Genomic DNA, 144179 nt, shown 5'->3' with positions numbered 1-144179 from the left:
TGTAGAGAGCTTGTTGTGGGAGGCAACATTACTGAATATTGCAGTAATCAGTTTAGTTCTCTCCTCTGCTCTTTACCCAACATATTGATTTAAAAAAAAAATTCTTTCTCTATGAATCTTGAGGAGGTACTTGTGAGTGTTAATGTCTCTCTCTGGCAGAATGATAGGTTTCTTGTTACTTTTTTACCTTTGTATTATGACTCTTCAAACTGGGTGAGCTGCCCTTTCCTTTCAGAGTCAACATTATGATGCTTCTACAGGGACTGATAGAATTTCCTTGGGTTTGTGATTATATTAGTCAAGGATGTCAAACAATGTGATGCTTCTGCACTAAACAAAATAAATGTTGCATACACTGTAGTTTTCCAAAAACACCCTGTGGGAAAGCACTTCCAGTTTTTAAGAGCTTATGCAAGTACATCTGAGTAACATTGTAGCTTGTCAGAGAGACCTGTTGGGAAATCTAGCATTTCAAATTGCAGTCAGACTTTCACACTGGTCCTTGCATAAGAGCTGTGACAATTAAAATTGTTTTTCATCTACCTCCAGAATCCCAAAAAATTATAAATAGTTGTTTGGGGATTTGTCAGAGAGTGCTGAGAACCAGCAGCTGAATCAGCACTCTGGTCACTGTAAATCCAGTTAGCGCCTGAGAGAGGGCCTGATTGAGGGTAGGAATGGCTAGTTACTATATCAGCCTGAGTTGGGGAGAGCTAAGCAGCTAATTAGTCCCTTAACTGCAAGAGTAGAAAAGGAGCACAGGAAGGGAGAGGAATCTCTTGGCATGGAATGAGCTCCATTATGATTGTATAACACTATAAATAAGAATTGCTGCATGGGAGTGTAAGAGCGTGGTGGCTTATAAAACACAAATCTAATACACAGTGGTGATTACAGACTGGATGTGTCAGAGTCACTTATATGAGAAGACAGAGACAGGAGTGGAGGCACTGTGCCTTGTCACATGGTTAAAATTTAGAAGAAAAATATTCCAATCTTTTTTGTGAAATGCCTTGAGCTAAACTTATTTTGATCTTAGGTATATAACACTCTCAAAATTTGGTTTAGTAAGAGTTCATATACTATTTGGTAGGAGATAGAATAAAGAAAGACCTGTTCAGAAAAAAAAATGATGGTGGTTAAGTCCTTAGCAGAAGGGAAGGATGGTGTTTCGGTTAGTCCACCAAAACTTTCCTGTCTGACAAGCATCACTCTGTCCTTGCTTGGGTTTGGTTGAGACAGCTGCTTTTCATCCATGTATGATCTCCCCTAGGCATTGTAGTATCTGTTCCAGCACTGGTTGCATCTGTGAAAAATGAGATATACAGCTGAGAGTCATTAGTGTACTGATCACAAAATCTGAGGTATCTCATTAATTCTCCAAATGGTCTTACATAGAAATTGAAAGAGTAGGGGAACTTTTAAGATTTCACTCATCTAGGTTTTTGGGGAAGACGAGAAGTTGCTTATCACCATTCTCTATTGAAGAGAAATGACTGGCAATATTGTAACTAAGTAAATAATGTGCACAAGTTTGAGTATTCACTTAAATCTTAAAATGAATTTCCTTCAGTTGTGCTTAGCCCCCAGTTTCATCAGTCATCAAGAAAGAATCCAGAGCTAGAACTAAGTCACTGAATCAGAGACCTCTAATGCTTAAACTAAGGCCTTGTCTACACTACGAGAGTACTTCGATTTTAGTTAATTCGACTATGTGGAATCGATATTACAAAGTCGAACGTGTGTGTCCACACTAAGGACAGTAATTCGACTTTGTGAGACTTTGTGAGTCCACACTAACGGGGCAAGCGTCGACATTGGAAGTGGTGCACTGTGGGCAGCTATCCCACAGTTCCCGCAGTCCCCGCTGCCCATTGGAATTCTGGGTCGAGCCCCAAATGCCTTCTGGGTAAAAAAATGTGTCGAGGGTGCTTTTGGGCGCCTGTCGTCATCCGTCCGTCACTCCCGCCCTCCCTCCCTCCCTCCCTGAAAGCGCCGGCGGGAAATCAGTTCGCGCGCTTTTCTGATTACTGACAGCGCGGACGCCACAGCAGTGCGAGCATGGATCCCGCTGCGACCATCGCTGCAGTTGTGGCAGTTCTCAACGCCTCGCAGCTTCTCATCCACCTGTACCAGAGGCAGCTGCAGATAAATCATGAGAGGAGGCTACGGCACCACCGTGACGGCATGAAGTCGGACACTAGCTCCGACCTCTCAGAGAACATGAGACCCAGCGCCCAGGACATCTCGCTGTCACTGGGTCTTGTGGATACTGTTGAACGGCGATTCTGGGCCCGTGAAACAAGCACGGACTGGTGGGACCGCATAGTGCTGCAGGTCTGGGATGAATCCCAGTGGCTGCGCAACTTTCGCATGCGGAAGGGGACTTTCCTCGAACTGTGTGAGTTGCTGTCCCCTGCCCTGAAGCAAAAGGACACCCGGATGCGGGCAGCCCTGACTGTCCAGAAGCGAGTGGCCATAGCCCTCTGGAAGCTCGCAACGCCAGACAGCTACCGGTCCATCGCTAACCACTTTGGTGTGGGCAAGTCTACCGTGGGGGTTGCTGTCATGCAAGTAGCCAAGGCAATCGTCAAGCTACTGCTATCTAAGGTAGTGACCCTGGGAAACGTGGAGCTCATCATAGATGGCTTTGCCGAGATGGGATTCCCAAACTGCGGTGGGGCTATAGATGGGACTCACATCCCTATCCTGGGACCGGACCACCAGGCCAGCCAGTACATCAACCGAAAGGGATACTTTTCCATGGTGCTGCAAGCACTGGTGGACCATCGGGGACGTTTTACTAATATCAACGTTGGATGGCCTGGCAAGGTTCATGACGCTCGGGTTTTCAGGAACTCTGGTCTGTTTAGACGGCTGCAGGAAGGTATTTACTTCCCGGACCACAAAGTAACTGTTGGGGATGTGGAGATGCCTACAGTCATCCTCGGGGACCCTGCATACCCGCTAATGCCCTGGCTCATGAAGCCCTACACTGGCGCCCTGGACTCAGGGAAAGAACTATTCAACTACCGGCTCAGCAAGTGCAGAATGGTGGTGGAGTGTGCTTTTGGCCGTCTCAAGGGGAGATGGAGAAGCCTACTCACTCGCTGTGATCTCAGCGAGACCAATATCCCCATTGTGATAGCTGCTTGCTGTGTGCTCCACAATTTGTGTGAGAGCAAGGGGGAGACCTTTATGGTGGGGTGGGAGGTTGAGGCAAATAGCCTGGCTTCTGATTACGCCCAGCCAGACAGCCGGGCGATTAGAAGATCCCAGCGGGACGCGCTGTGCATCAGGGAGGCTTTGAAAGCCAGGTTCCTGACTGAGCAGGGTCTCCAGTGACTGTTTACTTTGTGGACACAGATGCTGAACCTGCCCCCATTTCTTTACCCAGTTACTGTTGACTATCCTTCCAAGTTACATACCCCCTTCCCCACCTTCCCAACAAATAAAATCTGTTCCGTTTTGTTAATGAACAAGGTTCTCTTTCTTACTGTTTTCGCGGGAATGTTTTAAACCGGGGACGCAGACTGTGGCGGGGGGCGGGTTTAGTGTTCTGATGCAAATGATGCTTCTAAACTCCGGGAATGACAGGCTCCGCAGTGCTGGATTGGTTGTTTCAACGCAGCCTGCCAGCAGTCCTGGGCGGGACTGCGTGTATGTGTCGGCCAAGTGACTTTCTGGCAGGGGGCGGAGGGTAACAGACCCCCTGCTGCGTGGCTCTGTGATCCAGGATAAGGACCGCGGCATAAGATCTCTAACTGCCCTCCCCCGCCACAAAGTCACAGATCAACCCCCTCGCACCCCAGAACATGAAAACCGCCTCCCAGACTGACCAGGGTAACTGGTGACTGCACTGTGTATGTGTCCTGATGCTGGACCTGCCCCCGCCTCTGTAGCCTGCTACAGGTGACTGTCCTGTCCAAGTAACAAACCCCTTCCCCCCTTCAGACAGAATCCCCTCTAAAAGACACTCTCGGAAACAGTACTTAACAGAAACAGATGTTTTATTATGAACCGCACATGAAAAGGGGGGGGAGGAAACTTGGACGTGGGCTAGTGTGAGATGGGTAGGAAAGGACTTTTCAAACTTTGTGGAACGAGAGCCTTCCAGTGCTGCAGCAGTGTGCAGGGGCCGACTGAAAGTTTTAACGGCCCTTGCCGCCCCTCCTTCTTTGGACTTTTGGTGAGGGGGGTGTGGGACTTGGTGGCGGGGGAGGGCGGTTAGAGATAGACAGCAGCAGGGCTCTGTCCTCCTGCCTCCGGTCTTGCAGAACATCCACTAGGCGCCGGAGCGTCTCCGTTTGCTCCCTCATTAGTCCAAGCAGGGTTTGAGTAGCCTGCTGGTCCTCCTGGCGCCACCTCTCCTCCCGTTCCATGACTGCTCGGTGCATTTGTGACAAGTTCTCCCTCCACTGTGTCGTCTGGGCTGCCTGCTCTCGTGAGCAGTCCATAAGTTCATAAAACATGTCTTCACGCGTCTTCCTCTTCCTTCTCCTAATCTGCGCTAGCCTCTGGGAGTGTGATGCCAGGCTGGGTTGGGAGACAGTCGCAGATGTGTCTGTGGGAATGGGAAAAAGGGAGTGAATTCCTGAGACAGATAAATGAAGTTGCTAACAAAGAACATAGTATTTCTCTGTGAACAACACCATGCACTGGACCTTTCACATGCGCACTCAGGACAAGGTCGAATTTTCGGCCCTCGCCTTCAGTGCCTGGGGTCCTGCAGTTGCGATCAGAGAAGCGTGGCAGGACACCTCTACTTCTGTTGCAGGAAAGCATGGTAAGCCGTAGACTTGTGGCAGCTTAAAAATGTAATAGTAGCACTGGGCTCCTTTCGCACTGAATGCAAGGCCACTCTCTGCTGGCAGCAATCAGGGAAGCATGAGCTCTGCCCCTGTCCCACCACCTCGCGGCTGTCCCCGGGAAAGCTCCCTGTATGCTGCCCCTCTGCCGCCTCCACCGCGTGGCTGCAAAGCAGTCCCAATACTAACATTCCCCTCCCTAATTTAAAGCAGGGCGTCATGTGTGATATTACTCTGATGAGGATCTCGGAGACCGAGAGGGGAAGGATGCTTCGGGAGACCATGCAGAGGCCAGGGCCGTATGCCGCCATGCTGTGCCGTGCCATGATCCCGGACTACCTAATGGACTCATGGCGTGGGAACGTGTGTTACCACGGTGGACCGAACAAGATCGCCCGGCCGCGGAACCTGATGCGCATGCTTGAGCGGTACCTCCAGGAGAGCTATGCCGAGCTATCCCAGGAGGACTCTCTGTCCATTCCCGGGCACATTGACCGTCTTTTCCTTTAAGTGCAGCATAAGGGACTACAGAGTGGAGCGTCCTGTGGTGGCCTAATCATGAATATCCGGACATTATTTGATTTTTTATACAGAGTTAGGACTAAATAGTTGACTAAGCCAACTAAATCATGAACACCAAATTGCTAATATAGTTAATATTCCTGTTTTGTTATAAATAAAAGTTTCTATGTTTAAATGAGTGAATGAAAAGCCCATTCTTAACAATATAAATATTCCAGTTATGTTAAAATTAAATGTTTAGATGTTTAAAGCACTCACTGCTTGATCCTTCCCCTGATTCTGTCTCCGGGGTAAGGGATGGGGACGGTTGGTAGGGGATCTCGGTAAGGGTGATGAAGAGCTCCTGGCTGTCGGGGAAATCAGCGATGCAAGTGCTGTCGACTGCCTCGTCCTCCTCATCTCCTTCCTCATCTTCCCCGTCACCTAACATTTCCGACGAGGAACCGGCCGTGGACAATATCCCATCCTCGGAGTCCACGGTCACTGGTGGGGTAGTGGTGGCGGCCGCACCTAGGATGGAATGCAGTGCCTCGTAGAAACGTGATGTGTGGGGCTGGGATCCGGAGCGTCGGTTTGCCTCTTTGGTTTTTTGGTAGCCTTGTCTCAGCTCCTTGATTTTCACGCGGCACTGCGTTGCATCCCGGCTGTATCCTCTCTCTGCCATGGCTTTAGAGATCTTCTCGTAGATCTTTGCATTCCTTCTTTTGGAGCGCAGCTCTGAAAGCACGGACTCATCGCCCCACACAGCGATGAGATCCAAGACTTCCCTATCAGTCCATGCTGGGGCCCTCTTTCTATTAGATTGCACGGCCATCTCTGCTGGAGAGCTCTGCATTGTTGCCAGTGCTGCTGAGCTCTCCACGCTGTCCAAACAGAAAATGAGATTCAAACTGCCCAGACAGGAAAAGGAATTCAAATTTTCCCGGGGCTTTTCCTGTGTGGCTGGTCAGAGCATCCGAGCTCGGACTGCTGTCCAGAGCGTCAACAGAGTGGTGCACTGTGGGATAGCTCCCGGAGCTATTACCGTCGATTTCCATCCACACCTAGCCTAATTCGATATTGCCATTTCGAATTTAGCGCTACTCCTCTCGTTTTCGAGGAGTACAGAAGTCGAATTTAAAAGAGCTCTATGTCGAACTAAATAGCTTCGTGGTGTGGACGGGTGCAGGGTTAATTCGATGTAACGGCGCTAAATTCGATATAAACTCCTAGTGTAGATCAGGCCTAAAGGAGTAAGGGCCAGATTTTTAAATGTATTTAGGCACTTAATTCCCATGGAAGTTAACAATTAGGCATCTAAATACCTTTAAAATTCAACTCTAAGTCCTTTACTGGTGGACAGACCCTAGAGGGAAGAATGATCCAAAACTCTTAGCCAGTGTAGGTACCTCTTTTGTGATTGCTTTCAATGAACATTCAGTGAATGTATTTTATTTGCACAAATGTTCATGGAAAACAACATTTAAATTTGCACCTGCCAATAAACTGAAGTCTCCTAGATTATCTATTTTAGGAACATGATTTCAGGGTGAAAATGATCACTGTTCAAAGACTGTCTGAATGAATCAAACCTTGTTGTGATCTTGTGGGTTTCAGTATACAAGTCTTGTAACATGTTCATGTAGGTCTATAGCAACTTTTGAAGGATGTCTCAGAAATTAAAAAGACATGTAAGGCTGCTACTTGGAGTTATAGTCATCCCCTACACAGAACCATTCCTTTGACTTGGCAAGTTGATCAGATACCCATTTGGGTGAGCATTTCTGAAATCTTCATTTAACATATCCCAAACCCACCTCTTCTTTGAGAATTGGTGCTGCCTGTTAATCTCTCACAAGTGGGGATCTATACTGAATTTTCCTCAATATCTTATATGAGATTATGAGTGAATGGAGGGACTGTTGGGATCACAAATGTGGCTACTTACATAACCTCAGACTGAATTTTGTTTCCTTGACAGAGCATGCTCACAGTCTGACTTCAACATAAAAGTGCATATTATCCATGCAGAGAATTAGGGTTATAAACTATCGTTCAGAATATTATAAATGGCTCAGTTCCAGTATTTCATTTTACCAATCCTCAGTTCAAATTTGATGTTAGTAGACAATTAGGATTAAAGTGTTTTAACGCCTCTGAATTTAAAACTAGAAGGTGCTGAGGCCCACGGATGTGCCATTGGCAGTATTGGAGTACCCTACTCCTTCTCTGCAGTCAGGAAGATGATAATCCTAGACAGGTGACAAATATGCAGTTGCATGGCTCACAATCACAATACTGCATTCATTGCCTTAAAGCAATGTTGAGTAGGAAATATAGGGTTACCATATTTCCACAATCAAAAAAGAGGACACTGCGGGGGAGGGGGGGGAGAGCCCCGCTCTAGCCCCACCCCGCCCTGCCCCATCCACTCCCTCCCACTTCTCACCCCCTGACTGCCCCCCTCAGAACCCCCAACCCCCCCGCTCCTTCTCCCCTGACTGCCCCCTCCTGGGACCCCTGCCACTAACTGCCCCCTAGAACCCCACCCCCTATCTAAGCCTCCCTGCTTCTTGTCCCCTGACTGCCCCCTCCTGAGAACCCCCCACCCTAACTGCCCCCCTAGGACCCTACCTGTCCCCTGACTGCCCCACCCTTATCCACACCCCCACCCCATATTCACACCCCTGCCCCCAGACAGACCCCCGGGACTCCCATGCCCTATCCAACTGCTCCCCGCCCCCTGACAGGACCCCCAGAACTCCCGACCCATCCAACCCCCTCTGCTTCCTGCCTGCCTCGACCCCTCTCCACACCCCTGCCCCCCTGACAGCCCCCCAGAACCCCTGACCCATCTAACCCCCCTGCTCCCTGTCCCTGACTGTCCCAACCCCTCTCCACACCCCTGCCCACCTGACAGCCCCCCCCGAACTCCCGACCCATCCAGCCCCCGCTCCCTGTCCCCTGACTGCCCCCCTTCTTCATCTCCCCGGCCCCCTTACCATGCCGCTTGGCTTAGAGCAGGTGTCTGGCTCTGCCCCGCTCCGCCCCACCCGAGCAGCATGCTGAGGCTGTGGAGGAGGGAGGAAGCGGGGGAGGGGCTCTGGCCGCCACTGCCAGCCCCGCCGCCGCGTTCCCTCACAGGTGCACAGCCCCATCCCCCAGTGCTGCCGGGCGGTGTGCTAAGGCTGCAGGGGATAAGGGGAGCCGGGAAGGGGCTTTGGCTGCCGAGGCACCAATGCGAGCGGCGCTCGGCTGCCCTGTCAGCCACTTTTCGCTCTTTAAATAGCCAACCGGGGGGAAATCCCAGACATTTTTAGATTTTTAGAAATCCCCCCTGGACGACTATTTAAAGAGCGAAAAGCCAGACATGTCCGGGGAAATCCGGACATATGGTAGCCCTAGGAAATATGCACTACACCATGCCAAGGTTCCAGTGAGGACTAAACTGAAACAAGTGTTTATTTGTCAGGGTCCAGGTAAAGGATTTGATTGGCACTGGGAGGAAGAGGCTGTGCAGAAAGTTTGAGGACTGTGGCTTTTTGGTGGATCTGGGTCCCATTCAGTCTTTATTCTCCTCTGCATGTAGCAAATTCTTATTTGATTGAACTGATCAGTTGAGAATGTAATTTAAATGTGTAAATCAGAAATTGTACTTCAAATTTTTTAACATAGCCCTGCAATGGAATCTACCTTATTTTGCAAACTCTCCTTCTGCAATCTGGTTAGATATTAAAATCAAATTTAGATTTCTAGTTTATATAATTGATTGTAGAGAAATCTTGCAGAGAGCTGGTTAATTTATGCAAATTGTAATGAAGAATGTAACTTCTTTTAACTAAGATCATTATACTTATTATGAACTCCAAGACTCCAGTGTATTGCTCTGTCAGTCACTATGAGCCAGACATACTCTAATTAAGAAAAGATTGTTGTATGTGCTTGTGCATTAGAACCTGTTGTGCACTCAAAGTTTGCAAGAATCATAGCATTATTGCGGGCTTTGTCAACAAATTTTAAGTGAACAAATGAGTTGATCTGTATTTTAAATTTCCTTATCTCTGCTGTTATTGAGTTTTCATTACTTTTATTTATTTGTTTTACACCAGAAAAAAGTCATTGATCAGAAAGCAGGACCATCAATGAAGCATGATGTAATTTATGGCAATAGAATTCATTTTCTTTATTATTATTGCATAAGATAAATGGACCACTTTTTGCAGTTTTTTTCTTTTTAAGATTTTTATAGAAAACATGCTTATTAAAATATGCCAGTGAAGAATTAACTTGGCTAAGTTGGAGAAAGCAATCATTTAAAATTGTATGACAGGAGAAGATTTCAGTAATGCTGCATAGAAAAAACAAGGTATCAGAGGGGTAGCCATGTTAGTCTGTATCCACAAAAACAAGAAGGAGTCCAGTGGCACCTTAAAGACTAACAGATTTATTTGGGCATAAGCTTTCGTGGGTAAAAAACACACTTCTTGCATTCTTCCACTCCATGCATCTGAAGAAAAAACAAAGTCCTCCTCGCACAAAGGACACTGAAATCCTTTCTGACACTATCTGTGTGCCCGCATCTCTTCCCCCAACTCCCACCCAGAGACAGCCCATTCCCTGAGAGTTATTCACTTGTTTGTGTTGTGCCCACACAAGTATTCATCCAAGAGTCCCACCCTCAAAGTGACATCAGGAGAGGAGAAGGATAGTCTTGTGGCATGACTCAGGAGACCCAAGTACAGACACTGCCACAGATTTCTTGTGCAACTTTCAGCAAGTTACTTTGGGTGCATCTACACTGCAGATAGGAGACTCATAGATTTCAAGGCTAGAAGGAACCATTTTGTGATTATCTAGTCAGTCCTATATAACACAGGTGACTGAACTTCCCCAAAATAATTCTAGAGCATATATTTTAGAAAAAACATCCAAAAAACATCCAACCTTGATTTAAAAATTGTCAGTGATCCACTACAACCCTTGGTAAGTTGTTTCTATGGTTAATTACTCTTCAAAAAGTACGCCTTATTTCCAGTCTGAATTTGTCTAGCTTCATCTTCCAACCATTGGATTGTTATACCTTTCTCTGCTAGATTGAAGAGCCCATTACTATTTGTTCCTCATGTAGATACTTATAGGCTAATCAAATCACGATTTAACCTTTTTGTTAAAATGAATAGATTGAGCTCCTTGAGTCTATCATTAGATGTTTTCCAATCCTTTAACCATTCTGAAGACTCTTCTCTGACCCCTCTCCAATTTATCAACATCCTTCTTGAATTGTGGGCGCCAGGAGTGGACACAGTATTCCATCAGCAATCTCACTAGTGCCAAATATAGAGCTAAAGTAATCTCTCTAATCTCACTCAAGATTCCTCTGTTCATGCATCCCAGGATCACATTAGCTTTTTTGTTCACAGCGTCACACTGGGAACTCATGTTTAGTTGATTATCCACCATAATCCCCTAATCTTTTTCAGAGTCACTGCTTCCCAAGATGCAGTCCCCCATCCTGTTAAGTATGGCCTATGTTCTTTGTTCCTAGATGTATACTCTTATATTTAGCTATATTAAACATTTAGCCATTGCCTTGAGCCCAGTTTCCCAAACGATCCAGATTGCTCTGACTCAGTGACCTGTTCTCTCTGTTATTTACCATTCCCACAATTTTTGTATCATCTGCAAACTTTATCAGTGATGATTTTGTTTTTTTCCAGGTCATTGATAAAAATGTTACTTAGTATAGAGCCAAGAACTGATCTCTGTGGGATCCACTTGACGACAATTCCCTGTTTACAATTGCTAACTGATAGGTCTCAAACTGTGAGTTTTTAATCCATTTAATGTGTGCTATGTTAATTTTATATTGTTCTAGTTTTTCAATCAAAATATTGTGTGGTACCAAGTCAAATGCCTACAGAATTCTCAGTGTATTACATCAACCTTAATATCTTTATCAAGCAAACATGTAATCTCCTCATAAAAAGATATCAAGTTAGTTTAACAGGATCTATTTTCCATAAACCGATGTTGATTTGCATTGATTACACTACCCTCCTTTAATTCTTTATTAATTGAGTCCTGTATCAGCCATTCCATTATCTTGCCTGGGATCAGTATCAGGCTGATAGGTATAATTACTCAGGTCATTCCATTTACCCTTTTTTAAAACTTGGCACCAACGGTGGGAAGTTGTATGGGCCCGTGGTGCCCGGGCTCCAGCAATATTCAGGGCCCGGGGGCCTGGCTCCACCAATGTTTGGGGCTGGAACTCTCCCCCAGCCCCACCTACTGCCCCCACGCGCCTCCCCCGAGTGTCCCCCGGCCCCCACTTGCTGCCCCCACGCATCTCCCCATGTGCGCCACAGGGGAGGCGAGGGGGCTTCCTGGACCTGAGAGGGGCCCTAGGAGCACGTGCAGTGACAGTGGTGTGGGGTGAGTGTGCTGCTGGGGGGCAGAGGGGGACCCCTCCCCCAGAGCTCACTGCTGCCGGCAGGGAGAGGGCTGGGGGGAGTCCTCCTCTCTGGCCCCAGCCCCGGGGCAGCCTGCCTGCACCCCAGACTCATCCCCAGCCCTACCCCACCCCAGAGCCTGCGCCCCCAGCCAGAGCCTCACCCCCCCGCATCCCTACCCTCTGCCCTAGCCCTGAGCCCCTCCCACACCCCAAACCCCTCATCCCCAGCCCCAGCCAGAGCCCTCATTCCCCTGCACCCTAACCCTCTGCCCCAGCCCTGAGCCCTCTCCTGCATCATGAACCCCTGATCCCCTCCCACAACCCAAATCCCTTACCCCCAACCCCACCCCACAGCCCTCACCCCTGCACCCCCTCCCGCCCCCGAACTCCCTCCCAGAGCCTGCACCCCCTCCCTCCACTATCCCTCCCACCTCCAACTCCCTCCCAGAGCCTGCACCCCTCACCCCCTCCTACACCTCCACCCCCAGCCCAGAGCCTGCACCCAAACTACATCCCAGAGCCTGTACCCCTCACCCCCTCCTGCACACCCACCCCTGCCCCAGCCCGGAGCCTGCACCGAGCACCCAAACTCTGTCCCAGAGCCTGCACTCTCACCCCCTTCCCACACACCTTCTCCTGCCCCCAAACTCCCTCCCAGAGCCTGCACCCAAACTCCATCCCAGACCCTGCACCCCTCACCCCTCCTGCACCCCCACCCCTTGCCCCAGCTCAAAGCCTACACCCAAACTCTGTCCCAGAGCCTGTACCCCTTACCCCCTCCTGTACCCCCAGAGCTTGCACCAGCACCCAAACTCCATCCCAGAGCCTGCACCCCAGACCCCTTCCCCCACCCAAACTTCCACCCAGAATCCAACCTCTCACCCCTTCTGAACCCAAACTCCCTCCCAGAGCCTGCATCCTGCACCTCAATCCCCAGCCCAGGGCCTGCACCCTAGACATCCTCCCCCCACCCAAACTCCCACCCAGAGCCTTAGGCAGGTGAGGGGTGGAGTTTGGGGGGGCAGGTTCTGGGTACCACCAAAATTTCTATAAACCTGCCACCCCTGCTTGGCACAACACTAGCTTTTTTCCCAGTCTTCTGGAACTTCCCCATTGCTCCAAGACTTATTGAAAATCCACATTAATGGTCCAATTAAGTTCTCAGTCAGCCTTTTAAAACTCTCGGATGGCAGTTATTTGTACCTGCTGATTTAAAATAATGTCCAACTTTAGTAGCTTCCTCCAGAGATACTAGTGGAATGGAAAGAACATTATCATCAGCATTTGATGAAACGATATTATCTATTTTTCCCAAAATACAAAACAAAAATATTTATTGATACTACTGCTACTTTTTCTGAATGATTATTAGTATTGATAATTCTACCACTTCCCTCTAGTAATGGACCAGTTGTCCTTAACTCTTCTTTAATTCCCAGTTCAGGTAGATATACAGGGACTAACTTTGATCAATCTAGCATGCTAAAAATGGCAGCATGGACAGTGGCTTAGGCCCAGCATGTACCTAGGATCTCAGATTGGATTATCCTCAGGCAGGTAGTTTAAATCGCTGCCTGTGCCACTGTGGCCACACAATTATTTTTAGCATAGTAGCTCAATCTACCTGAACTTGAAATTACACCTGCCAGCTACAGTTTAGACATATCCTTAGAGACTAATCTAAAATATGCACTAGGGATGTGATTCCCTTGCTCATGTACACATACCTGGATTAGTTCTCATTGAGCTGGTGTGAGAATAAATAGCAGTATAGTCATGGTAACACAGGTTGCAGCTGCAATAGTGGCATAGCTGAGCAGTGCTATAGACCCACTTGAAATGGGTGGGTATGTACTCGGCATGGCTCTGCTGTGCCTTCACTGCCACTACCTGTGCTACTGGGGCTACACTGCTATTTATACTCATAGTAGTTCTATGAGAGCTAGTATAAGTATGTGTACATGAGCAAGGGAATCACACCCCAAGCTTGTACTGTCGACATAGCCTTAGTCTTTCTGTGCCTCAGCTCCCCATCTGTAAAATGAGGCTAATAGTACTTCCCTTCCTCATAGAGCTGTTTTGAAGATAACTATGCTAATGACTGTGAGGGGCTCTGCTGCTATTCCAAAGGGGAATAAATAGATAGATAAGCAAGTCCAAGAATATGGTAGCGCAGAAAAGTCCAATGACAGCAGGCAGGAAAAGTAATTTTTAAAAAAAGTTGGTGATTGCTGTTTTTTCCTGTTGTGTAATAGGAATAATGTTCCTAGCAAGTTGATCTCTTTCCCCCCACTATGAAATGAACCCTGTGGCTTTACCCTCAGCATTTAATTGTTTGAAAAAAAATACTGCCTAATATAACCTGCTGCTATGAATATAATCCCTTAAAGACAACAATTGAAATACATTCTATCTGTTTTAGGCAATTAAAGAGTGTTTCTCTCTGTGGTAATTAGTGTCATTTTCCTCAACGGTAACAGTCCCATGGAGCTTTCTGGTCTTTCATCTCAGCTTAATTATTATAAGCAATGAAAGCTGATTATTTTGTAGATTTGAATGGGGAAATATAGCTGAATACCAACTACCTCCAAACATTCCCAAAAATACAGAAGCAGGAAAGGATAAAGGTCTATTTCATCCATTGATTTGCTACCAAAATTTTAGATCAGAAATGTTCCACCTAAGTTGAGGCTACATGCAACATTGCCTAGATAAAATAGTACCCCCACACCAAAATCATCAATCCACACAGCTGTCTCAATCCACCACTGCCACTTCTCCTTGCAGTTCATGGAGGCTTCTCTGTCTGACTCCATGACCTGGCACTTGTTCCTCAAAGTGGAGGTGGGTGATCTCCACTTTGCTAGTAGCAGTGGAGGCAGGCATTTCATTCGGAGGCCTCTTGCTATGGCTGGTTGGTGAGGAATGGGGCCTCTCCTTTGGCTGGTTGGGAATAGATCCCCTTTGGCTCTTGCAGGAATGAGTCTCCCTTAACAGCTGGCAGTCTCCCTTTGCTGGTAAAGGATGAAATGAGAGAGCAAGTCTCTCCTAGATGGTATGATCGGTTTGTTAGGATAAATCTATTTTCCCAACTGGTGGAGTGTCTGGAGGGATCAGTTCTCCAGGCTATTTCGCAGTCCAGGTTCTCGGGCTGGTCTACACTGGGGGGGGGGATGGATCGACCTAAGATACGCAACTTCAGCTATGAGAATAGTGTAGCTGAAGTCGATGTATCTTAGATCGATTTACCTCGGGTCCTCATGGTGTGGGATCGACGGCCGCGGCTCCCCCGTTGACTCCGCTTCCGCCTCTCGCTCTGGTGGAGTTCCGGAGTTGACGGGGAGCGCGTTCAGGGATCGATTTATCGCGTCTAGACGAGACGCGATAAATTGATCCCCGATAGATTGATTACTACCCGCCGATCTGGCGGGTAGTGAAGACGTACCCCAAGCTTTGTGCTTGATAAAATGTCTGGGGGAGAAGTCAGTTTCAGGATTCCCACTCAGAGCAGAAGTAACTTGGCCATGTTTTCTTCCTAAAAATTGTTGGAGCAACCCGCAGGGGTGCATGTTTCAGAGACTATGTGATGTATCCACCTATCATGCTCTTAATAGTGCTGTTAGGGGATGCAGGAGGGGACTTCCCCTTGCAGTAATTGCATGACAAAGGTGGGCACACACACAGTACAGCAGCTGCCTGAGTGAATAGCCAGCTCAATGCCAGCTCGAAAGAGGGCTAGAAAATTTAACAAGTAAAACCAGCCTCAGCATTCCGAGGATGGTCTCTCAAACAAGATTCCCAGTCACTATGATTAGGGTTGGCCTGAGAATTTTGGGGGTGTTATTCTTTTTTTTAAACATCTCAGATTTAACTTAATCATTTTACATAAGAAGTGTGTGTGCGGAGGTGGATGGGAGTGGTGTGGATATTTTAGTAACCCGCTTACCAGACATTTGCTGCTGAAATTGAGTCAAGATCAGGAGCGGCGCCAGGGTTTTTGGCGCCCTAGGCGGGGGTCCTTCTGCACTCCCGGTCGTCGTCGTCAATTCTGCGGCGGGGGGGGGGTCCTTCCGCGCTCCCGGTCTTCGGGGCACTTCGGCAGCGGGTCCCGGAGCGAGTGAAGGACCTGCCGCCGAATTGCCGCCGAAGACCCGAAGCGCGGAAGGACCCCCTGCTGCTGAATTGCCGCCAAGGGCGGCAAAATGCCGCCCCCCCAAATCCTGGTGCCCTAGGCGACCGCCTAGGTCGCCTAAATAGAAGTGCCGGCCCTGGTCAAGATACTTGTTTCTTTAAATCATAGAGATCAGTTTATATAATTTTATATTTTCAAGGCTATCTTCTCAAGAAAAGGGACTAGACATTTTTTAATGAAAGCTGAGATTCTGCTTCTTGGGGCCAAAGGTCTGTTCTGTTAACTAGAGGTTTGCACAAGCCCCACTCCAACTCATCAGTAATTTCTGTGACTTGTGTAGTGCCATCAGTTTCTTCCTTTCCTCTAACCTGACTACAAGATAGTGCCTCTTCTAAAGAGTCCCCAGTAGCATGAAGTGTTAATAATTAAACAAAGCTTCTTTCTTCTTGTGAAGAGAAAGCTGCATCTCAAAGGACTATGGTTTAGATCAATTCAATGAACAAAACTTGTTTTAGACTGTAACTATTTACCTTCCATACTTTGGAGGTGTTTGTAGTTAATAGGTTGAAAACAAGATCTTTGCTTAAACGCCTCAAACTGATTTTGTTAAGTGTTTTGGAACTAGGATGTGCCTAAGAGAAGCTGGGTTTTGTTTTCTTCTTTCAAACTGTACATTTAGGTCTAGTTTGGAAGCCTTAACTACATTTCCCCCCATTATGTATTCTCAAGAGCTCGATAGAGTATATCGCTCATGTGAGAGTGTCTGTTGGAGGGAGGGTGTCTGATGCAACTGCGTAGAGTTAGCCTCTGCATCGTTAAGGTAGCTACCAGCTTCCATGATGAAGCCCAGTTTTCTCTATCTTTAATTTGGAAAACTGGTTTGGCCCAGATATCTCCAGATTTACTCTACAGACATAGCAAAGCGTCTTGGTGAAGCTGACAAAAAATTGTCAATATATAATTAAGCAAGATCATTAACAATTTCTGGGCACAATCATGTTCCCACAAAAAACTCTTATTGCTGTAAATGGAAACAGGATCAGGATTATTATTTAAAATGTAGTTACAATCATATTTCAGTCACCATAATGACTTTCCTTTGATTCCAAACAAAGTAGATCATTGAAATATGATATCATTCCTAAATCAGAACAGTCTTCAATAATTTGAAACCGCCAGGATCAGTTTCAAGTATCTCTTTAAAGTTTTCTACTTGTAACTGTCTTTCATATAGGCCATTAAAAATTATATTTAATAATATTAAACATTTCAGGATCTCAGAGCTTTTCCAGAAAGCCTGACAGGATTGCATAAGCAAGAGTTTTCCCCACATGCACATTTTAAGGTTGGTTGGTTTTTTTAGTTATTGCAAGGGATGACTGTTTTGTCTTTGTAGGAGAAGCCATTTCACTGTGTATAGTCACTGGCTATATCTAGTTCCACAGTCTTGAAGTCTGCATCATAAAGATCTGCAGTTGAGCTCTGTTAGCACTGATTAAAGTGACTCAGTTTGTATACTTCCAGGCACTTGCTTTGTGATGTCTCTAAAGGCATTATCTTCATATATAAGTGCACTAGCCTTTCACTTATGGAGACTTGGGTCCCAATCTTGCAGAGACTTCAGCATGTGTGCTTAAGACTTCGCAGGATTGAGGCCTGGGATTCAGGCAGAAAGCTTTGATAACTTCAACCTCTTCTCTAGTAACCACTACCAAGAGGCCAGCCTCTTTTCATTCAAGTCCCTCCTTCAGATATACTCTCTGTGAAGCCTTATCAGAAATATCCACCAAAGAAAGAAAGAAAGAAAATAAACCAGACAACTTCCGCTGCTTTGGGACTGAAACCTCATTTTGTCATCTGGTATATTGTGTGTCTGACCCTTATTGTCTGTCTAATTTAGAATGTAAATTCCACTGGGTATGTACCATCTGTGTTCCATACCACACAATATGTATTGTGGTATTCAAAAATAGCACAGTTCAGTACAATTGCCAGAAAATGCCCAGGAAATAGCAATAGTGTGGCAGATCTAGAATGAAATACCTTAGAAGAGCATGTAAGGCTACAAAGACCCTCATTCTGTAACTGATTACATGCAGACCCCCACTGGGGTTCTGTGTAGGTGCACTGGCATACCCACATGCAACTGATTGCAGGATTAGGGCCTTACACAGCATCTGCTCACACCTTACTATGCTATGTATGAGTAAGGCATTGTGTTATCAGTCTTTTTCGTTTCATGATCAGTAAATATTTCTCAAGATATCCTCATATACTAGATGTACAACTAGAGCACAACTGACTGTGTTGTCATGGGTTACACTGAAATTATAGTAGTGTTCACTGTCTTACATATAAAAGATGTGTTTTTATATATATACACACACACACACACACACACTACTTGAAGGCTTTGTGGTGGCAATTTGCATATCGTCCAATGTAAATAGCATACACCTTCCACATGTTCTCTCCATTCCAGTTAGTACAATGAAGCTGATTTACACAAATCAGAATCAACAGTCCTTTTGCAAGAAAAATATTGATGCACCTAAGGAAAGCTTTTATACTTTTAAACAAAAGCTCAGTGGCTTGAGCATTGGCCTGCTAAACCCAGGGTTGTGAGTTCAATCCTTGAGGGGGCCATTTAGGGATCTGGGGCAAAAATCTGTCTGGGGATTGGTCCTGCTTTGAGCAGGGGGTTGGACTAGATGACCTCCTGAGGTCCCTTCCAGCCCTGATATTCTATGGTTCTATTATAAATATTATTTAAAGAACTTGTTACATATGTATTTATTGGTGTACTGAAGTTGTGTGCGTGTGTAGAATTATTACTGTATTAGTTCTATGGTTACTTCTGATCAAAGACATAGATTAATAGATTCCAAGGCCAGAAGGGACCATTGGGATAAACTGGTGTGAGCTCTTGTATAACACAGGCCACAGAACTTACCCCAAATAATTCCTGTTTGAACTAGAGCATCTCTTTTTAGAAACATAGCACTGTGCAGTGTGTGCAAACAAGAGAAAATTGACAAAATCCATTGAGATTGCCCCCTCCAATCTCCTCTTTCCATGGAATCATCCTATTGTTAGAAGTGGAGAGGGACACTGTTTGCTCTATCTTGGAGCAGGCTGTGTCATGACATTCCAAATTTGGGAGTGCCCTGTGATTGGTCAGGAAATCTTATGGATCTTAGAATAATCTCTGAGAGCTGGAACATTCATGCAGAGGTCAAATGCCACTATAACGCTCTCCTTCCCCAATGACAGTTCATGTCGTTCGTGTCCCTGGAGATTCAAAGGGGATTGATGTTGTGGAGAGTAGCCATCCTCCACCCCCCAACTCATCTTTCACTGCCCTGAAAATTAAGCCATACCCACCTAACCTGAAGAGCCAGTGGAACAGTGGGAACTGACCCAGCCCACCTGTGCCTCATTAACATCCTCTGGCTGGAGCTTGTTAGAACACATGTGGACTGTATAAGAAGCTAGAGGGCCACAGGAAACAGGGAGAGGACGTGGTGGTAGAGTGAAGCTGTAAGGAACTAGAAGTCTCCTGCAAGCTGTTGAGAGTAGAAGATTGCAAGACAGTCTGAGACTTCATGGGCTAAGAATCCAGTCAGGTAGGAGTCAGAGTGGCCTGCCAAAAGCAGGGAATAACCACAATGAAGCAAGAAGGCTTGGATCCTCTCCTGTGAAAAGGGGAGAAGCCCAAGACTGAGTTTGGGACATGAGGGGGAAAAGACTCCAGCTAGATAGGGGTGGCTGTGGCCAGGAGACAGGAGGATTCTCCTCTGGAAAAAGAGGAGAGGCCCTAGGACTGAGTGCTTTTAAATTCTATAAAGTAAATTAAACTTAGAAGGGGAATGTTTTATGGATTATGGACTGGTGGAGTTTATTTAAGGAGCCCACAAGAGGGGAAAGATGAAGTAGGGTGCTGCAGAACCACCCCAGACCAAGAGCAGTGCATGGGTGGTGGCTACCTTTGATTCCACCCTAAATATGTGAAAGGGGTATCTGTGGCAATGGAGGTTCTACTACATAGCTCAGTTCCTATTCCTCTGGCCATAATTTCCTTATTTCTGAGGAAATTCTGGAACGTTCCCATCCACCACAGGATTCTCTTGCAGGGGGCATTATTTAGTCCTAAGTCAGGAAACAATTCTCCTTATAAACTAATAATTGAAAACATTTGAACAGAAAATGAAAGAGAGTTACCTACTCAAAATAAACACAGTCAGTGTTGCTGAAACAAACAAGACCCTCTTCCCTTGTGTGTTCCTGCCCTAGATGCCCCTGTTTGTTAGGGTGACCAGATGTCCTGATTTTATAGGGACAGTCCTGATTTTTGGGTCTTTTTCTTATATAGGCTCCTATTACCCCCCACCCCGTCCCGATTTTTCACATTTGCTGTCTGGTCATCGTACTGTTTGTGGAGTATGAAACTGGAGGGTGGAAGTGATTTTTCTCTCCCTATTTAACTTTGCTTTTTGAATAGCTAACACTTGTCTAAAATTCTAAGCTTTCTGTGTAATTTTTTTAATTGGATATTCTTCTTCTTCTGTAAACAGCATTTGAATTAAGGGTGAGAATTTATTCTTCCATGGTACATTAACCTCATCCATTTTCCGCTAATCCATTAGCAATAAAGCACCCCATCAGTATTTGAACTCAGTTATTTCTATACCCAAACTGGCTGTGTTACGCAGCAGGGTAGGCAGTCTTTACTCAATTACTGTAAATACTCTTCTGATGTTAAATTTGCCACCAGTAACTAGCTTACCTCATCAGTAATGGTATTGCTCAAATATATTTTCACTGAGTAAGCAACTAGGTGAAGCTGTTAAACAAAAGCAATCAAATTCATTTTATTTTAGGGCCCTTTAAAATAAAGGTGGGGGGGATCCATGTTTCGTATATGGGAAATGTCAAAATATTGTGAAAGCTCCTAAGCACATATTAAAACAATGAAGAGATAAAAAGAAGGGTGAAAATATTGCCTAACTCACTTAAAAAAATAAACAAGCCTAAAATAGGTGTTAAGATGTGTGATTAACTTGTTTACAGCTAATTTAGACATTGCATTGTTTCTGCCATTTTAATGTCATCTCATAATTTGGTTCAAAGCTTTTCTGTAAGTTGATTTTGGACATCCAGGAAAAAAATATAACAAAAGTAACACTAGCTAAGACATTTCTGAGAAACATGAACATCTAAACATTCATCCAGGGAAACAAGACTTCAATATCTCCAAATGCAACACAAGTGTTTTATACAAAATAAGGTGTGCTGTTGTTGTGCAGTGTGCCTTCTACAGTATGAAGGAAATGATGATGGTTCTGGCAACAGGCTACACCTTTTTTCATAAATGAAGGCTAGGATCCTTAGCTGGTGTAAATGGTTGATTTATAGCAGCTGAAGATCAGGCCCTAAATACCTACACATTTTAGGGGCACTACCACTGGGGACACTTCACAAGTTCAAAGACACACTTGGAAATTCAAATCCCCACAGGAAATGGCTTCCAGCAACATTGTTGTGCGCTAACTATTATATTAAGAGTCTGGAATTCCAGTGACCTTCCAAATATCAAAGATAAATTTACATAATAGGCCAAAGGTGTAACTCAAAAGGGATAGTGTGGTTTATAGTTATAAAGAAATAATGGCATAAATAATGCATTTGGTCATACTGTTCTTATCATCTATCCTCTTTACCCAAGGTAGATTAATATGGCCAATGCATGTACTGTATCTGTTCATGCTTTAAATTCACTGCTCCTGATTCCTGTATACTTGTTTATCTCTCCTTCCACTCACTTTTTAAAAATCATTCTTTTCCCTTTTAGTAAATGACTATCAGTTCAGATGTTTTAGCATCTCTTCCTGTCATCATAAACTTCAACGAGAAACAATCCTTCCATCAATATGATATTGTCATTGAAATTGAATACAATGAGATTTTCCTGTATATAAATACAAAGGAAATTATATACAATTATATATGATTCAGCATTCTGGAATATACCAGAAAAATAGATTCAATAATTCAAACTATTGGCTGCAGCGATTTCTTGTCAACACAAAAATAGTACATTATATTTTAACAATATTAAATAGAAAAGTTTTTATTTTTAATTTGTGGAAGATTTGACACTTCTGCCCCATCTATTAAGAGATAAAAAAAGATCCCAATCTGCTTTCCTGGTTCCTTTAGAGATGCCTATGCATAAATCATCAGCATAAACGTGGTAGTTAAAATCATAAAAGCACTCCAGCATAGTATGTACAAAGATAAGAGGAATAGACTGAATGCAATTCATGCTAGTACAAATGTGGCTCTTCGTTGCCCTCTAGGGGCTAGACTGAATATAAAATGTTGTGAGGCCGCAACTGCCTCTATCTAGAGCAGGGGTTCTCAAACTTCATTGCACCATGACCCCCTTCTGACAACAAAAATTACTACATGACCCGGGGGTGGGTGGGAGGGAGGACACCAAAGCCTGAGCCCGCCTGAGCCATGCTGCCCTGGGTGGTGGGGCCAAAGTCCCAATGCTCTGGGCAGGGGGGCCAAAGCCGAAGCCCAAGGGCTTCAGCCCCAGGCAGGGGGCCTGTAACCTGAACCCCTCCACCCAGGGCTGAAGCTCTTGGGCTTTGGCTTCGGCCCCGGGTGGTGGGGTTTAGGCTTCAGCTTTGGCCCTGGGACCCAGCAAGTCTAAGCCAGCCCTGGTGACCCCATTAAAATGTGGTCGTGACCCACTTTGGGAGCAGGGCATCTGAGATTTCTGTGGGTATCCAGTGATCCTGGGTTGGATATCACAGGAGGACACTTTGAATGGACTTGGGGGTGCATCTACTCTCAACCGTCAGGGGTGGTATAGCACCACGAAGAGTGCTTGAGTGTCTGACAGGCTGGGCTGGCTGAATTAGGGAGCTAACATCCAGCTTGCCCAGGCAAGACTCCCTCATGCTGGAGGCAGGTGGAAACAAGGAGACTCTCTCAGCCATGGGTGCCCTGAGAATCAACACAGAACTGCTCCCCTTTTCCTCCCCCCCAAAAGACTACAACAAATCACCCTATCAAAAGAAGACACTCTGCTGCACATGCTTCTCCCCCTCGGCAGAGGATGAGAGAACAAACTCATCACTTCAGTTTTGCCAACCTCAATAGATCAAAAATCATGAGACTAGTTCAAACCTAGTGAGACTTTTCTTAAAGTCTCATTTATGTTTTTTGGAATTAAGTGGTTACTATTCCTTTTTTGCTAAAAAAGTTCATTTCCCCCATCTCTAAATCATTGCCCTCTAGGCCTCATCCTCACCACTGATAAACATAGACCTGACTATTTTAACAGTGTAATAATGAAGGGCCCTTGAGAGAGCAGTACCCGAATGAGAGTGACATCCTTCAGTGTGACTTCAGGGCATCCTGTGGTGTCATTATCTCAGGAAAATGAGGAGATAGAAACTTCCCCTAAAAGAACAAAAGAGTCTCCAGGACAAAAGGTAGGAAAGTCATTTACACAACTGCACAGAATTCCATTTTCACCTATGTCACTTGCATATAGACTCCATCAGTGAAAGACATCACAGCTTTCCGTGTCCAACAGGATGTTGAAGTAATGAAAGCAAAGGAAAAAAATTCACCTCTTTCTGAGGTTTTTCACTCAGTGCTCAAATTGAGCAATACCTCCAGATTAGAAATATGTTCCTACTTGTAGATCCCCTAGCAAATGAAGAGGATAAACTACGCCACCTAATTTTTGGAGCATTTAAAGATGTGTTAAGTGTTGTAAAATTGTGGTTTAACCTCTGTACAGTATATACTGTGGAAATCCTGACAAAGGCAAATGCCAGACTATTGCAGAATCCATTAGTGGCTACAAAAAAATTCATAGTTGATAACACCCTGAAAAGAAGGGTCTTCATTTATGTGGATAAGACAATCAGTCAGTGCTAGTCTGAATATCTTTGGTCAAGAAGTACTTGATTTCCTCAATTTCCGCAAAAAAGAATGAAAATGCCACTGAGAAGATATATGCAGAAAACAAGTGAAATCTGTAGGCATGGTAGTGAGACCGAATGCCCTGCTCTCACAGAGAGAAGGAGTTGAAGTGATACAACTGAACACCCTTCACCAACCTTACAGGGCTAAGTGGTATTGTAAAGATATACACTTTTTTCTGTTATTTCAGGACTGGATCCACAATGGGACTTTTCATTGTGACACTGAGCATCAGAACACTTACCTTGCAGGTGCCTAGAAAAGTCTCTGGAACAGTATTGGGATTAACAAAGCCTGAGTTAGGTACCTAGGCTCCCAAGACAATGAAGGGGGAAAGGTAGGCATGTAAAAATGTGAACCCCAGAGCACGCACCTGAAAGATTGCTATTCAAATCCTCTCTCCTCATCAGACAGAGGGGGAAATTGAACTGAGTACCCTAATCACTAGCTAAAGGTTATAAGGGAACTCATCCTCCTCTGGCTGTTTTGGGGGGGAGTTAAGTGGCCTCTGAGCACACCTAACAGATCAGGCCCCACATCTGAGATAGGTGGAGGAGTGCTTATTTTCCCCCAGTTCCTGAATCGTGCTGGGGCTTTAGGCTCCTGGATGCCTAGTCAGGCAACAGTGTACATGCCCAGAGGCAGAAACATAGGTGCCAAGGGAACTTTTCCAGTGAAAGACATTGAGTGAGTTCAGGTGCCTACAGGGTTAGGTGGCAGCCAAGCAAGGGTTTTGTGGATTGTAGTGGTTCCTACATCTGGGGTTTAGGCATCTAAGTACCTAGGTCGATCCAGGTCAATGTCACAAGACCCTTGAATGAGTTATGAGACCAAAATCAGAAATGGAATTGGAGAACAAAACAAGAGGAGAGGCTCAGCAATGTCCCCTCATTTTGCATATCCACACGACACACATGTTTTTCCTTGAAATTGAGTAATCTAACTGAAGAATTAGTATGGGGCTATACCAAAGAATCATACAAATGTGTGATTGGTTGTTCTATCAAAAGCCTCAGTTATGTTGACAAGATGTACTCAGCTTGTGATAAAGCATTATACCATACTCTCCGGGTGCTTCAATTCTGCTGAACATTTATTGGAGACAGGAAACCATAATTGACTCCTTCCACAGCCCATGTCTTATTTAATGAGCCAAGAAATCAAACATGACAGATGTCAAGTAACCAAATTACAGCATCGACCTTTGCAATTCAAAGGCTTCCTGTCAAAGTGTAATATGCTATTAATCCGAGAAAATTCATCCTTCAGGAAGTGACTGCCTTGACCCCCAGTTCATAAAATATTGTGCAGAGCCCTTGTCCACAGAGACAGCAACTATGGATATCATACACATTGCAGAAGTCAACAGACATCAGTTTGACGAGGAAAGCTTTCAGTCACTGTCATAGTTATTTGCTGCTGAATCCACTCATAAAATGGATTCTTTCAGCCTCTGATTTTTCAAAATGGGGATGGGGAGAAAGTATGGAAATACCTCTTGGCCTCAGGGAGAGAATGATACTTGAAATTTTCTTTGATGCTGAATGGTTATTAGAGCTATATATCCTCAATTAACGGGAGTCATACTGCTTGAGATCATTATATATATAGAGAGAGACATGAAAGTTTCATTTTACCTTTTTTTAGATAGCTAGAGAGGCATGTGTGGATATCTCTTTTACTTATCTGCTGGGTAGTCATGACTGATCTGAAGAGGAACATATCTAGAGAACCATTACGCCAGATGTCAAGCATTTGAAGAAAAGTGTTCCAGCAAAGGAAATATATAATGACCAGAAATTTACTCTGCAAGAAAGTAAGACTGGGGATAGCTTTTAATTACAAAACCAGCAAACTTTTTGAAAGATCCAAAAGCACGTGTTCGATTGAGCTATTACTTTCTGGGATACTATACCTGCATTTCTCTGATGGTCCAGATTATTTTCTGCAAAATACAAACTTATTTACCTGCTTTGAGATCTAGAAATGAAAAAGTGCTATATAAGCTAAATATTATTAAATTGATACATTAAGTTTCTAACTCTTATGATTTCAGACAAAGTACTCTGAATACAGACCGCTATGGTGTTTTTACAGGCCAATCCAACACCCCCTGAGATCAATGATTGGGACTATACCAACTCTGCACAGCCAGATAGAAACAATGAGTGAAATCCCAATTCCATTGAAATCAATGGAAAAACTCCCATTCACTTCAATAGGGCTAGCATTTCACTTAATAGCTGTATATGTGGAAAGTCCCATTACTGACAGTAAGCCTAAGAACACAGGCTTTATGGAAGGGACTGAATCAGTGTTTTGGGAACACTGACTCCTCCCACACCAACCTGTAGCCACTTGCAGGTACCTGAAGCACCTTCTCAGGCAGTCCATAGTTACAGGCTAGATATTACAGAGCAGCTCCATACCGGTCTACCAGAATGAAGGTGGCTGCCAAGTCCTCTTGCCTAGCCGCTCCATAAACTGACCCATTTATGCAGCAGAACTACAGTGATATCAGTAAATTATAGGCCTGGGTGGAACACACACTTGCATACACCGAGAAACAGTACAAATGTCAATAAGTAGCATTGCCTATTTTCTGTCTTCCTTTAACAGAAATGTCCAAGAAGCACAGTATTTGAAAACATTCAAATATATAAATACTGCCTTTCTCCAAAATTGAGACTCAGTGGTGTAAATTCATATAGCTTCTAAATTAACTAACGTGAGTTCAGAAAATTCAGCATTTTATCTGTAAAGACAAGAAACATTAGTAGTAATTGGTAAAATGATGTTCTCAACATGCTTCAGATATGACTTCACCATCTGGATTATTAGTTTGAAGAAATGCCAAATGTTCACTGTTGAATCTACTGACATTTCTGGAATGGAAAACTGAATCTATCCTCTATATTAATTCTTTCCACATTTCTGAGTACTGTGTTAGTGTATTTTAATGTACAAAAAGAAAAGGGTGTCTGAAAAAAAATCCAGTTCTTACTAACTGTGAGATGTAAATAAAAGATATAGTAGTGTAAAATTAAAAATCAGCTAGGAGTACCTCAGTAAGGTATTGTTGCATTGGCTAACCAACTGTTTGCAAAACAGCAAAAGGCTTTGGTAATACTGCCAAATTATTTGATCCTAGTCAGGGTCATCAAAGAAATGAAACACACACACACAACTTTGTATTGATTTTTTAAAAGTACAAATTGAAAAGTACATTTATTATACCACGTAATACCAGATGATAAAAAGAAATTTAATACAGCAGTGATTAAACAGGGAAGCGGCAATAAAGTGATAAATCAAACAAATTATTTGCCTTTTGTTATTGGTTACCATGATTATCTTTCAGCAGTCTTTTTGTTATTTGATTTCTATGCTCTGTGCATGAAGGTTACAAAGATTAAGCAGAACATAAATTAAGAAAAAGATAGGTATGCAAATAATATGGTTACAGATAGAGGTAACAGCATGAGAAAATATTTGCTTTGTAGTCATATTCCAAATTTTCTCAACCTTTTTGTCACCTTTGTTAAACTACCTTTTTTGTTTTATATTTCAGTGGCTATCATACACTGTAAAGACAATTCTATTGCTTGATTATATTTCCGTTTTGTATAACATCTGTGGGGCCCTGTCCTGCTTCCCTTGATTTTAGTGGTACAGGATCAAGGCATAGAATAATTGAGAAATAGTAACACTCAATCTACTACAGTAATAAGAGATATTGGACTGATTTTCCTCTCTCGCAAGAGTAAGTAGAATTTCCAGGATGCTAAATTTTTATTTGAGTCACTTTTCAGATAGAACCACATTTTAATGAAAATGTATTTAATTTAAATGTAACCGTATTAGAAATACAATTATTTCATCTAAACTATTTTAAAAGACTCTTCTGATAGGCCCATATGTAATTCTTTGGCCTAAGTATCTGAGGCTTTCTTTCTTTTTCTTTTTTGCATGTGATACTAGATGGAATTAAGATGCTGCATTTTGATCGTCTGTTAGTGATCTGAAAGTTCCCTCTAACTTTTCATGTAGCTGATCAAGCCTTCATGCCCTAAGAGACAGAATTTTACTGAACAACCATGAAAACAAATCAGGAAAAATGAATGGGCAAAGTTTGTAAATATTACTATTAGTTCTCTGAGCTATATTTTTTTATTAATCAGTTAGGATTTGGCTTTTACTGTAACCACAGGGAATGGTTTCATATGTCAGCGTCCCTATTAAACTAACATTTAAATCACCTACATTGCCCGCTGCTCCAATGTCACTGCTTCTCCCTCATCACATCTCCTCTTAATAGCCACAATCCAGTAATTTACTATTACTTCCTCCAGATACTACCAGTCTCTGCCTCATGTCATATTTTGCTGTCACTTCTCTTTGTCTCCCCCGACCCATTTCCCTTTCACTGCTGGTTCATTTTCTCTCCATCTTCTCCAATCAATGCCTCTCCCCTTCTTGTCAGTCACTTATGCCTCATTGCCCTGTGTCAGTTCCCCCAGTTCCACCCAGTACTGACAGAATTGATTCTCTGTAAGAGAATAGGATTTCCAATCTTTCATCCTTTATTCTTCCAGCCCTTGCTAAGAGCTCTTCTAAGCAGTGCTCCCTGTCTACTTGCCATAGAGAAAAGAAGTAACTAATATAAAGGGCTAGAGGTGATCTATATATACAGTTTGGTAGGACAGAAGGCTGGGAAGTCGGATCAAGGGTACCACTTGTCTACAAAACAAGGTCAGTGCAGGCTGAAGATACAGGGAAGGGGAGTTTCAGACAGTGGCTCTGCTTGTGTACTTGGAGCAGCAGATAGCATCCCAGGCTTCTTGTTCTTCAAGAATTCTTCCATCGCTAAAGCTCTTCTTCTGCCCCGGAGCTGCAGAAATAGTGCAGATATGCATGCTGCTTTTGTGTGTAAGTAACCATTCTGAGTATACCCTGTTTCCACCCCATAAACGTTTGTGGAAATGAGACACTGAAGCTCTCACAATGAACAAAAATTTCCAAGTGGACTGAAAATGAATGAGCTACTCTGGATTATGTTTCCTTTTAACATATTGAATTACTTCAGTAAGTAAACCAAATTAAGAAAATTATAGGCATCGTTCAGTTTTTCCAGTGACATTAATGAGTTTTAAAGTTCAGGGTATCTTTGTCTTGCTATAAAATAAATGATACCTTTTTCCTTTATGAAATTAAATTCAACTTGATTACCAAAGGGGTCAGCAGTGGTGGCAAAATCCATTGCCTCCACTATATTTTTGCTTTCTATTTGCAGCTTCTGATTCCTTAAAGTGTCTTGCTTTTCAGACACTTTCCCCCTTCCTCCACAAAACAAAAGAAATTAAGTGTTCTGGTGCCACTGGGGATCAGCGGATTTATTATTGTTCTAACTAGAATCTAACCTGTTTTGAAGAGCAAATGGCATGCTGTATCCTGAGCCAGTTGTAGATTCTGTAAGTTTGGCAGTTGCATTATTAGGTACGGAAAACTCCAGTAATCAAACTTGAAGGTCAATTGGGCATGGATCTCTGAGCATAAGTCTGAAAACAGAAGGGGCACAATCTTCTTGTCAGACATAGATTGGAAAAGGCAGGGTGTTTTTTGTGACCATGGCTGTTTGGGTTTTCAGAAACATTGCAGAGGACAAGTGAACGTACGTAAAACTCATGAGACCATGATGAAGCTATAATGGACCCAGATGACAATCAATTAAAAAAATGTTGCAGTGTGGTCAATTGTCTGATCAATTACAGGTCCCAACATGACACCTAATGATCATGTTCACATACTACCATACTCCAGTGCATTTAGTGTGTGCTAACTATAGCATTTAATCTGATGTGAGAGTGAGATCATGTGTCTCTTATGTTACAGAGCTAGCTGTACTTCTGTCCCCCTCTAGTCTCTCAGGTATCAGGCCTCAGCTTTTTACCTATGTTGGGTTGGGTGTAATTACACAATTCTCCCACTCTCAGAGTGGGCCACTGCGCTAAAGAACCCTCTGTATCAACTGTGCTTACCCAGATGGTCCAACTGGATTTGATACCAACCGTTCTTCCCTACAGGAGTATACAGTGGTTAAATAGCCTTCTTAAAACAAAGTATGTTTATTTTAACAGTAGGAACAAAGCATTTTAGAGAGAAAAGATCTTAAAACAACAGTCTATATGCATGACTATCTTACCTAATGGCTTATCATGCTCTAATGATAACCTAGACAGGCCTTGCTTCTTTAGATATCATAATGGGTGCGTGCACCTTAGTCTAGTTCCCCTGAACAACTCCTCCCCTCTTCTGAGAGAGAGAGAGAGAGCCCCTTTTTAAACTGCTGTAGTCCTTTTATTTTGTGTTCCCAGGCAGTGGCCCTTCTGGACAAAATTAGTTTAGCAAGTGGGCTGAGAAGGGGGTAAAATTCTTACAGCCCCCCAGCTACAGAGCTCTGACTCTCTAGCCCAAACTGTGGCAATTAACACTTATAGCTCTAGAGGTCCCCATTCAATTCCTGATGTGTTGGCCAAGAGGGCAGCAGTCACACTAACAGTCTAGGCATTGTCCCTTAACAGCCCTCAAGTGTTTGTGGAGAAGTGGCTTTTCTCAAACCATTATGTTTTATTTCTGTTGTTTTTTCTTACAGCTCCCTATTAAATTAAACCACTATGCTCATACAGTAAACATCCAGTTATTAACTGGATCAACATAGTATTCAGACATTATTACAGAGCACCTCTGATTCTAGCACACCCTATGTTACTGAGCCAGATCCATCCCAGTGAGTGTAGTAAGATGCAAATTGCAACTCCCTATGCCAGCAAGACACAATGCTCTCCAGTGGAAATTTGTTCATAGAGGGCAGAAAGTATTTCCAACCTCAGGGGTTAGATTGGAGAAGCAGTATTAATTTGGGACAAAGCTCCATAGGATCTCACCAGTAAAGGCTGCTGAAGAGGTTCACTAAATCACGGCATCTCCCCAACTGCCTTGTCCAGCTGTCCCAGCCTAACACAGCACAGTTTTGAGCTGTGCTTGAACCCCTTCATGCCCTCAGTTTTGAGCTGTGCTTGAACCCCTTCATGCCCTGGCAGAGGGTAGGTTATGGCTGCCTTATGTGGATGCAGAGTCCTTTGAACAACTTTCCAGTGATGGGGTCCTGCATCCTGATTTATATCAGCAGAAGTGAGCATAAGCTGGGGTGAATCCAATCAGCTGTAGTGCAGAAATCTGTGTGATATGGTGCTAAATCAGAAGCAGTCTCTTGTTGACATTGTGAAGAACCTCCTTCATTAGTAGTAAAAGATCCTTGCCACTCTCTCAGTGGATCAGTTTTTACCAGTGACAGGTAATTTTGTCAATTTCATCAAAGATCTCTGAAGAAGTTTTTAATTATTCATAATTTATGCAGAGACGATGTGAGAGGCCTAGGGACCTGGAATACAATTTTATATTTTGTATTGCATGATGTAAGTGTGAACAAACAAGAAAGGAGCTCATTGCTATAGGCATTCTGCTATTGAAGAAGAATGCTGTGTTTAGAACAGTGATCTGTGTTCAAAGTAAATGGCCTTCCATATGAACATATCTAATCTCCAAAACTATACTGACAGTTTCTTGTTCAACCTGTGCATGGGTTTTGTCAGTTGTATTCAATGTTGTCAATGGAAAAGGAATTTGGTTTCTTGTCCCCATTTGGAAGTACAAAAGTGATGCTTGCTTCAAAACTATAAGCAGAGTATCACAGGAGAAATGTATTGGAAATCCTAGATCAAAACAAATCAGTTCACTTTAACAATAGCCCTGATTGTTTAAACATACCATACTGTTTCACACTCTTGTCCACTTCCACTATAATGATGGCATACATTGTAGGCAGGTTTTTCAAGGATTGACATGTTGAAGAATACCCAGAAATAATCTTAGTTACAGTCTTGTTGTAGGGATATTAAAGAAGGTACTAACAGTGATTCCCCCAAGTGACAGTGACCCCCTCATAATTTGTCCCCCACACTTTAAAATCCAACAGTTTCACCAAGTACAAAAATCTCTTGGGTCTTCTGTTAAAACTTGTAAGCTACTGTCTGTAGAAACCATTGATTATATCTATCCTGTGAAAGATACTTTACTACTATGTAAAACTTACAAACAAGTTAACTGACTTTGTTCTTGAAGTAATTGATACAATGCAAACAAACATTATAAGCCGTTAAGTGACTTTCACTTCATTCAAGGGCTCCTAGGACAGACCCCCACCCTCTGTGATTAAAGGGCCGGGAGTCTCAAATGAATTAGCACACACCCTGAAAGTGGTGGAGACAGTAAATTAAAATATGGTTAAGGTATGGAATGTATGCTGATGAATGCTTGATATACATGAATGGTTAGGGAGGTGCCAGCCTAGAAAGGGAGTATCCATCGGCCGAAGAATGTGTCAAGTGGATGACCAGAAAACCCCCCTGGAGGGTAAACTGGGATCCACCCCATCACCTGGAAGGATGAGAAACACAAATTTTGGACAGTGTGGAGCCACCAGGAATGTGCCACTTTGGACAGGAATGTGCCATCTGCTGATTGAGTCAGCAACAGCAGGATGAAACAGCTCCCATAGACTAACATAGGAATTAATTCCTATAAGAATGGACTCTAAAGACTGATGACTTTGAGTCTCTGGTTCTGCTGCCAACCTCCAGGAGCATCAGGTGCACCTGACACAGGCTCGGCTCCATCCTCATGACCAAGATACCTGGCCAGTAACTTGGCATGAGCAACTTCTAGGCTGGTAACTATAACACCTATACAGAACTTGAATGAATGATTGTGTGAATGAACCTCTCTCTCTCTCTCTATATATATATATATGTATGTGTGTGTATAAGAAATAAGTAGTCAAACAACGTTGTTTACTTTTATCTTTTGCTTTATCAGTATATTTACAATAAATGTGGCATCTTTGCCTTATCCCTCTTAATAAGATCCTGCTGGTTTTTAGTCTCTTGGTATAACATTGTGCTGAGGATTCCAAAATTGCATCTACCGTAACTGGCGAGGAATGAGGGAGGTAATGCTTTTGTGGTTAAGGTACTGGCCAGGGAGTTAGGAAACTTGATTTCTACTACCGTTCTTCCAGGGATATCTTGTGTGACCTAGTGTGAGTCATTTAACTTTTCTGTGCCAAAGTTTCCTAATTTGTATGGGGATAATATTCAATTATCTCCTTGGATAAAAGAAGTGTATATCCACATAAGTGAACTCCTATCCATATCAATGAAATATGTTTTGTTTCCAGAGTCAATCTCAGCTTGGTTTGTCTCTTTTATTTGTCTTGGCAGCTCTTTTCAGTGTAAGTTTGCCATTCTGCTCTTACCAATACTGATTTTTTCATATCAGCTAAAGAGGGAGGGTTAGATTTTTCAAATGGCAGCCTCCATTTGTGCATTCACAATTTTGAAAGAGGAAATCCGAGGTTAAATTTGACATTCTGGGTCTCATTTTCAATGGGACAGGACTGACATTTGTGGTTTCATGACTTTGAAGACTCACACCTACATGTGCACTTTCTGTGCACAGTCCCCTGCATACACACACAATGAGATTTGCATACATCCAGGTGTAAACCTCTATTACTTGTGTAGGCAAGTGATGGAATTTGTCATCTGAAAGTGCAAGGGAGTGTACAAAAACATGCATACTGGAATATGTATATGCAAACCCAGGGTAGAGAACAGGGTGAAACACAGCCCCCCTCCCTTTAAAAATTAGAGCTAGGGAATGTCAAATTTAACCTTGGGTTTCCTATTTTGTTGTTTTTTATGTTCCAGAATCTTAATATTAAAAAAGAGGGTTTTAAATATATAAATGATGTACAAGTACAAGATGAGGGGAATGGGCTGGAAAGAACATATTACACTTGCATAGGGAGGCAGAAAGGTTTTGTAGTTAAATCTGTAATCTGTGTTTAATTCCCAGCTCTATCAGAGACTTTGGACCATGTCCAGCCTCTGTTCTGCCTACCTCCATTCTCCTATAACCCTTCTCCTGGCCAGGGCAAACCCACTAACCACAGCCACTTCCCTCTATCTCTCCTATGCTAGCTTGTCTGTTGAGTGGTCTTTCTGTCATTGTGTGATGGGGTCTGCAGGTGTGTAGCATGTATCTGAGCTAATGAGTGTCATTGAGGTAAATCTAATAATTTCTGTCTATTGAGTTAGACATACCTGAGGCACGACTAAGGGTATTTCTTCAGTGCAGAGTTAGCTCAAGTTATCTACACTTGAGTTATCATCTCTTGAGTTAGCCTTGTCCCAGTGAGAGCAGTCACATTGCAAACTAACACTTGAGCTGCACAGATTGTTGGGATTAGCAACACACAGCAGCTGCAGCCCCACTATATTACTAGCTCAAGAACCAGCAGCATTGCACATCAACCCGTGCCCCCTAGCAGGCCAGCTAGTGCAAGTTTAAAGCATCAGTTAATATGAGCTAGAGACTCTTGTGTCTGGACAGGAGTCAGGTTAGGGGCAACACTGCGGTGAAGAAAGCTCTTAAGCAGCAGCACCTACTGAGGACATGGTACCTTCGTTAGGATGTTTGAAAGTGCCAGGTCAGCAGCCAGGCCCTTAAACATGCTCTTGTTCTAGCCCTTTCTTCTCTGCTGTGCTCTCAGAACTCCTGTGGCAACTCTCACCCTTTTTCAAAGACACCATGAGTGGCCAGAAAAAAAAAACTTCTAGTTACCCAAAATACCAATTTCACGTGTGAAGACTCTTGAAATTTCTGGCCAAAATACATATAGAATTAAGTAAAGAATTAAACCACTTTTGTAGATGCAGTTTACAAGCTTGACAACTGATAAAACAGTACTTAAATTGGCATAAGTAAAAAGACTGGATACAGATCATAACTGGGAAAAGTCTAATAGAACCTACTAGAAGAGATGATAAATGAACTGTACATTCTCTGAGAGTAGCTGGAGAATTAGTATGCCAGTGAATGGATGTAAAATTGTTATAAAAGAAATTGTCTGTAGGGAGCTCAATCATCAAGAAATTACTGGTTGTGTTTGGAAGGATAAAGAAAATGATGAACATTTCAAAAATAAATCCTAGAGGAACTCTTTTTGTTTCTTCCAAATTTGAAAGCAGATGTTTTGAAAGATGTTTTCTGTAGCTAGAAGGTTAAGCTCTCTGTTTATGTTTTCTTTTATCTAGTTATCAGAAAAGGATTTCATATATAGAAACAACAAACAAATTTGAAGTTTTAGAACAGGTGACAAAATGTTGTACGGTAACTTTTAAACTTGTTTCAGAACAAGACATTTTAACTGTGCAAGCCATAGTATTGATATAGTGGCAAAGATGAAATGTTGGAACCAAAAACAATTTATACAAGTAAAAATTGACTTATTAATATCCTGGCAAAACATAAGGACTATGGATTACTGATACAAATACGACTGCAAGAGAAATATTAATTGGAATGCAAAACAATGATGAAATTAAATAAAGTTATCAATAATAATACAGATTGTGTCTTTCATTTTCATTATTGCTTTTTGCTACTTTTTCTCCCCACACACGTAATATATCGTATTAATCCCATGGAAATTTGCAGTCTTGAGTTTTAAGCTGACATTTTTTACTGGTTCATAAAGTGTATAGAAAAAAATTAACCCAGCATCATAACAACAATACATTGCAATTTTTATGGTGTCACTTTTAACTTTAAAAGTATTATGGACTCAAGCAGGCAGAACTCCCTCATCAGCTTTTGGCAGGAACTGATAAAGTAAGTGTCAAAAACAGCTTCCTGGAGCTTCAACAGAAGGAATTGCACATGGCAGAGAACAGGCCTGAAATCATTTCTAGTCCTATCTTAACAGATGGTATTGGATCACAGTCACAGGAAGAACGTGCATCAAATGTTAAGAGCGTGAAAACTAGTATTGTAATTAATGGCAACATTTTACTGAATATATGTAACAATTTGAAAATGTTCTCGATGGACATGATGATCTACGCTAGTGACCCAGAAGACAGCTGTCTTCCCTGCCATCCGAGAAGGGAGATAGAAAGAAGAGAAGTGTGAGCTCCATGAGCAGGCACAAAATCTAGGGGCAAGACCAGCCATAAGGATTCCTGTTCTCTTGCTCCACCAAAGCAGATTCCACTCACTCTCCTCTGGGCTGGAGGGAGGTGGCAAGAGCTGGCAGGGATTTCATGGCAGGGAGAGTCATGAAGGTGCCATGGCCAGAAGTTTCAGCTCCACCTTAGAACACGTTAACTAGACTAGGCAACTTCTGATTAGCAGATTTTTCTTATGGTGTCCCCCACACAGTGTAATTCTGATTGTGCTTACTTTATCCGGCAAGGGAGAGAATGGGTAAGATGAGGCACCCAAAGACATTGGAAGAGAGAGGAAAATGGTTCATACTAGGGCTGTCAATTAAACGCAATTAATGCATATGATTAACGCAAAACAAATCAGATAAAAAAAGTCAAGATTAATCAATTTTAATTGCACTGTTAAACAATAATAGAATACCAATTTTAATTTATTATAAATATTTTTGGATGTTTTTCTACATTTTCAAATATACTGATTTCAATTACAACACAGAATACAAAGTGTACAGTGCTTACTTTATATTATTATTTTTATTACAAATATTTGTAATAAAAAATACAAGTCCACTCAGTTCTACTTCTTGTTCAGCCAATTGCTAGGATAAACAGATTGTTTATATTTAAGGGAGATAATACTGTCACTTCTTATTTACAATGTCACTTGAAAGTGAGAATAGGAGTTAACATGGCACTGTTGTAACCAGTGTTGCAAGATGTTTATGTGCCAGATATGCTAAGAATTTGTGTGCCTCTCCATGCTTCGACTTGTAGGCTCTAAAGTTTTACATTGTTTTGTTTTTGAGTGCAGTTATGTAAAAAAAAAAAAAAAAAAAAAAAAAAAAATCGACATTTGTAAGTTGCACTTGCATGATAAAGAGATTGCACTACATTAATTGTATGTGGTGAAGTGAAAAATATTATTTCTTTTGTTTATCTTTTTTACAATGCAAATATTTGTAATTAAAAATAATATAAAGTGAGCACTGTACACTTTGTATTCTGTGTTGTAATTGAAATCAATATATTTTAAAATGTAGAAAAACATCCAAAAACATTTATAATAAATTTAAATTGGTATTCTATTATTGTTTAAGTGTGATTAAAACTGTAATTGTGACTATTTTTTATCTCACAATTAATTATGATTTTTTTTTAAAATCATTTGACAGCCCATTTAAAATATCATGGCACTAGCAACACACATGCCTTCCTACTGTGTATACGTATCCCTTTCTCATACCCATTGTTTCTCTTGCTACCTTCAGTCCTGACTTCTGACTCTGCACATACATACTTACATGCATAACTTTACTCACATGAGCAGCCCATTGAATACTTACCTACCCATAGAGAGATTATCAGCAGCTGACATTTTCTCTTGATTCTAGTCACTGTGAAGTATTTGTGGCTGAGGTCATTTATGTTTCATGACTCAACTAGAACTTTTTGGGGTGCCGTATTAATAATAAATGCAGAAAGCTATGCACTGCAGATACAAACATCTGTTGTTCTTAACTATACCTAGCACAGCATTCAAACATGCCATTACAGACCAGATTTTGAAACCCTTATGCTAAATAGTACTTTTCTCATCAAATAGTCCCACTGAATACTGTGGAACTGCTTTCAGAGTAAGATGCTACTCACCTTGAGTAAGGCTGGAAGAATCCAGCCTAGCATGAATATGAAACTTGTCCTCCTTGGAGCTATGATAAAGTTAATTCAGCAGAAAATATTCTATTCTGATTAGACTCTGGCTGCTATGACGAAAGTGTGCAAACACAGAACTGATAACTGTTGGGTCTGAAGAAAGGAAAAGGGACATTAGTGTCCTCCTACTGCCCTGTGCAATGTCAGAATGGTAGATCACAATCCTGTCCTTAAAAAATAAAAATGAATATCCAGTGTTTGAAATTAAACATGTTGAATAATAAATTGATATACAGCTGATTTTATAAACGCTGTATGGACATCAACAACTCCAGTTGTTAATATTAAAATTTAAAACAATAATAAAATAAAATAATATTTTTTTCTGCCTGTTTCACAAGTTAATGAAAATATCACCTGATACCTTCTTATTGCAAATCAAGGTTCACTAATACTCCCTTAACATAAAAAATCAGTATGCTCCATGTAATTAAGGCTTTTAAAAACATATTTTTTCCAGTTGATAAAATGTCTGCTTTCATATTTTCTGCCATTCTCCCAAAACAAAAGCAAAAAAGAGCAGTAGAGGAAAACCTCAGTAAAATAAAAGCAAAGAATTGTTTTTGTAAACATATTTATGCAAAATTTACCTAAGCCATCTAAAAGAAACTGAAATTGCATTATCTTTCCATTGCAATAGAGGATGGAGAATAAAATAGGCATGTGAACTATCCTGTCTCAGCTGTTCATATATTAAATATTTCTTTTTTTATCCTAGACCATGTTAGTGCTTGCATTGCTGCTTTGCAGATTGTTTCAATTTCTGCCCTTGTTGAATGGAGGCTGATGTTTATTATGTATAATGCCTTTCATAAGCATTATTCTAAGAGAAGCCCTATGTTCACACTAAATAGTCTTCTGATTTGAAAGATTCTCCAATTTGAGAGAGATTCCATTTACTCAAAATGAAGAATTCTGTTGGAAATGGTAATTTTCTCAAAATGGAGGAAACTTGTATAGTACAAGAAATGTGATTGCTACAGGATGATCTCCAAATACTAAAATACTTTTACAAGGCATATATAGGGAAGGTATGTGTGACAGGTTGGAACCCTTAGGAAACCACCTGATGTGCTGAGATACCACTGAGTGGACCTGTTTTGCCAGCATGGGCCCCCTTTTTTTGCCGAGCCAGGCTATTAAAGCCTCCTCTAACACACACACAGGCAGGGCCACACTCAGCTGCAGATCAGGTCTGGGAAGACTCAGCTTAAGGGACTTGCTTCAGCACTCAGGTGTCCACCTCCCTTGGAATGCAGACCCAAAGGTATATTATGAAATCCACCACCTCCCTCAATGTGGAGGAAGGTATGCACAACTTCTCGCCTGCCCGCCCCCTCCCCCCCATTAGAAATGACAGAAACGGGGTTATATTGTAAACAAAACAAAGGTTATTAACAAAAAAAGGCAGATTTTAAGTGGTAAAAGGGGTAGCAAACAGAACAAAGCAGATTACTAAGCAAATGAAATCAAACACGCAAACTAAGCTTGTTTCCCTAAAGAAACTGGTTACAAATAGTATTTCTCACCCTAGATATTGTTGCAGACCGATTACAGAAAGTCTTGAAAGGCTGCTGCACTGGTCTCCCTCAGGTATTATTACTCTCAAGCTAGACGCCCTTCCAGCTTGGGTTCAACCCTTCTCCCGCCAGTTCAGTTTTTGCTTCCAGGTCTTTTTCAGTGTCTCTTTGGGTGGGGAAGCAGAGGAGAAGCATGATGATGTCACTCCTCTGCCTTATATAGCTCTTGTGTAAGGCAGGAACCCTTTGTCTTCAAGTGTTAAATCACTGGCATTCCAAAAGGGGAGGAGGAGTATCCAGCACCAGGTGACTTGGAACCATGTCTCTGCAAGGCTGTGGCAGCCATTGCTCGTAGGCTGTCTCCAGTGTCCACAGGAAGACTAAGCTCTTTCACAGTCCATTGTCTCTGCTAATGGCCTATTAGCCCTGTCTGGCTTTTCTATTGTTGTACGTGAAGGGCTGGTTGGGGTTGACACCCAAGTAACACATTTGAAATACAGATACATAGTTAATATTCCTAACTTCAGATACAGAAATGATACAGGCATACAAATTGGATAATCACATTCAGTAAATCATAACCTTTCCAATTATATCTTACATGAGCCATCTTGCATTAAGTACACCTCAGTTATGTCATATTCATATTGTAAGTATATTTTCATAAGGAATATGGACATATACACATTTTCATAAGGAATATGGAATGGAATGTCACAGTATGATTCATAAGATGCTTAAAAATCACGTAGTGCTTTGCCCGAACAAGAACTGCATGACAGGAATCAGTGTTTTATTATTATTACGATATTTACATTTAGCAGGGAACTTGTTTGCACCTAATTAGCTCCTAGCTTGGAATGCCTTCCTGCATTGTCTCTGAATTATGGCTGGGGAATTAAACTTGATGTTCCAGGTGTTGTCTAGCATGGCTCCTCTTAGGGTAACAACTGGGTGTGGTGCTGCAGGGCTTTTGGGGTCCCTTCCATGGATTTACCAAAAACCTGTCACAATGACATTTCAAATCACTCATTTGACAAATTTGAAGCCACTAATATTATTTATTAAGTTAAATATTGTTTTTATGTCCAGATATTTATATGGCTCATTTAGTCTATTCTCTGCCCTTTGCATGTTGAGCTGCTGTCTTCAGTACTTGAAAGTTATAATGTCACAAAGTCAGCTTTCATACATGAGCCCTCTACTGATCTGAATGAATTCTATAGTCCATCTTGTGCACTGAATAAGGCAGGGATCCTGTGGAAAAAATAACATCTGATCATGTAATTAAAGATTGTATCATAAGCACATACATGGGGGGGTTGAATTAAGGTTGCACACACAACCTTAATATATTGGCATTTCCAAACTTTTGAGTCCTTGACTTTGCAATCTTAATGTTCTTAACATTTTTTAGCATAAAATTTCCTACGTCTTTTTCAAAAAGCAACCTGAAATAACAGAAATTCCATCATGTGGCATAATATTGACACCTCGATGGGTCATCAGCAGGGATGTAACATTTAGCTCCATCTCTCAGACCATTGCCACTTGAACCAATGGATAGGACTGATGGGAGTAGTAGTCTCTGTGGTCCAGCGGCAGTGGGGGGATGGGACACTTTGCCAGCAGATTTCACACAACAGAGGAATAATGACATTTGGAAATCTTAGGTTTCATTACAGGATCTAGAGACAAGTGCGATCCAGGAGGAACTGTCTCTTCTGCCTCAAGCTTGTCCCGCTCTGCCCTGTCCCATCTAGCCTGACCTTTACCCAGTCTTGTCTCTTTTCCACCGAGGCTCTTTGTCCCAGTCACATTCTCTTCACCTCACCTAGTCTATCTTCATTCTCCGAGTTTTTCATCCAAGTTCCAATATTCTTGATTAGCAAATCCCAGTCTCAGCCCCAAGCTTCACCTCCTTGTCTCCCTGACAGGCAGTCTCAGTTCACACCCTCCCAGCTCTTCATTAGATCTCTCTCACCTATCCTAGACTCAAGTCACCTCTTCCACACCCACATTTCCTGTCATCTCTGGCTCCCAATCCCAATCTCCCTCTCCAGGCTCCTTCCCCAATTTCACTGTCTCCCTTCCCCTCCCTAACCCCCCCCCCCCGGCTCCTTGTCCCATTCTCTTTGCCCCCTCAATCCCATTCTTCCCACCATTTCCCAGTCCCAGTTTCTATCCCTGGCTCCCATTCCACTTCATTTAATCACCCACCTAGTCTCAGTATCCCCCTCTCAAGTTCCTTCTCCCACTTCCAGGTTTCCCTGGGTCTTATTCTTGTATCCTCAGCATTAAATCAGGCAGTTATCTCCTCCAGACTGCCTGGGACAAGCAGGGAAGCACTAAGAGCACAGGACAGTCTCCCTGGTCTCAGTTCAGGTGCCTGCATAGGTGCTGGAACTAGGGATACTGTGGGTGCTGCCCATGGTTTGAAGTGGTTTCTATCATATACAGGGTTTACAGTTTGGTGCAATGGCTCTCAGAACCCCCACTATAAAATTTGTTCCAGCACTCAGGGGTGCTTGGATCCAGACCTGGACCCAGCACAGCCCATGGCAGCACAGAGAATTGTAGGAAAAAAGCCTGCTCAGTTCCAGGTTTGAATATGCCCAGTGCAGATGAAATCTTAGTAGAATTTAGCTGCTAAAATGACAGAAGCCTCTATTGAGCATATGCAATTTTTCAAAGGCTTATAACCTGGCCAAATTTTGATGGATTTTCACAGAGATGGTAAAAGGCACATCCCTGACACAAAGGCCATCTCCCCACCCATACCAAATTTCATTTTCCTATTTCAAAGCATGGGGTTGATAGAGCTTTTCAAAGAAAAGGTACTAGAATTATTTCACATGGGCAAAGCAATGGATTTTCCCTAGTCTCTTCTCTGGAAACAACTGACTGTTTGGCTGACATTTTCCAAAAAGATTCTGCTTGAGGCTGACATTACAGAAAATTTCAGCCCGACCAGTAAAGTCTAGCAAAGTTATATGCAACTGAAAACAGGATTTCATAAAGGCAAGTGTCAGGCAAACATAATTATCAGTACTACCAGTCCTATTGTAAGAAGGGGATTGTTCTCAGGAAACATAGTGACTACCTTGTATGCTTTATGCTTTCTATTACATTTTTGAGTTTGGGGTGTATACAATTGCATGGAAGGATTGCAGCTAGAGACTTCTATCAAGCTGATGTCAGTTTGGGTTGAACCAGAATCCCTGCAATAACTCTTACCCAGAGGCCAAAGTCGTTGCTGACTTGTGTTCCAACCTGAACCTCTGAACATTCTCTTGCTGGTTTGCTGTAGCCCTGCTACAGTCACTGTTTGCTCTTAGGCGCCAATCCTGCAAAGGCTTGCTTAACTCTTAAATTAAGTATATGCATAAGTCTTTGCAGGGATAGGGCCTTAGCAGGATCCTGCCTTTCATCAATCTTCTGTGCTTGTACCTCCCTATTTTGTCATTCTTTCTTAATTTCATGTAATCAAAATGAGACGAAACCATATCACTAGTGAGATTTAAAATATATTCTTTTTGGTGACAGTTCACCATTTATTTTTGAGACATTGACTGTGCAACTATGAAGAGCTGTTAACATTTAATATTGTTGTTAATGTGTAATAATTATATTTCACAAGTGCCCAGGGACTCTGATGAGGGTTGAAATGAAGCCTTATAATGATTGATGCAATACAGACAGAGAGGCAGATACAGTTCCTGTTCCAAAGAATTTACAAAATAATATTAAATCTGCAGTAATATTTAACAGTGGCCCTATTCTAGTTAAATTGTACATACAAATTTCAGGTAAATCTACCACTGTAAAATAATGGTGCATTATCCTACAAACATTTACCCAGGGGCTTAACTTTACATGGTAATTTAGTCCTATTATTTCCATGGGACTACTCACTTGAGTAAAATTAAGTGCATAAGTGTTTGATAGCTCAGGGCCAAAATTCTGACTTAATCTACAAGAGAATAAAAATGTACCTATAATGGTAAACCCTCCTGCATACGGTGGTAATAGGGCATAGTTTGGCATTGTTAAAAATGGTGTGGTATTGATTAGACTTTAGAGAGTAATCCTTAACGGGGAGTACCTATACATTTGAAATTAATTTTAATCACAGGAAATGTTTATGGTGCTGTTCTGTCAGCCCCTTACCTGAGCCATAAGAAATACACCTCTACCCCGATATAACGCTGTCCTTGGGAGCCAAAAAAATCTTACCGCATTATAGGTGAAACCGCATTATATTGAACTTGCTTTGATCCGCCGGAGTGCGCAGCCCCGCCCCCCCCGAGCACTGTTTTACCGCGTTATATGCGAATTCGTGTTATATCGGGTCACATTATATCGGGGTAGAGGTGTACTAACATGAATGGTGAATTCCTCATATCTCCAGCATCACTCAAGATTTGATTTAAAAAGAAATAATCTCCATAATGGCGTGTTTACGCCTACCCAAAACAGTAGGAATGGTCCCTATGTTTGTTCTGTCATGTAAGTAAATACATGGCTAATGAAAATAAAACTTACCATTTACTACTTTAAATAAATTATGAAATACAGTAAACATTGAAATTAGGAATCAATTAAGCAAACAGCATTTTTAAAATGATGATAAACTGAAAACTATTATTCATATTGGTAGAGCAAATTAGAGATGGTAATAACTAATTGAATATAAACATTGACTGTACCTTTGCCCAATAGATTAACAATAGTTGCAGTGGTTTTTTTAATTTCATGTGGCGATAGTGACCTAATTTAATATAGGACCCAATCCTGTAAAGTACTAAATCAGGCCAATAACAAATTACAATCTTTAATAAAATAGCAGAAGAGTTTCTTAACTTTCTACCTACATTGTCACCTTGTCCAATACTTCTCCTTTTCAGAGGCTATACCTGGCTCTGTAACCTATTCAAGCAGTTGGGCATCATAGTTGTGAAAGATGCTCTGTGCTTTGTAAGATTGGGCCCTACCCTTTGGGATAGAAACTGTTTGTTCTGTGTCTGTACAGCACCTAGCACAATGGGGTCCAGATCCATGACTGGGGTGCCTAGGTGTATGACAATAATACAAATTAATAATAAATCCAAAGTATATTCCTACTAATTATAATGAGCACAGTTTGATGGGATGGTGGAACAGGGGTGGGATGGATGGTGAGGGCTAGCACCCTGCAATGGAAATATTGCTGGCGCTGATCTAGGTTTCTACTCCTGCGCATCATTTCCTGTAAACTGCACATACATGTTTGGGGTGGAAGTGAGAGTGGAAGCTGGAGGGGCTGGAGTGGCCACCAGGGCACCTGAGATCAGACTGGGGCGCAGGCAGGGCCGGCTCTGCCAGGGCCAGCGGTGGGGGGGCGGCCAGAGCCCTGGGAGGAGGGCGGCGAGCCCCGGCGGGGGCTCCGCTCTCCCCCCGGTGGCCAGAGCGCAGGGGGCAGGGCAGCGAGAGGGCGGCGGCCGGGGGGAGGGCGGCGAGCCCGGCCGTGGCCCCGCTCTCCCCGGCGGCCGGAGCGCCGCGCCGCCCCCCTCCAGGTGCCGCCCCAAGCACAAGCTTGGTGGGCTGGTGCCTGGAGCCGGCCCTGGGCGCAGGTAGAAACTCTCCTTGCTGAGTCTCAGTAGCTTACCTCACTCCTCCAAAGAGCACCCACTCCACTGCCACTCCTGTCCCTGACTCCACTGCTTCCTCCGCCCCTGCCTGCGGCTGCCACAAGCGCCCAGGGGAGTGGGAGGAGCGGGGAGGAAGAACTGGCGCTCCTCAGGGAGCAGCTTCTTGTGGACTCGCGGGCTTTATTTTTATTATTAATTTTTTTGCACATGCGCACACAGAAAACAATAAGACTGGGCGAATTGGAACGCGAGCCCGCCCGCGAACGGGATGCGCATGCGCGCTGGTGACGCCAGGAGAGTAGGTCCAGACCCTTGCGCACGTGTAGAGGAAGCCGGAAGGAGTGTTGGGGGGCGAGGCTGAGCAGCGTGGCCGTTCGCCGCGTGGTGTTGCAGTGGGGGACTGACGGACGGGGGGGAGAGGAGATGGAGGTGGTCGAGCAGCTGGAGACGCTGAAGTTTGATAACGGGCGGGCTCTGGGGAGTCCCAGCACAGCGGGGCCGCAGCCGGGGCAGGAGGAGCCCGGGGGCAGCGAGGAGCCGGGCCAGGCCTCGGCGCCTGCGGCTGGAGGAGCCCCCGGCGCTCAGGGCCTGCAGGAGGAGCAGCCCGGGGAGAGCAGTGCCGACTCGGACAGGTGCGTAGCCCATTCCCGTCCCCTGCGCTCCCTGCTCCTCGTCCCCTGTGCCGGCCGCTGGTGGCGTTCACAGCTCCGGTCAGTTTCGGGGTTAGCAGGAGCAGTCGCGAAACTGAGCGGAGGGTTTGTCAGTTTCACCCTTGTGCGGCTTGGGGAAGCGCTGACCAGCAGAGCCCTGGGCCTGCCAGTCTCCACCATCAGGAAAATATCATTGCCCCATTGATGTGTATTTCAGTGATTATGGTTATACTGGCTTTCTCCTCCAGCAGCCCTCTGGATGTGCTCTTGTGCCTTGTCCTCCTCACAGGTGTTGTCTTCCCTGTGGAAAGGGAGGAGAACTAAGCATTACTTGCTGAAAATGTGAAAATTCAATCCACGTACAATTCAAGGCAGGTTGTTAACTGTCAAGGTTATTGGTATCAACTGTCGTTTTAAGCCAAACCCTAATCTCTACTTTTTGTGGGGTGGGTGCGTGGATGGGGAGTCATAATTTTAACAATGGGCCCTCAACCACTGTACTAGTTTCTTTTGCACTAGTATTGGTGGATCATGGTGAACAAATTTGAAAGAGTTGATTTAGGGGACTTCTAACTTACATAACTATGCTGAAGCTATAGTGAAGGGTAAAAATGTATCTAGTCCAGGCTTGCAGAACTGTTCTTTGGGGTATGAAAGGTAAGTGAGAACAGACTCGCTTTGTAAGTACAGATGTGAGCAGAAGTATAGTACAGTTGGTGAGTAGAATCTTCCATATACTTTGTGGCTAAGTCAGATCAGACTGACTTGACTGTAGATTCACTATCAGGAGATAAATATGCTGTCCTGTTGATTTTGTATGCTTGTTGTCAGATGCTACCGGTGTGGTGCTCTGGTTGCTCCTATGTTGGTATCACTCGGCTGCGTGCGTCTATTCCCTCTGTATGCTGCCCCAGCTCTGCGCAGATAGCTGACACAGCAAACCCGACGAGAACCCCCAATAACCACAGAGTCCAGTAAGGTGCAAAGTCACTTCGGACTAGGTTTATTGCGATCTCGGACACAATTGCAGTTCCCTGTAGGTTTCTGAGCCTAACTCAGGGCATACTACGAGAAAGTGCCTCTTGGCAAGGACCCGGCTCAGTGGCGGGACTTTCCACTGCCCCCGTGGCCGGACAAAGACACCACCCCAGAGATACATTTTTATACACAGGTACAAACAAGTTACACATCACTCCTGACGTATTGAGGTGCAACCCCTCTATGCAGCAAGGTACAACCCCTCTACGTAGTAAGGTGCCGCCTCTCACCTTGTACATGTTGGTTCGATCAAAACAACTCTATCCATCATTTTACCCTTTTGCCCCTGTCATTGGGATGGGTCGGCCTGTTCCATGTTATCTGTGGAATGTTCCAGTATAGTATGTGTTCTGATATCTGGTGTTCAGTACCTTTTAGGTATGTCTCTTTTTGCAGTATCAGCCCTTTCCCTGCCAGCTTCTGTGAGCAGGGCCTGCCTCTGGCTCACAGCTTAACTTTGCTTTATGTTAGCAAAGCCCTGTCCATTACTTTAGTTCAGGCCTTAGGCCTCATACCGGGCCTCTGATACTAAGGTTTATATCTCAGGGCCTCCTCTTACTACAGGGTCCTGAGCATGCTTGAGGAGCTGTAACTTACTAACTACAAGATGCACACTTGGATACAGTCATGAGTAATATTTCTATTTCTCCATCCCATCCTGGCGTAGAAAGACTTGGCCTCAGTTGTTCATGCCTTTGTCACCTCTTGGCTGGACTGCAGCAATGCAATATACCTGGGCATGAAGCCTTTGGCACTTAGGAAACACTATCTAGAACAAAACACTGCAATGCATATCCTCAGCATCATAGCTGACCTCATCATAGCTCTCTGCTCTCTGCACTTCCGATATAATTTTGAGTCAAGGTCTCAGTCCTTATCTTTAGAGCACTTTATGGGTCCAGTATCTCTAAAAAACCACCTAAAAGCCCGAGACAAAGACTGTGGTCAACAGTTACCTTCTCCTCTTGCATAATGGAACTCTCAACAACAAGAGTAAAAGTTCTGTGTCCCTCACAGAAATGATTCTCGGGGGATGGTCCAAGACACTGGAATGAGCTCTCCCCCCCCCCCCCCCCCAAATGAAGGACCATCACAGACCTCATCACTTTCCATTTGAAGTGCAAGGCCCATTTCTTTGACTTGCCTTTTCTAATATAAAAACATAAGAATAGGTATATTCTTAAAAAAGGTATATTAAAAAAAAAAAAAAATCTCCCAAAATAAGACATTCCTCAACACATTCTTTTCCCTCTGGGGAGAGGATGAGAGACCAGTGACAGATGTGTAATCATGTTTCTTAATGCAGTACTGGAAGGTGCTCAGATACCATGGTAATGAGTGTGATATAAAAACTTACATAGAATTATGTCTGGTAAAGGTTAATGCAGAAGTTGAGGGTCCGTTATTAAAAGAAAAATACCTTAAGCAAGTGGTGGGTCAGGTTTTGCTCAAGAAGTCGTCTCTTGACACCAAAAAACTTGACAGCACATGTATGTGTTCAATGTATCCTTGGGGGTGAGGTGGGGGCACGGGAGACAGAGAAGGCCCGTGCATTGCAGGTGTGGCTTCATCTGGATTCCTCTGACTTCCAAGCTTGTGTCTCTGGTGTCAAGTAAAGAGCTTTAGTATCGTTTGGTTATGTTTACATTACATGTGTAGGGTGACCATATTTCCCTATGCTGAATACGGGACACCTGGTAAAATTACTCGTATTCAAGTGACTTCAATGGCAATCAATCATAACTATGCAGTACAAACGTTCAAATTAATGTCAAATTGACTGAGCCCCCTGTTAAAAAGAAATACTACATAGTTGAATTCTTTTTATTTACCTTCTTATCTTTAAGGCTTTAGGGTTCGCACAGGGAGGGGTGACATCCCCTCCCTGCCCCCACAGGGAGGGGGGACACACACTCACTCACTCCGGTACAGCTCTCTTACACAGATGTCCGGGGGGGAGTGACCAACCTGACCCGACCCTCCCTGCCCGGCGCTCTCCATCCTCCACGCCTGGCTGGGCCCCTGGGACAGACCCTCCTCACCTGGTACCTGGCACCACATCTTCCTGAAGCAATATGTGTGTGTGTGGTTACATGCTTCCCTCCCCTGATTTCTGCCAGGGTTCCCACTAGAATGTGGCCAGCAGCAGCCTTTCGGCACTGTGCGGGAGGGAAGGGATGGGAGCTGCTTCCAGCCACAGGGCAGGAGGAGGAGGGGAAGGGATGATCTGGCCCCTGTCTTTGCAAAGCTCATCTCTTCCGCCCCCACCCGTGTGGCTGGAAGCAGCTCCTGTCCTTTCCTGCCTGCACAGTGTCGAAAGGCAGCTAACACCTCCAGGCTGCTGCTGACCACCGACATAACCCAGCCGTCTCTGGCTACAGCGCAGGCAGGAAGAGGTTAAGCCCTAGGGATGCATTGTGCACCAGGGCCCAAGGAACCTGACTGCAGGGGCTTCAGCAAACCCAGCCAGAGAGGTGGCTCAGCAAGAGAGGGTGCCTATGGGATGAAGCAGCCCCACGCTCCCTGGGGGCAGGACCCAGGGAGGGGGACAGGTGAAGAGGGTGCTGTGGAGCCTGCAGGATCGGGGTGCAAACAGGCTGGAAATTGCTTCCCCCCCACCACCACCACTCCAGAGCTTAGCTGAGGCGCAGAGAGTCTACCCTGCGCCAGTGCTGTATGGGATTTTAGCACATGCAGGGCTTGGCTCCTCCTGGCCAGTGCCCTGGCCTGGAGGGTCTTGGGCTTTCCTGCGGTGCCAGCCCAACCAGATGCAGAGGGGAAGGAAGAAGTCTGCTGGCAAGGCTGTTAGTGAGCTGAGTGCTCCGACCAGGGGCTGGTTCTCTGCACAGCTCTGGGAGCAGGACGCACCCCGCCGGGGAGGATATGGAGAAGCAGCGGGGCTGGGAGGGGTGTGTGAAGGGGTAAAGAAGGGAGAGGACAGCAAGAGGGGCAGCATGTACTGGACCAATGGGTGGGCAGCAGAGGCGACATGTAATTGTCCGCCACCTGGTGCCTGCCTGCATTCACCAGCCACCGTAGCTCACAGCACGCAGCCAGTGCTGGCCTGAAACAGGCCGGGGGCGAGGCTCTGCTGGCCGAGAGCTGGCACGCAGTGGGGACTGCGCTCATGGACCAGCAGGGGGAGCGTCCGCCCCTGCGTGCTGCAGCTTTGCCCTGCCACCAGCCTTGCACACCCACACCCATCATCTGCCACTGGAAACAACCCCTCTTCCCCCCCCCCCCCCAATCGCTGGTGAGTTGGCGGCTGTCTGCAAGCAGGGATCTGGCCAGCAGCAGGACCCACCGTTATTGAGGGGAGGAGAGACAGAAAATACGGGACAATTTGCCCGTTTGTAAGAAAAAGTCGGGACACCTGCAGGAGGGCTTAAATACGTGACTGTCCCTTTAAAAATGGGAAGTTTGGTCACCCTATACATGTGCTACAGCAGCAGTGATGCAGCTATGGTGCTGAAGTGTAGACGCCTACTCAGTGATGGAAGGGATTTTTCCATCCCTATGGTAAATTGACTCCCTGAAGAGGCGGTAGCTAGGTCCATGGAAGAATTATTTTGTTGACCTAGCTGTGTCTATAGTGGGGGTTAGGTGGACCTAACTACATTGTGCAGGGTGTGAATTTTTTCATGACCTTCACTGATGAAGGTAGGTTGATCTATTTATTAGATGTAGACCGGGCCTTAGTTGATTAGGCCTTTCTGCACAACCAGATACGAGCGCGATCAAAAGCTTTCGTTACTCTTGACTGAGGTGTTGCTGATATGACTGAATTAGTTTGGTTCTGCAGTGGCTTTTTTCTTTCCTTTTTGAAGAAACTTGGAGGATTGATATTGCTAATCCTCCTTTAAGGCTCTATAATAGCTTCCTAGAGATTCCATTTTGTTACTCTCCTTTTAGTATATGTTTGGGAAATTGCAAAGAGTCCTAAGATGTAGTACCATAGTTTGCTGCTGATACTTTGCTCTGTCTCTTCTATCAGATCTAGAAGATAGATTTTGAGAATGCAATGAAACTGCGCTTTGAGAGAGTTGGCTGAAGCTGAAGTAGTTGGGGGGAGAAGTAATTTGGACAATTGCTGATTACAGTTGATTGCTCTCCCTAGTAGCAGACCTTGCCATGTTCAGACATACCTTTCCAACCTGCAGGACTAAGAGCCCTGAATTCACTGCAGCAATCTTTGAAGATGGCTCAGAAACTTTAATACAGAACCTGGGAGCCTGTCTGCTCAGTGGAACAAGAACATAAGAACTTCCATACTGGGTCAGAACAATGGTCCATCTAGCCCAGTATCCTGTTTTCTGACAGTGGCCAATGCCAAGTACTTCAGGGGAAATGAACAGAATAGGCAATCATCAAGTGTTCTATCCCCTGTCATCCACTCCCAGCTTCTGGCAAACAGGCCAGGGATACTCAGAGCATGGTGTTGCATCTGTGGCCAGTAGCCATTGATGGACCTATCCTCCATGAACTTATTTAGTCCTTTTCTGAACCCTGTTATAGTTTTGGCCTTCACAACATCCCCTGGCAACGAGTTCCACAGGTTGACTGTGTTGTGTGAAGTACTGGTACTTCCTTTTGACTGCTTCTTTGTGCAAGTCAAGGTGTTGCTTCTTACCTATAAAGCCTAATGGTTTAGGACTTGGCTACCTTAAAGACTTCTTGTGCCCAGTGTACCTTTGTGACAGATGAAATTGTTAAATCTCTAAATGCATAATTGCAGGGTAAAAAGAGACCATTTTCAAGGGGTTGTCATTGGCTGTGAAACTTGTTCCTTATCTGTAAGGGCTAGGAATTACTTACCTTCAGAGCATGGTGCAAAATGTATCTTTTGGAGCAAGTATTTGCTTGACCGGGCTAGATTCTATGTTAATGTTTTTGTTGGTTGTACAGGAATGTGTACTCTGTAGCAAAAATAACAGGAGTACTTGTGGCACCTTAGAGACTAACAAATTTATTAGAGCATAAGCTTTCGTGGGCTACAACCCACTTCTTCTAAATTTGTTAGTCTCTAAGGTGCCACAAGTACTCCTGTTATTTTTGCGGATACAGACTAACACGGCTGCTACTCTGTACTCTGTAGCAAATAGTTTAAACTAATAAGTTTTAATTTTGTCATATGCTCAGGTGACATAGCGATGGACACATAAAACACCTCCACATAAATTTAAATTTTTTGTAACCACAATATCTTTGCATAAAATGTGTGTGTGTATACACATACACACACTTATTTTATTTACAATTATTATTTTTATTACAGTGGCATTCAGGAAACCTAGTAAAATGGGGCCTCAGTCAGGACTAAGTAAACACTCATAGACCCAGTAAGCTTACAAACAAAGAAAGATGGCGGTTTTGTTCCATTGCTGGTAACTGGCCTAATCTTGTGTTGTGCCTTTATTTGAGTTATCCAAGGATAATAGGTTAAAGTATAATCCTTACATCTTTTATTTTACTGTAGCATAGGAGTTTTCTTACAAAAAGACATAGATGTTTATAACTCCTGTTTTTGTCTTCTGTAGTGATACGGATTCTGATAGTTCATCTTCTGTCTCCTCTTCTTCATGTTCTCTTTCAATTGGATCTGCTGAAAGTAATAGTCAGCAAAATGGAAACGATAACGCATCTTACCATGTTAAAACAAAAGATGAATTGCCTCTTGAAGTAAGTATATTATGAAAACTACCTTTCCAACATTTTTCAGTTATTGTGTTAAATATATTAAACTTAATATATTTACAGCTTTTGTAAAGTCACTTTTTAAAATAAAATGATCAATGGGTTTATGGCTCTCACTTGCTGATTAGTTGATTATTTAAGATTTAGTTCTAAGTGGTTCATGGGATCTGGTCCAACAGGTGAATATAGCTGAACCACTCGGTAATAGCAACCATCATGTAATAAAATGGACCCCCCCCTTTAGGGGGAAAAAAACCCCAAAGAAATCCACCACAGTGGGATTCAACTTCAAAAAGGAAATCTACACAAAAACAAGGAGACTAGTTAATGGAAATTAAAAGGAATAGTCACTAGTGAAATGCCTGCAAACTGCATGGAAACTTAATAGAGTCTCAAACTATATGTATACCCCAAATAATTAAAAAAGAAAAACACTAAGAGGACCAAAAAAATGCTACCATGGTGAAATAGAGTAAAAGAGGTGGTTAGAGATAAAAAGACATCCTTTAAAAATTGGAAGTGAAATCCTACTGAGGAAAAGAGAAACGAACATAAACTCTGGCAAGTCAAGAGTAGAAATATAATTAGGCAGGTTAAAAGAGAATTCGAAGAGCAACTAGCAAAAGAAATAAACCAGCAGCATTACTATTTTAAGTATATAAAAATCAGGAAGCCTGCTAAACAATCAGTGGGGCCACTGGGCGATCAAAGTGGTAAATGAACACACATGAAAGGCAAGGCTGTTGTAGAGAAATGAATTCTTTGCATCAGTCTTTGCTATAGATGATGTGAGGGAGATTCCCATACCTGAGCCATTCTCTTTTAGTGACAGATCTGAGGAACTGTCACAGATTGTGGTGTCAGGAAAGGTGGTTTTGGAACAAATTGATAAACAGTAACAAGCCACCAGGACCAGATGGTATTCACACAAGAGTTCTGAAGGAACACATATGAAAATGCAGAACTACTTATTGCAGTAACCTATCACTTAAATCAGCCTCTGTACCAGATGACTGGAGGATAGCTAATGTAATGTGGATTTAAAAAAAAAAAAAAAAAAGGCTCCAGAGGTGATCCTGGCAATAATAGGCTGGCAAGACTAACTTCAGTACTGGTCAGATTGCTTGAACTATAGTAAAAAAACAAAATGATCAAAGACATAGATGAATACAATATATTGGGGAAATGTAAATCGAAGTTATGCCTCACCAATCTATTAGAATTCTTTGAGGGGGTCAGAAAACATGGACAAGGGTGATCCAGTGGACTTAGTGTACTTGGACTTTCAGAAGGCCTTTGACAAGGTCCTTTACCAAAGGTTCTTAAGCAGTGTAAGCAGTCACGGGATAAGAGGGAATGTCCTCTCATGGATCAATAACTGGTTAAAAGACAGGAAACAAAGGGTAGGAATAAATGATCAATTTCAGAATGGAGAGAGGTAAATAGTGCAGTCCCCCAAGGATCTGTACTGAGACCTGTGCTATTCAACATACTGATACGTGGTCTGGAAAAAGGGATAAACAGTGAGGTGGCAAAGTTTGCAGACCATACCAATTTATTCAAGATAGTTAAGTTCAAAGCCGACTATGAAGAGTTACAAAGAGATCTCACTAAAATGCGTGACTAGGCAAGAAAATGGCAGATAAAATTCAGTGTTGACAAGTGCAAAGTAACGCACACTGGAAAAACATAATTCCAACTGTACATACAAAAGGACGTGGCTTAAATTAGCGGTTAGCACTCAAGAAAGAGATCTTGGAGTCATTGTGGATAGTTCTCTGAAAACATCCACTTAATGTACAATGGCAGTTAAAGAGCTAACAGAACTATATAAATATAAAGAATATAAAGAACCATTAGGAAAAGGATCGATAGTCAGAAAATATTATAATGCCACTATATAAATCTATGCTACACCCACAGCTTGAATACCGCGTGCAGTTCTGGTCACCCCATCTCAGAAAAGATATATTAGAATTGGAAAAAGTACAGAGAATGGCAAGAAAAATTATTAAGGTATGGAGCAGCTTCCATATGAGGAGAGATTTAAAAGACTGACTTTTTGTCTTGGAAAAGATGACTATGGGTGATATAATAGAGGTATATTATAAAATATATAAAATCCTGAATGATGTGGAGAAAGTGAATGAGGAAATGTTATTTACCCTTTCACATAACACAAGAACCAAGGCTCACCCAACAAAATTAATAGGCTTAAAACAAACCTAAGGAAGTACTTTCTCAGACAACATACAGTCAACCTGTGGAACTCATTGCTAGGAGATGTTGTGAAGGCCAAAAGTATAACTAGATTTTAAAAAGAATTAGATAAGTTCATAGAGGATATGTCCCTCAAGATGGTCAGGGATGCAACCCCATTCTCTGGGTGTCCCTAAGCCCAGGGCCGGTGCAACCACTAGGCGAACTAGGCAGTGGCCTAGGGCGGCAAGTGGTTGGGGGCGCCCGTGGCCGTCCTCAGGCATAAGCAGCTGGGTAGGGCACCTGAAAATTTGGGGCACCACTGGGTCTTAGTGTCCACCCTCCTGGTTTTCCTATCCCTGTTCTGACCCCCCTGGTTTTCCTATCCCTGTTCTGACCCTTCCTGCAGGCTCTGAGTCTTCCTGGGAAGGGGATCTAGTAGTTAAGAGAAAAAGTCTCCAGCCTGCCAGACCTATTAGCACAACACTGAAACTGTTAAAGAGCCATTCAAGGGGTAATGAAGACATTTAACAGGCATTTGCCAACCCCCAGGTATCTGTCAGTTTCTAAATGTACTGACAAAAACAGTTGTGCATGACTGTAATATTTACTCAGAACATGTCAGTCTACAGGACCTTAGTGTAAAATTTGCTTTAAAAATATTTCATTAGTGAGTTGGTGAAGATTGTAAAATCACATCTCTAAAATATCCTTGCATAGATTTTTAGATGCACAATCATCTTTAGCCTTAAATGCTTGGATCTTCAGATATATGGTTTTTTAAATAAATTCTTCAAAAGACCACCCTTATCTAAAATACACATTTTAATTACTATAATAAAAAAACTTACTTCCAAAGTCTTCCTGTCCTTTCTGTCCATCCATTTCTCCCTCCCTCCCCCCCCCCCCCCCCCCATTGAAGGAAGCAACAGCCCTTTGCTTCCAGATAGCTGGACAAAGAGTTTCCCTTTCTTTACTTCTGACTATCTGATGAACTAGTTTTAAACAAATCAGTACCTTAGTAAGATATAAAATCCTTTGTTATGCCTAAAATCTTTGGAAACATATTTTTTAAAGTTGGTGAAATTTCATAAACATGTGTATTGTTATGGAGATCTCACACAGTAAATTAGTGTTCCCTTTTTCTAAAAGCAATGAACATTGTTATGAACACACTAAACCTCTGTGACTGATTAATTTAAAATAATGTCTGTTTCAGTGAGTTAAATATGTAGTAATCTGGAATGATTACTTTATGAAGGCTTAAGAGTACATTTAAAATATAAAATCAGCTTAGAAATACTGATTAAGAAAATGTAAAACAGAGAAGAGCTGCATCATGTATTCCATAATATTTAATGTCGTATTCAGCAAGACAGCTGACTCACCCTTACTACAAAGTTTTTGCAAATAAATGTCTGACAAACTTCAGGGCATATCAAAAAACCTGTGACTGACATTTTTTTTTATTCCCAATTTTAGTGCTTTTAATTAGGTACCTTCTGCATGTCCATTCTGCGTGAGGGAGAGGGTACAGGGGTCTTTGCGGGGAACTGTGACTCTCCGCCACCGTGAGGCGGGCTGGGCGTCTTGTTATTCTTTCTGCCTTGTCCCTCCGCCCCTGCCTCCGCCGGGCTACAAGCTCAGTCTGCCGTCGGGCATAGGGGCACCAGTTTAATAATAGTGCATAGGGCCCCATAAATCCTAAGGATGGCCCTGCGGGCGCCAAAAAGCAGTGCCCTGGCTCGGCAGGGAGAAGCCGCCTTCCAGAGCGTTGGCTTGTGGAGGCGGTGAGCGTTTGCTTGTGGAGGCGGTGAGCCCCAGCCATGGAGGAGCTGGCGCGGTGCAGGGGGGCAGGAGCCCTGCAAAGGCGGTGGCACCGCTAGCGGGGAGCAGCCGCGCCCCCTGCCCCTCCTGCCCAGGCTGCGGCCTGGCGCCCGCCCCGGGGGCTCCTGCAGGCTGCAGCAGATGCATGCGGGCAGAGGGCCCCGTGCGCCCCCCAGGTCCTCCCTCGCTACGCTCGGGCTCTACGACTCCTGGGCATGTGAGCCACCGCCAGGGCGCAGGGCCCTGAGCCTGCTCCGGGAGGGGCAGCAGTGGCGGCGGCTCGCACTCCCGGGAGCGGCAGAGCCCGAGCGCGGTGAGGGGGGAGCCAGGGGGATGCACGGGTGCCTCTGCCCACATGCATCTGCTGCAGGAGCCCCCAGAAGGCAGCTCCTCCCTGCCGAGCTGCTGCAGCGGCCGAAGCCCAGCAAAGCCACTGAGTGGACTCGGGGCGGGGGCTGCCGGGGTAGGGTGGGGAGGGCTCACAGAGGGGCTGTGCACCCTCCAGGGGAGTTCAGGGGGCGGGGAGGGGGGAACCTGGTCTGGGGAGCAGCCCCTGGCCACGGCTGGCTCCTGGGCAGACTGGCCCTTGGGGTCTATAAAGGGTTGTTGGGATTTGCCCCTCAATGAACTGATGTTGCGGTGGGGCAGGGCGGCGCAAGGTGGAAGTTTCACCTAGGGCGCAAAATATCCTTGCACCGGCCCTTCCTAAGCCTCTGTTTTCCAGAAGGTGGGACTAGATACATCATGCAATAATTGCCCTGTTTTGTTCATTCCCTCTGAAGCATCTGGTACCCGCCACTGTCAGAAGACATGGAAGTGGGCTAGATGGACCTTGGTCTGAGCTAGTATGTCCATACTTATTTATTGGTTTTTCACTTCACAATGAGTCAGTCATAGACAGACTTGTTAGAGGAAATATAGACTATTTATAATTAATATTCAGTATAAATTCCAAGCTTGTTTACTATTTCAGAATTTTCAGAGACATTTCAGTATATTACATAAGATCATCTTAAGAGAAGTTCACACAACTCAAAATATGAGTGTGTGTATATATATATTTTCAGTTCATAGTTGAATTAGGTCCATCAGAAGGTTCTCTAAAGCAATTTGTCACTAATCAGGAAGTATTTGTTAGTGTTTTTCTTCATCATTTGTGTCATACAGATTTCCCTGTTTTTTTTAAATTAAATCTTTCTTTCAAATGTGGGACTCGTAAAACTTGAATGCATTCTGCAAGTTTTACAAATTATTTTAAAATGTTTGTAGAGCTTATCAAACCTTGGAAAAGTAAGTTTTGGCCCTCCCAAATGTATTGGCTCTTCTTAAGCTCCCAAAGGATTCAAAGATTATGCTGACCATCCTGCTTCTCACTTCATATTAATGAGAATTGTCTGGTGGATAACAGAACTTGATATGGATTTTTATATTTTGTTGTGTGCTTGCAATTACAGTTCTGTTCTAAGTACTGCAGATGAAACATCTTGATGTGAATCTAATTGTTTCTTTCTTTGCTCCTGAGTTTCATAAATGGTACAAACTCATTAAATAGTTCTGTAATTATTACTCCCTATTTCAAGATAAGAACTAAATTCTAATTAAGATATTTAAAACTGGCATCTTTCTGATAAAATGAGGATGGGTAATTAGCCATAATCTACTTTATATGAAGTAAGAATAAGAGGATTATAAAATAGTTTAATGCCATTATATAAATTGATGATATGCCCTCATCTATAATGCTATGTGCAGTAATACTCATCTTATCACATAAAGAATACTACCGAATTAGAGGGTGTTCAGAAAAGGGAATGAAAATGATTGAACTCGTCAGGATTGTCTATTTTAGAAAAGAGGCAAATAAAAAGGGACATGATAGAAGTACGTAAAAGAATGAAGCATATAGAGATGGTAGATCAGGAGCTTCTGTTCCCTTTCTCAACACGAGAACGAGGGAATGGGTGGTGAAATTGAAAGGTGGCAAATTGAATACTGAAAAAGGGAAATGATTTTTCACTTGATACATAGAAAAACATTAACAAATACTTCCTGATTAGTGACAAATTGCTTTAGAGAGCCTTCTAATGGACCTAATGCAACTATGAACAGTAATGCAGTATGTCATTGAGGGCAAGAATTTATATGGTTTGGAGGGATTGGATGACAATATGAATATTGGATATTCAGAGTTGTAATATTTAATGCAAACAAAGTAACTTGGAAGGAATAAATATCTCATGCTTTAGAGCTTAAGCCAACTTCAAACTATTAAGGATTAGGAGGAGATCTTCATTGGGGCAGATTGTACCATACCTTCCTACTATGTATGGCTTTTGCATCTTCCTTTGAAACAGCTGATTCTGGACATTGTCAGAGACGGGATATTGGGCTAGATGGGATTGGAATAGGATCTAGTATGGCAGATCCCATAATACTGTGGGTTTTATTGATGTCCTTTTGTGTATTGTGTTGGACTCCCCTAAATTCATGCCAATTAAATATATATAAATTCTGCACAAACTTAAACACGGAAAAAGCATTTAAAAAGAATTTTTAAGCCTGTTGCCCTGTCCTTGTCCTATTGTTACCAGCTCATCTTGTGTGTATATAAGATAGCGTGCTTGCCTAGGGCACACTGAAGTATAGTGAGATGTATCAAGGACTGAAGACTAGTGTCGAGGCTGTATCCCCACTTTGAACTTTAGGGTACAAGTGTGGGGGCCTGCATGAGGACTTCTAAGCTTAACTGCCAGCTTAGTTCTGGTCCGCTGCCACCATTCCCTTCCCTGGGAAGCTTTGAGAAATCTTTCACCAATTCCCTGGTGAATACAGATCCAAATCCCTTGGATCTTAAAACAAGGAGAAATTAACCCTCCCCCCCCCCTCCTGAATACAGATCCAACTCCCTTGGATCTAAAAACAAGGAAAAATCAATCAGGTTCTTAAAAAGAAGGCTTTTAATTAAAGAAAAAGGTAGAAATCATCTCTGTAAAATCAGTATGGAAAATAACTTTACAGGGTAATTAAACTTAAAGAGCTTAGAGGACCCCCCTCTAGCCCAGGTTCAAAGTATAGCAAACAAAGATTAACACTCTAGTAAAAGGTACATTTACAAGTTGAGAAAACAAAGTAAAACTAAGACGCCTTGCCTGGCTTTTTACTTACAAGTTTGAAATATGAGAGACTTGTTTAGAAAGATGGGGAGAACCTGGATTGATGTCTGGTCCCTCTCAGTCCCAAGAGCGAACAACCCCTTAAACAAAGAGCACACACAAAAGCCTTCCCCCCCCCTTCCCCCCCCCCCCCCCAGATTTGAAAGTATCTTGTCCCCTTATTGGTCCTTTGGGTCAGGTGTCAGCCAGGTTACCCGAGCTTCTTAACCCTTTACAGGTAAAAGGATTTTGGAGTCTCTGGCCAGGAGGGATTTTATAGTACTGTACACAGGAGAGCTGTTACCCTTCCCTTTATAGTTATGACAACTAGCTTTAGTGTTCTCTACTTTTGGAGGGTTTTTTGGTGTTTAGGACTTCACACCATAAAAGTAAGCAAATGGAGTGACTGAGTCAAACAATGACAGGCTCTGTAGCTATCGCAGTGGTCTGTCTGGTTCTGTAATATTGCTGATGTACCTTTTGAGTGTTATTTTGTAAGCCGGTACTTACTTGCCTGTTGTGGTTAAATTTACCATTTACTACACTATTTAGCACTGAAGACCCATGAGCAACTTTGAAACATTAAGGATGTGTTACTCACTATAATATAGTCAACCACAAGCTTGGCAAGGGTGTGAAACCAAATTAGTACCTTATATGAGAGCAGAGCCATATTAGTATCTCTATACAAGCAGGGTTTTCATCCCACAAGCTGTTTTGCTTTAGGAGGGGATAAAGCATCAGAATAATATCTACATCAGTGGTCACCAACCCGTCAATCGCGATCAACTGGTCGATCCTAGAGGATCTTCCAGTTGATTGCGATCTCCGGTAGTGTAGTGGGGCTGCCGCTAAGGTATCCTCCCTGCTTGCCCCGACCCCACGCTGCTCCCAGAAGCAGCCAGTGCGCCCCCAGGGCGGGGGGGCAGGGAGGGTCTCCCTCCACACGCTGCTCCTGCCTGCAAGCACCGCTCCCATTGGCCGGGAATGGGGAGCTGTGGCAAATGGGAGCTGCGAGGGCGGTGCTTGCAGAGAGGGGAAGTTCGTTGAGACATGTTTCCCCTGTCCCCCACCACCCGAGGGGCGCGTTGGCCCCTTCTGGGAGCGGTGTGGGGCCAGGGTAGGCAGGGAGCCTGCCTTAGTAGCAGCCATGCTGTGCCACCGACCAGGAGCTGCCAAAGGTAAGTGCTTCCCTGCAGAGGCTGCACCCCAACCCCCAGCCCTGAGCCCCCTCCTGGAGCCAGCATCCTATACCCCCTCCTACACCCCAAACCACCTCCTGCATCCCCAGCCCTGACCCCCCTCCCAGAGCCAGCACACTGTACCCCCTCCTGCACCTGAACACTCTGCCCCAGCCCAGAACCCCTTCCTGCACCTAAACTCCCTCCCAGAGCTTGCACCCTTCATCCCCTCCTGCACCCCAACCTCCTGCCCCAGGCTCAGCCCAGAGCCCCCTCCCACTCTGTGAACCCCTTGGCCCCAGCCCAGAGCCCGCATCCCCTCCCGAGCCCCAGCCTGGTGAAAGTGAGTGAGAGTAGGGGAGAGCGAGTGACGGAGAGATGGGGGATGGAGTGAGTGGGATGGGGCCTTGGGGAAGAGGCAGAATAGATCCTGGGTTGCCCTTAAATTCAAAAAGTGATCTTGGGTGTAAAAAGGTTGGAGACCGCTGATCTACATATACAGATTTCACATTCTTGGATATAGTTATAGTGGAGTCATTACAAAGCATCTCTGCAATTCTTACCAGCACTAAGTCTTGACTTACAAAAGAAATGAACAAGAATTCTCGTACTGGGCTCAAACTGGGAAGTGAAATCCTCGGATGCTCATCTATATTGAAATGTTGAATTATATAAAATTCATGTTCAAATGAAAATGCTGAATTGATCTGCAATTTTTTCTTTTGATTTAAATTTAATTAAATTACAGGATCAATTGATAGTGAGTTTCAGCTTCCACTTCAGCACTGATTGTAAGCTGTTTGTTTAAACAAAAGTATAACTTGATGCAGCTGACAGGTAATAAGGGCTGATCTTCTAAGCATCAAGATTATCAATTGTATCTTATAGCTACCATACATTACAGTACTAGAATTAACAGGAGGTATATAGCTGACAGCTTATATAATTATATTTACGGTTGCTTTATTCAAACAAAGTAGAGTAAGCTATCTTTCAAAATAACACTAGTAAGAGAAGGGAGTTTCTCTTTACCTTTGGAAATCCAAATATATATTTATTTTCTCACTGGGCAGTCAGAGGGCCTCTAATGACTAAGGCCTCCTATACATAAAACTTAGATTGACCTAGCTCCATAGCTCAGTGGTGTGAAAACTTCATACCCTTAAGAGTTGTCAGGCTACCCTAAGCCCTGCTAGCTTGATGGAAGAATTCTTTTGTAGCCCTTGCTACAGCCTCTCAAGAAGGTGGATTTACTACAGTGACAGAAAAACCCCTTCTATTGGTGTAGCAAATGTCTACAGTACAGCGGTGTAACGCTTGTAGTGTAGTCATATACTCTAAGATGACTTAAATAGACTTTGGTCAAAGATGCCTTACAAAACTGGTGGTGTAATCCTCCATGGAAGTACATTTAACCAAATCCTGAGAAGAGGAAAAAGTCACATGAAGAAATGTACATAGACTTCCTATTTTTTAAAAGAACTAAACAAAAAACTTTCCACTCTAGGACAGTAGGATTAGCAGACATTGGATACAATGTGTCAAATGGACATACATTTTGGAATAGTTTCATAGATCCTCTTAAGTTTTTTGTGCTCATAAAGAGTATACAGACGTAGGATAAATATATGAATAGTCCTCTTATTAAATCAGGGTACAGAATTTATCCATTAATGTGATGTTGAATGTTTGGCTTAAACGAATATAAAATGACTAGGTACATGTACTTTATAGAATTAATATATAAAAGGTGGCTTGATCATTTTCCTGAGAAGTATTATGAAGGCATTGGTCACAATTCCATAGTTATATGAATTATGTTTTGTACTTAGCAGTGATTGAATTTCTTTGCTTTATTTATGAAAAATATAGTGAATCATCCCCAGACTTACTGCACTAGGGGGTTCAGAGTGAATTTTCCAAACGTAAATCCGTTAATTAATTTGAGTTAAAACTATTGAAAAACTGTCATTTAACATCTGTGTTAGTCTTTTGAGATGAAGATCTTAACAGAGTAACAGACTGTTCAGACTTTATATATAGCTGAAATTAATTGAAATCTTGTTCATAGGCTATATTTGACAGATTACTTGTCCCAGCTATCACTGTTCTTAAATATTCCATGGCTGCATGCTTTGAACATGAGTGCTTGAAAAGACGTCCCATTGCATTGCTGCCTCTGCTGCATGTACACCAAATCAGCAATGCTGGAGAGAATTAAGGTATGAGTGAAGGGAGGCCTTAAAGCAGAGTGACATTGAGACCTGGGACTAAGTGCCCCAGCTCCCACCTTTACATGGTGCTGGTGTTAACAATCCTGTAAAACAACTGTGACAAAGCTTCCTCTCCACCTCGGTGGGTCCCACACTTCCGTTTAGCGGCGGGCGGGGGTATTCCTCTTTTCCCTCAGAATTTTCCCCCAGGCCCTTGGGTTTACTGTCCACACCCTGTCAGCACGGTTCCTCCTGGCCTCCCTGATGGGGAGCGGGTAGGGAGGGGAGCCTCTCAGTTTCTGGTAGCCCCTCCGGGCGTCATGGCAATAGACCAGACACCCGGTTCAGTCTCTCCCCTCTGGCAGGGTCTCTTCCCTTAGACCTCCGGGGCCCGGAAGGGCCGTCTGCCCTGTTGGGTAGGGATTCTCGTGTCCTTTGCTCTTTTTTCTGGTGTCCCAGCTGTCGCGCCTTGTAGTTCGACCACTTCGTAGGGCCCTTGCCACGGGGCCAAGAGCTTACTCTTTGCCGTGGGTACCAATACCATCACCCGGTCTCCAGGTTGGAACCACTGAACCTTTGCTTGGTGGTTGTAGTGGGCTCGTTGGGCCTCCTGTGCTTTCTCCAAGTGCTCCCGTACGATGGGGGTGACTCGGGCTATCCGATCTCTCATCTGTAGCATGTGTTCGATTATGTTTCTCCCCGCATTGGATTCTTCTTCCCAGATCTCCCTTCTATTTCTAATATGTCACGGGGGTGGCGCCTGTATAATAGATTGAAGGGAGAAAGCCCGGTGGAGGCCTGAGGAACCTCCCGGATGGCAAACATGAGGTAAGACAGTAGTGTGTCCCAGTCTTTCCCATCCCAACCCACCACTTTCCTTATCATGGCCTTGAGGGTCCTGTTGAACCTTTCCACAAGACTATCGATCTGAGGGTGGTAGACAGAAGTCTGCAGGGCCTGTACATGGAGTAGAGTGCATAACACTGTGAGAGCCTCATTTGATTTGTCAGATGTTGCAGAAGTTCCAGCCATCATGTAGAGAAGACATGCATCCTCTGGTCTTCCACCTGAAACCAGAATACGTGTGGAGGATCTTCTATTCAAAAGTGATGGTTTGTTCATTGTAAGGACTGATGAAATCCTAGAAAAGATGAGCCTTATTAGATGAACACCTGGGTTGCTAGGGGTTTATCAGTCCCCAGAAAAGAGGTTTGAAGCTCCTGTCTTTAGATACCATACACAGCATTGCCTTTGTGCCTCTTCATCTTCATGCAGTTGCATCAGTCACTAGTCAGGAAGATTCGATTTAATCATGGATTTCTACATAAATGTGCATTCTTGTTGGTTGTTATAACCTTAATACATATTCTTCATAACTCAGAGATAGATGTAGGTTTCATTTTTAGAAGGTACACACTAATTTTTTTAAACAGTGATTTATTTTGTACACTTTTCAGATCAGTTTTACAGCTATATCAGAAAATGAATGATTGTTTGGTTATTTCATTTACCAAAGGTAATTGAAGCAGATAGTTCACCTCCCAGTGACTTCATAAATATCTCCAATTCAACAGGTTAATCATTAATATTTGGAGGATTTTCTTGCCGTGCTGTATTAGGAGGAGAACCTCACCAGACAGACATTTAAATTGTTTTATTTAACTAAAACAACAACATTAAGTATTCTGGTTTTTTTCTTCAACAGCAAACATACAATATTTTAACAAAACAAGCATATGTCCCTCACTTCTCACATTTATCTCTAGGCTTCTTCTCCCTGTCCAGATCTATTCCACCCCCATCAATCTTCTATTCATTGAACTTTTTGAAACTTTGCACTTTTAGAACGAGGTAAGGGATTGACTCTGTGTACACAAATTTGCCGAGGGACAATAGGGTTGAGATCTGTTATTTCTCACTTCTATATATTTATTTATTTAAAAACATTTTTGCTGTTAACAAGCATGTTACCTCTGGAGGCACACATCCACAGTTTGTGAACTGCAAAACTAAGCAGTCTGGTATCTTCTAGACTGAGCACTGGGTCCCATTGGGTAGATAGAAAGATTAACCTAAATAATCTATACAGAAGCCTGTGGAACCCCATAACATTGGGTCCCTAATCCATGAACTATTGGAACTCATTTACAAAACTTAAATATTACATGAATATATTCTCATACTATAGAACTAGAATTCATAAGCCCTATTCCATGATGAGAGATCTTTGAGCTATAATGTATCTTAATTAAAACTATCTTTAGATAGGTTTTTTCCTCAAAAAGCATTTTATCAAAAAATACGATTTAAATAAAAAGTTTTTTTAAAAAATCATTGATTTTTATCCACCCTGATCGATACCAGCACCAGCAACCTCCTGCGCAACAGCAGCGGAGAGGAGATAGCGTCAAGTCCCATCGAAAGGGCAGACAAACCACATCTTTGTCTTCTGCATCAGGCCTTTTTTCAGGCTTGATGTGAGGCTCGAGCTCCAAACCAATCTTAATTTGTTCATCCTCTTTCTCCTTTCTTCTCCTCCTCCTCCCCCCCCCCCCTTTGGATCCTAGAAATAATGCAAAGGAGTTATTCCTTACAGTTTTACACCATCCCTTCCATTCCTATTCACGGACCCTCGGAAAGCTAAGAACAGAATTTAGTTCGCTCTTGGAAGTAGGAACTATATAGAACGTTCAAAAGGGATTCTATTCCATATGCTTTCTGGTTTCCGATGGAGGACTCTGACCCATCTTAGATCTGAGAAAGCTCAGCTCCTTCATCAGAAAGTTCATAGTCTGTCTATTGACACAAGCATCCATAATTCCTTCCCTATCCACCCAAAATTGGTTCAGGGCTCTGTTTACAGGGTGTGTACCACATTGTTATGAGGCCTTGACATTGCAAGTATTTTTGCTTCCTTCTGGGAGTAGATCACTAGCAGTACAGGGTCCTTCCCTTTGGTGTATCTACTGTTCCCATATACAGTATTTACAAAGTGTCTATCGGTGGTGGCAGCACATCTAAGATGATAGGCTATACATGGTGTGGAGAATAAGGGAGTTGTGTGTAATCTCCTATAAATATATACACCTCAGGTTACCTGTTTGATATTATCCTGCCTGACTGCCAGGAGTTGAATTGAAGGAGGTTTTTTGTGGGGGAAACAAACAGGAAAATGAAATAATGACACACAAGGCTCATTAGTGGGACAGTGGAGGCGCTATGAAGTGAGGAATGCTCCAGTCAGGCTGGCAAGGTTCGCTCTTCCCAGGCCTTAGCCTAGGATCAAAGAGAATACTGGTACCTTAAAGCAGAGGTTTTCAAACTGGGAGGTATGTACACCTATGGGTGATTCACCAAGGTTATCAGGGTGGCATGATGACTTTATAGGCCTGAGCTGAAGGAGGGAGCTTCAGGGTATCTTGGCTGCTGGGGCTAGGCTCCCTGCCTGTATTGCATCCTCACTGAGTAGCTGCAGGAGGCTGGTGGGGCAAGTAGTTGAAGGTTGTACCCCGAGAGTACTGACTCTCCTGCCAGACAGAGCCCCCTCCAGAGTGTGGCCTCAGGACACACCATGTTGCCTACTTCCCTTGCTGGACAGAGCCTGCGCTGGGGAGGTGGATGGGATTGTGCTGAAGGGTCAGGATGGGGGCTGTGTCTAGAAGGGGAACCAGTACTCATGGGGTGCAGCCTTCTGCTCCTCTCCTGACCCCAGCCCTTCAGCACTACTCTGTTTGTTTCCCCTCCACAGTGGGGAGTGAGACAGACAGGAAGCTGGGTCCGCTGAAGTTGCCTGACCACTGCAGGGAACAGAAGGCCTCCAACTATCGCATGGTGAGCACCTGCCCACCTTCAGTATGGCTCTCCCCTGGCACGCATCTCTGGCTCCCTGCAAAAAATATTTTTTTTGGAGGGAAATGGGGAGAGGGGTGCATGAGACATGAATCTCTGAAGGGTAAGCTCACTTCCCCCCCCCTCCCCCAAATAAAAAAATAAAAAATAAAAGCCTGGAAAACTGCCTTAAATATATTGGCATAGGGAAGAAATGAGTGGATATTCAGAAGCTGCCTGGAGGGAGACCCTGACAGAGAGACCAAGGCCATGTCTACAGTAGCGAGCTTACAGTGTCGCAGCAGTACTGCTGTAAGATCGCTCCTGTAGCTGCTTTATGCTGGTGGGAGAGAACTCTCCCATCAACATAATAAAAGCACTTCAACAAGGGGCGGTAGTTATGTCGGTGGAAGAAGCTCTCCCACCAACATTGTGTTGTGCACACTACCACTTATGCAGGTGAAACTTATGTCGCTCGGGGTGAGTTATTTTTTCACACCCCCGAGCGACAAGTTTTGCCGACATAAGTGGTAGTGTAGACATGGCTTTAGAAAGTCACAGAAACTGCAGTAGTCAGGGTCTCTCCCCCAACTCAGAATTGGAGGTAACTGGCTGAAAGGGTGTGTATAAAAACTTGCAAGGAAACATGACAACATAGGTAAAACCTATGTCTACAGGATTTTTAGTTTCAATCTTTTGCTTTAGGTGTTATGTACCTCTGGGTGAATGAATAATTAGTTTTGAAGATTGCTTTTGAGTCACTTTAATCAGTTGTCACAGGCTCCCAGAGGAAAAGGGCTTATAGGTGCCAAACATAGTTGGTCCTGTTGAGTTAACATGATTGTTAAAGGGGGAGACCCCGCCTGAGTGCTTGAACTGCATGGGTTTTCCCATGGGGGGGGAGGGGGGTAAAGGAAGCCAGGCCTCCTACCTGCAGGATGTACTCAAGAGGATTAAAGGCGGTCTAAAGTGCATCTTTCCCTGTAACTGTGACACCCTGTATACCCCTATTTAGAAGTCTGTCCAGGAATATGACTCACACATGTTACCTTTTTGAGAAACTGACTCAGAATAAATTGGGGGGAAAAGCACTTACTACTTACACAAAAATTCTCCTTCACTGGGTGATTCTGGATTTTCAAGCAGGAAGAGCCTTCCTCACATGAACCCTTCCTGAAAATTCAGTCAGCAATAATTAGATGTCAAGAGAACTCCAACTAGACAGCAGTGTTCTTCCTCAGACCCAATAGCCTCAGCTACATACCTAACCTCAATGCACAGCTCAAGAGGAGAGCTCTGCAATATTGACTAGCGCAGTATCTGCCAAGTTGAAATTGACTCTCCCAAGAGAAGCTCTCCTATCTCTTTCACGGTAGAAAGAGTGTTAGAACATCCTGAAAGGAGTAACTTTAAACTCCATAGCTTCATCAGCAACCCAATATGGGATGGAGAATCCCATTTCAGCAACCTAACAATTCATGATAATTGGAACCATTTGGAAAAGAAGCTACATACACACAGTGTACTAGAATTGAAAGCAATTAGCTGGATGCTAAAGTCTTTCCTCCTCACTTGCAAGACAAGCTACTTCAAGTTGTTCTGGACAACACATCAGTGATGTACAATGTGAGCAAAGAGAAGCTTATTCCGCCCAACTGTGCAGGGAAGCTGTGGGATTATGGGACTGATGCATTCATTACATTTACTCCATAGCTGGCAAAGAAGACAAGGTAGTAGATCAGCTGGGTAGTGTCAGAAGAGAACTGCATGAATGGTCTCTAAAGACATTGATTGATGAGAGCTTTGCCTCGGGTTATCTGGAAATCTGTTCACATCCAGGCACAACTCCAAATGTCTGAGGTTCTGCTTGAGAACAGAAGCAGACTATCAGTCTATTTTAGATGTGTTTCCTCTCGCCTAAAGAAAACATATATTGAAGATAGCTAGCCTCTACTCTCCCATTAGGGATTAGATAACATTCCACAGTGCCAAAGATGGCCTTGTGCCTTAGATATATTCCCACTGTAGAAATTTATAGAGCAGCTCTGTGGAACTCTGTTTGCACTTTTACTAAACACTATGCAATAGACCTAGCATACAGGTCAGTTGCTCAGTTTGGTAGAGTGGTTCTTCAGTCACTGTTTAATTAGGGCTCTGTTCCAACTTTCTCAGATGACAGTACTTCTTCCCAAACTATTCCATGTGTTGGGAATGTGAAGAGGGTACTACCACAAAGTAGAAATGATGGTTACCTGTACCTGAAATTCTTTGCACATTCACAGTCCCTCCTTTCCTTTCTCTTCCCTGGAGTCCTAACTACAGTCTTGGACCTGAGGAGGCAAAGGAAGGAACTCGGGCAACTGGAGCACCATTCTCCTTAATTCTCAGAAAATGCGAGAAAAAGAGTAGGAGAGGACACAAGAGCACTGCAATGGGCACTGCTGTGAAATGTTCCATTGTCCCATGAGTAGGAATGTGCAGGATCCATTGTGAAGAACTCTGGGTGCAGCAGAGTAACCTTCAGATGGTTCCTGTCCCAAGAAATTTAGTATCCAACTAAAAAGTCTATCAACGTTTCAGTGTGGTAGGGGTAGGAAGGAGAATTGAGGCCTAGAAGTCCTCAACCTGAAACCGTAGAACATAGCTTGTCAATGGCAAATTGTTGGGGTTTGAATCCTGAAAAGCTGAACTCTTACCAAGATTGAGAGCTTGTCTGCCAAGACTGAGGAGAGCTTGTCAACATGATGCCTCCAAGAAGCTATTGTGTTTTTAGTTATTTAGGGATATGAGAGCCAATAAAAAGGATAGTTACATATTGAAAGTAGAGACAATCTGGCTAATTTTCTATCCCTATCCTGTCTAAGGCCAGTCCTGAATCATTTCTTTTTCCAAATTAATTTGGCCAATTCAGTGTTTCATGTGTGGTACGAGGCTGGTATTAAATGTCAGGCTGATATGTTTTGGTTCCAAACCTTTGTACTTTTTTGCATAACTAAAAGTAAGAGTAAAACTTTCCAGATGCCTCACTTTTTTTGTATATGCTCAGCCAGGACCCTGCATATTTTATGTGAATCTATAAAGTAATCATTGGCTTTGCTCTATTACCCCTGAAATACATTTTGTATACCCGAAGCCCTCCTAAAAGTATGGTCTCTGCTAATATAAAAATTCAGTGAAACGGGAACCTTTGTTAGATCTAAGTTTAGAATGGTATGAAACGATGCCTCAGGATAGGGGAGCTGATCGTGTTGAATGTGGTACTATATACAACTACCAAAGCCTCTAATGATGTTGATGCAAGAGAAGCACTGTAGTTGTACAAAACCCCTCAAACCATTCCTCCACTGTTCAGATGCAAATTTATTCCAATAATTAACTTATCTGAAATGTGGCACAAAAATTGTAGATTTAGGCCCATCGCTGGTTGGGTTGGGTTGGGTAGGTATGATCTCAAAATTGTTTATCTACGTGTACAAGTCCATCCTAGGAAACTGGATAAAGGAGTCTTCACTAATATCTGGTTTTTAATACTGTGGAGTTTCCTGATTGTGGAGGGCAAAAATAACAAAAATGAAGCTAGTACTGTGAGGTCTGTTGAGTATTTGTGAACTCTTCCCAAGAGAATCCAGAATACATTGGATTCAGGGATGAGTGAACTAACATGTAAATTATCTTAACACCATAAGATAAGAGGTCTTTATCAAACTTACAGGAATATAGGGCGAAGTTACACATGGTGTCTTCCTGACAATATCAATGCAATACAATAAAATGGGATGATGAGGATAATTAATACAATGTTGAGTATTTTTAAGTTTCGTATGCTAATAATTTTAGAGAAGTTTGGAGAGTGGTGGTGATTGCTGTGCTATGATGGGTCTTTCAACGTTTCGTTACGCACAGTGAAACTTAGGGCATGCTTATGCTGCATTCAGGAGGTGTGATCACAGACTGGTGGCTGGATAGGGTAGCTCTGCTCATCCAGGACCCATGGGTACGTAATTCAGTGGCTGCTGCCTGTGCCGCTATAGCTTCATGGCTATTGTTACTCAAGCTAGCTTTGATCTAGCTAGATCAAGACTGTGCTGGGTATGTCTACATATGCTGCAGTCACATCTGCGGACTGCAGTATAGATATAACTTTAGATATGTATATTACATATACTGGTTTGTACCTATGTATCTTTGTGGGGATGCGGGGGGACGGTTCTCCTAGGCTGTTTTATTGTGTGCCGGACAACAGCTCAGATGTCTTCTTACTAAAGGCTTACTAATTTATTGCTGTACTAGTATCCTGTATAATTCAATAATTTTTAGGTTTAATACACTCTTCTCCATGCTGTTATATCAGATATTTAATCTCTGCTGTGCTGCATTTAATACCGTTTTTGTCTGCTGCTACAGAAATATTTTCCAGTGTTGTACATGGATGTGATTGTATAATCATTTAAAAGTTCATGTCAGAAAGTGAAGTTTAAAACCAAATTTCTCTTAACTGTTCAAGTTAATCTTTGGTTGAGAAAACTGACTCATATGTAATGGATATACATGCAGCAGTGCTGTGGCATGGAAGTATTTTAAACATCAGTAAAATAACATTCCCCAGATGTAATTTCAGCTCTCTTTAATTTGAACAACTTTGTTTGTATTCCATTTATTAGAATGAATTATTACTAGAAATTAGCCATAATTTTTTTCTTGAACTGCAAAAGTGAAATGTTTAAAATCCTACCCTGCCAGCCATTGAGGAATGTCTAACCACAAAGTATTATATTTTGAAAATTAATTTCTTTTATATTAGCAGGGGCCACCTTCTGTTGAAGATTTGACAATAATTCTGCCTGAGGATGTTGAGCTGAAGCCCTTTGGGACAGTTTCAAGCATTATTGAGCAGTTGGGTAAGCAAGATATAGTTCTCTTATTTTGTTTAAATGAAAATACATTTATACATATATATTCATGATCATTGGAACCACTTGGAAAAGAAGCTACATATCGGTATACTAGAATTGAAGGATAAGGCAGTCCTCCATTTCCTTTGACTTCATGCTCTTACAGAATGTAAGGGAAAAGAAAGTAGGGCATTGAATGCAAACTGTTCTACTGAACAGATAAAAAATTGTATTAAAGCTAATGTTAAAAAAAATTATGTAATACATAGATAGAGAAAAGAGTGTCTGTATACCTGGGTATAGTACTTAGATTATCCACAAATACAGTTTGTTTTTAAAAGTCATATGATACATAGAGTACATAATCAGCAATAATCCAAATTTAGGTGAATACATTTAAGAATACAGTTTTGATATTGGCATCTAAGTATTCGGGCATCTCACTCATGAGAAGTTGTACAGAGATTTGATTGTGGAAAGCAAAATATATCAATGTGTGGAGATTGTCCCTCAGTAATTGAGAATTAGGGTAGGTTGTCCATTACTTGTGCTGAATGCCCCTCTGTGGCTATTGGATAGTTAAGTCACTGTCTGAGTTAGTGTGGAAGTGCCATCAAGAGCTGAATAGAATCAACATATATGAATGGAGAATCTGGACAAGACCCTGAGTTTCTCGTTGTATGTCTACCCAGCAAAAGAAAAGTCCTGCAGGGTGGGAAGGCCCCAGAGCCTGCGCTCCAGCCTGAGCCTGGAAGTCTACACAGCAACAAAACAGCAGGTTTTTCTTTGCTGTGTAGACATACCCCAGTGATTCTCAAACTTTTGTACTGGTGACCCCTTTCACATAGCAAGTCTGAGTTCGACCTCCCTTATAAATTAAAAACACTTTAAAATATATTTAACACCATTATTAATGCTTGAGGCAAAGCGGGGTTTGGCATGGAGGCTGACAGCTCGCGACCCCCTACGTAATAACCTCATGACCCCCTGAGGGGTCCCGACCCCCAGTTTGAGAACCCCGACATACCCTCAGTGACCGAACATTAACTCTTAATTGGGCAGCCAAAGGAGGTTGACCAAGTGAACACAGCATGATTACAGCAATAGACAAAGACATGAGGTGTCAAGTGGCTGTGTTTTTTGTGAAAGGTTTAAAATGAGAACTTTTTCTCCATCATTTGGAATGAGTTATTTAAATATCTTAATTACAGAAATATTTGGGAAGTAAACGTTTAATCTTCCTGTAAACATTTAAAAAATCTTCAGAAAATTTTTTAGTCCCACATGTTCTATTTAAATTGTCTTAGGCCTTGTCTGCACTGCCACTTTATCGCGCTGAAACTTTCTCGCTCGGGGTATAAAAAACCACTCCCCTGAGCGATGCAAGTTTCAGTGCTGTAAAGTGGCAGTGTCGACAGTGCACCAGCGCTGGGAGCTACTCCCCTCGTGGGGGTGGGTTTTTTACAGCGCTGGGAAAGCTCTCTCCCAGCGCTGGTGCTGCGACTACACAGCCACGTTAAAAGCGCTGTCAGTGAAGACATATCCTTAGAAGGTATATAGGATGGTGAAGGAAAGCCTTCAACGTTTTATAGCAATGCAGGCCAGAATGCTTTCTCCTCTCTCCTTCAGTATATGGTAATAGAGAAACAACCTTGTGTTTCTCCCACAGTGCTTGCACTATGCATTTGTTCATCCTTTTCACATTTTTTACGTATGTTGCTCCTGGCACCTTGACCCAGGTATTGGTTGCGAGTACCAGCAGCCATAGGATAGAGCATGACTAAAGTGCAGAAGTGTTTCATGTATTGTGCTGGTTGTAGGGTGAGCCCAGGTGGGATTGTGAAGTATAGTGGACAAAAGCATAGATACATGCAGTATATATTAAAGGGATATTTCAGGTCCATATAGGTCCCAAATGTAGATCTTGTGAAATCAGACTTCTATAGCACATGACATTAAAATAAATGTTTCTATGAAATCTTGTTTTAAAAACTAACTTAAAGCTTATTTGTGGGAGCACATTATTCCTTTAAAAATATTTCAGACCTAATTGTTGCAGAAGCCTATCACCTTTGAGAACCAGGAATTGAAACTCATTTTAAAGAAGCCTGAAATTGACTAGTAGTTTATTTTTGTTCCTTTGAGTGAAATCCAAAAAATAAATCAGATCACTTAAAATGTATTTGAATCTAAATTTTTGTTGGTAATATAGGTAAGGAAACCTGCTGTGTTTTTCTTTTTAAATGAATTTGAACCCGACAACCTCTTTTATTTGGAACCAAATTTAAACTGTGACAGAAGTTACTGGGGGAAAGGAAGGAGCTGTTCACGCAGTCCCCTTGCATTTTCTAGCTGTTCAAAGGAGTCAAAATGAATCTTGGGAGGAAGTTGAGTTCAGTTGTCCTCACTTGGAAGGATAGTCCCCGTGATACAGATCCTCTGGAAGGAAGTAAAAGGAATAAAGTAGGGCCTAATCTCTTTTCCTCGGTCATTTATTTCCTGAGGATCACTTATATTTAGTTGTGTACATGAAATTTTAAGAGACTGAGGTTATGTCTACACTAGCGCTTTTGTCGGTATGACTTACGTCAAGGGTGTGAAAAAACACCCCCCTGAGCGACATAAGATACACTGACAGACATGCCGGTGTGGACAGTGCTATGTCAGTGCGAGACACTCTCCCACCAACGTAGCTGCAGCCGCCACTCGTTGGGGGCGGTTTAATTATGTGGATGGGAGTGCTCTCTCCTGTTGGCATAGAGTGGCTACATGGGAGATCTTACAGTGGTGAAGCTGCATCGGTACAGCTGTGCTGCTGTAAGCTCTCTAGTGTAGATGTGGCCTAACTTTTCAGGCTTGAAAAATTTGGCCTAAGTTTGTAGTCTTTATGGCTTCAAAGAACCTTCCAAATGTAAACCAGTGCAGGGATGGGTGGTGTGTTCCTGAGGCCCTGTCTACACTGGCAAGTTTCTGCACAGTAAATCAGTTTTCTGTGCTATAACTCCCACGGTGTACACACTGCCATGCCACTTAATGTGCAGAAACTGTGCAGTTGTAGCGCTTTAAAAAAAACCACCCCAACGAGAGGCATACAGCTTTCTGCACCAGGGCTACAGAGCTGTGGTGCCAGTGTAGACACCGTGGTCAATTACAGTGCTGCGATTGGCCTCCAGGAGCTGTCCCACAATGCCTGTTCTCGCCTCTCTGGTCAACAGTTTGAACTCTACTGCCCTGCCCTCAGGTGACCAACTGTCAGCCCCACCCTGTAAATTCCTTTGGAATTTTGAAAGTCCCCTTCCTGTTTGCTCGGTGATGCATGTAGTAGTCTCAGCACATGTTTCCAGGTGGCCATGCCTGCTCCACGCACCAGGCGATCCCCTTCTTGGAGCAACGCCAAGCTGCTGGACCTCATCAGCATTTGGGGAGAGGGAGCTGTCCAGTCCCAGCTGTGCTCCAGCTGTAGGAATTATGATACCTATGGAAAGATTTCACAGTGCATGACAGAAAGGGGCCATGACCGGGACACATTACAGTGCAGGGTCAAAGTGAAGGAGCTGTGGAACGCCTACCACAAGGCCCGCAGGAGGCAAACCACCGCTCCGGTAATGTGCCCACAAGCTGCCGGTTCTACAAAGAGCTGGACACAATACTTGGTGGCGACCTCACCTCCACTGCGAAGACCACTGTGGATACTTCGGTGGCTCACATGCCAGTTGAGAGTGGACTGAGCCAGGAGGAGGAAATCTTGGATGAGGATGTGGACGGGGAGGGAGGCCCAGAGGCAGAGGATGACTCAGAGGTCAGAGATGCATGCAGCCAGGAGATGTTTTCTACCCCGGAGGAGGCTAGCCAGTCACAGCAGTCGGATCTTGGTGAAGTGCAAACATGAGAGGAGGCCCCTGGTAAGTGGATTTGAATTTGGGAATTGCCGAAGCGAGTTGTTGGGGGCAGGAAGGTTGCAGAAAGCAGGCTTGTCTCCCACCTCATGCCTAGTCTGAGTGACGGAACAGGCTGTTGACTGACTGCCTCACTTCACGGGAATCTCCCTCAGAGATCTCCAGGAAACTCTCCTGGAGATACTGGGGCAACTCGCTGCCGCAGGTTCTTTAGCAGAGCTGCTTTGTTTCTTGCCCCATTAACGGTAACTTTCCTGTGCCACTGTGCTGTCACAGGGAGGAGGGCAGAGGGGGGGGCACACAGGTGAGCTGCATAGGGGCCAGGGCGGAAGCCGCAGGCTTGGAGAAGACCCTACCTTGATTCCCTGCTCACCCTCAGCAGCGAGATATCTTCCATAATGATCACATCCTGTGGAAAGTGTGGGGGGGACAGGAATGATTATCAGGCCCCCCCTACAGTCCTGGCTCTCCCCAAGTGCCCAGTGTACAGCAGGGTCGGGGAAGAGTGCTTTACCCTGTCCCTGCAGCTACTCACCATTTTAGGGGTCTTGTGGCTCATGGGTGTTTGCCTGGGGTCAGCCAGTTAGTGACAGGTGTGTGAGTACAGACTGTGTTTTAAATCACTGAATCAATGTTCTCTGTGTTGCAAACAATATTGCTTCTGTAAAATGTTGCGTTTAAACTTCAGAGATGACCTTGGGAGCCCAGCCTCCCTCTTTGTTACCAGCTGCTGAATGGCTGTGCAGAAGTAGAAAGCGGTCACGAAGAACTAAGGAGGACTTTCTGCGTGATGTTATGATGCACTCCACCGCTGAGAAACAGGAATTGAAGGATGGTGGGACAGCGAGAAGAGGGACTGAAAGGAGAATGCGGCACGCCAGAATGAAGCCACGTAGAGGCTCTTAAAGGTTATGGAGCGCCAAGCAGACATGTTCCAGGCAATACTAGCTCTTCAAACCAAGCAGCTCCGCGCGTGCCTGCCCTCCCCTGCAGCCGCTGTCGCAAAACTCTTTCCCATGCCTCCCCCCCACCTGACACCGCCAAGACACTGTTATCAACCTCCTGGCTCCAGTCTATACCCGCTGCATTCCACCCCTTCCCCCTCACAGTCCAGCACTGAGGATTTCCACTACCCACTGCACTCAACACCTGCCCTCTGCAGTTTGGCCCTGTTGTAGTACAGTACCCGCTGCATTGTACTTCAAAGGAGAAGGATATGATCAGGACAAACCAGGATATGATCCCTGGACACCTACACATATCTGTAGCCATCCCGGGACCCCTCCTCCTCTTGGGACCTTCCCTTCCCCCATCCCCGCTGATTTTTTTTTTTTTTTATTATTGTTTGAGTCTCTCCTCTGTTGTTGTCTTTTAATAAAATAATTGTGTTGGTTTGAAAGCAATCTTTATTCTATTAATTGAAAGCAAAAAGAGCCCTGCAAAGCAACATAGAATTATGTTAAATCCACATATTTCATCGTCTGCACCAATCACCTCCTAGCATTACAAGCACTGCACTCCTGAGCATAGCAACAAATATTAGTGGCTTTCAGCTTCAAATTGCTGCCTCAAGGCATCCTCGATCCTTGTGGCCCCACACTGTGCCCCCTAGTAGTCCTGTGCTCTGGCTGTTTGGAGCTCATGGCTCTGTTGACCAGTATGCTGTTCGCTCTCACTAACATGTTACGAATGGTAGTGGAGTTACTCCTTAAACTACAAAGTCAAGAGGAGTGCGACATTGATCTCGCCACGCGTAGTAGCCACGACACGAGATTGCTTGTGGCATTCACAGAGGTGCTGACCACAGTGGAACGCCGCTTTTGGCTCGGGAAACAAGCACTGAGTGGTGGGATCACATCGTGATGCACGTCTGGGATGACGAGCACTGGCTGCAGAACTTTTGGATGAGGAAAGCCACGTTCATGGCACTATGTGATGAGCTCATCCCATGCCCTGAGTCTGCAGACTACCTTATGTAATAGTTGCGAGGTGTGAACTGGCCCAGTAATTTCAATTGATTGTCAGTTCTGAAACATTATAATGGCAATGTGAGTGAACTGTTATCACTTTAGCCATTAGCATTTCACATAATTTAGGCAAGGTATCATGGCATAAAGAATTGGAATCAGGAGTGCTAGGTTTTCAGCTCTGCTACTGACCTGCTGTGAGGCATGGGCAGGTCACTACCTCGCTGCACCTCTGTTTTCCTTTCCCTCTAATTCTCTGGGAATGGACTTTCTCCCTGTGGCCTTGTCTTCAGTTGGTTTGTTTATCCCACAATCTCAAACTATGTCCTCCTTCCTTTTGGATACCAAAGTCTACATTTTCTCTTCCGCACTAGCAAAACCTCCAACTTCATATTGTCTGCAGTGTAACGATGCATCATAAATACAAAAATCTGTAGAGCACTGAAAAGTAAAATATAGTCTCAGATTTAAAGGGATTGGACTAACCCTTTCAGTGTGCGAGGCCCCAAGGGACCATACTTTTTTCAGGGTGGGTCATGCAACCCCCTGATTCTGAGTCTGAACTCTTGGGCTGCAGCACACCCTGCTTCTTACTGTAGCTTTCAACAGCAAGTCTAATTGAAATCAGACTCCTGAGAGAGGCTGTACCTTCTGAAGGAGCAATGCAACCAGCAAAGTATGTGCAGTGAAGCAGGCAGCCTTTTCAAAACAAGATGGCATTTATTAGTCAACTGGAATAAAACATATGGCAGACATTAGGTGAGCAAGTCTAAGGTTAAAACCAAATCTAAGTCAGAGTCCATATTGGTAGGACCAATGGTCCCAAGATTCCAATCTCTTCTGAGATCTATGTTGTCTCCCAATATTTGTCTCTGGATATGTCTACATTGCAGTGTAAGCCCATGCTTGAGCCTGGGCTCCAGCCTAACTCCTCTTGCATCTGCACTGCAGTTGTGCTAACCTAGGGTTTGGATCCAGGGTCACAGGACCATGCAGGGCTGGATGGTCTTCACTCAAGTCAAGCCAGGATACAGGGTCCGAGCCCTATTGCTTTGCAGTGTATACGCAGCCCTGCTTGACTCAGGTCCCGGGAGTTAGAGTTAGCTAGTATCTCACAATTCCATGGGATAACTGCCTTCGTCCCCTCTATCCCAAGAATCTGCAATCCATTCTATTGAAAACAAGAAGCCACCCCCACTTTGCAAACGTCAGCAGCTCACATCAGTATTACCCATTTTTTTCTGATCATCAGTCTGTAAGCACACTGTCAGAGAGCCTCCTGGGTTTGTAATGGAGAGCGAACCGATCAAACCTTTTGCAAAGCAAGCTGCTTCATGGTCATGAGAGCACAACCAGATTTTGGTGAATCTCTGGCATGAGGCCAGTAAAATTGTAGACTTCAGCAAAAGCACCAGGTCTGACTATGCGTACCAGGAGAGAGCTTAAAAAACTGGCAGCTCTGGAGATTTTTGGTCAAGTGATCAGTGCAGGGAGCTTAAGAGGCTGAAGAGTGAGTACTGGAAGACCAGGGACAAGAACTGAACCTCAGGCAACTCAACAACAACATGCCCATTTTATGATGTCTTCTGGGTTTTGGACACTGCACCCAGCACAGAGCCAATTCTGCTTCATGATGACCTGGTCAGCAGGGGTATCCCCTGCTGGCCCCTGAATTCAGCATGGGAACTGATGGGAACCAGCAGCAGGCTGTCAGTGAGGAGCTTGAATTGACTCTTTTTTTAATGGAAAAAAGTCACAGAGCAGGCTGTGGATCAGGATCAACAGCAAATTCTCCAACCCTACTTGGAAGAACTGTTTTCTTTCCACCGTTCCCCACCCCGACAAGGAACAGCCCACTGACAAACCTGCAGAGAACCTGGTGGAGACAGAAGCTACCCCAGAGCCCAGTAAGTGTGACTCAAATGTAAAGTTTATTATTACAGTAATGGGAGAGATTTCTGCTGTAAGAAGCAATGCAAAAATGATAAGGCCTGGCTACCAGCGTTGAGTTACTAATCTGTAACAGCACTTAGATGTCTTCTCTGTTTCCCCCCCCCAAAGGAGTTCAAAATGGTGACTTGGAATTTCAAATGTTCATAGACCGCTGAAAAGGTTATTTTAACTATGTCACAGATGTCTGCTAGGGTCATTCTTGTTTTCCTTTCAGTAATAAGAAGTTTGCCACTCTTTAATCACTCCTCCTGGGTCTATTGAGCCACTTGTGAACAGTGAAGTGAGTGTGTGTTTGGGAAACAGTATTCTATTTCCAAATCTAGTCCCTTCAGTTAAAGGTAAGCTATGCAATCTGCGGGTCACAAAATCATGTCTCCAAAGTGTGAGTGTAGTGTTGGGTATTTCCCCCCAGAACCGTGCCAGATGTGGGGTGGAGAAAAGCTGCAGATTTCAGCGTGTTTGCATGCAGCAATAACAGTGCAAGCTGTTAAGTGAGCTAACACAGCATTGTTTTAATTCCCTCATAGATTCTGACCCAATCCTGGCTACTAATAGCTGCAAACTTTTCCTGAAGCAGGAACTCCAGATAGTTACCTACATTGTGGGGAAAGGCATATTTTCCAGCCTTTCCCCCCCCCCCCCCCCCCCCCACAGCTGACCAATCCACTCCACTCTCAAATATGCTGTTCAGTCACTATATGAGCTGTATACATTGCAGGTCTCCATCCATCAGCTTGGAATAACATCTCCCTCTGCCAATAGAGCACCACAAAAACAGTTATGTCTTCCAAAATATGAAAGGCCTGAAATGTCAGAAAAAGCCTTTTCCAGCAAAGGCACTATACCCTTTTCTGCCCCCTGAATATGGCACTTAGTTATAAAAAATTTTATAAACAGAAAAAAGATTATAGTTTTAAACTTACCACTGTTTCTGCACTTCACGCTGCAATTAACAAGGCTATGTCCGGAGACAGTATGAGGACTGAAATATCCACCTCACAATATGTGTTGGTTCACTTTAGAAATGTCCTTCAGATTCCACAATCATTAATTCTGTGCTCCTCCACAGAGCTAGTTTAGCCAGTAACCCTCTTGTTTTTTTGTCCTATTTCAGGACCCTCAAGCTATGTTGCCTGCTGTTCTTCAGGAACTCGATCCTTGGCCCAACGTATCTTTACAGACGATTCCGAAAGGAAGCGTTTCCACGATGTTATGGTTGATGCTCTTGAGAGGGTAGACCAGCAGGTCCAGTACCAGAAGAAAAGGGATGAAAGACTGGAACAATGGCATGCTGACAGGTAGCAGGAAAGACTAAGGCTCGCAGCCCAAGTGGAAGACAGGGTTTCAGCGAGGGAGCAGGCACTTGCAAAACTGTTCTTGGAACAGGAATGGCAGCTAAGGGAAGAGGACAGAGCTCAACAGAAAGAACTATTTCAGCAACTCCTGTCCATAATGACTGCAAGAGCACCAGCTCCTGCTGCCTCCCCCACGCCATGGCATGATCACTCTGCAACATACCTGCAGTAGCTTGGATATCTCCATGTTGGGGCAGCTTATGCATTCAGGAGTCATGAGGTGAGGGCCAGGACATCTACACGCCATGCAGCCTTCCTTCTTCAACCCCTTTCCAGTGGAAACCTCCACCCGCCTCCCCTGCTGCCAAGAGAGGGGAAAATATGTAAAGAAGGGAAAGGAGAATGTGGGGCCAGGGGACATCTGGAAGTAGATTGTGTTGGGCATTAACTATTTCCTGCCCTTTTTTGTGTGTGTGGTTTTATAATGGCAAATAAAGCATGCTATGTTTTCAAGAAAGTTTATTGCTATCACTGCATTACATGTTGCAATCATGATTTGAGTTAATACAGCTAAAAACATGTTCAGGAGCAATTAAGCATTAGTGAGCAAGCAGTATTCCTCTATTTAGCTAGGTACAGCGATTCATATTTCAATAAATATGGTCTGTAAAGCCATTCTGCTACCCCCTCCCCATCACCAAATTCGTTATTTGTGTCGTTGACTTATATTGCATGGTAATCAAGCCCACTCTCCTCAAGCACATTTATACAGGTAGTATTCCCCCCTCTTCCATTGGGACATTAAAGTCCATAAAGTGAGAATACAAAGCACCCCTGACTTCTGCTGCCCAGGTGCAACCAGTTCCTGCAGTGGTAGCTGAGGGTACTGTTCCAGTGTCCCCTTGCTGTCATAGATCTGTTCAGGGGGAAATGGCTCACCTCTGGCTTCACAAAGGTTGTGAAGAGCACAGCAAGTGACAGTAATGTGAACAGCTTTGATGACACTGGCATCCAAATGGATTTGTGGACACCTCCAATGTGATTTTAATTTGCCATAAGCACATTAAATAGTAATTCTAAAGCTGCTAATTAAACCCTCTTTTTGCCAGGGCCTCTGAAATAAGGGTACAGTTGGGCATTGTGAACTTTCTGGATGTTGACATTCATAAAAATGCCTTTATGGTCCACTAGTGCCTGTATAACAATGGAGTAGTACCTTTTGCGATTTATGTACTCATGTGGTCCTTAAGAAGGGCAAACTATGGGTACTTGAGTCCCCTCAATAACCATGGCATAGTTAGGAAACCCCATTCCCTCAAAATTAGTAATTTTGTCAGGAATATCTTTAATGCCTATCTCCTTGAGGTAAATGAGACACCTGATTGCCTCAGAAACCTCCGCCGCCACCACCTTATCCACCGTCGACTTTCCAAACTGGTTGGCAATTAACCTGTAGCAGTTGGGTAATTGGCTTCCAGACAGTTATAGCAACCCACTTTTGGACTGGCAAAGGTGACCTCCAAGGTGTGTCTTTACACTTGAGGATGGGGACAAGCTGCTCACAAAGCTCCAGAATTTTGGCTTTCTTCATGCAAAAGTTCTGGACCCACTGCTGGTCATCCCGGGTATGCATGATGATGTGATCCCACCAATCTGTGCTTGTGGCCCTGTACCAGAAGCAGTGGTCTGTGTGGGATGGCATCAGCGGCTATGCCAATTACACTGCTCTACAGCCAAAATGCTTCTGAAATAAATTGTCAAACTTTACTAATTCTGGGTCACTGAGAACGAAAATGATGCTTAAAATTGTTGATTGGCTCTAGTTTTCAAGATATGCTATTGGGTCAGTATATACGACCCTTGACTTGGGAATGGCGGAGGATAAGTGAGTTATAAAGGGAAGGGATCTCAATTTAAACCAGAAATGACTAAAATACATCTTTGACTGGATCTATGAATAAATCTATGACTGGGTTTGGACAGTACTTGCTTTTTAGGCAAAACAATGAATGATGCAATCTGAAGCTGGTATTGCGTCATACATGATATGAATTGCATCATGTTATTCCTAGAAGTCATGGATGATGCAATCATAACGAAGCTTACATCACTCTGCTGAACAAATTGCCCTATATCAGCTCTAGAAACATAGTGTCGTGCTCTCTTATTTGTCAGTGTTTGATTTTGCAAAGGGACTCATTTCTGTTTAGCCAAAGTGAGCAGAGATGCCTCGTACTTGTGTGAACAGTGCAGATAACTTCTGCTATGTTTGTGATGAAGTGACTTTTGCATCACAAAAGCGCAGTATAACCACTATAGTTAAGAAAGCCTATCACCTTTATTTTGGCTGCAAAATTGGAGATCAGGACAAGAGGTGGGCCCCACACATATGCTGCAACACTTGTGCAACAAATCTTCGCCAGTGGTTGAACAGGAAAAGGAAATCTATGCCTTTTGCAGTGCCAGTGATTTGGAGAGAGCCAACAGATCATACTAGCAATTGTTACTTCTGCATGGTGCCTCCAGTTGGGAAAGGTGTGTCAAAGAAGAAAAAGTGGACTGTGCATTATCCAAACATTCCATCAGCTATACGCCCAGTACCCCACGGAGAAGGACTGCCGCTTCCTGATGCACCAGAATCATTCTCACTTGAGTCAGACGAGGAAGAGGATGAAACTTCTGGTCCTGAACCATCAATGTCACAGGACCCACATTTTCTCCCATCCTCCTCCTCTGAACCACACCTCATAACACAAGGTGAACTGAATGACCTTGTCAGGGATTTGGAACTACCCAAGAGTAAGGCAGAGCTGTTGGGCTCCAGACTACAGCAGTGGAATCTCCTGGCAGGTGATGTTAGGGTTTCCATGTTCCGTGACCGGCAAAAGGATCTTGTCCCATTCTTCTTCATGGAAGGTGATCTTGTAGCCTGCAACAACATCGATGGTGTGATGGCAGCCCTCAACATCGTTCACGATCCAGATGAGTGGACACTGTTCATTGATTCATCGAAGACGAGTCTTAAAGCTGTTTTACTGCATAATGGCAATGTTTTGCCATCAATTCCAGTTGGTCATGCAGTCCATATGAAGGAAACCTATGACAACATGAAACAACTTTTGAGGTGCATAAACTATGACCAACATCAGTGGCAGCTTTGTGGCGATTTGAAGGTTGTTGCTCTCTTGCTTGGTCTGCAGACTGGATACACAAAGTACTGCTGTTTTCTCTGCGAACGGGATAGTCATGCAAGAGATTCCCACTACATCAAGAAAGATTGGCCACTCCGACAGTCATTGGAGCCTGGGAGGAAAAGTGTTCAGTATCCACCACTTGTTGAATCAAGGAAGATTTTGTTACCACCCTTACACATCAAGCTGGGTCTGATGAAGAACTTTGTCAAGGCCATTGACAAAACACAAGCAGCTTTCAAGTACCTCCGTGGAAAATTTCCAAGGTTAAGTGAAGCTAAGATAAAGGAAGGTGTCTTTGTTGGTCCTCAGATTCGTGAACTTCTTTGAGATGATGCATTTGACCATGCACTGCGTGGCAAGGAAAAGACGGCATGGAAAGCCTTCCAGTTAGTGGCAATAAATTTTCTCGGAAACAACAAGGCAGACAACTACAGGTTGTTGGTGGAAAACCTCCTCAAGGCATACAAAAGCCTTGGTTGCAACATGTCACTAAACATACATTTTTTGCACTCTCATCTAGATTTTTTTCCCACCGAACTGCGGAGCAGTGAGCGACGAGCACGGCGAGCGATTTCACCAGGACATTGCAACAATGGAGAAACGCTATCAGGGCAAATGGAGCCCATCAATGCTTGCAGACTATTGCTGGACAGTGACAAGAGATGCTCCATTTAATGAATACAAGAGACAAGCCAAGAAGCGCCGAGTAGACACTGAATAGGACTAAACTATGTACAGAATAGTTTTTTGCCTTTTGTTTCATAATCAATTGTATTTATATAACCCTTTTGCTGATTTTTAAAGTGTTACATAAACAGGACAGGTGAAATATTATCTTGTAAAGCAACCATAAACACATGAAAAGACCTAGGTTTACAATTTATGATTAAAACTCTACTATCTACACAATATACATAGACATCAAATGTAAAAACTTAAATATCTTAGAAACAGTAGCCAATCAGTTGTTTTAATTGTCATATTTGAATTCAGCACATCAAAATACATAATAAATAGCACATTTTATCTCTGAAGCAGACGACTTCTCAAAAATTGCAGACCAGTGTTATAGCATCTGCCAGTATGAGTCTGCGATGGGGGTTGGAGGGTGGTACTCTGCTGCCTCGAGTGTTGAGTGCAGTGGGTACTGGGAGTCTGCAGGGCTGGACTGTGATGGGGCAGGAGTAGAATGCAGCGGGTACAGACTGGAGCCAGGAGGTTGATAAGAGTTTGTTGGCATTGTCTGGGGGGCTCTTGGGAAAGAGTTTTGCGACAGTGGCCGCAGGGGAGGGCGGGCGCAGAGCTGCTCGGTTTCCAGTGCTAGTAGCGCCTGAAGTGTGTCCGCTCGGTGATCCTTAATGTTTGAGAGCTGCTCCGTGGCTTTGTTCTGGCGTGCCGCGTTCTCTTTTCGGTCCCTCTTCTCGTTGTCCTGCCACTCCTTCGATTCTTGTTTTTCGGCTGTGGAGTGCATCATGACATCACGCAGAAAGTCCTCCTTAGTGTTTAGTGGCTGCTTTCTAATTCTTCGCAGCCGTTCAATCGGCGATAACAAAGAGTGATGCTGGGCTCACAAGGTCATCCCGGGGAAGCCAAAATGCAACATTTTACAGAAGTAGTATTGTTTGCAACACAGAGGCCACCGATTTAAAACACAGACACTATTCAAATATCTGTCACTAACTGACTGACCCCAGGCAAGAGCACATGAGCCACAAGACCCTCAAAATGGTGAGTAACCGCAGGGGCAGGGGAAATCAGTGTTTTGAGGACTGTATTGTAGACTGAGCACGTGGCTCTTGGGGAGCGCCAGCATTGTAGGGAGAGGCCTTATACTCATTCCTGTCCCCACATTTTCCAAAGGTTGTGTTCATTATGGAAGATATCTCACTGCTGAGGGTGAGCAGGGAATCAAGGGAGGGTCTTCTCCAAGATTGCAGCTTCCGCCCTGGCCCTCCGCCAGTGACGGCAGAGTGGCGCGCAAAAGTTACCCTTAATGGGGCAAGGAACAGTAGCTCCGCCAAAGAACCTGTGGCAGTGGATTGCCCAGTATCTCCATGAGAGTTTCGTGGAGATCTCTGAGGCAGATTCCTGTGAAGTGAGGGAGTCAATCAACACCCTGTTCCACCGCTCAGACTGGGCATGTAGGGGTATGCGCATCATACAGACACAAGCCTGCTTTCTGCAACCCTGCTGCCCCCAACAACTCGCTTCAGCGATTCCCAAAATCAAAGCCACGTACCAGGGACCTCCTTTCTTGTTTGCGCTTCACCAAGATCCGACTGCTGTGACTGGCTATCCTCCTCCGGGGTAGAGAAGAGCTCCTGGCTGCATGCATCTCTGACCTCCGAGTCGTCCGCTGCCTCTGGGTCCCCCTCCACATCCTCTTCCAAGATTTCCTCCTCCTGGCTCGGTCCACTCTCAACTGGCATACAAGCCACCAAAGTATTCACAATGTCCTTCACAGTGGAGGTGGGGTTGCCACCGAGTATTGCGTCCAGCTCTTTGTAGAACTGGTAGCATGTGGGCGGAGCGGCAGTTTGCCTCCTGCGCCTTGTGATAGGCGTTCCGGAGCTCCTTCAGTTTGACCCTGCACTGCAGTGTTTCCCCGTCATGGCCCCTTTCTGTCATGCTTTGTGAAATCTGTATCATAATTCCTACGGCTGGAACACAGCTGGGACTGGACAGCCTCCTTTCCCCAAATGCTGATGAGGTCCAGCAGCTCGACATTGCCCCAAGTAGGGGATCGCCTGGAAAGATGCGCTGAGATCATTACAAGCATCACCGAGCAAACAGGAAAGGGACTTTCAAAAATTTCCAAGGAATTTAAGGACTGGGGCTCACAGTTGGTCACCTGAGGGCAGGGCAGTAGAGTTCAAACGGATGACCAGAGAGGCGAGAACAAGCATTGTGGGACAGCTCCCAGAGGCCAATTGCAGCGCTGTAATCGACCAGGGTGTCTACACTGGCATCACAGCACTGTACCCCGGTGCAGAAAGCTGTACGCCTCTTGTTGGGGTGGCTTTTTTACAGCGCTGCAACTGTGCAGTTTTTGCGCACTAAGTGGCTTGGCAGTGTGTACACCTCGGGAGTTACACCGCAGAAAGCTGCTTTACTGCGCAGAAACTTGCCAGTGTAAACCACGCCTAAGTGATCAAGAGACTACACTAATGGTGATGAGACAATGAGAATGTCTGAGCATTATGCTGCCTCGAGGGGACAATTTACCTTTGAGTCTGGATTTAGTATTCCTGAATGTTGTGCCCAAGAGGCCCATTGAGTTTCCGTGGGCCAGCAACTATCAACGCTAATTTCTGCTAGAATAAAAGAACAGACCTTAAATTCTTCTGTGCAGTAAAGCAGCAAAAATAAACAAAACCCTTGAATACAGTCAACTCTTTTTTAAATGAAACTACAAAAGGAATAAATTTACACTTCCTCAAAGATGAAAATACATTAAAAAATCTAATTAAAAGAATCCAGTAGACTTATTTCCTGTCTACCAAACTGTGTGTTCAAAACAGCAGAATTTTTTGCGTATGTGTTTAAAGGAATAGGTATGTTAGAACAATGACTTTGTTGCAGCTTTTATAATGTATTAATATTTGAGATAGCTTGTCCTGTCTGCATGGTCCTTCCCCTAGAGGGGCTAGTGTCCTACCATCCTAAATAATTCTTTAAAGGAAACGCTATAAGTCCAGTTCCAGGGAACTTTTTTCCTCATTTATTCTAGTTGTTATACTCTTGTCTTAATTGTAACCTTTAGGCTATCTGATACGAATTCTTAGAAACAAATAATCCCAGATGCCTTTTGAGGTGGTTATATCTTTAAGAATGCTTATTTCTGGTACGGCTCTATACATCTGCTAAACACCTCAGTGCAAGGTAATGGTGTTTGGGCACATGAAGAGTACTTTATGGTATGGTATGTTCGTTAAATATTCCAGGGTAGCAGAATCATAAATATTCTAGAACAGATTGCCATAATCAGTGTTTAAAAAAAAAAAAAAAAGGGGGGGGGGGAATAGAAGCTACTGCTCAGTGCCTGTTCAATTATACCACTCTAGTAAGCTCCCATCAATTATGGAGTATTACAGCTCTCCGTCAGGAATCTAATCACTTTACAATTAGCTTTAACAGTAGCACTGTGTGGAACCAATAAAGCTTCCATATTTATAGCGACAATGTAATGTGAAGTTATAACCTCCATGCCATAGTGTTTTGGCACATCTGAGCTTCCCTTCTGACAAGTCTAGTTCTTTGCTGGAAGGGAGGATTACCACAATGCAGGATATTGGGATGACCTCTTAAAAAGGCTGAAAAAAGATGGTAGCATTATTTTTTAAAATGTACTGGTAGCTGAGATGTACTGACTCAGTAGAAACAAAATACAGATGTATCCACAGTTCTGTCTTCAAAGGATAATGCTTATAACCAAAAATTAAGTTAACACAAACACCAGAGAGAGAGAATTTGGCCTAGACCTACAACCATTTCTGCAGAGCACTATTTTCCTATTACAGCCTATTACAGCCTCCCCTCTTTTTTTTTTTCCAATGCAGCAAGTTTCTAGCACTCAATTGCTGCACACCTTCTCTTCCGCAAATGCTTCGGCAACCATCCTCTTCACTGGGGACAAGGCAGTGCCTTTCAAGAAGTCACTATCTGGAAGCTCATGGCACTTGTACATAATTTAAAACATACAAAGTTAATAATTCTTTAAGTAGATGCAGCCGTGTATTCCACTTTGATGTGGGTGTGCTCAGTGGACTGAAGCTGGAGAATTTTGCCTAGCAGTACCTGTAGGAAGTAGTTCTCAAGCCACATGGAGACTAACATGGTATTTTAACAGCTATGTTCAAATTTTATAACTTATAATTAGGGCCCTACCAAATTCACGGTCCATTTTGGTCAATTTCACTGTCATGGGATTTTAAAAGTCATTAATTTCATGATTTCAGCTATTTAAATCTGGAATTTCACAGTGTTGTAATTGTAGAGAACCTGACTGAAAAAATAGTTGTGGGGTGGTCGCAAGGTTATTATAGTGGGGGTTGCGGTATTGGTACCCTTAGTTCTGCGGTGCTGCTGGCAGTGGCACTGTCTTCAGAATTGGGCAGCTGGAGAGCAGTGGCTGCTGGCTGAGAGCCCAGCTCTGAAGGCAGAGCCGCCGCCAGTACTGGGCAGAAGTAAGGATGGCATGGTATGGTATTGCCAAACTTACTTCTGTGCTGCTGCCTGCGGAGCTGGGCCTTCAGTCAACAGCCGCCACTCTCCAGCAGCCCAGCTCTGAAGGCTGCAGTGCAGAAGTAAGGGTGGCAAGGTACGGTATTGCCACCCTTACTTCTGTGCTGCTGCTGGCAGGGCGCTGCCTTCAGAGCGGGGTACCTAGCAGCGCAGAAGTAAGGGTGGCAATAGCATGACCCCCATGCAACTCCCTTTTAGGTCAGGACTCCCAATTTGGGCAACACTGGTCTCCCCCCGTGAAACCTTTATAGTATAGGGTAAAAGCACACAAAAGTCCAGATTTCATGGTCTGTGAATTTGGTAGGGCCCTACTTATAATATATATTATAAACCATAGTGGCAGCTGGTGGTGACACCTATACTTAGATTGAAGAGCACTTAATTATAAAAGATTCTTGTGACTCTTTTAGAGAAGCTGTTACACAGAGGTGGGCAAACTACGGGCCGCATCTGGCCTGCGGGACCATCCTGCCCACCCCCTGAGCTCCCGGCCAGGGAGGCTAGCCCCCGGCCCCTCCCCTGCTGTCCCTCCTACCCCACAGGCTCAGCTCACTATGCCGCCAGCGCTCTGGCCCGCTGCTCCTACTGGGCAGCGCGGTGGTGTGGCTGGCTCCGGCATGGTAAAGGGGCGGGGAGTGGGGGGTGGTTGGATGGGGCGGACGTTCTTGGGGGGGGGGGGGGTCGGGGAACGGGGGGGTTGGATAGGCATGGGAGTCCCGGGGGGCCAGTCGGGGACAGGGAGCAGGGGGGCTTGGATGGGTCGGGGCTTCTTGGGGAGAGGTAGTTGGGACAGGAAGCAGGGGGCGGTTGGATAGGTTGGGAGTTCGGGGGGGACGACAGTCGGGACAGGGAGCAGGGGGTGGTTGGATAGGCGTGGGAGTTACAGGGGGCCTGTCGGGGCGGGGGTGTAGATAGGGGTCGGGGATAGGGAGAAGGGGGGTTAGATGGGGGGTGGGGTCCCGGGGGGGGGCAGTTAGGGGCGGTTTGGGGATAAGGAGCGGGGGGCTTGGATGGGTCGGAGATTCTGAGGGGGGCAGTCAGGGGACAGGAAGTGGGAGGGGGCAGATGGGGGCGGGGAAGGCTGTTTGGGGAGGCACAGCCTTCCCTACCCGGCCCTCCATATAGTTTTGCAACTCCGATGTGGCCCTCGGGGCAAAAAGTTTGCCCACCCCTGTGTTAACACATCTGCTGCCAGGTGATGCAGTTTGTCCTGTCATTCAAACTGAGTAGAATACGTTTGGGGAAGGTTTTTAAAATTGTAAATAATGGTTTTAAAATAGTTATAAATATCTTGATAATACATACAGTAGCCATTCTTTGAAGTTGTTAGCAGTGCAGGTGTGCTCAAGTATTTTCACTGCAGCTAAGCTTCAAAGACCCAGTGTCTTTGAAGCAAGAACAAACTAACTTTATAGAGAAGCTAACAACTTTTGCTGTGTTCATGGAACTGGTATGTCTTGTTTCTTTTAAACTTTGTATGACTATTTGGGCTGGGGGAAGATGGTGGAGGTTGAGTGCAATTCAAATAGTGCACCATGCAGTTGTTGTGCATTTAATCTGGAATATTTGCTCATTCTGATCTGAGATTTATCACTGTAGTTAGCCAAACTGTTTTCTTTTAAACAAACAAACAAACCAAAAATTACCCCAAACAAACCTGTCTCCACCCAACCAACACACTTTAGCATGTTTCAAAGACCCATAGTCCAGGACATAACTTCAGTCTTCAGAATGATTGCATTCAAAAGTAAATCTAAACCAGCAAACCGCTTTCTCCACAAACTTGACAGGGTCAAATTATGCTTAGTGACTTGCTACTTTTTCATATGATCCCACTGCCTTCATTTGAAAGACAAGAAGCTTTCAGGGGATCCACATTATGTTTTTGGCCAGAAGGCAAGTTTTGCCTACCTATGATGCCTCCTAGTATGTGAAGCTATTCTCTTTCCCCCTTCTTCTGTTCCTTCTTCTATTTCTATCTGAATTAATTACTTCTCACTCTCCTCCCTCCCCCATGAAGGTCTAATATAAATATTGGTCCTGTACATAACTTTTCCTTTTCTCTTCTTCCTACCTAGAATCTCCATCAATGTGTCACTCTTGCAGTATTGCAAGAGAGGTTTTATTATATAACCTTGGAGTTATTGTGCTTTCTTGGGTTTCTTGGCTGTCTAATAAAATGCTGATACTACAAACAAAAATGCATTTTGATATATTATAGTTGTAAAGGTAAAACTTAATTTGAAAAATAGTTTAATGTGTATATATATCTCATGACAAATGTGCATCGGTGTCTCATCCACAAATTTTATTACTTAAAGCGGTTTCATAATTAAACATGCTCTTTATTTGCAATTACTGCTTCTTGTTAAAATAATTTGGTAAACACATTTTTAAAGGTTAATATATTTTAAATCTTCTTGTATTTTAGTAATAATTGAGTCTCTGAAAGGCCTACCTCCAGTAAATGAGGAAAGCATCATTTTTAAAGGAGATCGGCATGCAGCAGGAAAGGTGTGTGAAACACAAAAGCTATTATATTGTATTGCAGTTTGTTCTGTAAAATAATATTTGCTAGGTTACTTTGATAGCTCTTTTTAGTTTAGAGTGTGACTATTTTTGCATATGTTTTTGAACACCTAACCTATGTATCTTGCATTTAACAGACGGTATGTGTAATACTAGAATAATTAACCATACTTCTAATACTTTCAAGGAAAAAAGTCTTAGTGTTTTTATAAAACTCAGTTTTATAAAACTCAGTTTTATAAAAAGACACTTCAGAGTTATACTTGTAAATGAAAATATTTCTTAAAGGGACACAAATTTCAAATCATGCATATATGAATATTTTACCTTTTTCTTACAAGTTACATTCAACATAACTGTAAATGAAACATCACAGTTTTTTTGTTTTATTTTGTGCATTTGACAGCGTTTCTCTGTAGCAGGGTTTCTCAAACTAGGGTCTGTGAGGGTACTCCAGGGGGTCAGCGAGTCATGTCTGGGGCCACCAGCCCCGCTGATCAACTCTTCCCCCTCCCTCCCAGCGCCTCCTGCATGCTGTGGAACATCTGTTCAGCGGCTTGCAGGAGGCGCTGGGAGGAGCGGGGAGGGGGTGTGTTCGGGAGAGGGGGTGGAAAGAGGAGGGGCAGGGGTGGGAAGAGGTGGGGTGGGGTCTTGGGGGAAGGTGTGGAGTAGGGGTGGGGCCTGGGGCTGAGTGGGGGGCTTGGGGGTCTGCAAAAGATTTTAAATCAAAATTGGGGTACTTGGATTGCTAAAGTTTGAGAACTGCTGCTCTATTGTCATTTTCACTGTAGTCCATTTCCCCCTCTTGTTTATGTGGGAATTGGACAGCAATGGGGAAGAAGCACCTTTTTCCCCCCAAAAAAAGAAAAGGTTTGAAAATTACAGACATTGATTTTTTTATTGTGGGGTTGCACCAGTGAAACTCTCTCCCATTTTATTTTAAACTGACTAGATTTCAAGATTTTTGTCCTTTAAAGAATTACAGGACAAGATAAGAGTGTCTGCTGTGGTTTGATTTCAGGCATGTAAAAATGATCTAAAAGTTAGCTCTTTTGGCAGTAAATGGGCATTGTGCAGGGAACTAGGAAAAGTTTGGAGAGAGTAGGATCTACTCCTAAACTGTAGGAAAGGTATGGGGTGTTTTTAGATCTCTGCTGCTGTTTTAACCTTGGGCTAATGTTGTATTATTCAGGTATAATCAGATATATTATCTGAGAAAATTGGCTAATAAACATCAGTTGCTTATGAAGGGTGATTTAGAGGGCTTTCTCCCTGGAAAATTTCAAAATTCGGATGCAAACAATGAAGGTGGATGTTTGGGAATTTTTTTTTTTTTTTTAAATTAACTTTTTTATAATGGAAAGAGTTAGGTTGCTTCTGGCTCCTGCTATAATAGTCTGTATAAATTAAGACTGAATGCACATTTCCTATTTAAAAATAAAATAGTGAAACCTCTTTATCAACACTTAGTATTGACATTTAACTACTAGCAAGCTTACTGTATGATTTTAGGAATGTGAGTCTTTGTGTAGTCAGGAACTATCTGTAGCTCTCTTCGGAGTAGGGATCCCAACATTGGTCAACAACTTTTCAGAAGGCAAGTTCCTGATCATAGGAAAGAAAATGTGGTAGAAGGGTCAGTAGGGTTTTGTTTCCACCAGTCTGAGTCAGCTGCCTGTGGAATAATGGACTCTGACACATGCAAAGGAGAAGGAGTTTTTCTGTGTTTTCTTAAATAGAAAACAGACCTATACTTGATGCAGGGGTGTGTGTGTGCGTGGGAGAGGTTTCAGGGTACCAGTTCCAGGTGCTTGATTCTAAGGGTCTGCTTTGGCTTTAGAATTTAGAACTGCCTGACACCTACTGTAAAATTTATACCAATGATGTAGGGGCTTTGATGGACGTCACATGATTAGCAGAGCTACAGCTTTTCAGTGGCATGGGGAAAAGAGATTGTGCTTAGAGCTGGGTGGGAAATGGTTTTCCCATGAGATTTCAGAAACTTTTCTACTCTGCAACAGGACAAAATCAAGACCTTTCAAAATGTTTAATAAAAAGTGAGAGGTCTCTTCTCCACCCTCCCCAGTCCCATGTGAGTGCCATAATCACTATAGTCAGCCAGTCTGTCTGGCCCATTGAATATAGCATTATTTATACAACGTGGGATAAATTGAGGACTTGAATCTGGGCCTCTCAAATCACCGGTGAGTGTCCTAACAACCAGGCTATTGGCTTTTCTGGGGTGGGATTTTTTCTTTGGTTTAAACCAGAAAATCCATCCTAGACCTGAGAAAAATTCCCAACAAAAGTTTTCTTAAAACAGATACGTTTCATTTTCTGATGGAAAAACCGTGATGTTGAAAAAATTCTTGACCAGCTGTTGTAATAGTGCCTTCCATCTTAGAGTGTATGCTATGCACTCCCCTTTTCTGGCTAGCATGGAGAGTATAGGGCTCTGGTACCTTCTTTCTCCTCTCCAAACCTTTGCAGAAACTATCACTATTAGGGGCACTAGTTCTTCAGAGTTCTTCTGTTTGGTAAGTCAAAGGATTTCTGTCATGCCTGACCCCTGGCATGGTTCCTTGTAATCTCACTTCCTTACTGTATATTTGTTTCTAGACACATGTGGCTAGGTGTTTCTCTACTAAATTTCAGTATGCTTATCAAGACTTAATTCAGACTTCAGTTTTTCCTCAGAACTCAGTGAAAACTTTGAAGCCATCTAATTGCAGAACAAATTTAAGTGGGTTTTTTAGATTAAATTGTACTTTCCCCTATATTTGATACCTACTTGAAAAGAAAATTATATCCATTTTTTTTTTACACAGGGAAGGAAATGGTTCTTGAAAAATACTTTCTTTAAAAATTGCTACCTTCCAGTTGAATAGTAACAATTTGTGGCTGTATCTGGTAGAAGCCAGAAATGAAAAACCCAGGAGTCTGTAAAATAAGTTTCCATTCTGCTTTTATACTTAAAATGTTTCTGCACATTGTATACTGTCTGTACAGTGAAGGCTTTCTCTGGGTTGAACAAGCAACGAAGTGTAAAGGAAGGAGATTTTTACAGTCTGTTACTTCTCATCAAGATAGTGGTTGCCAACAGTCTAAAGCTGATTATCTTAATTTAACTTCAGATTTTGAAAAATCAGTTGACCCACTATGAGAAGTGTTTCAAATTACATACAGGCCATTTGAATTATATCAAAAGAAAAGGGATTACTTATCTAAATTATATATTTTAGATGAGTAAAATTATAAATTAGATTAAAAAGGAATATGAGCATGATACTTGGATTATTATAAATCACTTAGTGCTGTAAAGCTGTGTGGTAACTTGCAAATGTGGGCAATTACACAATACATAGTGAACCTATAGGGACACATTCACTGGTCCAAAGAGTTTCCAATCTAAAGACAAATTGCACAAACACAGCAGTACAAGTGGCGGATTCAGTGTGGATGTTAAAAAGGGAGGAAGGGTTCCTTGAATAAGTGAATTTTAGGCAGGGGTAGAAAGTTCTTGGTAGAAAAAGACAGGGAGACTGTTCCAGGTATAGGCCCTACCAAATTCACGGCCATGAAAAACGTGTCACGGACTGTGAAATCTGGTCTTTTGTATACTTTTACCCTATACTATAAAAGTACCCTATACTATATGGTAAAAGTATACAAAGGTACACAACGCTGCCTTCAGAGCTGGGCAATCAACCAGCAGCTGCTGCTCTCCTGCTGACCAACTCTGAAGGCAGCACAGAAATAAGGGTGACAATACCGTGACCCCCTTACAATAGCCTTGCAACCCCTTTTTGGGTCGGGACTCCCAGTTTGAGAAATGCAGAGTCTTAAGGCTTTGTGTTTATATTTTGCTGTTTTTAAATACGTATTCATGTTTTATTACAACACCATGAAATTTAAGATTAAAAATCTTGAACTTCACAGTTTCAAATATTTAAAAGTGCTATGACTGAAATTTACGAAAATGGACCATGAATTTGGTAGGGGCCTGGGTATAGAAGACTGTGTGGTAACGCAATTTCCTGTCATATCCCAGGGAGACCTTGTTGATTTAAGTTTCAGTATCTTTGGGGTACATTGTATTAAATGAATGGTTTAGATTAGTGGTTCTCAACCAGGGGTCCAGGGCCCACTGGGGTTCCCCAAGCAGGTTTCAGGGGGTCCGCCAAGCAGGGCCGGCATTAGACATGCTGTGGCCCAGAGCAGAAAGCTGAAGCCCCACCGCATGAGGCTGAAGCCTGGGATTCCAAGCCCCGCCACCCAGGGCTGAAGCCAAAGCCTGAGCAACTTAGCTTCACAGGCCCACCCGTGGTGTGGGGCCCTGGGCAATTGCCCTGCTTGCTACCCCCTAACGCTATCCCTGCCTTTTATATGCAGAAAACAGTTGCTGTGGGCCTTGGAGTTTTTATAGCATGTTGGGGAGGCCTCAGAAAGAAAAAGTTTGAGAATCCCTGGTTTATATATTATTGTGAACCAGGATTGTGTGTAACATTTTGAGGGGGGAGATGTGAGAGCTGGGGATTCAAAGGACTATACTGAACAATGTGCTAGACAAGAATGGGCTTTTGGAACAGAAAGTGTTAAGTGGTTTTCCTGCGGAATGTGTGGGGGGTGAATGCAAATTCCCCACCTCTGATTATGCAAAGAAACTCCATACTTTAGAATCTATGCCATGAGGAGTGGGTCATTGTTTGCTGATCACCTGTTACATGAGATCAAGCTTAAAGTCAAGAGCACTATAAAGGAAGGACAGAACTATTTGTGGTGATTGTGGTTCTGAATCTAAGATACTTGTGAACTGGTAACACATAGGGAAATCTAGTTGTGGGTTTTGAAGGACTGATACCTACAGAGATTGGAGTTGGGGTGATCTCTGGTAAGCTTTTTAGCATGCTTATAGGTTCTTTTATTGTTTTCAGTGTATTCTCTGTAATGCTTTCACCTTAATAATAAATGTGCTTTCTTAGAAAACTGTGTTGTAACTTACAACTGTGGGCAATTACACTGTTCATAACCTCTGGGAGAAAGCAAAGTGCAGATGCTGAGCCTTTGGGCAGTTCAGCTTGCTAGAAATATCACAGTGTAGGGTGATATTTTTTTGATATCAGAACTTTGCAGCCTGGGGAGGAAAAAACCCCATTCAGGAAGGATAGAGATGTGGTTCTCTGTCCAAGAAAGGTGACTGATGAGGATCCAGTAATGTAGAGTGGTTGCCCTTGGTAGACCATGGAGGGGAAATATAAGTGCCTTGCCCTGAACTTTGACAAGCAACATGACCAAAGAGAGAAGAACAAAGAGTAATAAAGGAAAGCAAAGAGGTAACAAGGCAAAAGGACAGGGAGGAGCAGAGGGAGTCAAAGCAGTAGAAGAGGATAATGAGAGATGGGTGGAGGCAAGACTATGTTGGCAAGGACGAGGAGTTCACATTTGGTGAGAGACTGCTACTGGTGCGGTGGTGACAAGGTTAGATATGGAAAGAAGAAAATTATTTTTAGCAGTGATATTTGCAGAAGACAGACACAACTCTGTCAAACAACTCATAAAAAAAAAATCTGATCACAAAATCTCAACATGCAAAAAATTAATTATTTGATGTCTAGTTTTTTAAATGTACTAGTTAATGTTGTCTTATAATAACCAATAATCTTTACATTTAAAATTTCACAGTTGTCTTTCTCTTTGGAAGTTGTTTCTTCAGGTAAATTGTGATTTTTTTTTTTTTCCCTTTCAGATATATGAGATATTTGGTCCTGTTTTGCATCCCTTCTATGTGTTACTATTTAACAGCCCTGAGCATATTGAAGCAAAAGGTATTAATATCCAAGATACCGTGTATTTTGCGCCATCAGTGGAAGACTTCACCCAGTATATATTCACAGAGAAACTAAAACAGTGAGTATCTAACTTATTAAAATATTAGTATAATATATATTGTAATGTAGCTAAACAAAGCACAGTATCTTAAACTGGCCAGGATAGGAACAAAAAAAAAAAAGGGTAAAAATTTGGTACTACCAACTTTGACACAGATAATTTAATTTTCTCTGCATGTACTTTTCTTTAAAAACAACTACAAAAAACACCCCAACAAAACTGTTCCAGAGATTCAGAGCCATGCTGTAATAACAAAGTTGTACATATAGTAGTGTAGAAAGATAATTATTAGAGGAACATATGTAATCTTCAAGCTTCTAAGTGTTTGAGCAATTACTGAAACTTAAATTATTGTTAAAACAACCTAAAATACATAACCAGACTTCCAGTCTTCCCATGTCACTATTTTATGTGAAATAATTTATTTTTATTGTAATTGGCACAATTTCTGCAAAAAAAAAGCCCACCCCTTTTCTTTGTAATGTATTTCATTTTCTTTCTTCCACAAATGAAAGCTTTCTTCTGTCCTAAGAAACTCTACCACCATTATAAAAAGCCCCCTGACACTGATTTTTTTTATTCCAAATTTGATATTAATAGTATAAAATTCATTGTCTAGCATTATGACAAAATAGCACTTCTGCAACTGTAGTTAATATTACACAACTCAGATTGCATCTCTGTGCTGCAAGGGGGGGGGGGGAGGGGGATGGTCATATTGAGTAGCAGTACATTGTCTGATGTAGCCCATAGTTATCTGCAAGGCTATAGGACTGGCTTTGCATTTTTCTCATCCTGCATCAGCAGATTCTCTCAGTGTATCTGGGTATGCTGAGACTTATGATTGTGACCTGAGAATCAGAGCTCCAAGTACAGCTAACTTTGGTCTCTTATATGTTGAGCTTCTGTGCAGCCAGCATTGATGATTGACAGCAATTATAATGCTCCAGGTCCTGCTCCTGACTAGATAATTGTAGCTTCTCAAAAAGGAACAGCTCGAAGATCAGGATCATAAGGGAAGCTATGCTCTCCTTTGAAAATGTAGCCTGTGTTCAGCCCATATTGAACAAAGTAAAGTTTGTGTTTTATGCATAAACCTCACTTTGTTTTGTTAACCAGTACAACAGAGGAAAGTAGATGTTCAGTTAATAATGTAATGCTTTTAATGAAGAATAATCACCTGCTAAAAAGGAAAATACACTTGTCTGAAACATGAAGTCCAATCTAAAGAGTTTAATTTTAAGATTTATTGTTACATAATATTTCTGATAAGTCAGCCTTCTGATGGACTTGTAAATCTTAAGAATAAATGCCAAAGTTCAAAAATCAAAGAATTATTACCCCTTCTTGCAGAAGGCTATTTAGTATCTCTAGTCTTGTGAACTGTTGTGGTATGCTGAGGAAGAAAAGCCAGGCTCAGAAGTAGGATGACAAGTTTGTCATTGTTTCCCTGTCTGGCTTATAGCAAGGTTTGAGTATTATGGGCAATCAGTATGGTTGCAAAGTGTCATGTAATGACCTACCAGAGCTACAGGTTCCCTTTGATACTTCGCTTTGGTATTTCTGACAGACATTTGTTTTCTTACAGAAATTCTGGGGGTGGAGGGTGAGGAAGAGAGATGTTTTTGTTCCTCTGACATCAAAGGCAAGAGTTACATTCCACCATTAAAGCAATTTGGCAGTCTTCTGCTGCTCAGGAATAATCAACTGTGCGCACACACAACAAAAAGCAGGTTTCCCCTCCTAAGTATTTGTATTTCATCATTGTTGGTTCTGAGTGCCTCACAATTATTAATAGATTTTATCCTCCCGATTCCTGTGTGAGGCAGGGAAGTGCTATCAATGGTTTTACAGACGGGGGGATTGAGACACATGGTACCTACAGTGACTTGCCCAAGCTAACATGGATAGTCTGTTGCTCGAGCAGGAATTGAACCAAGATCTCATTAGTTCCAGTGCAATGCCATAATCTGTGGACCATATTGTAGGCACTTGAGGATCAGAGTATGAAATGTGTGCTGCTATGAGAATATTAACTCCCCTTTATTCTTACTGCATGTTGTATCTGCTTAATATGTGTATCTCCGCAGAAATGTACTTAGCAATAACTGTCTGTTATCTTCTTCTCTCTATTGTCTTCCTTCTCTCTTGGGGAAGGCTCATTAGGTGATGAGTCCCTTAAAAGAATTTTCTTGTTGACTGAGGTAGAAATGGGAGGGGTTACTGTGTCTGACTTCAAACCACTTGGAATTGTAGATTCTTGCTGCCTGGCTTCCTTGTTGGTGGAGCCATGGTACTTAATGCTATGATGAGGGAAGAACAGTGCAAGTAGAATTGCTAGTAATTTCCCCCTTGATATCCATTATGCAGCTGCTATTAGATACTTTCGAGGTAATATACATATGCACTTCAGTTATTTCTATTTACAAGTTTTATGTAACAAAATTGTGGTCAGAAAAGCTTATTATATTACTTTTGGACAGGTTGCTACACCAGATGTTTAGTATTATGGTAGCTGAAACAATTTTTCTGAAACTGTCATTTTCAGTTAAAACCCAGTTACTGTCTTGAATATAATTGACATTTGGGCTTAATGATTAGCATGGGCTCATTAGTGCTGCCTTTGACAGCCGCAGGAGCCTTTGAGAAAGCTGACAGATGCTTGGATTTGTCTGAATAAGTTTCAAATTAAATCTTCAAAAATTCCAGTTTATTTACTTGTTTTCAAGACAAACCCCAGAGAAGCATTCACTGATAAGAGCCATGTAGAACTATCCATTGTTGCTTTTTGGTGACCTCCCCCATTTACATATGTATTTTTTGTTTAGATTGACATAGGACCTCTCTTCTGTTTGTTCTTCGGACCAAAATTTCACCAGTCTCTTCAGCAGTACCCAACAATAATAGTATTTTTCCAAACTTATTTTGTTTTTTATTCCTATAGAATCTGGATGCATTCAGTTAATACACAAGAAAATAAATTTGGGCTCAGCTCTTCCCTTTTTCTGGACAGACCCATGGGAGGAAACCTCATAGGGATCCCTCATGTAGCTCCCAGGTATATTATTTCAGGGTTGGGGGTAGGAGCTGGAAAAGGCTACAGAGCCTATGCTTAAAACTGTTGGATCCCCAGTAGGCTGGGCCAGTCCAACAGAGGCACTGGCTCTAGGCCTCCAGTGGGAAATCCCACTCCCCGGCCTCATGGCCTCCATTAGCTGCATTGCAAGGGACTTCCCCTGGCAACAACTGCCTCTAGGAACACTGAGGAGGATACAGAGAAGATGTATTATCTTTTATCCAGTTTCTGTGGAGTTGGAGAAGAATGATGTGCATTTCTTCCACCCCTTCCCAGCACAGATCCCAGATATAGAGAGGAGATGCTATCACAGAGGAGCCTGAGTCACCCTTCCTTGTGGGAGATCTGTCCACAGAGGATCTCCCTTCATGTATGCATTGAAAGGGAATATTATGGTCCATAGAATTTACATAAGTCAAATAAAACCCATTTCAGAGAACTCAGTTGCCATTGATGCATTAAATAGAGTGATACTTTCTAATAAATACTAAAAGTGGGTTTTAATATCTAGAATAAGTAGGTTCCTCATTCGGAAGTGATAAGAACTATCAATATTATTACATATTTTTTGTGTATCTTATCAATCAACTTGAGTACCTTGGTGCTCTTCCTCAATCTGTCCATCATAGGGATCACAACAGGCTTCATGGCAATCATAGATGTAGTAATTCTCTAGAACACATTTTGTTTGGTGAGGTTTTTTGTTCCAGGCTTAATTTCGTGACTCAAGCCCTTAACAAGTTAAGTTAGATATATTAACCAAACATAGATTAAAAAGTAAATAAAATAAAACACCCTTCTACTTTCTGACTGTGTTCCAAAATATAACTTTTTATACTCATTGCAAGATGACACTTGTTTCCCTCACTCTCATCTACTTTTTCCCTAAAAAAAAGTTACCAGGTTTTTCGTGTTTTATGTGCTTTGAGTATAGATTCTGTTAGTTTCAGGATAACTGCAGCTTTGACCCCCTCTGTGATCTGCTCAAGCTATACTTTCTTAGGTCTCAGGCCTTGAGCAGTAACCTCTCTCTGGGCAGAGGCATGCGCCCCTCTTTCTCTAGACTGGAGTTCAAGGCTTATAGGCCTCCTGCACTTCAATGTGATTATTCCAGCAGGCCTGACCAGAGTCCAGCACCTGCACTTTGCGTTCTCTAAGGGGTATGAATAGTGTAGGCAAGTAGTTACAAGTAACAAAACAGCTCTTTCAAAGTACAGTACATTTATTTTGGGATAAAAGCCTTACAGAGAATATATATAAAACAATAAAATGGTCTAAACACTACATTAAACTTATCAGTGTCTCCCCGTCAGTCCTGTGGAGACCTTGGCAGGTTCCAGTCCTTTCAATCCTTTGGAGTGTTTGGCGCCCACTTGGACAAAAGTCATGTCAATTTGTTGAATCAAAATAAAGGATTCCCTTCTGTCAGTTCAAGCTGGCTCTTTATACCTCCAAAAGCCTTTGTACCCAAGTCTTCTGAAACAATTGGTAAAATTAGGTAAAATTAGTCATTGTCCCTTCTCCCAAGGGAAACCAGTCATTTGTGCATAATTAGTTTTGGTATTTTATAGTAATCACCCTCTAACGATTCCAGATTCCACAGTGAGCCGGGAACACAAGTCTATTTAACACTTTCTGATACAAAGGTCTATGAATATTCCATGGGTCCATATCATCTGGTCCATCTCAGGGTAATAGTCTTTGAAGTTTTCATGCTGTCAAGGGCTGGCACACACCATACAGATAACATTCATAATGTGTCAATCATATCTGTCACAGATGCTATAAGAAAATGCAGACTTTTAGGCAGTGTCTTGCTGGAGGGCAACCTGCTGTTTCCCTGAACCATTGGGTAGTATAGTTTATGTATTTTAATCTACATATTTCAAAATTGGAAAAAAAAATTCCTAATAATTTGTTCTTACAGTGCTGCAAACTTATGGAAGCCCCACTGGTGGTTGGGGTTGAGTTTTTTATACTTAAAGAATTTTATGTATGAAGAATTCAGTGTATCCTCTCTAAAATTATAGCACTTGGTCTTTGGGTACAGAATACATTTTCTGATAATTGACAAATAAATCCAAGTTAAAGTTTACTTAAAAAATGGGTCCACTAAGAAACTTAGCATCCTGTGTCAGACAACTGTTGTGTCCTGAGAGATCTTAATAAAGAAACTGTTCAAACTCTTCAGGCTTCCCATATAGTTATAACTTACCGTTCATTGGCTACCTTTAAAGAAGCTTTACAGGATTAAAAGTCATTTTTTCCTTTATTCTTCATAACAGAAACTTTCTCCTTCTCCTCCTGATAAATTGTGTTATTACAGAAAACTATTAAATATCACCCTCTTTCGAAATGATTGACATCATATAGCTCACAAGAACAGTGAAGTTAGAGTTGCCATTAGAAAAAAGTCCTTTATGAAAATGGCCACTGTCTCCTGTTGTTCCCAAAGGGAATGAAGCCTAGATGCTTGAGGAAAGATTGTGACTCCTGACACATTCCACCTTCCCTCAGGTATCTTGGCTTTTCCATGAGGAAAAAATTGGAAGTCAAATGTTTTCAGAAACAAATATCTTCTAATTTGAGGCTACAAACACTATTGTGTATGAATCTTAATTGTATGGTTACTGCATAATTGCTGCTTTGGAGGCTGGGGGGAGAGCAGCATGGCCAGAAGCGGAGAGACTCTGGCCCCGCCTCTTCCCTTCTGGCTGTACTGCCTCTCCTTGCTCCCTCTGTTGTGGGGAGGGGTTGTGTCCCACCTCTCCCTCTCTATACCCGTTCATAAGCCGACCCCCTTCTCTGGTACTTCCCTTTTTTACTAAAAAAAAATTGGCTTATGAACGAGTATATACGGTGGTCATTTTCATTATCTGCTCCATCTTGATAGAAGACCTCTCTCGCTTTAATGTTAGTTTTGTAGAGTTTAAGGCCAGAGGGAACCATTAGATCCTCTAGTCTGACCTCCTGCAAATCACCGGCTATTAAATTTAATCCAGGTACACCAATATATTTTACATCTGTTTCTTCCTTATCAAGAATTTGAATTCATCCTTTCAGTTAAAACTCAGTTTTGAAACTAGCTTTTATTTACTTCTTAGATAGTAAATAATACTTAACACTTACATAGTGGTTTACATTTACAAAGTGCTATTAAAATATAACTAGTTTATCTTTCACAATATCTCTGTGAAGTAGGTAATTAAGCATTCTTATCCGCAGTTTATAGATAGACAAAGTGAGACAGAGTGGTTCAGTGACTTCACCAGGCAATACAGTGAGGCAGTGGCAGAGCTGGGTTCAGAACTCTAAAGTATTTGATTAGGTGAAATCCACTGAGTAATGTTGCGTTAGGAATTTACTAGTCTATCTTAATTCTCCTGTGGGAATTACAGTTTTAAGATTGCTTGCAGCCACTAATACAGCTTTAACTGTATCCATATGCTGTGATCCCAGGCTAGATTAGGCTATACTAAATGTGAGGGGAGGCAGAGGCAAGTCAAGACAAAAGGGATAATTTTAAATTTTTAGAAGTTTAAAAGGGAAAACCCAAAACTGTAGCTGGAAAGTAAATAATACAGCATATTACCAACTACTTATAATAACGAACTGTAAGTTAACAACACATTAACTTTTGTGAGCTTGTACACTCTTCCTTACTTTGTACAGTTAACACCAAATGCATCATTAACAATTACTCTCAGTAGTATACTGTGTCATTTCAGAGAGGAATCAACTTTTCCTCTCCTTCATTGTAAGTCCAGCTCCACTCTTGCTGTCCTATCTTTTGCTTCTCTTCAGTTTGTAGTGCTTGTTGTATTTCTTTTCACTGAGTTTATCTACAGGCGTGGGCTTCTTCACTTAGTGGCCCCTTCTCCATTATGTGCGTTTGAACTGTATACTTTCAACAGATGTTCAGATAAGTAATTCTCTGTTCATTTACTTTAGATCAGTGGTAGGCAACCTGTGGCCCATCAGGGTAATCTGCTGGCGGGCTGCGAGACAGTTAGTTTATATTGACAATCCGCAGGCATGGCTGCCCGCGGCTCCCAGTGGCCGCAGTTCACCGTTCCTGGCCACTGGGAGCTGCAGGAAGCGGCGCAGTCTATTTTTTGGAAAAGAACCTGAAATGTGTACCCAAGGAAATATTCTTAAGAACATTTAGAAGAAGAAGAGGAGGAGAATTCCTACAACTCTGTATTTGCACTCAAAATGTATAGATTCTGCAGTATATGCATTCCTATGGTAACAGAATTATCAGTCTTTGAAGACAAGACCAAGGACTCAGTAAGAGACAAACAAACAAGTGACCACTATGGCCCTCATTACATATAATATTCACCAGGCTGTACCCTACTTTAACTTCCTCCTCCCAAGTACCCTTACTTTCCATAGACTGCAGAGACTGCTCATTCTGTGGGCCAAACTCACCAAGAATGGCAGGGAAGGTTAGGAGGAGATGAGACATAATGGTATATTGGAGAGTTTGAAGGGGTGTATCAGTGAGCATGCTCAGTGCAGACTGGAGAATTCTACCTTTCTGAGATCGCATTCCTCCCATAACACAGTTTGAGGCAATGTAACTCTGACCCATCTCAATTTGGTGCTGTGACTTAAAGGGATAATAGAACTGTAATACGGCTTTCTAGAAATCTCCATTGTACTTTGCTCAAGCCATGGCTTACCACTGAAATAGAACATTATCATAAACAAATATCGTAGCAAATATCCTGGTATTGCAGATCAAAGCGTTTTATTATTATTATTTATTATTATTATTTGTAAGAAATGTGGAGAAAGATATTTTCATTGTTTTAAAAAAAGGCTTGCATAAACTTTCTCTCAAATATCATGATTTAAGTTTGCCATATAGTGTTGATGTTTTCACAAATGGATGGTAGTACAATTTAACTTTTCATACCTGCTAATTTGCAGAAGACTGACTAGTGGAAATTCAGGGACAATCGTTAAGTTGACCATTTTTTTGCATTTGATTTTTATGTTGATATCTTTGGGGTTTTTTACAGACTTTTGAGTGAAATTTAACTCAGGACTGGTAATTGTTCATCTTTTGTGTTAAGCAAGAAGTGTTTATCTTTGTTTCCTTAAGCCATCTTTCTATTGTGCCAATAAGTAAACTGCAGAGAAAACCTGCTAGAACAGTTGAATGCATTCTCTAGCTGGTGGTGGTTGTGGGTATGAGGGGTTTCTAATAACAGAAAGGGGAATGAGACGAAAGTGATAGCAAGAGGTAGTGTGTGATCATTGTGGTTTGGGGAAAAAGGGGAGTGCATATGTAACCCACATACTTTCTGGGTGTGGTGTTCTGTCCCATCTAGTGGCACCGAGACCACTGAGAGAGAGAGAGAGAGAGAGAGAGAGAGAGAGATTAATGAGTCTGTTCTACAGCCTTAGCTAACAAGCCAGTTGGCTTTTACCTCATGCAGTAGAGGCTCATGCACTAAGCTCTCAGGTTCGATCCAGCCTGCTGAGAACCGGGGTCTGTCGGCGTTACACAATGGTAAGCACAAACCTGAAGTGGCAATATGGAGGAGGATGAGTTGATTGGACACAGGGCCACAAGTAAGAAGAACCTCCTTTTAACATTATCTATTCCTCCAAACTATGCTGTGCCATTGTCAAAACAGACTCTTAGGAAGGAGAATGGCCATGCAACAGGTACCCCAGTTTACTGTAACAATTTGGCTTTAAAAAATATTTGAAAAAGTACTCAGCCAAAGCTTAATATTAACTATATGAAGCCTTCTTTTCACTCAAAGTAGGAGCATTGTAGAAATGGTGTGTAGTAACTGCATGATCTACCGAGCTGTGAAATATATTTCTAACTAGTTAGAAACTGTTTTAAAAACGAGCTTAAAATTCACTTACATTTTATTCAAGGTGCCATAGCTGCCTATCTGTTATCTTAGTGTTGTTTTTTGTAAAGTAATTACTTTAGATGAAGTCACAGAATTAGGAATCTCTTGTTAACCAGTTAATTAGATTGCTATTAAAAGCGTCTCAATATCTTTGTGTCCAATCTTTTAGGGAGAAAGGGTCTGATGCATCATGGCAGCATGACCAAGAGCCACCACCTGAGGTAAGTTTTAGTGGATCACTTGGTGTCCACTTTGAATTTGCCTTTAGTGCCTGTGGAGAAGATATCTCATCCGGTGTTCATGGGGCTACCCCCCCATGTCTTTACCAGTCCTTGCTGGTGTGCTCCAGCCTGGTAAGACAGCTTGGACCACTCTTGCTTTTTGTCTATAGCCAAGAAAGCAGACAAATTATATCAGATATCTTTGGAGGGGATTTTATATATCCATACACACCCTGCGTCTAATTCACTGATAGTGGCTGCTGCTAGTAGCAGGTTGAAGTCTGGACAGGCACATTCCACCTCTGCTGATAGAGAGGGAAAGAAGATTAATTCTCTAGGAAGAAAAATGTTCTTTTCTTCCTCTCTTGGTATTAGGGTGGCCATTACCTAGCTGTTGTGGCCTGTTATAAATTCTAAAGATGGCACTGTGTGTGCAGGATTTGCTGGATGACAAAAGGAAACTGGCAAATGCAATCCTAACAGAGATTCAAATTGTGGCAAAGCACAGTCTCTGGACTTCATTTGACACCTTGAACTCTTTTGCTAGAGCATTGGCATCTACTGCTACTCCAAGGAGACATGCTTGGCTTTGTTCCTCTTCTTTGACTCTGGGTGCTAGAATTAAAATGGAAGATCACCCCTTGGAAGGGGGATAGTGTTCTCAGTGAAAAGATGGATGAGTTGCTGAAGAAGCTGAAGGAGACAAGATTGATGACCTGCTCTTTAGGCTTGATTTCTTTTATTAGGAATAGACCTTTTACTCCTCTTTTCTTTTATCAGACAGTATTATCTGCAGTCATCTTTGGGTTGTTTCTCATCAAATCAAAGACATCAACAGCGCGAGCAGGGTATGTCATTTTAGAGCCAGCATAGAAAGTGATGTATTTTTTTAAAATCAAGGTCTAAACCTAAGCAGTCTGCTACCTCTCCGTCATGGTTGCACACCAACCCTGAGATTTGATGTGAGTATCAAGTGACCAGAACTAATCAGCAAGGACCCTCACTTCCTCAGTTTGGAGATAGGCTAGCCCATTTTATCAGCAAATGAAGGCTTATTATATTGGAGGAATAGGTCCTAGAAATTATAGAAACCACTATTCCATTCAGTTTGAAAACCTTTCAGTTTCCCCTGCCCTTTCCTTTTCACCAAACTGTCTCATGAGGTTATTCTACTTTCAGAAGTTACTTCTCATAAGGGCTGTAATGAAGGTATCCAAACACCTGAGGGATCAGGAGTTTTATTCAAGTTACTTTCTGATACAGAAGAAGTGGAGTGGTTCATCCAATTTTAAATCTAAGAAATCTGTACAATTATATTCGGAAATTTCGGTTCTAACATTAACTCTTGCCTCCACTTGCCTTCACTTTCAGTCATAGATTGGTTTGTGACTCTTGATTTAAGGAACATATTTTCATAAATATCATAGAATCATAGATGATTAGGGTTGGAAGAGACCTCAGAAGGTCATCTAGTCCAACCTCCTGATCAAAGCAGGACCAACCCCAACTAAATCATCCCAGCCAGGGCTTTGTCAGGCTGGGCCTTAAAAACCTCTAAGGATGAAGATTCCACCAACTCCCTAGGTAACCCATTAGAGTGCTTCACCACCCGCCTAGTGAAATAGTGTTTCCTAATATCCAACCTAGACCTCCCCCACTGCAACTTGAGACCATTGCTTCTGTCATCTGCCACCACTTAGAACAGCCTAGCTCCATCCTCTTTGGAATCCCCCTTCAGGTAGTTGAAGGCTTCTATCAAATCCCCCCTCACTCTTCTCTTCTGCAGACTAAACAAGCCCAGTTCCCTCGGCCTCTCCTCATAAGTCATGTGCCCCAGCCCCCTAATCATTTTTGTTGCCCTCCGCTGGACTCTCTCTAATTTGGCCTCATCCTTTTTGTAGTGGGGGACCCAAAACTGGATGCAGTACTCCAGATGTGGCCTCACCAGTGCTGAATAGAGGGGAATAATCACTTCCCTCGATCTGCTGGCAATGCTCCTACTAATGCAGCCCAATATGCCGTTAGCCTTCTTGGCAACAAGGCCACACTGTTGATTCATATCCAGCTTCTCATCCACTGTAATCCCCAGGTCCTTTTCTGCAGAACTGCTGCTTAGCCCGTCGGTCCCCAACCTGTAGCAGTGCATGGGATTCTTCCATCCTAAGTGCAGGACTCTGCACTTGTCCTTGTTGAACCTCATCAGAATTCTTTTGGTCCAATCCTCCAATTTGTCTAGGTCACTCTGGACCCTATCCCTACCCTCCAGTGTATCTACCTCTCCCCCCCCAGCTTAGTGTCATCTGCGAACTTGCTGAGGGTGCAGTCCATCCCATCATCCAGATCATTAATGGAGATGTTGAACAAAACCGGCCCCAGGACCGACGCCTAGGGCACTCCGCTTGATCCTGGCTGCCAACTAGACATCAAACTGTTGATCACTACCCGTTGAGCCCAATGATCTAGCCAGCTTTCTATCCACCATATAGTCCATTCATCCAATCCATACTCTTTTAACTTGCTGGCAAGAATACTGTGGGAGACCGTATCAAAGCTTTGCTAAAGTCAAGGTATATCATGTCCACCACTTTCCCCATATCCACAGAGCCAGTTTGACAATCATTTGACAATGATTGAAAGTACCTTCATTTTGTGGCAGCAGAACACCATTTCCACGACAAGGTGCTGCCATTTGGCCTGCCCACAGCACCAAGAGTTTTTACTAATTGCCTCTCTGTGGTAGCGGCTCAATTGAGAATGCAGGGTATTTCTGATTACTCTTATTTGGATGATTGGCTATTGAAGGATGACATTTGCATGGATCTATTAAGCCTCATTGCTTTTACAACCACCTTTTCCTCAGACATGGGACAACTTCTGAATGTCAAAAAAATCAAATCTCTGTCCAACTCAGAATTTTATCCATAGGTTCCATATTTGACTCAGTAGCATGGAAAGCCTTTCTACCAGAGGGCAGAATTTTAAAAAGATATTGCAATATATTTTAAACATTCAGATATGCAAGTTCGCAGATGACACTAAGATACTAATCTTTTCTCTGGGTCTCGTGGCAGCTACTACTTACAGGATTCTATTTACATGTCTCAGAATGAGATCAGTATAGCATTGGATGTCTTGAGTGTCCAGATTTGTTTGTATAATCTTCAAATGTTAGTCATCATGCCTTGAGACATTCTGGACACATTGATGTGGTAGTCAGCAAACATTTTCAGAGGTGTCCAGTTCAGTCTCCTGTTGTTGGTGACCGTAACTTCATATGTGTCAACAGATGTTTGGTGAGGTGAAGGGTGCATCTGAACCAACTTAAAGTTTGAGGTCACTGGACTTTTCAAGAGAGAGAGGCTTGCACATTGTGTTGGACTTGAGCCATTTGTCTGGCCCTCAGATCATTCCTCCCTCACTTGGAAGGTTTCTGCAAGTAGTTCTACTATGTGTTATGCCAACAAATGTGGGTGCTCACCCTGCTAAGCTATGTGCGGAGGTGATCAGGTTATGGGACTGGTGCATTCTTCATGACATTTATCCCGTGGTCCTGCATTTAGCAGGACAGAACATGATTGCAGATTGTCTCAATAGAGACAGTTCTCAAATGTACAAATGGTCGCTGAAGGATCAGTTGATTCAGAGCATATTTTCCAGTTGGGGTCAGCAAGACATAGACCTGTTCACTATGAGGTTCAACAAAAAGTGTTGCCCTTTCTATTCAAGTGCAGACAGGAACAGTCAATCCATATCAGATGCTTTCATTCTACACTAAGGAAAGGGGCTATCTGTATGCTCCTCCCCCCCCCCCCCCCCCTTTGATTCAGAAGGCTGTGAGAAAGATAAGTCAGGATAGGGTAAAGATGCTTCTGGTTGCTCCGGCTTGGTGGTATCCGCAGTGGTTTATGGATCCCCTTCAGCTGTTCAGTGGGGTCTTTGTACGTCTTCCTCTGTCTCCAGATCTTCTGTCTCAGCAAGTGGGCAGGATTCTTTATCCAGACCAGCAGTGCTTTCGCCTGATGGCCTGGGTGATCGGACTCTGGCTCTTGAACAGACATGTTCCTTGTTGATTTAGGATATACTGCTTAATTCTAGAGAGGTATCTACTAGAATGTGTTACTATTTGAAATGGACCAGATTTGTGTCTTGGATGAAGGGAAAGTCTGATTCTCCTGTCTCAGCTTCCATACCTTGTATTTTAGAACATTTAATGCACCTTAAAAACTAAGGGGTTATCTCATTCAGCTGCCAACTGAACTTTCAAATAGATCTCTGCTTACCATTTTTTTAGTAGATGGTAGATGGGTGCTTGTGCATAATATGGTTAAGAAGTGTGTTTGTTTTGTTTTGTTTTGTTTTTTAGCAGGGTTGGAAGGGACCTCAGGAGGTCTTCTAGTCCAACCCCCTGCTCAAAGCAGGACCAATCCCCAGACAGATTTTTACCCCAGTTCCCTAAATGGCCTCCTCAAGGATTGAACTCACAACCCTGGGTTTAGCAGGCCAATGCTCAAACCACTGAGCTATCCCTCCCCCTCCAATTTTTTCAAGTTTATGAAGGGGCAATGCATTATGCATTCCCCCTTTGAGAAATCTTGTCCCTCCTTAGGATCTTAATTTGGTTTTAAGTATCAGAGGGGAAGCCGTGTTAGTCTGGATCTGTAAAAAGCAACAGAGTCCTGTGGCACCTTATAGACTAACAGACGTATTGGAGCATAAGCTTTCCTGGGTGAATACATCTGACGAAGTGGGTATTCACCCACGAAAGCTTGTGCTCCAATTCGTCTGTTAGTCTATAAGGTGCCACAGGACTCTTTGTTAATTTGGTTTTAGTTGCACTCGAGAAGCCACCTTTTGAATCCTTGGATGAGTGTTCCTTATTATTTGTCAGTTAAAATGGAATTAATTATTGTCATAACAGCAGCCGAAAGGGTGAGTGAATTAAATGTCTTGATGGCTGATCCACCTTTTATGTCCTTTCATAAACATAAGGTGGTTCTTAGGACTGATCCCAGGTTTTTGCCAAAAGTGGCTTCTGATTTTCACATCAGACAATTAATTTGATGGTATTTTTTTCAAAGCTGCACATTAATAAGGGTGATCTGTTTTACATACTTTGGAAGTAAGAGCTCTTGCATATTTAGATAGAACTAAAAGCTTTTGACAATCATCTAGATTATTCATGTTTTATGCTAAGAATCACATGGGTTATACAGTCATTCCCAGACTATTTCTAGATGGATTAAAATGTATTATTGAATGTTACACATTAGCAGAAATTCCTGTGCCTGCGACAGTACAATCTCATTCCACTTAGAGCTGTGGCAGCTTATATTCTTTACCTTAAGCAAGTGTCTGTCACTGAAATTTGCAGGGCTGCAACCAGGAGTTCTGTACACACTTTTGCTAATACTCCCGATTTGGCCTCAAGGTCTGAAGCTAGATTTGTTAGAATGGTGTTTCAGTCTCTGTTCAGTTAGGACTGTGTTCCCTCTTCCAGGTTATTTTCAGCACTGCTTATCAAACTGCCAATAAATGGAGGCTGCCAGGTGGCAGGTTGGAGCATGCCCACGACTATGTATGGAGCTGGGGTGGGCTGGGGCTGGGTCGCTCGCTGCTGCCAGCGCCAGGCCCCCCGCTAGCCTGCCAGGCCACTCTGGACCCTGCATTCCCCTGAAGTGCAGGGCCCCCCAAAGTGCGGTAAGCCCAAACATTGGTGGAGCTGGCCCACGTTCTTAAATATTGGTGGAGTATGGGCACCAGGGACCCATATTACTCACCGCCTTAACACTTTACAAACTTGCCAGTAAAGAAGTATTAAGTTATTTTCAAGTAGGCCTGGATTAACCATAAACTCAATTGTCCCATGCCTTGGGCCCCCATCTTTGGGGTCACATGATGATATCTGGGCAGTTAAGCCACACAGCTTTTTCTAGCAAACTCTGAAATTGGTCCATTTGCTGCAATGCTAAGGGGAAGTCGTTGCAGCTCTTCCATAAGGTGATTCTTACAGAGCATTAAGTGAAACAAAAAAGTTAGCTGCAGGAGGTGCCTTATTTGTTCTAGGAGGGGAGCAAAATTTATGCAAGGTCTTTTAAGAATCATGACTGGAAAAAGTTGCTGAAAGATTTTTTTCAATAATAAACATTGTGTTGGCATATACTTCATGACCTTTATGGTTCACTTATGAGTGTAATACAACAATTCTGAATATAGCTATTTACTGTTCTGCATTATGTTTTTAATGATTTTTTTTTTTTTAAATCCAAGCATTTCAGCAGTGTGTTAGCTCACTGCCTTTAATAGAAACAGGTGCCCATTTTGTTTTTCTGCACTTACTAATATGGGTTCTTAGTATAGTAGCAAAATAATTTTGGCTTTGTTATGGTTTTGTTTCGTTTTGTTTTTTATGTCCAAAATAGAGGAGCAAGTTCTCAAAGAACTAATCACACTACAAGACTTCGTCATAGAATGTGGGTGGATGCTGTGACTTTTTACTGAGTAATATTAATCTTAAATGAATTGTGTTAGCCAGAATTCCAAATGCTGCATAGCCAAGCTAAATCAGAACACAAATGTTGCAGAACTATTGAATGCATTATAATAGTGGCAAATGGTCTTTAAAGACCAATATTCTTTAAAATAAAGAAGTGTTTTCCTCCTATTACTCCAGCTTTCAGCAAGCAGTGTTCTGACCACCACCATGCAGGTTTAAAATTTACTATTGTTGTGAAACTTCTATTGTATAAAATGTGTATATTTTATATTCTGTACTTGTGCATAATGAATTAAAGTAAGAGGCATTAAGTTAAAATGTATTGGTGTTTTTTTTCTGTTGATTAGTACTATTCACAAAACATACTTTATGTATTGGATTATTTTTCAACCTTGACTTGTCATAATGAGTGCTTAACAAGCACTCTGTCCTCTGTGTAAATGGTTAATTTCTCACTACAGCCTCTAGGCAGTTGAATAATTAGAAGGATCAGATTTTTAAAGGCATTTAGGTGCCCATTGATTTCCATGAGTTAGTTGCCTAAATACCTTTAAAATTTGGGCCAAAGTGCCTTTTACTTTTCATCAATATTTTTGTTTAGTAGCTGGGAATTTGTTGGAGTGAGGGAAGAAAAGAAGAAAAATTAATGTTATTTCTCCATCCCCTGATATGAGGATTTATTGTATGTGCTATGTTGGATTGAGATTCACTTAATCTGCACATGGGTCTAAGAAATCTTTATTAAGGCAAAGTGCTCAGCAAGTGATGATCAGTTACTTACAAGTAGGAAGCTCATCAGAATGATCCCATCACAATCGCCTCCAACACTGGACAATACAACGTCAATCTCCCTTTGTTACACAAACTTATTTATAACTTTATCTTTTCTTATACGTATTAGTCTCTCATTTCTATGTTAACTTTCCTCCTCCATCATTACAAGTTTTGTGTTGGTTCAAGTGGATCTTTTTTAGCTTTTTTAGTTACTTTATCTGTTCTTTTTCTCATAAACATGATTAATGTGCAATTTAATAATAATTATAATTAATGGAGATATCCCATCTCCTAGAACTGGAAGGGACCTTGAAAGGTCATCGAGTCCAGCCCCCTGCCTTCACTAGCAGGACCAAGTTCTTACACATGCGCAATTCTACTTATGCTTACGCTGTTAAATGTTATCAGACAAACTCTTAAAATTCACAATACACTTCTATCAGGCCTAAATATGCCTTTACTGCCAATATACTGCAGAGGGTTTTTCTGGCCAGTTCAAATTTTTGAATGAGGAATTATTAGCTGTGTGATAACTGGCTTACCCTGTTATGCGTTAACTTCTAATGAGTAAAAATACATTGTAGGCAGCATCCAGTAGCTATTAACAATACTACATGTATGTTTATGTACACGTATATAGTTAGTTATTACATCCAAAAAACTAAGTTAAGCATTCAGAAGTTAGGAAATGATGGAATTAAAGTTGTCTGTGAAACCTTAATTTAAATCCCTTGTGCATATACATTATAATACAGTCTGTAATTATTTGATCAAACTATTTTCCAAAGGACCTTTGTAGGTATTCTAAAAGTTAAAATGTTGACTTTTAAATGTATAACAACTTTTTGATAATTTTTCTAAATAATATCTTTTTCTACTTTTCTAAGGCCTTAGATTTCAGTGATGATGAAATGGAGAGGCAGGGAAAACCAAAGAAAAAGAAAGCACGGAATCAAGAAAGAAAGAAACCCAAATCAGAAGTGAATGAATCAAGTGAGTAAATACCATAGAGAAAATAAATGGTTTAACCTCAATCCCTCAAACCAAGTCTGAAAAGCATAGTGATAGATACTTCTTTAAATTTCATACTGGTTTAATATTGGAGCTTCGGTACATTTCATCATGAAATCTTTCAATTTTTTTAAAAGTTGTAATTAAAAACACATGAGGACACATCCCTTAAACTTGCACTATTTGTTACGGATAAACACACTAATAAGTTTTATGAGGAGATTATTGTTTTGCTAAATTATCACTTTTTTTCCTATGTAAATATACATAGTATCAGCGGTACGTATAATGAATATTCTAAATTGTCAATTTACCTACTATCCAAAAATGAAAAAGTAAATCTGCTGGTCTAGTGTGCTTGTTGAAACATGGTTAGGAATGGAATTCAGTTCTTTACTCCATAGCTGACAGTGGGGGCAGCTGTCACGAACTCTCACAAAAGGAGTAATGACTCATTAGTGGCCCTCTCTAGAGAACATTTATCAAAACTGACAGACTGCATGGGAGCTGCATCACAGCCCCCTTGGCTGGAAGGACATAGTTTCCTCAGTGCAGAGCCATTGAGTAGAGAGAGAAGACCCTACCCACTAAATGAAAACATTTAATCTTGATGAAGCACTCAGTTCATCATTTACAGTAACCCCTCACTTAATGTTGTCCCGGTTAACGTTATTTTGTTACTAGGTTGCTGACCTATTAGAGAACATACTCCTTTAAAGTCCTGCAATGTTCCCTTATTACATTGTGTGGCTCCCCCCGTTCTGCCCGCCTGGCGCTCCTGCCAGATAGCGGGGTGGGGGTGCCGGAGGCTTGCTCTTTTCCACCCACTCGGCATTTTAGCTCCTGGCAGGAGCGCTGGGCAGGTGGTCCGGGGCAAGCCCCCACGCCCTAACCCCGCTCCCCAGCAGCAGCGCTGGGCGGGCACAACGGGGTAAACCCCCATACCCCCACCCCGTTCCCCGGCAGGAGCCCCAGGTAGATGGAGCAGGGCAAGCCCACATACCCCGATCCCATTATGCTACTGCCTCAACCAAGCTTCACAATCATCATTGGTGAGTACAGTATTACATTGTTAGTATAAAATTATTTAAAACTTATACTGTATATGTATATAATGTCTTTTATCTGGCAAAACTTTTTTTCCTGGAACCTAACCCCTCCCCCTCCATTTACATTAACCCATTAAAGTGTACATAGTCTGGCAAGGAATCTGGTGTAACTGACATTTAAATAATCTCACTTCTTTACTGGAAAAATGGAGGATCTGTTATATGGTGATGTATCTGTAGAAATTTCACAAACGCACCAAAGTTTATTAGAATAGTCTAACCCTTGAACCAGTGGCAAGAGTTGTTCTTGATGCATTAGTCTAGTGGTGGCCTGGAATTTGCAAGAGTTCACCATTGTTTTTCTATTTTGGTTTTGAGTCTGAAAGCCAAATACAAACATAACTCACTAAACTGGAACAAAGAATTGCTATCAGATGAGCTTAAATATTTACAGATTAAATGAGAACATTATTGTGAACTAAAAATATTACTTTGCTTAAGTATTACATTGTCTGGAAGATTATATTTAATTTGCATGTGTGTGCAAACACTACATAACGGTGTACAAGTTTAGATTGAATAAATGGGCCCAAAGAGTCAAAGCTGTTAACATAACTCAGGTAGTGTTCAACATTAAATATTTTAAACCAGGTTCAGTGTTTAGTATACAGAGACCTCAACCTGCTTAGTGCCATGGTAAATGCCATTAAAAATCCTACTAACCTTTTATTAAAGATACAGAAAAGAAGGAAAAACAGTTAAAGCAATTAAAATGTAAAGTATTAAGTAAGGCTTTCATTTTAACAACATCCCTTGTTCCTTTCTCCTAAGCTGAAGAGAATTTTTAGAAGGACATAAACCCTTGTTTGACAATCTTTTAGATGATATCCAAGATAGTAATAGCCATCCTTTTTGGGAAAAAGAGAGGTAATTAGTTGTGATAGGCTGGAGCTGTTATTGCTGCTGCTGTTAAAGTTCGATCTTGTTTCCTAAGAAGATGATATAAGACAAAAACACAAAAGGGGAGAGAAGAAAAGCAAAGATGGAAAATGCAGCTTCTGTCCCTGGTATTGACTTTCACTTGCAACCTCACCTCTGGAAATACACAGTCTTATCAGCCACTCCAAGCCTTGGCAACAGCATTGGGCTGTTCAGGGCATTGCTGTAAGGTGCCTCTTTCTGGTCATGGGTTTATAGCAGTGTTACAAAATATGCAGTCTTGGTTTTTATTAGACAGAAGGCAAAAGGAGAGGGATAGGGAAGGGAAGGGAAGAAGTAAGGTGGGGAAAGAAAAGGATACATAGGAGCGTTAAGTAGTTGGCAAGGTCTAACATCCCCGAAAGTATTCAGGATTCAACTGGAGCTGGTGATGTCACCTAGCGCGCTCGCTCTCTCTCTCTCTCTCGCTCTCTTTCTGTCTCAGTTTGTTTAAGACATCTTTCAAGTTCAGGATAAGAACTCCCAAAGAAGTTCTGGGATCCCAGGAGACCTTTGGGATGGCAGCCATGATGGGAAGCTTGTTTCAGTAGCTGTTGGCAATCAGCTTTTGCTATTTTTTTTTTTTTTTTAAAGGCTTGTTTTTTAAGGACCCCGAAAGGGAGGTTTGGATGGAATAGTCCATTCTTTAATTATTTTTGTTCACCAATTGTTAGGCCTAGTTTCTGAAACATCAATTTTGGCCTATTGATTTTCAGTTCCACACTTTTCTTGTTTACCAAGCATGATTTTAACATAGTCTTTGAGTTATATCACTAGGTCTTTTTATTGGGACTAATTGAGTTTTTCTGTTTTGCTTTTGCACCTTTTCACATCAACGTTTGTTGTTATAGATCAGGGGTCAGCAACCTTTCAGAAGTGGTGTGCCGAGTCTTCATTTATTCACTCTAATTTAAGGTTTCGTGTGCCGGTAATACATTTTAACGTTTTTAGAAGGTCTCTTTCTATAAGTCTATATTATATAACTAATCTATTGTATGTAAAGTAAACAAGGTTTTCAAAATGTTTTAGAAGCATCATTTAAAATTAAATTAAAATGCTGATCTTACGCCACCAGCCTGCTCAGCTCGCTGCCAGCCTGGGGTTCTGTTCACCTAGGCCGGCAGAGGGCTGATCAGGGCCTGCGGCCGGGACCCCAGACCTGGGGGTGGGGGGGTGTTTCAGGGGTCAGGGCTGGGGGAGGGGGTTCAGGGAAGAAGGCTGGTGTGTGTGGGGGGTGGGGTTCAGAGATTAGGGCAGAGGGATGGGGCTGTGGGGGGTGCAGGGCAGAAGGCTGGGGGTATGGGGGTGCAGGGCAGACGGCTGGGTGTGTTGGGGTGGGGGGGTTCAGGGCAGAAGGCTGGGGGCATGGGGGGTGTAGGGCAGAGGGATGGGTGTGTGGTGGGGTGGGGGGTTCAGGGCAGAGGGGTGGGGGGTGCAGGGCAGAAGGCTGGGGTGCTCGGCTCGTGGGGGTGCTCCCAGCCCCCTGCCCTGAGCGGCTCAGGGCAGGGGGCTGGAAGGGATATGCCCTGTTCCACCCGCTTCCCCCAGGCTCCGTCCCTACCTCTCTCTGCGTCCCCTACGGAGCTGTGTGCATGCTGCCGTTCTTCGCCCTCCCCCTCGCTAGGGCCATCAGCTGATTGGCGCAGGGACGGAGAGGAGAAGGGGCAGGAAAGCACCACTGGGGGAAGAAGAGGGGGAGGGGGGAAGCTTGGCTGCTGCAGAACCAAGCTTCTGCCTCCTGCCCCGCAGGGGAGAGCAGTGGGCGGGGGGGCTGAGTGGGGCGGGGGGCCGGGACCGCGGCAGGGAGCTGCGTGCCACTCAAAATCGGCTCGCGTGCCGTAGGTTGCTGACCCCTGTTTATAGATTATGACCTCTTATGAACTCGCTCATTTTTTTATTTTTTTTTTACAGTTGAGCTCATAATTAACCTGTAGTCTCAGTTATTACAACAGTAGGAATGTCAATAAAAATGTAAATTCCCTAGATGACTAATGCTGAATCTTGTGAATGTTTTATGACCAAAGACATCCTGATAATTTTCCTTTCAGTTTAATAAGCTCAGTTTTTTAAACGTACATGTTTTTAAAATTATCTTCCACAGTGAGTCAAAATACCTTTTAATTAAGGGCTCTATGACTTGGTTTTTGTTATCATAAAAATCAAAATCCTGATTAAGCCTCATATGTGCTTACTCTGATAAACTAAATAATTAGAGTTAATATAGGGGCCTTTGACACTACCTTTCATGAGACATGTAAAATTTAAATGATGAAATCAAGATTTGTCATACTGCTGTTGATAAATTGTATAGTCAATTGCTTGACCACACTTTGGTTTGGTATGAAATGTATTCAAGAGACCAAATAACCATTTTCAGTCAGGTTCATTGCTAAAGGATATTAGTTTCAGGGAAGCTGTCCTGTGCAGGTGTTGTTAAATTCAACATACACACAAGGTGTGCTCCCAAAGTTACACATTTTAACTAGGAGTGTTTATCATCCTATAAATGATATTGCAAGTTACAAAACTTTTTACATATCACTAAAATCCACCAGTTTGTCACAGTTCTTTAACTTGTTGTTCTGTTCCGTCCTTATTCTTATTTTGTATACTAGTATTTTAGATCCTGGTTCATGAAGGTACCTCCTCAGCTTGTACCGTGTCAGAACGTTAATGTATTTTCCCTTTGGTACATTTCTTGTGTTCTAATGCCAAAGCTGAGTTTAGCTTTGTAAAGTGATACTTAGTGGAAGTGAACAGGCTTATAAAAAGACATAGGTCAAAACAGGCCCTGTAACTGCTAGAAATTTTATTTATATATATATATAAAGTTATATTGATACTGTATGCTTAATGCATATTAATATATGTGGAATCAATAATTCACGTTGATAATATGATATAATTATAATTAGCCTTGCATATATTGGTCAACTCTGTGCAGGGGTGAAAGTAGAAATAGGGACTTACCGGTACGGGGCTGGGTTGGGGCTGGCTCTGGCCCCGGAAGGGGCGGGGTCTCGGGCGGAAGGGGCGGGAATGAGGGGGTCAGAGCCAGCCCCGGCCCACCCTGCACCGGTAAGTGCCCTCGCCCTCCCCCTCCCCCGCCAGGGTAGCAGCGGCAGCTGGGGGCTCCGGCAGCAGTTTAAGGGGCCCAGGGCTCAGCCGCTGCTACCGCTCTGGGCCCTTTAAACTGCTGCCAGAGCCCCCGGCTGCTGCTGCTATCCCAGGGCTCCGGGGGCTATTTAAAGGGCCCGGGGCTCCCCTACCTCTACCGCCCCGGGCCCTTTAAATAGCCACTGGAGCCTGCCAGAGTGGTGGCAGGGCTCCCGCGGCTATTTAAAGGGCCCTGGGCAGTAGAGGCAGCGGGAGCCCCGGCCCTTTTAATAGCCCCTGGAGCCCCGCCGCTTCTCCAGGGTTCCAGCAGTGGGGCTCTGGCGGCACTTTAAAGGGCCTGGGGCTCCAGCTGCTGCTGGGAGCCCCAGGCCCTTTAAATTGCTGCCTGGGGAAGCCGGGCTGCCCCGGTACGGCGCACCGGCTCTTGCAGGTACGCTGTACCGGGGTGTACCGGCTTACTTTCACCTCTAACTCTATGCATAAATACTATGTCTTGGCTTCTTATCTGACCAAAATGTGTGTGTGTGTGGGGGGGGGGGGGGGGTTTGACAGCTACAGGCAAATTATTGGGTTTATTGGATTTACCCAATAAACAATTGGTTGTTTATTAGGTAAATCCAGTACGAGTAATCTTAGCAGTGTTCAGTGGAGTTAAAATCTGAAAACTCCTGCACAGAATCAGAACACAAATTTTACATCTTCAGCTTTATATTTTTTTCTATTCAAAATAAACTCTTAAATTGTATTGTAAAGAAAACTTTAGAGTGTGCTATTCATAATTTGAGTATCCCTATGGTAAATAAATCTGAGCGTGCTGGAGGGGGGGAAAAGTTTGTTTCTTCTTTTTACTACTAATTTTCAAGCCTTCAAATCCTACAAGAAAAACCCACGAAATATCACTGTTATTTCAGCATTGTTCCAAAAAAAAAACCAACCTAATGGAGTTCATTTAACATTTTGTTTACAAATGGTAATTTATTGGCCACACTAATCACACAAAATTTACTAATTTCAGATGTTTAAAAGATACCTTACAGTTCATATGGTTTATTTTTTCATCATTTTAAAAACACAAATAGGTCAGCTGATAATCATAATCTAGTCCTTGTTTTGAGTTTGTTTAAATGTTGGTTACATACTTTTATGTTTAATTATTAGATTTTAAAGAGGAAGAGAAGACTACCTGTTTTGTCAGACTTTTAGACTAAGCTGTTTTAAATATAGTCCAAGTTCCAAAATTTGAATATTAAGACTTTAAAAAAAAGTAATTCTGTGGCTATTTTTTAAGGTGAGAATAATGAAGTTCAACATCAGCCTATGCAAAAGCCTACTTCAAATTATTCAAGAGGATATCGTGTCAGAGAATTTAACCCTGGCTTCTCAAGGGACAGGTTTCCTCATCCATCTGTTAATCCAGGCTACTCAAGACCACAACTAAGACCTCCGCACTTGTACTCTTCAGATCACAGGCTACATCAAGAATCTGCAATGTTTCCACAGCCTCATAGACAAAAAAATCCCATGATGCTTCAGTATCCTTTTCCTCCTCCAGGATTTGGACCTGTTGGTAATGAGATGCATCACTTTCCACCCCCAAATCCAAACATGATGTGGACAGGGCCCAACTTGTACTCTAACATTTATAGTCCACCATTCCCATTCCCTCCGCCCCCTCCTCCACCCCCACCCCCGCCACCTGCTTCTCCAAATGGTCATCCATCTCAGTTTGGACCTCACAGTTAGATGAGTATTTTCATGACTGAGTGTACAATGAGCGGCAGATCTTGGAAAACTATGGCTTTCCCACCCACAAACCCCCTTATGTTTTGTGATTGCTATTTACATTTTATATGAGGGAGCTTAAATTATGTAGAAGAACAGAATAAATCCAAAGTTCTAATGCTAAATAGATACAGCCTTATGCAGCAATGTCAGACATACAAAGACTGGTGTTTCTTTTGATAAGCCCATCTTTAAAAAACTGAAATATATTGAATAATGATTTAACTTTGATAATATGTAGTAAGTTTGAAGTATTCCAAGAATTAATAAACACTATTTTTACATTTGTAACTGTCTAGATGTGTTTTTGTAGCAACTTTTAAACTAGCATTTATATAAAGTATCAATCTGATAGAGGTACGAGAGGAAATATTTGCTCTTGAGATGAAAATAAGGATATATTGACATAAATAGCATGATGATTGGTCCAGAAAAATATTTTAGGAAAAAAGCAAATATTGTAGTTTGTATCTTAACTGAAAATGTTGCTTCTGTACAACTTGTTGAAAAATATTACATAATTCACTTTCATCACATTCTAAAGACCAGTATTATATACCCTTTCTAAGAGGGTACTGTGACAGATATTGCAACTGCATGTAATATCTCGAGGGACCATATTGTATTAAGTTCATGAATGGTTTATGAATCACTAGGGGCCAGGGATTGTATGTAGCTCCACTGCGCGAGTGTTACTACAGCTCCTCCAGGAAATAAAAAACAGTAGGGAGGTGATTAAGGCAAATCACTCAGGCTGCAACCAGAGAATTATCAGCTCCTGAGGAGGTTGGTGTATGCTGGTTCAGACTGTTTTTTTCCAGAGAGCAAAAAGGGCTTTTGGTATAAAAACAATGAATTTATAATAACAATGGGCCCTCTTTCTGATCTAGCAAATGGACAGGACGTTTGTGCAAATGAGACCCCAACTTTTGTGGAGGGTTGGAGAGACTTACTTACTAGGGACCCATAAGACGGATGACTTCTGATAAGCTTTTAGCATCTGTATAGGAATTTTGATTGTTTTTATATGTTTTCTCTGTAATGCCTGGTATACACTTGTAGCCCCTGGAGAAAGGTTAACCACAGGTGATAGACCACAGTCACACTTGCTAGAGAAATCAGTCAGGTGCAGAGGGACTGCAAGCCTAAATCCCTGGTCTGGAGGGAGAGGTGTGGGTCTCTGCCCAAGAGCCTGAAATCTTAAGTGGGTATCCTCCAGGAAGATCAGGGTGGGGAGGGGGCAAAGGTTCAGTTAACCCTGAAACTGTGACAGGTTAATCACTGCTAAAACAAGGTTTTTTGTATTCTGTTTCTGAACTGATTTGCAAGTGAACTGTTTTGTAAACATATATTGAGCCAAATTTTTCTCCTCATGTCTGAAGCAACTGTAAATCTTGAGTAACTTGCTGAATGAGCCACTCTGGATAATCAGGTAACTAGCTACTCTGGGGATAGAATTGGACTCACTAGGTTACCTGCATTATGAAATTAATATAAAAAAAGAATTGTATGAGAACAAAGCTATACTTTAGGAATTTAAAATCTTTACTTAGATATATTAGGAAGTAAATCTGTTAGGCTAGAAACGTGAGGGAACCATATTATAAGGAAACAGGGCCTGCATCAGAGCCAGTCACAGGGCAACCTAATGCGTGCATCTGGCTTGTAGTGGGCTGCCTAACTGGCTACGCTGCCTGATTGGTTGGAAGGGTCAGTGGATCAGCTTTTAAGCCCAGAAGCAATTTAGCTGCTGCTCAAAGCAGTCACCAACAGCTGTGATAGCTCTTGTTCCTGCCTTTTTCTCTTATTGAATTAGCTTTAATACCTTTGGAGTCCATTGTATTAAAATGCAATTGTGTATGAGTTATCGTGGAATTGCTTGTAATTTCTATAAGAGATTGACTAATTCAATCACTGGAAGATTTTAGGAACTTCAAAGGGCCTTTTGGAACAATACATGTAAAGTGGTTTTACTAGGATTTCCTGGGTCGTGTAAGGGGAATGCAAATGATCCACTTTGAATCCACCCTTTTGAAGCTATGCCCCAGTGAGGAAAATCCATTGTCTACTAATTGATCTGGAGTTTCCAGGAGCACGTGAAGACCTCTGAACACTATAAAGGGTGGACTAAATATGTTCTGAAAGTGCTTGTTCTGAGTGGAAGCCTGAGAATGGGTGATCTTGCTGGACCACTGAGGGAAATACAGGTGCTGTTGCCCTGAGCCATGACAAATTGATTAACCTATTCCCACAAATAAGGAAATCCATGTGACAGGTTACTCCCCACTCTGGGGTGCCACCTGATGTACTGGGATACCTCCTTGCCCGCCTGTTCCACCAGCCTGGGCTCCCTTATACTGTCCTGCTGAGCCAGGCCCTCAAGCCTCCTCCAGCACACACACAAATAGGGGCACACCCAGCTGCAGAAAGATAGACACTGAAATCAGCTCTGCATGGGAAGACTCAGCTAGGGAATTGCCCAGAACTCAAGTGCACTCCCTCTCTGGAGTGTAAACCCAAAATTGTATTGTCTTGCGCGGCACAAAAATTCTACAGCGTAAGCTCATTACATTCGCTTTCTCCCTCAGTGTGGAGGAAGATATGCACAGCTTTTTGCCCCCAGTTATGAATTCCACAAACTGGTTTAGAGACAACAAAAACAAGTTTATTAACTACAAAAGATAGATTTTAAGTGATTATATGAGATAGCAAACTGATCAAAGCAGATTATGGAACAGATAAAATAAACACGCAAAATAAGCTTAATACATCAAAGAAACTTGTTACAAGTAGTAATTTCTCCCCCTAGATGTTTTCAGCATTTCTTTCACAGGCCAGACACCTTTTCCAGCCTGGGCTCAGCTCTTCTCCCCCCGTTTCTTTGTTTCATCCTGGGTGGGGATTCAGTGAAGAATGAACCCTGATTAACTCACTTCTCTGCCTTAAATAGGATTTACCTATGGTGGGAATATTTTGTTTCCCAGTTTGATCCCTACTCCCTATTAGTGGAAAAATACTAGTAGTCCAAGATGGAGTCCAGTACCAGATGACATGATCACATGACCCTGCAGTGTCAAAGCAGTCATGAGTCAAAGGTTGTTTGCAGCATCCCAGGAAGCTTCTCATGAAGGTGGGAGATTAGCATCTTCAAAGTCCTATTGTTCTCCCTAATGGCCCATCCAGGCTGATTGCATTCTGTCTAGTGTGCGCTCCCCAGGTGTAAACCCACTTGTAATTGTTATATAGTAAATATTCCATACATGCATACAAATAGGTTAATAATAATCAGTAAATCATAACCTTTCCAACGATACCTCACATGACCCATCTTACATAAAATGCATCTTAGTTATGCCATATTCATATCATAACAATATCTCTATGAAGAATGTGGGGTGTAGTGTCACAACCCACTCCTACATTGGATTTGAACTTAGTTCTTAACTGCCTCATGAACTCTCCATTTGAGGCACTAGCTAATTGCTCTATGCTACACTTATTTAAGAAAACAGCATTTTTGGGTAGCCATAACTTCCACAGAGTTGGAGAACTGGGGGCATGAATGGCAGACACATTTTTACAGTTTTCTTTTAGAAAAAGGTTTCCTCATGTCCACATCTTAAATTTTTAACCCAAAATATCCTCTAATTTCTAGATCAATTATGTTATATATCTTCTTGTGTTTTTTCCAAAGCCTCAACACTCTAGGCTGGAATCTACCCTCCATACTCTGGATGCTAGAAGGGAGTTAGCCTTCTATTTGAACTGTAGCCTGATTTGGGGTGTGTTAGTAGTGTTGATTTAATTTAATTTTAATTAATTAATTTTAATAATGATTATTGTGGATATTAATTAGTATGGGTTTTGTCTCGCCAATTTTTGATCAGAAGTTTGTCCTGAATCAGGCTTTACAGAGTTTATAAAAGGGAACTTCGGGGTTATGACAAGAAGTTTACACTGAGACAGATGTAGTTATAACGACTTTTTATTAAAATCAATGAAGATAGTAAGTAAATGGTAAAACAGTTAGAATTACAGAGTTAGACTTGTATCACAGTTCTTTAAGAGATAGATATATATGAATATAAGATTATAAGCTGCAAAGTTGATTAATACTCACACTCTGTTTTGATAATAACTTGGTGTTGGCAACACCTTGGGCATTTTTCACACCTCTGTCAGAGGAAGCTACTGCAGAGTTATTTACTTTCTAACTTAACTATATGTTTCAACTAAAAATAAAATATACAGGTGTCAAGGCTGTATCCCCACTTTGAACTTTAGGGTACAAATGTAGGGGCCTGCATGAGGACTTCTAAGCTTAACTACCAGCTTAGTTCTGGTCCGCTGCCACCATTCCCTACCCTGGGAAGCTTTTAGAAACTTTTCACCAATTTCCTGGTGAATACAGATCCAAACTCCTTGGATCTTAAACAAGGAAAAATTGACCCTTCCCCCCTCCTTCCTTTCACCAACTCCTGGTGAATACAGATCCAAACCCCCTTGGATCTTAAAACAAGGAGAAATTGACCCTTCCCCCCTCCTTCCTTTCACCAACTCCTGGTGAATACAGATCCAAACCCCCTTGGATCTTAAGACAAGGAGAAATCAATCAGGTTCTTAAAAAGAAGGCTTTTAATTAAAGAAAAAGGTAAAAATCATCTCTGTAAAATCAGTATGGAAAATAGCTTTACAGGGTAATCAAACTTAAAGAGCTCAAAGGACCCCCCTCTGTCTTAGGTTCAAAGTATAGCAAACAAAGATAAACACTCTAGTAAAAGGTACATTTACAAGTTGAGAAAACAAAGTAAATCTAAGACGCCTTGCCTGGCTTTTACTTACAATTTTGAAAATAAGAGAGACTTGTTTAGAAAGATGGGGAGAACCTGGATTGATGTCTGGTCCCTCTCAGTCCGAAGAGCGAACCACCCCTTCAAACAAAGAGCACACACAAAAAACTCCCCCCCCCCCCCCCCCCCCCAAGATTTGAAAGTATCTTGTCCCCTTATTGGCCCTTTGGGTCAGGTGTCAGCCAGGTTACCCGAGCTTCTTAACCCTTTACAGGTAAAAGGATTTTGGAGTCTCTGGCCAGGAGGGATTTTAGTACTGTACACAGGAGAGCTGTTACCCTTCCCTTTATAGTTATGACACGCCCCCCAAATCACAGATAGTGTTGGACGTTCGGTTCCACACTGGCTGTGATTTCTTCCTGGAGTTCTAGGAGAAAACAGAGTTAACAAGACACATGTACCTTTAGACGTACTACTGATTATATAAAAACTAACAATATGTTTTATTCCAAGAACAATTGTTAACCAGTTAACTCTGGGAAACTTTCCCGGGAGAGTGCATCAGCCACTTTGTTAGAAGCTTCTGAAATGTGTTGTATTTCAAAATCAAAATTTTGGAGAGCTAAACTCCACCGAAGAAGTTTTTTGTTATTTTGCTTGGCGGTATGAAGCCACTGTAGCGCAGCATGGTCTGTTTGTAGTTGGAAACGCCGTCCCCAAACATATGGGCGTAGCTTTTCCAGCGTGTACACAATGGCGTAGCATTCCTTTTCGCTGATTGACCAGTGGCTTTCCCTCTCAGACAGTTTCTTGCTGAGAAACACGACAGGATGGAATTCTTGATCCGGTCCTTCCTGCATTAAAACTGCTCCTACGCCCCGCTCGGACGCATCTGTGGTTACTAGGAACGGTTTGTCAAAGTCTGGGGCCCTTAGCACAGGGTCAGACATGAGTGTTGCCTTAAGCTGGTTAAAGGCCTTTTGACACTCATCAGTCCACTGAACTGCATTTGGCTGTTTCTTTCTGGTTAGGTCTGTCAGCGGGGCGGCGATTTGGCTGTAGTGTGGTACAAATCGCCTATAATATCCGGCCAAGCCTAAGAAGGATTGGACCTGTTTCTTTGACTTTGGAACCGGCCACTTTTGGATAGCATCCACTTTGGCCTGTAGGGGATTTATAGTTCCTTGACCCACCTGGTGCCCCAGGTACGTCACTTTGTTTTGGCCTATTTGACACTTTTTAGCCTTAACAGTTCGAGCGCATCCGGCAGGCAGGACTAAGACTTTTTCCAGGTGCTCCAGGTGTTCTGTCCATGAATCAGAAAAAATGGCCACATCATCGAGGTAGGCAACTGCAGATTCTCCCAATCCCGCTAAGAGACCATCTACAAGTCTTTGGAAGGTGGCGGGTGCATTTCGCAACCCGAAAGGGAGTACATTGAATTCATACACCCCTGCCTGGGTGACGAAGGCGGACCTTTCCTTAGCGGGTTCATCTAGTGGTACTTGCCAGTACCCCTTGGTTAAGTCTAAAGTAGAGATGAATTGGGCATGTCCCAATTTCTCCAATAGCTCATCTGTGCGTGGCATTGGATAGTTGTCAGGACGAGTTACAGCATTTAGCTTACGGTAGTCCACGCAAAAGCGTATTTCCCCATCTGGTTTGGGAACTAGAACCACTGGAGATGCCCATGCACTGGTAGAGGGGCGGATTATACCCATCTGTAGCATGTCCTGGATCTCCCTTTGTATAGCAGCTTGGGCATGAGGTGACTCCCGGTAGGGTGGGGTTCTAATTGGGTGAGCATTACCTGTGTCAATGGAGTGGTATGCCCGTTCGGTCCGTCCTGGAGTGGCTGAGAAAATCGGTGCAAAGCTTGTGCACAGCTCCTTGATCTGCTGTTGCTGCAGACGTCCCAGGGTCGTGGAGAGGTTCACCTCTTCCACGCCACCATTCCTTTTTCCTTCGTAGTAGACACCTGCAGGCCACTCCGCGTCATCTGTTTCCTGGGCTGTAAACTGACAAACGTTTAATTCTCTGGAATAAAAGGGCTTAAGAGAATTAACATGGTATACCTTAGGCTTTATGTTGGAGGTGGGGGAGGCTATGAGATAGTTAACAGCTCCTAGGCGCTCCTGGACCGTGAATGGCTCTTCCCACGACGCTTCCATTTTATGGGCCTGGAGCGCCTTTAAGACCATGACTTGGTCTCCTACTTTGAAGGACCGTTCTCTGGAATGTTTATCATACCAGGCCTTTTGCTCTTCCTGAGCATCCTTTAGGTTTTCTTTAGCAAGGGCTAAAGAGTGTCGGAGGGTGCTTTGTAGGTTGCTTACAAAGTCTAGAATGTTAGTTCCTGGAGAAGGCGTAAACCCCTCCCATTGTTGCTTCACCAACTGTAATGGCCCCTTAACCTCGCGGCCATACACAAGTTCAAATGGTGAAAACCCTAAACTGGGATGTGGTACCGCCCTGTAGGCAAAAAGCAACTGCTGCAACACTAGGTCCCAATCATTGGAGTGTTCATTTACGAATTTACGTATCATGGCCCCCAAAGTTCCATTAAACCTCTCCACCAGACCATTGGTTTGATGGTGATGAGGGGTGGCAACCAAGTGATTCACCCCATGAGCTTCCCACAGGTTTTTCATGTTCCCTGCCAGGAAATTAGTTCCCGAATCTGTAAGTATGTCGGAGGGCCACCCTACCCTGGCAAAAATGTCTGCTAATGCCTGGCACACACTGTTAGCCCTGGTGTTGCTTAAGGGTACAGCTTCCGGCCATCGGGTAGCAAAATCCATGAAAGTCAGTACGTACTGCTTTCCTCTGGGTGTCTTCTTTGGGAAAGGACCCAGAATATCCACAGCTACTCGCTGAAATGGGACCTCAATTATGGGTAGTGGCTGGAGAGGGGCTTTAACCTGGTCTTGGGGCTTTCCCACTAGTTGGCACACCTCACAAGACCGGACATAATTAGCAACGTCCTTGCCCATTCCCTCCCAGTGGAAGGACTTCCCCAACCGGTCTTTGGTTCTGTTCACCCCAGAATGGCCACTGGGATGATCATGGGCTAAGCTCAAGAGCTTTACCCGATACTTAGTGGGAACTACCAACTGTCTTTGAGGATGCCATTCTTCCTGGTGCCCACCAGAAAGAGTCTCCTTGTATAAAAGTCCTTGTTCTACAACAAACCGGGATCGGTTAGAAGAGCTGAGAGGCGGTGGGGTGCTCCGTGCCGCCGCCCAAGCTTTCTGAAGGCTGTCATCTGCTTCCTGCTCGGCCTGGAACTGTTCCCTTGATGCTGGAGACATCAGTTCCTCCTTGGACTGTGGACTGGGGCTTGGTCCCTCTGGAAGCGATGCAGGTGCTGGGGCTGTTTCCATTGACTGTGAACCGCTGTCCGCTGGTGCACTATGTGGTATTTCAGGCTCTGGCTGAGCCTCTTGGGTAGGGTTATCTGCTGCTTCCACCAGTTCAGACTCGCTGGTGCCCTCTGGCGTTGGAGTTGTAGACGGGTTTGCAAGTGCTGGACTCAGTGCTGGCAATGGTTCTGGTGCTGGCTGCTTTGCCAGTTCTGGTTCTGGGACTGCCTGTGGTTGGGTCTCTGGGATTGGATCCACTACGGCTGTTGCAGTCGTTGGCAGGGGATCCGGTTCCACCACCTTTGTTTGGGTCTCTGGTAACACAGACGGGGCCCTGGTGGACGGCTCAGGAACAGGGATGGGGGTGAAAGCTTGCTTAGCCTGGCTGCGGGTGACTATTCCCACCCTCTTGGCTAGCTTCACATGGTTGGCCAAGTCTTCCCCCAGCAGCATGGGGATGGGATAATTGTCATAGACTGCAAAAGTCCACATTCCTGACCAGCCCTTGTACTGGACATGCAACTTGGCTGTAGGCAAGGTTACCGACTGTGACACAAAGGGTTGAATTGTCACTGTAGCCTCCGGGTTGATGAGTTTGGGGTCCACTAGGGATTGGTGGATAGTTGACACTTGTGCCCCAGTGTCCCTCCAAGCGATAACCTTCTTTCCGCCCACTCTCAAGGTTTCCCTTCGCTCCGAGGGTATGAGAGAGGCATCTGGGTCTGGGGATCTTTGGTGTGATTGGGGTGTAATGAACTGTAATCGGTTGGGGTTCTTGGGGCAGTGAGCCTTTATATGCCCCAGTTCATTACATTTAAAACATCGCCCTGCTAAGGTATCACTGGGGCGATGTTGGTTGATGGAGACTGGTGTGGTGGGGTGAGAAGGCGTCTGGGGTTTCCCTTGGGATGTGGGTGGGGCCTTGGGTTGTCCCCGGTGGTAAGGTTTTGTTTCAGCTTGCCCCTTCTGATATTAGCTCCAACTGCTACTAGCTTTTTTCTTTTCTGTCACCTCCACCCACTTGGCTCCAATCTCCCCCGCCTCGGTTACAGTTTTGGGCTTCCCATCTAGGATGTACCTTTCTATTTCCTCAGGAACACCCTCTAAAAACTGCTCCATTTGCAATAGGAAGGGCAACTCTTCCGTAGATTTAACATTTGCTCCTGATATCCAGGCATCCCAATTTTTCCCAATGTGGTAGGCATGTCGGGTAAATGACACATCGGGTTTTCACCTTAGGGCTCTGAACCGCCGACGGGCATGCTCAGGTGTTAGCCTCATTCTGATTCTGGCCTTGTTTTTAAAAAGTTCATAACTGTTCATGTGTTCCTTAGGCATTTCAGCCGCCACCTCTGCTAAGGGTCCACTGAGCTGCGGCCTCAGCTCTACCATGTACTGGGTTGGAGTGATGCTGTATCCAAGGCAGGCCCTTTCAAAATTTTCTAAGAAGGCCTCAGTATCATCGCCTGCCTTGTAGGTGGGGAATTTCCTGGGATGGGAAGTGGCACCTGGAGTGGAGTTGCTAGGATGGTCTGATGCATCCTGCCTAGCACTTGCTGCTTCCAGTTCATGCTTCCTTTCTCTTTCTCTCGCCTCCTCTTTGGCTTTTTCCAGCTCCATCTCTCTCTTGTGGGCCTCCTCTTTGGCTTTCTCTTCTCTTTTATGGGCCTCCTCTTTGGCTTTTTCCAGCTCCATCTCTCTCTTGTGGGCCTCCTCTTTGGCTTTTTCTTCTCTTTTATGGGCCTCCTCTTCAAGTTTTTTAATTTGAAGCAGTCTTTGATGTTTTCTTTCATTTTCTTCTGCTTCTAGTTTGGCCAGTTCTATTTTGTTAGCTACTTCTTTGGTAGTCATTTTCCTGTTTTCTTGTGCTGGGTCACACCCCTCTGCAGTTGACTGAAACTGGGATGTACTTAGCTCTGGCTGCTGCTGAGTTAACAGAGACTTTTTAACAAGCTACTCCCGAGGATGTAAAAAGAAAAAAAAAAACAATTCAGCTTGTAAATTGCCTTTACCAGTCAAAGTTTGTTTGCTTATTTGAACACTTCTCTTAACAAAGGACCTTGTTAAAAAAAACTTAACACCTCTGCCTTCAGGCAAGGAGAGATAAGATATGCATCTACCTTCAGCTCTGCTTTCCAAGCAGCTAGAAGGAAAAAAAAAATCTCTTACTGGCTTTTGGGTTTAAGACGAATCCCACCGCTCTGCCATCATGTCAAGGCTGTATCCCCACTTTGAACTTTAGGGTACAAATGTAGGGGCCTGCATGAGGACTTCTAAGCTTAACTACCAGCTTAGTTCTGGTCCGCTGCCACCATTCCCTACCCTGGGAAGCTTTTAGAAACTTTTCACCAATTTCCTGGTGAATACAGATCCAAACTCCTTGGATCTTAAACAAGGAGAAATTGACCCTTCCCCCCTCCTTCCTTTCACCAACTCCTGGTGAATACAGATCCAAACCCCCTTGGATCTTAAAACAAGGAGAAATTGACCCTTCCCCCCTCCTTCCTTTCACCAACTCCTGGTGAATACAGATCCAAACCCCCTTGGATCTTAAGACAAGGAGAAATCAATCAGGTTTTTAAAAAGAAGGCTTTTAATTAAAGAAAAAGGTAAAAATCATCTCTGTAAAATCAGTATGGAAAATAGCTTTACAGGGTAATCAAACTTAAAGAGCTCAAAGGACCCCCCTCTGTCTTAGGTTCAAAGTATAGCAAACAAAGATAAACACTCTAGTAAAAGGTACATTTACAAGTTGAGAAAACAAAGTAAATCTAAGACGCCTTGCCTGGCTTTTACTTACAATTTTGAAAATAAGAGAGACTTGTTTAGAAAGATGGGGAGAACCTGGATTGATGTCTGGTCCTTCTCAGTCCCAAGAGCGAACCACCCCTTCAAACAAAGAGCACACACAAAAAAATTCCCCCCCCCCCAAGATTTGAACGTATCTTGTCCCCTTATTGGCCCTTTGGGTCAGGTGTCAGCCAGGTTACCCGAGCTTCTTAACCCTTTACAGGTAAAAGGATTTTGGAGTCTCTGGCCAGGAGGGATTTTAGTACTGTACACAGGAGAGCTGTTACCCTTCCCTTTATAGTTATGACAACAGGAGATTACATACCTTTTTAACTTACAGTCTTGAAAAGAATGAAGAACGAAGAACTATCAATAGTTGATAGCCATGTAGGAGATGGGTAGCATCGATACGTAGTTGAAAGGTGGAGGCAATGAAGAGTAGACAGGAGCAGATAGGTGGGTAGATTGCCTGTCTAATGCTGAGCTGCCTCGCCTTTTTATTGGGTATTAATCGGAAATCCTTCCTCTTATGCCCAAATTTCATTCTTCCCCCACGGAAATGTTAGGGTATACTTACCCCATAGGCTAATATGTATGTGCGTATGGATGACAGGTATGTACGCACTTGTGGTGTATCTGTTAGATTGTGGGCAAAACCCCTTTTTTCCCCACCCTTTATTATTATTGGTTTAGGTAAAGGTCTCTAGACATCTGTGTGGGTATTTTGTCTAATTTTACTTTTTCTGGGTAAGGGTCTCAAAAGGTGTTAACTTCGCATTAGCTCAATCATACAGGGTTTTGGCCTGTAGGTAGGTCTCTTGCATTACAGCCAAACTTACTTTAATATAAAATCTATAAGCCTTAATACATCAAATACTCATTTTTATAAAAAAGATATATTTATACAGACAAGCAGATTAATCCTTAGGGCTACAGAACAGAACCATGTGGCTTAGAGTGCCTCTGAGACTGTTTCATTTGCAGAGAGATCAAAAGCTTACAATTTCCACCTAAAGGCTTTCAAAATGGATTTCTGGCTGTATCCTTACTTGTTAAAAGGCTACTAACGTTAAGCGTCCTTTAAGAATGTGACAGCTTATTTCACTAGATCCCAATCCACTTCCATGGCATGGGTGAAAGATATGCCAGTGACTGAAATTTGCAAAGCTGGGCATCTGTTCACACTTTCTCAAAGCACTATGCCCATGTAGAGCCTCTAGGACAGATCATCAGTCTTACATCTGGCTCCAAAGCTCTCTCCTACAGATACTGCTTGGGAGCCACCTGAAGTGGAGCTCATAGGGACACAACTTGAGGAAGGAGAGGTTACTTGCCTTGTTCTTCCAGATGTGTCTTCCTGTGGGTGCTCCACTACTTGCCATCCACTTCAGTCTCTCATCTGTGTCATTTCACAGTGCAGAAGGAACCAAGGATAGTTCATCCAAGCAACTGTATATATCCTAGGTACCACGCACAAGGAGGTGTAGAGCTTGAGTGTAGGCCAAATGAGCACTGCTACTGAAAATCTCTGATTAAAGGTATGTGGTGCACCCACAGGGGGGCACACCATGAAGAACTCCAGTTACTTCAGAAGGTAACTGCTCCTTCTCAGCCTTTTGGTCTCCCCATTTTCTTCCCTTTCTCCTGCTCCACAAAGAAAACAAAATCTGTACCTGAAAGGCAAATACCTTCTCACAACTCTGCTAAATTGCCCCTGGCTTGCTGATCTGGTCAAATCGGTTGTAGGAGGGACTCTTCTTCAGCCCCAGGTTTCCAAACAATACTTCCTCCAGCCTTTTGTTGTTGTTGTTGTTCCAGTTACTAATGAACTTACACTGCACAGTAACAGGTAAGATCATCAAGTGTTTGGAGGCCCTTCCAAAATATGTAGGCACTACAGAATGAGTAGGTATATAGACGTCTTGAATGTCTTTGGTTTTGGAAGTTTAAAGCATACCCCCAAGGTTAGTTTAACATTTTCAAGTTTGTTAATTAATATTCATGATTACTGTAAAAAGACATTGCACTGACTGAACTACAGAACATGACAGAATTAGAGTTACATGTTTTATCTTCTGTTACTAATGTGCCAGAAGATTTCAACAAATAGGTTTTAAAATTGTAGCATGACAAAATATTGCTAATTTATTTTTTGGGGGGTGGGGTGGGTTAATTCCCTATCTGGTTATAGAACTAGACTTTCAAGCAAAAATAAGTTTGTGGCACTGGTTCATCTTTGTTTCATAATGTTTTTGGTTATACCTTTCTTAAGACATTGTGTCCCACCTTTAATGACACCTACTGGAGGAGCAGAACTTACCAATTTTTCATATCTGGGATGCTGAATTCATTTGTGATAGGACAGTGCCATGACCTATGGCAAATTAGATGCTTAAGTTCTACTTATTTTCCTTTCCTCCTCTCTTCTGTGAGCAGTTGGTAGAAATTGAACATTTGTAGCTGCTCCTACTAACTGGTCCCTTTCTGCAGATTTTCTCCTCAAGACTGCATATGATGAGGAGGGAAGGCAACACCTGGGTCCTAGTTTCCCCAGAGTGTGCAGGGGAATTCCTCTGCCCAGTTCTAGGGTTTGGGATACTGGGGAAGTGGTGGCACCAGTGGGTCCTGTAGTGCAGCAGTACATGCTTTGGGTGCTTGTACTGGTTGGAGTCTCTGGCTGATTTGTCTCTCCTGATTTCTCGAACAACTATTATTACCTTAGAACTGTCTTTGTACTGTGCAGGCATGCAAGAGTACACAAAAAGGTACTTATGTTCCTGCAATCACATTTTTTGTTAAACCAAGATGCCAACTATAAATGAATGTGCAGCCAGACTCTCCTTTCAAGGCAAATGGCAAGTAGACGAAATGCACATTAACACCAGAGATTTCCAGGAGGGGCAGAATTAGAGTAACTATTGTCCCTGGATAGAAGGAGAGACCAGAAGTTTTTAATTACTTCAGTGCTGTCCACCATGTAATCTGTGAGTACACAATGGCACTTGTAAAGTAGTGCTTAAGGTTAGTGGAAAGCTTAAAGAATGAGGAGACACTTCTGTATCAAAAACATACAGATAAAGCTGTTAACATACAGTAATTAAAGGAACAGAGTGCCTGTATGACATCTAACTCTAATTAATTCGTTCTGTCCATGAAACTCAGCCTCTGCCTGCCAGCACTAACTTGGGTGAAGGTTAGCATTTCTGATGGTATTAAAGGTCTAGAAAACATGACCTATGAGGGAAGATTGAAAAAATTGGGTTTGTTTAGTCTGGAGAAGAGAAGATTGAGAGGGGACATACCAGTTTTCAAGTACATAAAAGGTTGTTACAAGGAGGAGGGAGAGAAAAATTTCTCCTTAACCTCTGAGGATAGGACAAGAAGCAATGGGCTTAAATTGCAGCAAGGGCAGTTTAAGTTGGACATTAGGAAAAACTTCCTGTCAGGGTGGCTAAGCACTGGAATAAATTGCCTACAGATGTTGTGAAATCTCCATCACTGGAGATTTTTAAGAGCAAGTTGGACAAACACCTGTCAGGAATGGTCTAGAATAGATAATACTTAGTCCTGCCTTGAGTGCAGGGGACTGGACTAGATGATCTCAAGGTCCCTTCCAGTCCTATGATTCTAGTGTGTTTGCTGTGCTCACATAGTTCACTCTGCTTGTGCATTCTATCCCTTCCCCTACCCTGCCCTCTCTATTTAGCTCTGTCTACACTACAGTTTATGCTGGCATAATTTGTCATTCAGGAGTGTCAATAAACCACCGTGACATAATTTACACAGGCATAAGCACTCATGAGCACAGCACTATGTTGGTGGGAGAGCTTCTCCCATCGTCATAGATTGTCTTCAACACATGCGCTGCAGCGGTGTAGCTGAATCGGTACAACTGTGCTGCTGCAGTGCTATACATATAGACATGGCCTAGGTTGTAAGCTCTTTGGGGCAGGAACTAACATAATAGGGTCCCATTCTTTGCTGCCCACTAGGCATTGCCCTAATAAACATGATTAATAATAACTTAAGACAATCAGAAATATGGTGCCTCATTTCCTGTGTCTTTTTCAGAAAGGTTCATAAGCTTTCTGTTGTCTTCAGTACTAGGTTGCAGAAAAAGGGGTTTAGATGCTAACACCATCAGGCTTTTATTTGTTGTAAATAGGAGCTACCACTGCGCAGTTATGCTAGGACATGGCTTGATCAGTACTGCTACATCAAAAGAAGAGAGACGTGGTGAAATGCATTGTTATGTATAAAGCCATTGGAAAAACATGATGTGTCATAAAAAGAACATAAAACCATGGGATAAATCTTTTAGAAAGTAAAGAGGCAGATGTTCAGAGAAAGATGAAGTGTTTTTCACATCTTTGAAAAGAATCTTAAAAAATGCTTTTTTTATGTTGATACATGTGAAAAATGAGCATCAGGTTAGAAGAAAAAAATAGATTTGTGCAGTAGCTCAGATGAACAACTCTTCAGTGTAAAGGCAATAGTTTTCTAAAATATCTGAAACGTTCCTTTTTTAGGTGATGAAGTGTAAGTATTATTTACAGTATGTTTCCAGGTCCATTCTTCACACAGTTTTGAAAGGCTACTTCTGAGTAGAGCAGAGTGAATAATGGATTTTTCAGTTTTCTAGCAATACCAAAATAATAATAATAATTAATAAATAATTCAGGTTGAATCAAAAACAATTTCCCCCAGCAAATCAAAGTCAGAAAAATCTTCAGTTGGGTTGAAATCAAACATTGCATTTGGTCCTGACAAAGATGATTTGTTTCCAAGGCAGACATTTTTATAAAAGCAAAGGACTAGATTCATAGTGTTGTATAACCAATAGCCTAGTGGTTAGACTACTTTCCTGGGATGTAGGGAAATCCAGCTTCAGTTCCCGCTCTGCCTGATCTGGCAAAGGGATACAAACTTGGGGCTTTCACATTGCATGAGACTGTTCTAGACACTAGAATATGGGATGTTCTGGTGTGGGGGATCCCTCTCAATCTCTCCTGATGAAACAGTTCCACTGTACCTAAATAACCTAGTAGTTATTGGAGCAGGATTTGAACTTTGGTCTCCCACATCCTTAAAGAAAAATCATGTCCTGACTTTTTTCAGAGATGTAAACTGCACACAAAAGCACCTCTGAAAATTAGTCCATTTATTTCTCTGTTTGTTCCTAGTGAAGGTCCATTCAACCATTTTTACTGGAATACAGTACCAGGTTTAGTCATTTTATACTTGAGATGGGAATCCTACAGTTACAGGCTTATGCAGTGTTAAACTTTTAGGCTGACATTTCCACATTTATCACCAAGCTGTTGGAACAGATTTACAATAAAACCTCTCAATAGTACTCTTTCACTCAATAAGACACAATAATTAGAGCAGGTTGGGAACTTTTAAACCAAACTTTGTTTTTTGGTTGGAAAATGCTGCTTCATCAGACTAAAGATATTTTGGCAGCAATGTATCAGTTTTCATAATCCGACTTTTCACCCACAACTCCAAGAAAACAGTCCCGGGCAGGCGGCCATAATCCGAGGCATTCCATTTCCCCCAATTTTTGTCCACAGCTGTAACGGATACATTATCATAACAACACAGCCAGTGTTATTCCCTTATCTGCTGATTCTTCTTATTTCCCATTGACACAACAAAGTTGTTTTGCATGAACAGTTCTTGAATGCTCAAAACCTTAAATCCTCACTTCAGTTGCCAGCATGCAACTCATGTCAAGCATATTCCATTCACACTAGGCCTCAATGCCCTATAGTGTGTTACAATGTATACTGCTACATGTCCCAGTATACTCACTTCTCCCCTGTTTATACAATCAAGGATTGCATTAATCTTTTTTTGCCACAGTATTTTAGTAAGAGCTCATGTTGAACCCCTAAATCTTTTTTTCAGATTCACTGCTTTCCAGGATACAATTTCCCATTCTGTAAATATGGCTTACATTCCTTTGTTTCTATGTAAACTTTGCATTTGGTTGTATTAAAACACATTTTGTTTGAATGGGCCCAGTTTACCAAGTCATCCAGATCTCTCTACGTCTGCTGTGTCATCTGCAAGTTTTATCTCCAGTGATTGTATAATTATTTCCAGCCCACTGATGAAAATGTTGAATAGAATCAGTTCTGCTACCGATCCCTTCAGAACCTCCATCGAAACACCCCCATTCAATGATTCTCCTTTCACAACTACTATTTGAGATCTGTCAGTCACTTCTTAATTCATTTAACGTGTGCTTTATTGATATTACATGGTGCTAACTTTTAATCAGAATGTCGTGTGGTACTGAATCAAATGCCTTACAGAAGTCTAAGTATATTACATCTATCCTGTTACCTTTATCAACCAAACTTATTTCATCAAAGAATGAAATCAAGTTTGTTTGAGAGGCCCTATTTTCCATAAACCACGTTGATTGGCATTATTTATGTTCCTATCCTTTAATTCTTTATAAATTGAGTCAGTACCAATAATAAAATTCTTATTTTGCCTAGGATTGATGGCAGGCTAACTGGCCTATAGTTACCTCAGTCAGTTACCTTGTGCCAATTTTTGAATATTGGCACAAAATTATCACTCTTCCAGTCGTCTGCAATTCAAACTAGAGAGGTTTCTGTTTCTACATTATAGAAGGTGGGAATAGCCTAGTCTGAGTTACTGAATTAAGCCTAGTTCTAATGGCTTAAATAAACATAACTTTTAATTTGCTATTATTGTGAAGTTTCATAAGCCTCATGGTATGGATAGCTGAAATCTCCATACTGTGTTAAAAGTTGGGCTTGCTATGGAAGCGAATGACTAATTCTATTTTCATTCTATTTACTTATTCATTCACTGATTTAAAGGCTTGTTCTTCTATTACTTGTTTGAGAACTAAGGCTAACTGAAGTTGCTGTCATTTTCTTCCATGGGGGTAAAACATTTTGTGTAGTACAACTTTACTTTGAAAATAATTTAAAGAATAGTAAGAGAGCACCAAAAAAAGTAAATAAGATAAAATACAAGCTAAAAAAATGTAACTTTGAGAATTACTTTTAATATCTGTAATATAGCTCCTCATGGAGATTTTTTTCCTAAAGGGGAACCTTTTGGATCAAGCTGTGCACTCATGCTAATAGAAATGCTGGTGTCACACAGCTGGAAATAACAAGTCTGGCAGTTTTTTTAAGTATAGCTATAATTACTGATTTACAGGTTCTCTCCTAGCTCCATGTGTTCATCAAGGATGTCATTTGTTGTTGTCTGTTAACTTTAATACTTAACACTACCTGACTTAAGTAATAAAGAAACTACATCTCTGCAAAGAGCAGTTAGTAAAGGTGTTTGCTGTTGCACTCAGTGGAAAATGTTGTATGGACATACTGCAAGACACTAAAACTTCAGGTGATAATCTTTCATAGTAAATATACATTTCAGACAGCAGAATTAATGTTTTCTACTATGCCAGAGTTATTTGAAGTTTCTGGAGGTTTATGCTCATCTACATATCAATGCAGCATAGTTTTGGCTTGATGAACAGGTAACCTTTGGCAGCCCTGGAAGGCTATTTGTGATTTTATTGTTAATCTAAAATGGTTCCAGTTTTTTATTTTGAATATGTGTACGTAGATGTAGAACTGTGCATTAGCACTTTCTGTGCAATTGCAGGTGTGTAAAACAGGTGACAATTCATCAGAGTGGCTGAAGATTCACATTAACACAAAACCAGTGGCCCCGCTATCCCACATGGGTGGTGATGGGGCACTGCACAGCAGAGCCTCCCCTGCCTCTGAGTTGGGGAGGTGGAATTAATCTTCCCAATTATTTCATACTCCATCTACATAGAGTGTGAATAGTCAGGCTCCTATGCAATTGGAGTGAATATTTACCCTTAATGAACAACAGATAATTTGTTCCACTAGGTGCTGAATCCTAAATCTAGCAATGAGGTTATGCTGGCTGAAGGAGCATAGCTGAAAAAAGCTCAGACATTAAGTATCCACATTTGCTTATAGCAAGTCGCTGCAAAGGCTGTTTGGTTTGTGTTCTAAATGGGGGCATATGTAGTCAGCCTATGGGTCTCATTACAAAGCTAAAATAAATCTAGGAACTTCTCAAACTTTAAAAATAAAATGCCAATTAAACACAGACTAGGTTCCTTGTGTGTGCAAGACTGATTCAGGAGATGTATACTTTCTCTAAAAAGGAGAAAAATGTCAGGAGCATATAACGGTTAGGAAGATGATGATCTGTTGAAACTATGTGTGAACTGGGTAGAATTTCATCTCTCTCGTGAGGAATTATGTGGAGATGCATTTGGAATTGGAAACTATGAAGTGGGAAAGAGGAAAATGACCAATTTTATTTTAACAGCGATAAATACAGTATACCTGTGTAAGAAACGTAAAGGCAAAAAGACATGAACTGGAATGCCTGGCCCTAGTTGAGGATATTGACAAGCTTTTTTTTTTTTTTAAAAAAAACAGCAGAATGATAAATCAAAGGAATATTGTATTATCTAGATGTAAACTATACTGGAAGGACAAATTAGGTCAAAGATGTGTGGGAAGTAGAGATTACATTTGAGTAGAGCGGACCATATGGTAGAATTTGAAGGGATACAAGTCCCAAGTCAGAAAGACACAAATATATTAGTAGGGTTCTTCTATTGGCCACCAGATCAGGCAAATTATAAGGCTACAGGTCTAATGAAATTGGATTAACTGGTTATTTCACCTACTGTTAAACTGCCCAAATGTTGGGATAAACTTTAAAGAAATTATACTTGGATCAGTTAGCAGTAAAATACAAAAGAGAAGCACCTGCTCTTTAATTAGCTTTCTCATTAAAAAGACAAACAAACAGCAAAAAAACACCTTTCTGAACTAAAAAAAAAAGGTAATTAAAATCCTTAAACAGTTTTGAGAGTACCTAAATTTACCATAATATTCACAGGAAATATGCATATCCCTTTTAAAAAAAAATCCCAGAAAAGAAAGAAATAATATGGTTAGACAGCAAAGGCACAAGAGGCTATAGAAGCTAAATAAATGTCTGTCAAAAAGTGGAAGTTAAGCTCAAATGAAGTCATTGGAAAGATAAAATATAATATAGGCATTAAGTAGCTAAGAAGCAATATTAAAGAGCAAAAGGAACTCACTGGATTAATTTGATTACCAATAAATAAAGGAAGTAATTAGAGGGAGGATAAAATGCTATGGAGACATTAAGGGCCAGACTTTTCAAAACATTTAGGTGCCTAAAGATGCAAGTTAGGTGCCTAGTGGAATTCTCAAAAGCACCTAAGCACCTCTCATTAGATACCTAAGTGATTTAGAAAAATCATACTAGGTGCCTACCTGCAACTTAAGGTGCCTAAATTACTTTAAAATCTGGCCCTTGATGATTTATTTGCATCTGTCTTCACCGCAGAAAATATTGGGGAGACACCTATTCTCTTCATGTGATAAAGAGGGCCAACCAGACCTACTCCTTTCATGTAATTAAAATTGAGATCCAGCTTCCAAAAGTAAAGACGCTGGAAAAAACTGGTAAACTGAAGAGCAACAAGTCCCTAGGACCAGAAGGTATATATCCAGGAATTGTGAAGGAACTTAAGAATGAAGTGGCTGATCTGGAGTCTCATTAGAATCACCTGCAGTATCCATTTTTAAAAGAGTGACTGGAGGTGATTCTGATAATTACAAATACGTAAAGTTTATTTCAGTACCATGGAAATTATAAACATCTAAATGAACATGAGATTTATAAAGACAAACAGCACACTTTCTGTAAAGGCAACTTGTCCAATATTTTATGAAAACTTGTGGAAGCAAATACTTGCTCAGACTAACATTCACAGAAAGCAAAAGGGACAATTGATACCAGCAATGTGAATTTTTGTTTCTATTTCAATGGGTTTTACTAATTTTTTTTTTAGTGTGCACCTAGCTCTGCTTTTGACCTTAAAATTGCATGCATGTACAGATTGAATAATTTCATTTTTCCTTTTCATACTGTGGTATAGAGAAACCTACTGTACATTGTATCTAATTGTACCTAGGATCAATGCTTCCCTGTATAAATGTAGCTACTGTTGTAAAGAGGGGTGTGGTATCTTATTGACCAGCAGACCAGTTCCTTTATTAGGAAGAAAATTCTGTACAGAAATAAGTTAACAAAATGTCCTACTACTCTCTTGCTGCAGCCTGCAACTGCGCTGTGCTCCTTTGTTTCTATTGCCCAGCATAGAGCACCTCAGAGGAAAACCAGGCAACTGCAGCGAGACAGGATGTGTGGCATCTCTATGCTTCCTGGAGGACTTACTCTATTGCACAAGTGGTTCCTTTTATATGGGGCATGAAATAGTGTTAGCAACTCCTGTGACTTTTTTACAAGTGATGGGATTTCAGCTGAGGCTGGGGTCCCTCTGGCTTTGCCAGGACAAGCTCCAGCCCTCTAGCAAATCTGAGCCCTGCCTCGGTGCAGGGGGCCCCCTTCTGATTGGCTGTCTGCCCCACTTGCCCATCTCCTGGGCCAGAGCAGCCAATCAGAGCTGCTATAGGTTGAATTCTCTCCCCTGCCTCTCCACAATCCAACACCATTCTCAAAGGAGGATGGAGGTAATAGCCCAGGAGCTTAGGGCAGCTCTTTTCCCTCCTCCCCACAGCCCTCCCGTGAGCAATGGGGAGAGAACGGTGCCTCTGCTTCTGCTTCTCTTCCATCTCCCTTGCAACAGCTGGCCTGGGAAGATGCAGAGGGGAGTGAAGAAACTCAGAAGGAGCAGAGGTGAGGCTGGGGGGTTGAACTGATGTGGGAATGGGGGGGGGCAAGAATTGATTTTGAGGATGAGAGCAGAATTAATTGCACAGGCATGGGCAGAGGTATGAGTTAGAGCTCCTGCCGCATGGGCCAGCTAATCCCTCTCTCTCAACACCCCCCGCTCCCCGCAGCGGGAGTTCACAAATCAAGAGACAGTAAAAAAACACTGCGTAACTTTTTTTAGGAAAAAAAATCAAACAAACTCATGATTTTAATTTTTGATCTTATGAGGTTGGTAATACTGAAAAGAAGCTCTGACTCCAGAGCAACCTATGTCAGGCTCCTCTTGCTCAGTTAGTTCATTAATATAGTTCATATTTCCTGACCACCTGAATGATGAGTTTCATTTGGAGAAGCCAGATGTAAAATCCATTCAGTACTTGGTTCATGATGATAAGCATTTGACTAAAAATCCAGGGATAATGGAAATAGTAGTGTCTGTTACCTAGATACTGATGTGGCAGAAGAGCAGGGTTTTAACAGAAAAAGGACGTAGGAATGT

At 42.8% G+C, this 144179-nt stretch overlaps 1 protein-coding gene across 1 annotated transcript; it reads left to right on the top strand.

Annotated features, from left to right (window-relative positions):
- The first annotated feature begins 45316 nt into the window (after positions 1-45316).
- NAF1 (nuclear assembly factor 1 ribonucleoprotein) lies at positions 45317-121878 on the top strand. The gene is made up of 8 exons (XM_065405525.1): positions 45317-45525; positions 52119-52260; positions 71477-71573; positions 91548-91630; positions 97392-97552; positions 106662-106713; positions 114868-114973; positions 121424-121878. Exons 1-8 carry the CDS (start codon positions 45317-45319, stop codon positions 121876-121878), a joined length of 1305 nt encoding a protein of 434 aa, XP_065261597.1.
- Positions 121879-144179: the final 22301 nt, after the last annotated feature.

This window comes from Emys orbicularis, chromosome 5, assembly GCF_028017835.1.
Source record: "Emys orbicularis isolate rEmyOrb1 chromosome 5, rEmyOrb1.hap1, whole genome shotgun sequence".
Classification (NCBI taxonomy): domain Eukaryota; kingdom Metazoa; phylum Chordata; order Testudines; family Emydidae; genus Emys; species Emys orbicularis.
This window is presented reverse-complemented; position numbering and strand designations above follow the sequence as displayed.

Bases quoted from the DNA above. Each gene is read 5' to 3' on its own strand.
- NAF1 (XM_065405525.1), top strand. From the start codon at position 45,317: ATGGAGGTGGTCGAGCAGCTGGAGACGCTGAAGTTTGATAACGGGCGG. The intron at 97,553-106,661 runs GTGAGTATCTAA...CCAATCTTTTAG, and splicing joins TTCACAGAGAAACTAAAACA to GGAGAAAGGGTCTGATGCAT. The intron at 106,714-114,867 runs GTAAGTTTTAGT...TACTTTTCTAAG, and splicing joins ACCAAGAGCCACCACCTGAG to GCCTTAGATTTCAGTGATGA.